The 144,179-nt window shown below is 39.9% G+C and overlaps 2 pseudogenes; one reads left to right on the top strand and one right to left on the bottom strand.

The window, feature by feature from the left end:
• Positions 1-27,366: 27,366 nt before the first annotated feature.
• On the bottom strand, positions 27,367-137,719 carry LOC137758909 (small ribosomal subunit protein eS6-like; annotated as a pseudogene).
• Positions 137,720-139,896: 2,177 nt separating this feature from the next.
• On the top strand, positions 139,897-141,212 carry LOC137757722 (elongation factor 1-alpha 1 pseudogene; annotated as a pseudogene).
• The last annotated feature ends 2,967 nt before the right edge of the window (positions 141,213-144,179 follow it).

Genomic DNA, 144,179 nt, shown 5'->3' with positions numbered 1-144,179 from the left:
GTATATGTATAGCTGATTCACTTCATTATAAAGCAGAAACTAACACACCATTATAAAGCAATTATACTCCATAAAGATGTTAAAAAAAAAAAAGGAGGACTGCTTTATGGTAATTCATATGTTATTTTTTTGTGCCATCACTGTCTGTGAAAATTTTCCCCACAAAATTAAGCATTTGTAGTAATGACTCTTGAAAATCAAGCATAGGTATTGGGAGGCAGGGGGTGCATGTTAAGTTTGAGGAACAGATGGAAAGGAAATTAACTCTTTCCATGTCCACAAAATATACATTTATCTTGAGACCTGGAGTAAAAATAATCCTGATGATTTCACACAGCATGTTATTGTGGGCTAACTGTTAAGTGGATAACTTGATGAGGAGACAGGTCTTGATGTGGCATCTCTCAGAAGAAACCCCTGGGATTCTCTCATGGATCAATACTTTTTTAAAATTTTATTGAAGTATAGTTGACTTACAATACTGTGTTAATTTCTGTACAGCAAAGTGATTCAGTTATACATATAAATATTCTTTTTTATATTCTTTTCCATTATGGTTTATCACACGATATTGAATATAGTTCCCTGTGCTGTACAGTAGGACCTTGTTGTTTATCCATCCTACATATACTAGTTTGCATCTGTTAATCAAAACTCCCAGTATTTCCCTCCCCCCGCCTCCCCCTTGGCAACCACAAGTCTGTTCTTTATGGTCTGTGAGTCTGTTTTTGTTTTGTAGGTATGTTCATTTGTGTCGTATTTTAGATTCCACATACAAGTGGTATCATATGGTATTTGTCTTTCTCTTTCTGACTTACTTCACTTAATATGATAATCTCTAGGTCCATCCATGTTGCTGCAAATGGCATTATTTCATTCTTTTTTATGGCTGAGTTATATTCCATTGTATATCTGTACCACATCTTCTTTATCCATTCATCTGTTGATGGACACTTAGATTGTTTCCATGTCCTGACTATTGTAAATAGTGCTGCTATAAACATAGGGGTGCATGTATCTTTTTGAATTACAGTTTTGTCTGGGTATATGCCCAGCAGTGGGATTGATCTCAGATGGCCTCCGCCTGCAGCGGCCCGAACCAGGGTTTCAGTTCCCGGCCAGAGTTTGAGGTTGGTTCACAGCAGTGAGAGCACCGAATCCTAGCCACTAGACCAGTGGTCAGTGACAAGGCCCTGGCCCTACAGCTTTGCAGAAAAAGAATTCCCACAAAGACGGAAAGTAGTGAAACAAGTAAAGTACTTATTAGGAGAAAAAAGAGTACAGTATGTGTGGACTCAGAGTCGTGCCCTTGTGGCAGTTTAAATCACTTACGTGGGGCATTTCTTCCATGTTTCCTTTGACCAATCATTTTGATTTACCTGGTTCCGAGTCCATATTTGGTCTATCTCAGGGTTTTCCCGTGTGTGCGCGCATCTCTTAGCCAAGATGGATTCTACCAGAGAGGCCTATGGGTAGGTTTGGCCACCTAGCATCACTCCCCTTTTGACTTCCAAGGAGACTTTCTGCGCATGTGTTGTCGGGGAGGTCTCCTGACTTTGAGAATGAGGAATATGTGGTCTCTTATCTTCTATCTGGGCGGGGCACAGCCTCCTCTCTTAATTGTCCTGTTATTCCCGTCTCATCTCGGGAGTATCGGTCCACAGGGAACGAACTCCGACCGTTTGCCCCAGGGCCCATCTGTCTCTTGCCTCAGGATTGCTGGATCATATGGTAGCTCTATTTTTAGTTTTTTTGAGGAACCTCCACACTGTTTTCCACAGTGGCTGTACCAATTTACATTCGTGGATCAACACTTTGAAGACTGAAATTTCAAAAGTTATATAAGGGCTTCCCTGGTGGCGCAGTGGTTGAGAATCTGCCTGCCAATGCAGGGGACACGGGTTCGAGCCCTGGTCTGGGAAGATCCCACGTGCCACGGAGCAACTGGGCCCGTGAGCCGCAATTACTGAGCCTGCGCGTCTGGAGCCTGTGCTCCGCAACAAGAGAGGCCGCGATAGTGAGAGGCCCGCGCGCCGCGATGAAGAGTGGCCCCCACTTGCCGCAACTAGAGAAAGCCCTCGCACAGAAACGAAGACCCAACACAGCCATAAATAAATAAAAATTAAAAAAAAAAAAATACTGACTTAAAAAAAAAATGTTATATAAATATTAATATGGAAAAAATCTAGAATTGACTTTGGAAAGCACTCTTTTGACTATACAAATTTATTTAATTTATGCAAGTTCCTTATGTGGTCAAAACACAACAGCCAAGCAATACAAATTAGGAGAAAACCTATGGACAAGAGTAGAACACTTAGTAGGAGTAGAGTTTAAGGCAAAACATTCCTGAGTTTAAACATACAGTTCAAATAACAATGACCTAAAATCCCCTGTAATAATCATTTCTGTTGCAGTTTACAAAGAAAAAGGCATGTAAGTGCTAATTTAACATCAACAAATTAACAGTAAGATGTGCCGCTTCCTGTAGTAACTGGCATAATAAGGTGATGAGGAGAAACCACTTATATATATTTGTTTTGTGCATTGAAATTTCTCACTTTAGGGAATTTGTAACAAATTAGCCAAATGGGAATCCCCTGTTTATTTACGGGACACCCAGGCTATTATTTTTTTGTTGTTTGACCTTCTTTGGAAGCTATTGATTGACTGCTCACTTTCTTGGTTGATAACCTCCGTATCTGATTCTAAAGACTTAGCCAGCATAAGCTAGGAGAGTCATTTTAAGTAATCTCTGGTTTATCTGCTGACTCTTTTCAGTGATATATCTGTTCTCTGAAAAGAGAAGAAATGTCAGATAATGAATGAAGGTTTTTAAGTAACCATCTCCTTTAGGTTTTAACCTAAAAAAAGCAAGACACCTATGTGAGGTATGCAATTGTACACAGCATGTTTCCTTTTGGAAAACCAACCAGTTCCCTGTAGAAGGGATACATTCTGGCCTGGGTCTGGTGAGGTCTGAACAAACCGAAGAGTGATCAAGAGTCTACTCTGCAGTGTTATTTGGTCTGATGAAGGAAAGCAAGGGATGGAGGGATGCGGGCTGTCTCTGTTCCCAGCAGCTTTCTAGAATGTTCAGAAAAAATGAAGAGAGAGAACAGGGAAGGAGAGTAAGAGATCGTATGAACATATCCTCTTTATATTGGAGGCAAGCAGAGGAAAAGCACTTGTCAAAACATCCAACAGTAGAAGTTAAGTTGGGGTGGTACTGGAGCAGTAAGGACCCTAAAGATGCTTAGGTGGTGTCAGGGAAAGACACTGCAGGCTGGGTGGCAGCAGGAATCCACAGAAAGCGTGAGGGGGGAGGAGACACTGTGGAGGATCCTCTGGGCTGTGACGCTGCTGTTTCCCTCATTCATTTGAATAAATTGCTCATCTCTGTATCATAGATTCTGTCCTAAGAACTGAGCTAAAATGGAATGAAACATAAAAACTCCAACTGGTGAAACTGCCACAGGGATTTGGCTTGGCTTGGTGAGGCTTGGATATGATAGTTTATAAGCTGAGGCAACCCTTCACTCCCTATCTAGCAGTGATTTGCATGAGCCTCAGCAGATTCAAGGGAAAGATCTTGAACGCTGCAGTGTGTGTTCAGACATACATTGATGGGGTGTAAGTGAGGGCAAGAGGGGTTGGACTGCAGAAGAAACAATGGCATCCCTTAGAAGAAAAACCATAATGAGAAAGAAGTTCTGCATTGTGGACCAGATGCAAAAACAGGTCTAACAACCGGGGAACAGTGGACTCAGGTACGGAGTGAAACTGACCTTGACTCCATCCTGACCTAATCCTCAGAGATCCCCTGGATATGCCGGGGAAAAGAAAGCCATATGTGGTTGTGGGATAAGAAAAGGAGAAGAGGTAGATGTGTTTTTGGTCCAAAAGTATACAAGAATGTCAAGGAACTCGGGGTCAAGCACAGAGACTAGGGCGCCTAAAGTTTTGGAGGTTAAAAGCTGATAAGCACCGTGATTCGGGTGGCCTGAACACAGCAGTGGTAATGGGCTGGGACAGTGCCAGAAGCACCGCTGGGGTCGAGCTGAGCAGCAACGGAGCCTAGGAACGGCAGGGGGCTGGTAGTGGCATAAAGGTAGTGATATAAAGAAAGGGAGGGAGTTAAGATTCAGTCAAGTTGGAGTTATTGATCAAAATGTTAAGTTGACTTTACCTAAGAATCACAGGTTATTAAGGCCTAAGGGAGGTTTTTATATGGACATACGGTGTATTCTGGAGAACAGACAGGGAGTGTATTAGTCTGCTAGGGTTGCCATAACAAAATACCACACACTGGGTGGCTTACACAACAGAAATTTATTTTCTCATTTTTGTGGCTGGAAGTCCAAGATCACAGGGCCATCAATGATGTCTTGTTTGGACTCTCTTCCTGGCCTGCAGATGGCTGCCTTCTTGGTACCTTCACATGGCCTTTCCTCTGTGTTCACAGAGAGAGGGGGTGAGCTCTGATGTCTCTTCTTCTTATAAAGACATGAGTCCTATGGGATTAGGGGTCTCCCTAATGATCTCATGTTCACTTAATTACTTCTTTAAAGTTCTGTCTCCAAGTACAATCACCTACTAAGTTACTGTGCATTAGGACTTCAGCATATGATTTTTGGGGAGACACAGTTCATAACATTAGGACAAAGACTTACTTTCCTGAGGAACCCCACCTTTACGACCTCATTTAACCTTAATCACCTCTTTAAGGACCCTGTCTTTAAATATAGTCACACTGGGGATTAGGGCTGCAACATGTGAATGTGGGGAGACAGAATTCAGTCCATAACAAAGAACCAGGATGGACTTTGCATGAATAAACCTAAGAAATGGAAAAGATTATGAGTTCTGCCTTGTTCCTACCTGGGAGCTAAAGATGATCGTCCATCTTCAAGGGTTTGTATATGACCTGTAGATGAGAAAGTCCTGTTGCAGGAAGTAAAAACCCATTATTCCCCTTCTCAGAGTTTCCAAGAAACGGTCTTGATTCACCCCCTAGTCTAGTGGGTATTTAACCAAAAGAAGTATTTGTCACTTCACCTACGCTGATGAAAACAATTTAAACAGAGTGTGAATTCTGACCATCATGAATGTTCTTCCGCTTTAAGAAGGTGTGTTTTATCTCAGTGTCATGCTATTGCTGTCTATTGCATCTAATTCTTCAGAAGGCAGAGGAATAAAAATATGAATGTGATGTCAGTGTATTGCATTATGTGTGGATAAAAATACCATAACTTTAAATATTTTTTTTCCAAAGAAACAGAAAACCAAAAATACAACAAAATTTCAGTACACAATTCACCTTTCTCTAAGAACAAGTCAAGGAGCATAGAAGATTTGATTTTCGTGTTTGCCAATAACCTGAGTGATGTGGCTCAAAAATACTGCCCCGCCACATGCTAAATGAATATTCAGTAGCCTTGATTTGTTCTGTTTTAGTGGCTGCCTATCATATGTGGACAATGTGGCATTTAGACTGGGTTGTGGCAATATAAACCAATTCTGACTTAAGCAAAAAGGGACTGTTAGATGAAAAGAGAAAAGTCACAGAATTAAACACAAGTTCCTGATCTTTGAAAGGACAAGATGCAGAGTAAGTTTTAGGGTTCTAGAGAGCATAACCCAATAACCACTCTTTTTAGGAAACCACTATTGGGATAAATAACAGCCTCAATATCCAAACTTAAACTAAAAAGGATCAGGTTAGCAAAACTTGGGTCAGGTGCCCATTTGATTAACAAGTCCACTAAGACCACACATGATGAGGAAGTAATAGGTTTTCAAGGAAAGCATGGATGCTATTAGAAAAATGAGAATGAACACTGGACAGGAAAACGCAACAGATATCTACTAGGAGCAGCTGCCTGAAATATACCTGTGTTGAGTGCTGATTAGGGAAAGGTGAGAGGTGAGAGTATAAGCAGTGGCAACAGAAAAAGTTCTTGCTGCCTTTCTTTCCCAAAAATGACCTCCAAGGAGATCCTCAATCTCTTAATACGTAGTAATAAAATCCGGAAATAAGGGTGCTGTGTAATGGCAGGGAATGTCTGCCTAGCTAGCTGCATTTAAATATTGGTGAAACCGAGTCCCCTTAAAAACACGTTCCCTTACCAAGTTTATGATTAATCTCTCTATCCAAAACTTTATTCCCTGTCTTGTCCCCTCTGACTTCAATCCTGTGCTAACTGAACACTAATCAACCAGATCAGATGACTAAAATTGTTGTTGTCGGGAACATTGTTAATGTACTAAAATTGCTACTATAGATATCATTATTAATGTACAAACTCAGGTTGTTTCTCCAGGGCAAGAGGAGCTAACAGACCTCCAAGCCATGGACCACCTGGCGAGACAATCATAAACCAGAGGCTTCCTGACTCCCAAAACTAGGATTAAGAAATGTCACAGAAATGTCAGAAGACAATGATTAATTCTAGCCTCTTTGTTTTCCCCTTTAAAAAAACCCTGAGCTCAAAAACCAAGTAAAGGTGGATCTGAGGCCTATCTCCCACTTCCCTGCTTGGCACCCTGCAATAAACGCTGTGCTTTCCTTCACCACAACCAGGTATCAGTAGATTAGCCTTGCTGCACCTTGCTGTTGGGTCTGATTGGTAACATTGGGTCAGTATTGGCCTCCTTTGGAGGATTTGAATGCCCTTTCCTGGTTTTGTACTGCTGCCACCACCACTGTATCCCCTTTCTGATTTTCCATCTGATTTTCGTAATTTCTCCATCTACGCACAGATCTATTCACGAGCCCAGTGTCTCAACCATGCCAAACCTAAAGCAATGGCCACTGAGTTTTAGTGTCTCATAAAACAGCAATCTTCATCAATGTGGAAATGACACTCCAATCTAACTGTTCTCTAATCCTTGGTGCCCAGGCACTGTAACCTCAGCTGTCACCTCACAACTCCATGTTGGTCTGACTATATAGTTTTCAGCAAAAACGTATTCTTGTGGTGCAATTAAAAGTCTAGATACAGACTAAGCAGCTTTTCAACTCTGTTTGTCTGGGCATTTTTAAGGCTGGTCTGATTTTGAAATGGCTCCGTTAAAGACCAAATGGGGGGATGCCAAGAACTCTGGGCAGTACTTCAAAAGTCAACAGCTGCTCTGCACTCCCAGTCAATCCCAATTTGCCACTTGGCTGCTTACTGATGGGCTGCTTGTACCAGTGTCTGATAGCCCCAGAGTGTATTCCCTAGTTCACCCATTGGCTTGTCAAGCTTTGGGCAGATATCTGGTACCCCATAAGTTTGGCTTCTCTGCAGAATAGCTTGTTATAAGGGAGAGAGTATCTGATGGGAAGTCAAGAGTCCAGTTTCAGGTTTGAACTATCCCTAATTACCTATATGGCATTGGGCAAATAACTTAATGTATCAGAGCTTTAGGTGTTTTTTCATTTTGTTGTTGTTGTTAACATTTTATTATGGGAAATTCAAACATATACAAAAGCAGAAAGAATAATATAATGAGTCCCACATACCTATCCTCTACTTCAACAATTACTCATTTTGATTTGTCTATACCCTGCCTTACCTACTAGATTATTGTAAAACAAACCCCAGACCTCATATTATATCCATAACTATTTCAGAGTGTATCTCCAAAAGATTAGGAACTATTTTGTTTTTAAAAATCACACCAACAATTCCATCAATAGTGCAGGAGGGTTCCCTTTTCACCACACCCTTTCCAGCATTTATTGTTTCCAGATTTTCTGATGATGCCCATTCTGACTGGTGTGAGGTGATACCTCATGGTAGTTTCGATTTGCATTTCTCTAATAATTAGTGATATTGAGCATCTTTTCATGTGCCTCTTGGCCATCTGTATGTCTTCCTTGGTGAAATGTCTACTTAGGTCTTCCGCCCAAATGTAAAATAGATAGCTAGTGGGAAGCAGCCGCGTAGCACAGGGAGATCAGCTCGGTGCTTTGCGATCACCTAGAGGGGTGGGATATGGCTGATTCAGTTTTGGTGTACAACAGAAGCTAACACAGTATTGTGAAGCAATTTTATACTCCAATAAAGATCTGTTAAAATAACTTTTTAAAAAATCACACCAACAAAAAAATCACACTAACATTATAACCCAGCAGGACCCTATGGGGCCTTCCCAGGACAGACCCCTCCCCCATACCCTCGACTTCAGCTCCACTCTGAAGAACCTAGAGAACAGTATCTGATGCACATTTTCTGTGTTGTTTTATGGATTCTAAAAAACGCCCATCAAATGGAAGACGTTAACTACTTGATGACCCCCAGGCCCCCAGGCCTACTGGAGCCTAAGGATTGATAATTTTAACCCCTATGACACCTCCCTGTTACCTCACCATCAACCAATCAGAGAATTATTCACAAGCTGATCACTTATCCTGAGACTCCCCTCCGTCACCTGGCCTTTAAAAATGCTTTGCTGAGGGCTTCCCTGGTGGCGCAGTGGTTGAGAATCTGCCTGCCAATGCAGGGGACACGGGTTCGAGCCCTGGTCTGGGAAGATCCCACATGCCACGGAGCAACTAGGCCCGTGAGCCACAACTACTGAGCCTGCGCGTCTGGAGCCTGTGCTCCGCAACAAGAGAGGCCACGATAGTGAGAGGCCCGCGCACCGCGATGAAGAGTGGCCCCCACTTGCCACAACCGGAGAAAGCCCTCGCACAGAAACGAAGACCCAACATAACAATCAATCAATCAATCAATAAATAAATCTTTCAAAAAAAAAAAAAATTCCTTTCATGTTCAAATTCTCAGGAGCATGGCAACAATATTACATGAAGAGACGTACATCTGTATCTCTCTCACACATGCAGTATTTAAAAAAAAAAAAAAAAAAATGCTTTGCTGAAACCCATTGGAGAGTTCGGGCTTTTTGAGCATTAGCTGTCCCAGAATCCCTGGGATGCCTTACAATAAACACTGCACTTTCCTTCACCCTAAACAGGTGTCAGTAGATTGACTTTACCACTCACGAGCAAGCAGACCCAAGTTTGGTTCGATAACAATATTAGACACTAAAAACGATAATAATTTAGCAATATTTTAAAAAATCCAGACAGTGTTCAAATTGTCCTGATTGTCAAATTTTTCAAAATGCTCTTTTTTAAAGGATCCAAATGAGGTTCATAAAATTTAATTGTTGAAATGTTTCTTAAATCTACTTTAAACTATATTCTCATCCTCTCCCTCTCTCTGTCTCTCTCTCTCTGTCCTACAACTTATTTAGGGGGAAAAAAACTAGATCATTTGTCCTGTAGAGTTTCTCAGTCTGGACTTTGCTAATTGTATCCTTGTAATACTAATATTTAATATATTCCTCTGCCCCGTATATTTCCTGTAATTCTAGAAGCTTGGTAATTTCAAGTGCTAATTTTTTGTAGTAATGCTTATTAGGTGGTATTGTGTACTTCCATCATGAAGTATATAATGTCAAGTTGTTTCTCCTTTTGAGTTGCTAGGACTCTTTGATAGTCATTGTGTAGATCCATTATTTCATAAAGTGTTGCAAAATGGTGATATGATAATTCTAGCATGGCTTCTACATTTACCAGCTGGAGTACTTCTATAAACAGTAACTTCCCCTTGCAAACCCTTTTGTTTATCCTGCAGTATAGATATATAAGAAAGGCAGAATAAATGCTTGAACGTTTCCCTATATATACAAGTTTAAAAAATAATGAGTTGTTTCTCTGGCATCTTCTGAAGGAAAGCAGTGAGATTTTGTTTTGTTTTTTTAAGATCAGTATACACTTCTAAATTTAACCATATTTTATATGTTTTAATCCATTCCAGTTATATTCTTATTTATGCCCAAATTGGCTAATGGGAGTCTCTTCAATTAATCTAACAAGGAAAGAACACATAAAACACTGTGCATTTACAGGAAACATGATAAACTACATAGAAAATCCAAAAGAATTGACAAAAAACACTCCTGGAACTAATAAGCAATTATAGCAAGGTTGCAGGACACAAGTTTAATATACAAAAGTCAATTCCTTTCCTATTAGTAATGAAAAAGTACAATTTGAAATTTAAAACGCCATACTATTTACATTAGCACCCCCCTAAACGAACTACTTGGTATAAATTGAACAAAATATGTATAAGATCTATATGAGAAAAACTATAAAACTCTGATGAACAAAATCAAAGAAAGATTAGATAAATGGAGAGATATTCCATGTTCATGGATGGAACACTCAATATTGTCAAGATGTCAGTTCTTCCCAACTTGATCTATAGATTCAATACAATCCTGATCAAAATCTCAGCATGTTATTTTATGGATATAAAGAAACTGATTCTAAAGTTTTATGGAGACAAAAGACCTGGAATATTCAACACAATATTGGAGGAGAACAAAGTTGGAGGACTGACACTTCCTGACATCAAAACTTATTATAATTTAAAACTTCTGCTCTGCAAAAGACAATGTCAAGAGAAAAAGAAGACAAGCCACAGATTGGGAAAAAATATTTGCAGAAGACATATCAGATAAGAGACTGTTACCCAAAATATACAAAGAACTCTTAAAACTCAACAATAAGAAAACAATTTGATTAGAAATGGGCTGAAGAAGAACAAAAGGAATTGGAAAAGGAGGAAGAGGAAGATGGAGAAGAAGAGGATGAAGAAAGCATGATAACTGGCAAGAAAGCAAAGCAAAAACAGCACCTTCATCTCTGCAGTGCTGAAGGTTTAATGTGGGTCCAGACATAGATTCATGAGTTTTTCTTTAGTGCTCTCTCTCTTTTTTTTTTTTTTAATAAAAAAGCTAGTAATATAAAAACTCTAAGTTATCAAGAAGTCAAATTGTGATGATGACCCTGTTTAAATCAAGTCTGAGTGGATAAAAATAAGTACAGATTTTGTGGTTTTGAAAATACTCTTAAGGTATTCAGGAAAATGTCCTTATGTGTAACATCTCCATTCTTAGTGATTCTGGATAAATGATGTGTGACTGTAACTTCCTCCTTGGTTAAATTATAAGCTATTATACATTACAACATGATTGAATATATGCCATTTCAAACCAAGCCCAAGATAAATGACCTATATTTCAAGTTAAGCTTTTTACATTTGAACAGAAGACAACAACCTTGGAATATGACTAAATCCCAGAGCAGAAAGACTGATATATCACATATGCTAAATATCATTGAGTCAAAGGCAATGAAATTTGTTATATACTGTAATATTTGAGAATGTATGTGAGCTTTTAAAATGTACTCCATGGTTCAGTGCTATTAAGTCCTGATACATCCGGTTGATGCATCGCATCATCAACCTGCCAGGAAGCCTTTGGAGAGCAATTTGTCCCTGGATCCAAATCAAATATGTACCCTGACTGTTAAAAAATATTTTGTTGGACTAAATGACTGAGCTATCTTTGACAGGACTGCCAAATGAATTATGACAATGGTTGACCACTTTGAGCCCTGGGGCCGTATTACCGAAAGGAAAAAGAGAAAAATCTGTTCTTTCTGGTCTGATCTTATGCAGAACAAATGCATCATTCTTTCTGTTATGAATCTCAGTTGAGGTCCAAATGCTCTTGCACTCTTTTATATTGGAACTTAACAGGATATAGGTGTCATTTATCCTGTGTATTATCTGAAGTGGCATAGCCTCAAAATTGGCGCACAACATTAATTCTGTATCACAACAAAGTTGAGGCTTAATGGAAAGAGGTGTGTAGGAGCCTAACTTACCTGTGTTCAAATTTCAGCTTTACCACTTATGAGGCTCCTAGTCTTAAAGTGGGATAATAATATCTATCTTTTGGGACTGCTGTAAAGGTTAATGGTGAATGTTAAGTGTCTGACATATTGTAGGCATTCATTAAAAGGATAGCTTTTATTATTATCATCTAACACCAGTCTTCTTCTATAATTGCTAACTTAAAGGCTAATGAGGATAAACATATGAAAACAATTATGTAGAAGATGATGGGGAGCAGTCAGCTGGGCAATGCAGAACCTGCCTAAAGACATTCAAAAACAAAAGCAGCTACACAATCACACTGACACTATTTTTTTTTTTTAATTTATTTTTGGCTGTGTTGGGTCTTCGTTTCTGTGCGAGGGCTTTCTCTAGTTGCGGCGAGTGGGGGCCACTCTTCATCGCGGTGCGCGGGCCTCTCACTATCGCGGCCTCTCTTGTTGCGGAGCACAGGCTCCAGACGCGCAGGCTCAGTAGTTGTGGCTCACGGGCCTAGTTGCTCCGCGGCATGTGGGATCTTCCCAGACCGGGACTCAAACCCGTGTCCCCTGCATTGGCAGGCAGATTCTCAACCACTGCGCCACCAGGGAAGCCCACACTGACACTATTAACAATAATATTCTCTGTGCCAACCGAACCTACCCTGTCTGCCCATTGGTCTCTAAACATGAAAATTCTTTCTCAAAATGCATTTAGGAAAAGTCATCAGAAATTATTTTGCCTCTGGGCACCTTTATACCCCAGACATGCAAGAGGCTTTTACTTTTTTTTTTTAAACAAATAGTTTCTAAATTCATTTTAAGCTCCCCCTCACTCCTTTGACCAACACATGAGTAATTCAACACATCCCAACTTTGTTTTACTGCTCCCCCCACTGAATCAAAAAACAGGAACACTTGGATATCCGCAATGTTCAGTTTCTCTGTCTGGCTACCTGAATTCCTGAAGTAGACAGAAACAGAGCAGAAAGGATGTGAAGGCCACATTTCATTTCCCTCAGGCTTACGCTGCATTGTTATAATTTTCTTGAAGCCCAGGGCCCATGGAACTACGTAAATGGCTATGACTCTCCTAAGATAAAGACTTAATATTCAGTTTTATTGCATTTCTCTGTATTTTATATTTCCTCTACATTGTGTTTTAGGAAAGTTTTGGAAAGTACAAAGATCTTACCCGTGGGGGGAAAAAACTGCTTTAAATAATTACTTGGTTCTTAGGGTGTTTTTTCCCTCAGAAAAATGGTTTTACTCCTGCAACTATTCAGGAGTTGACTTTCTCACAAAAGAAGGGCTTTCTGAAAAATTTCCATTGGCAGTAGTCCAATGCCATAATTACTTTAAATTAAACCCCCAAGTGTTTCCCTTTCTCTTCCTTAGCACCACAAACAATTCCTTCCTCTGAGTGTTAGACTCAAGTTTAACTCAGCAAGTTTCTAGAAGCAGTCCACAAGACCACAGGGAGCAGAAATTCAAACTTTGACCTTGAAAGATGCTGGCTAGGATCTGTCGTTTATATGTTCAACACAGCTCCCATGTTCAGCTGAGTGTAGGAACACACTGGAGGCCAGAGTGTTTGTGGATAGAGAAGGGGTTGAGGGTGCATCCTGAAGGTTCTGGGGGGGAAGAGAAGTGCTGTTTTCCAAAGTTTTGCGTGGCTGGAAAGGAATTTTAGGCAGCTGTGTAGAATTATTATCCAAAAATTTATTCAAGGTTAAAACATTGATCAGATCATATATGTTAAAGAAACGATTCAGAATTGAAGATTCTCATGCTGATTCATTAAGTTGGAAACATCTGCACTTGCCCAGAATTTATTTCACCCTCCAAATATATTTATAACAGACTTAATGATCTGTCATGTATACAAGTCTACCAGCCATAATTGTTTTAATTCTACTTAATTTTTTCAAACAATATTTTTCCAAAGCACTGAAGATTACTTGGATAAACTCACAATTGGAGAGAAGCAGCAAAAGCTTAATATCTTTCCTCACCCCAGTCCTCCTCCACCCCCATCCCATCCCAACTCAAACACTCAGGTTCTAACTAAGGCAAAAAATAGAGATCTGAAGAACAAAAGCTCAAGCTTAACCAAAGTACTAAACCTCGTGGCTCAGGGACTCTTATAAAGGCAGAATAGTGTGGGCACCACAAATGAAAGTCCAAGTTTGCTCCTTGGACTTGCTTGACTGAAAATTGCTTTCTCTTGTCTGGAGGAGAAGAGATCAGACTCTTAGACCTGCTTTCAAGCATTTTGTTCAGGAGTCTGTCAGTCCTTCACTGTGTATTCCTTTAGACATTCCTTTTGAATTTTGTAGTTCAGTTGCCCTTCGGTTGAGTTTTGTTGCTGATAATTTGAAAATGTCTCTGTTTCTCTGTGACTCGGCTCTTCAGAAGATTTACAGGTGGGTCTCTTTAGCCATGCCCTGAAAAGGTGATAAAATTTTTTGTAATCTATTTAGAGGCTACACAATTTAACATAATTCTACTTTCATCTCTCCTCATCTTAGACATATAATCCATTAGGCTGTTTTATAAGAGGCTAAATATGAAAGGACAGTGGTACTATAGTATTTCTTAACCTATTATCAAGACCACAATATTTTATCAGGAATGAAGACCCAAATGCAAATTTCCATTCTCTTTGTATAACATTTATGCAATAAAGAATAAATTGAGTACATGATTTTTCATTTCTGAAGTACTAGGGCTAGTAACGCATGAGCTGCAGAGAAGCAAGCATTAATCTATCTAGCTGCTAAGAAATGAAATGTCACTTAGAGGAACTTGTTCTTGCTGGCACACTCTTTCATGGAGTTCTCCATCAGAAAGCAGAGAAAAAACTAATTCTTTTTCCAAGTGCATTATATCATAGCACATCTACACTTTTTCACATGTCCTGATTTAGTTCCTGCATATGGAGTGTACAGAGCTTTCATTTTTCAAGCATACCTCATTTGATTTCATTTTTCACAATGAAATAAGTGATTTTTTAAAAAAGAAAAGTAGGATAGACACAAAGGAAATATTTCTTCAAAAGAATATTTGTTTCTCAATAGCTGTTGTATTTCTGGGCTGACACCATTGCTGTGGGTTTTGGGTGGTGTCACAAGATGTGTGTGTGTGTGTATGTGTGTGTGTGTGTGTGTGTGTGTGTGTGTGTGTGTGTACCTGATCAGTTCTCTTCACTCATGTTATTGGATGAATGATTTCTCTGGTGAATTGAGACCACAAATTTTTAGGTGAATTAAGGGCACAAGTAATTTTAATGACAATAAAGCACTTTAATAGGTGACTAAAAAGCCTAAACACTATCTGTTTAGTTTTTAAAAGCAGAGCAATTATCTTTATACATATTTCTTTGCAAAACAGTAGACAGTACCATTCATTTTTCCGGTAGGAATGCATTTTTTAAAATAATGTATTTATTTACAAAACACCAAACTTAAAGAACAGACTTACTTTCCACAAACTAATTTTAAAAACATTTATTCAAAATAATTTAGATATCAAGGAAACAATTACAGAAACCCACATTATCATCTATGCTTTGTGAAATAAAACTATCTGTGGATATTTTGTTGATTTTCCACAAATGTGCCTTCCTGTAATTGAACATATGGTTACATCTAAGTAAAGTAACACTTCCTTTATTGGAAATCCCTTAGGGATTCACTGTTGCAAACACTGGGATTTTTTCCAGGTAACTGAGGCTTTTCCCTTTAACCTACCAAGATTTTTCAAATATTTCCTTAAAATTGTACCACATAGGTCTCTCTTTGTTTTTAAGAGCAGTATTAAACATAATTTAATCTTTTAAATGTAAATTAACCCCCCCTTTGTAAACGTGGGATACTGATAACACTTAATTTGCAAGAGTGTTTTAAAGATTTTTAAAATACATCACTGTTATAAACATTACTGACTCCACCTCTCTATCTGCGGGTCCTGTGAGTCAGCTGAGGCTTATAAAGTTATTTAGTCTCAGAGTCCCTCACAATGCACACCTGTCTCCTCTACAAAATCGGAGGGGGTGCGGAGGAGGGGCTCTGTCCTCCTAACCAATCTCTCCCACTTCCGTTTTGCGGCGAGTAGAACTTACTTCTAAGAGCCCCATCACCCTCCTGGTGCCTCTCGTCCTTCCTTGGGTGTTGTATTCCTGTTAGGGGTTGAGAACCCAGAGAGCTGAGGCTCTTAGCATTCCGGGGAGCGGGTCCTGATGAAGACTGAAGACTTGCCTGTGAGTAAACAGCTTAATAGTTTTGAGGATGGTGTTGTGGTGTCAGGGAGGCCTATGCTTATTGTGAGCCTTTCCTTTTTTTTTTTTTTTTTTAACATTTTTATTGGAGTATAATTGCTTTACAGTGGTGTGTTAGTTTCTGCTTGATAACAAAGTGAATCAGCTTTACATATACATATATCCCCATATCTCTTCCCTCTTGCTCTCCCTCCCTCCCACCCTCCCTATCCCACCCCTCTAGGTGGTCACAAAGCCCTGAGCTGATCTCCCTGTGCTATGCGGCTGCTTCCCACTAGCTATCTATTTTACATTTGGTAGTATATATATGTCCATATATACACTACCACTCTCTCACTTTGTCCCCACTTACCCCTCCCCCTCCCCATGTCCTCAAGTCCATTCTCTAGTAGGTCTGCGTCTTTATTCCCGTCCTGCCCCTAGGTTCTTCATGACCTTTCAGCTTCTTAACTGAGCTCCAGTTTTCTGAGAGAGCTGGGTAAGCAATGTTTACATTCAAAATACCTTGCCCTACCTTTGATTGGATATTGCTTTTGGATGGAGAGTAAAACATAAATGAGACCATACAAAATGGTATTGATGGCATTATACCTTTTTTTTTTTTTAAATCCTTATTTTTTTTCTGATTTGCACATTGATTTCCACATTGGGGTTTTTTTAAATTAAGTATAGTTGATTTGCAATGTCGTGTTAGTTTCAGGTGTACAGTGATTAAGATATATATATTCTTTTTCAGATTCTTTTCCATTATAGGTTATTACAAGATATTGAATATAGTTCCCTGTGCTGTACAGTAGGTCCTTGTTGTTTATCTAGTGTATATATAGTAGTGTGTATCTGTTAATCCCAAGCTCCTAATTTATCCCTCCCCCACCCCCTTTCCCCTTTGGTAACCATAAATTTGTTTTCTATGTCTGTGAGTCTATTTCTGCTTTGCAAATAAGTTCATTTGTATCATTTTTTTAGATCCCACATTTAAGAGATATGTGATATTTGTCTTTCTCTGTCTGACTTACTTTGCTTAGTATGATAATCTCTAGGTCCATCCATGTTGCTGCAAATGGCATTATTTCATTCTTTTTTATGGCTGAGTACTATTCCATTGTATATATGTACCACATGTTCTTTATCCATACCTCTGTCGATGCACACTTAGGTGCTTCCATGTCTTGGCTATTGTAAATAATGCTGCTATGAACATTGGGGTGCATGTATCTTTTCCAATTAGAGTAATCATCTTTTCTGGATACAGACGGCATTATACTTTAAATAAAAGTGGTTTTCAAACTTGCTTTGACAGCAGAATCCCTTTTCCCACTTCCTGTGTTAAAGAAAGTGAAGCAGAGCTACATCCCACTTACTCGGCATCTCCTCCTGTCAAAACAATTGGGCCCCTTAAGAGGAGACTACTCAGAGCCCAGGGTCTTACTACCTTTCTATTCGAAAACAGAATACTCATTTCTAAACTCAATTACTCACATTTTGATTCTCCATAATGACTGTGAAAAACCAGGATAATAGTAGAGAAAGTCATTTTAGTAGCTCTAACAGGCAATGATCTTGAACACTACCTTCCTTATGAAGGGAAGCCAACCTTCTCCCACATTTCAGAACTTTAACAGAATTTTTTGTTTTTTAATCTTGACAGATGTGTGTGTTCCTCACCGATGAATTTCTCTACGTGCCTTTCAACACCTTCCATCCATAGAGAAGCCAACCTATTCAAGTCAGTACTTGTCATCCTTGAGGTAAGATCAGCTGGGATCCTATTATGGTACTGGTCTTGATGACTAATATATCCTATTCGTAATATCTCAGTGCTGATATTTTAAGTCCTCTTTTATACAATGGGGAGTAATAAGAAGAATATTGGAGCAGAGTCAGAAATCTTAGAAATTGCTATGACAACAATGAAGTAATATTTGTGAAATGTCTTTGAAAATGTGATGTATTATTTTGATTTACAAAGAAGTTTTATTAGATGGTTTATGTGCCAGGGACTGTTCTAGGCACTGGGATACAGCAGTGAACAAGACTAAATCTCTCTCTTCATAGCACTCACATTCTAATGGAGACAAATAAATCAATAGATTTACTATTGGTAATTTTTATTACATCATCATCATCATCATGATTAAATAGAGCAACTTTGCCTATTAGTGCGTGCTTAACATTTGGATTGTGGACATAGTGAATTTGAAGTTTGAAGGTGAAGATGTGGGTTTGTGTCCTGCCTCCCTACCATGTACTACCTTGATAGATTCATAAGCTAACCATCTCATTTTACCAAGGACATTTCCTCATTTGTAAATGTGGGACAATAATAATGCTTAAGTCACAAGAGTGTTTTAAATATTGTGAATATCTTAAAGTGCTATGCAGTACTATACATACTTAGTCCTATTCTTTTAATATGGTGTCCTTCAACGGAGAAGCCCAGGGACTTCCCTGGTGGTCCAATGGTTAAGAATCCGCCTGCCAATGCAGGGGACATGGGTTCGAGCTCTGGTCTGGGAAGATCCCACATGCCGCGGAACAACTAAGCCCATGCGCCACAACTACTGAGCCTGCGCTCTAGAGCCCGCGAGCCATAACTACTGAAGCCCGCGTGCCTAGAGCCCATGCTCTGCAACAAGAGAAGCCACCGCAATGAGAAGCCCACACACCGCAACGAAGAGTAGCCCCAGCTCGCCTCAACTAGAGAAAGCCCGCACACAGCAACAAAGACCCAACACAGCCAAAAATAAAAAAATAAATTAATTATTAAAAAAAAACAGAAAAGCACAACGTGCTGTCCTAGCTTTAACTAATTTAAGATATCTTCTTTTTTCTAAACATACGGTAAAAAAAATAATAATAATAATTGGAAACAGAAGTGTCTGCTGTTCCAGATAATATGAAGTGTATTCGTGTTGCAACATTTAAGCTACATGCATAGCCATGAATTGGCCAGTGTTTTGCCAACAACATAGTAAATAACAGCTATTCACGTATCAGTTCTCCATTGTTCTGATTACAGCCTTATACATGGGGATGATTCATGGTACTTGCTTTTCAAGTCACAATTTCAAGCAACATCATTTGTCTTCTATCAGCAATTCATACTTAGACCAAGATTCCACGTGCTGATCTCTTGTATTTCATAGCATTTCTAGTCTCGGACAGCCCCATTCAGACTGTGATATCTTTAAAGTAAAGGGTGCAGATGGCCTTAAAAAACAAGAAACTCAACCATTCATTTATGTCTATTTCATGATCATAATTATTTTGCCCAGTAGAGAGTCTTGTTCAGTGCTACTTGCAGAGTAGTTTATTCAATGAATTTTGTCCACTGAATATTGTAGCACACGTTGCTATGTGTTTATATTTCATACATCAAAACCAATCTGATTCCAAGGAGAACCACATGAGTTAGAAACATAGATTTGAACCAAATGAGAAAAGATAGATGATAGAAAGAGGATGGCCTTTGAGATGGGCATTCATTGATTCGTATTTTCACTCAGGAAGCATGTTATAATGCTTAATATGTACTAGGAACAGGGATACACATCCCCTGTCCTCAGGTAGAACCAGTTTAGTGAGTGAGTGAATGACATAATAATTATAAGACACAAATAGGAGTAATGGAGAGAGGACATGAGAAAAAGGCATGGAAACAAATAAAATTAGTGCAGTCTAGAACAGGCAAGTCCATAGAGAAAGATGTATGGTTGCCAGGGGCTGGGAGGAGGGGGGATTAGGGAACTATATTTCTAACAGAATGGGATGTATTTTAAGGCTGAGGAAAATGTCCTAAAATTAGATAGTGGTGTTGGTTATACAACCTTGCGAAAATATTTTAAAAATCACTGAATTGTATACTTAAAAGGGATAAATGTTATAGTGCATGAATTATACCTGAATTTTTTAAAACACAGAGTGCAGGTTTAGGAGAACACTGAATTTTCCAAAGTAACTGCATGTATTAGTTTCCTAGGGCTACCATTACAAAATACCACAAACTGAGTGGCTTGAAATAACAGAAATTTACTGTCTCATAGTTCTGGAAGATAGAAGTCCAAAATTAAGACATTGAAAAGCCATGCTCCCTCTGTAGCTTGTAGGGGAGAACTTTACCTTACCTTTCCCTAACTTCTGGTGGAAGCCATCAATCTTTGGCATTTCTTGGCTTAGAGATGTATCCTTCCCGTCTCTGCCTCTGTTGTCACATGGTGTTCTCTCTGTGGGTCAGTTTCCAAATCTCTCTCTTCTTATTAGGACACCAGTCATTTGGATTAGAGCCCACCCTGATGACTTCATCTCAACTTGATTATATCTGCAAAGACTCTATTTTCAAATAAGGTCACATTCTGAGGTTCTAGGAAGGACATGAATTGGGGGACACTATTCAACCCGCAACACTGGGACATAGAGAAGAACAGTATTTAGACTTTGTTATGATGGAACTATAATGCTAGTGTTAGGAGTTCACGCTTAAATTCCTAGGCAAAATGCAGTTTTGAATTTTTAGCTGGGAAATTAATGGAACTACATGTTACGAGGATTAGTCTGGTGATAACTGGTGGAATGATTTGGATTTAAAAGAGACAAGAAGTAGGAAAATCGAAAAGGAAAGTTGTAGAGAACATTGAGGAGGAGAAATCCTCAACATGTAAAGGGAACCCATGCCCCCATCGTCCCCTTTTTTAAATCCACAATATTTTGTAATTAGTCTGCCTCCAGGGCATAAGAATGGTAGAAATGCTTGTTATCAGTAGGGGTTGTTGTGTGAAAAATTATAGAGTAGAAATGTATTTGCATTGCTCACCAGTAAAAATAAAGAAAAGTTGAGACATTTAGAGACTATTTTAGGAGATGGAAGTCTCAGAATTTGATGATGGATTAGATATGCTGGGGTGAGAGATACCAAGCATGGCTTCTGGCTTGTGGTTTACGTAAATACAAAACTCATTCATTGAAACGAGGGATGTTGGAAGAGAACTGGTTTTGGATTGGGAGTGGAGGTAGAAATGATGAATTCAATATTGCACAGGTTGAATTAGAGATGTTTTCGATATATATATGTTTCGATAGTGGTTATGTGAAGGATCTGAAGCTCACTTACAAGTTTATGTATAAGAAATAGTTGAAATGAGGATGTGGATACAGTCTCTCAGAGAATATACAGTACCATGAAGGAAACGATACAGGAGCAAAATTTGAACAACTCTGAACTGGAGATTAGGTAGAGGACGATGAGCCTGCAAATGAAACAGATTGGGAGAGACAAGAAAGGAAGGAAGAAAACAGCAAAAATGTCTCTAGTAAAAGTAAGGGAAGAGACAATTTTACGTGAAGACAGTGGTCAATAATGTCCAGTGCTATTGAGAAGTCAAGGTGAAGATTTGGCTCCCTCGAGGTAACTGATGACTCTAACCAGTTAAGTACCATTCACATGCTGATAACCCCCAAATGTAAAATTCCAGTCCATCTCTTTCCTGAACCCCAGACTCATATCTCCAGTTGCATACTGAATGTCTACTTGGCATCACAAGCTTAACGCATTCAGAAGAAAGTTCCTGATTTTCTTCCCCAAATTTGTTCCCCTGCATTCTCCCTCATCTCACTTAGTGTCAGTGCCACATCCTTGACTCTTAGTTTACTTTCCTACAACTCATCCAGTCTTCACCAAATTCTATTAACTCTACCTTCAAAGTATTCCGACCCCTAACCACATGTCACCACCTCCCTATGCTAAACTCCATTGTTTCTTCTTATTTTTAATAATAGCTTTATTGAAATATAATTCATGTACCATGTCGTTTATCCATTTAAAGTGCCCAACTCAGTGGTTTTTATTGTATTTGCATAGTTGTACATCCATCACCACAGTTAATTTTGGAACATTTAGTTCCAAAATTTCCTGTGTTTGCATAGGAAGGTGAGAAGACCATCCGCTAAAGAGGAAGTCGTTAAATAATATGGATCTGTGGGTGTTTTAAAACTCAAGCAATCTGGTCTTCTTTTTTCATGAATTTTTAAAAAAATCACTGCTTTAGGAAAATTAAGTTTTTAGCCATTAATTTCCAAATTTCTATAGATGAAAAGATACAAATTAGACTAAATTGGAAGCTTTTTTGTTATTCTATACTTGCATAGCCTTTCAAATATTAATTTCCTAGGATATGTGAGGTTTCCTCTTTGGTGTAATGGCCACTGACCTTCTTATGGGATGCAGGTGAAATCACTTGTCAATGCAAAATGTGTTAGAACTTGATGAAATAAAGCTTTGAGTTTGAGAAATAAAGATATATTTAAAAAGAAAAAAAAAAAAAAATTTAACAGTCATTCCCCATTCCCTCTTTCCCCTAGTCCCTGGCAGTCACTAATCTACTTTGTATCCGTATGGAGTTGTCTATTCCGGACTTTTCATATAAATGGTATTGTACACGATGAGGTCTTTTGTGAATGGCTTCTTTCATATAGTATAATGTTTTCAAGGTTTATCCATGTTGTAGGATATATCAGTACTTCATTCATTTTATGACTGAATAATATCCCATTGTATGGATATAGCACACTTTGTTTATCCATTCATCAGTTGATGGACATTTCGGTTATTTCCACCTTTTGGCTCTTAGAAATAATGATGCTATACATATTCATGTTTTGTTTAAACATTTGTTTTCCTTTCTCTTGGGTGTGTACCTAGGAGTGCAATTGCTGGATCGCTGGATCACAGGGTAACTCTATGTTTTACCTTTTAAGGAGCTGCCAGATTGCTTTCCAAAGCAGTGTCCATTATTTCTTGGTGGAATTATCTCATCAACATTGTTACTGCTGTCATTGCTTCCATCCTCGCTCCCCACAGTCCGTTTTGTCTGCGCACATCCCTCCACTGGGTCCTCAGCTGAGTCAGAGTAAAGCCGAAGCGCTGGCAATGATTACAAGCTCCCACACAATCTGACCCCATATGACCTCACTGGTTTTATCTCCTGCTGTGCCTCCTCCCCTTGTTTATTCCCTACTTATCTCTTTGCTCTTCCTTGTATATACCAGGCACACTCCCACTGCTTATCCGCTCCCTCTTCCTGGGAAAGACTTCCCACTGTATCCATAGTGCTTGCTCGTTACCTCCTCAGGTCTTTATTCAAGTGCTTCCTTCTTGGTGAGGCAGCCAACACTCCATCACTCTCTTTCCTGCCTTTCGTGTGTGTGTGTGTGTGTGTGTGTGTACATGTGTATATTTTTATCCATCACACTTATTACCACTGAAAGTACTATGTAGTTTGTTTCACATCTGTTTTCCCCCACCGGAGACGTAGCTCCATAAGGGCAAGGATTTTTGGATTTTGTTCAATGCTATATCTTCAGGGCCCAGACTATCTAGTAGGAGTCAAGAAACATTTGATGAATGAATGATTGAATGAATATGTGTTAAGCCCGGCAGCCTTATTGGAATAGGTAGAGTAGTGAATGGGAAGTGAGGACGTGAATCAGTGAGAAGAGATGACACTTCTAGTGTGTTTGCGAATGAGAGAGAGTCTGAATATACATAAATCCTTTTGCCTTCTCTCCTGTTACTATAGATTAAGGGTCCATGCTCTTAACTGAGGCCAACTCTCCACATGTACCTACGATCTTGTGGGAAGGAAAAAGTTTTTCTCTACCAGCTTAGGTCCAAATAGTCAGAGGCCTGAAAATTAACCGAAAATAAACAGATTAGCTAGAGAAAAGACAAGATCTCTTTAACAGGAGCACACAGGAGTTGCTCAGTTATGAGTAACTCAGGGAATGGATAGAGAGAAAGTTTTATATACCAGCTTAACAAAGAGCAGGGCTTAGGGTTTCAGTGGGAACATATGGAAGCTTTTATTGGGTGTTTTTTTTTTTTCATTTATTTATTTTATTTATTTATTTTTGGCTGCATGGGGTCTTTGTTGCTGCACACGGGCTTTCTCTAGTTGCGTCGAGTGAGGGCTACTCTTCATTGTGGTGCACGGGCCTCTCATTGCGGTGGCTTCTCTTGTTGTGGAGCACGGGCTCTAGGCACGTGGGCTTCAGTAGTTATGGCTCATGGGCTCTACAGCACAGGCTTAGTAGTTGTGGCGCATGGGCTTAGTTGCTCCGCGGCATGTGGGATCTTCCCGGACCAGGGCTCGAACCCACGTCCCCTGAATTGGCAGGCAGACTCTCAACGACTGCGCCACCAGGGAAACCCTTATTGAGTGTTTAGATGCTAATGGAAATGGGCAGACTATTTCCTTCCTGGGTGGAAATTTCCTCCTGGTGGGGGGTAGGGAGTATAGCAGATGAATTCATATTTCTCAGGGCTGAAGGTCTGTCTTCTTTCAAACAGGGAACTCCCTAGGGGGCGGGAAGTGGGGGTAGATGGGGGGAGTCAGTGGCAGCTGTATTTTCGGGAGGTTTTTCTTTTCGAGATAACGTCTTTCTGTGGCTACTGTCTGTTCAGATGTTTTCAGTTTAAACTAATCTTCAAACCACTTTGGTGGGCTGCTAATTCCTTCAGTCCCATCCCCTGTAGCCTGCACAGACAGGCCCCCTTGATGCACCCTCTTGTGACAACAATGCACAGAGAAGGCCACGTGACAGTCTCACTTGGAGCTGAGTGAGGTGCACAGCCCTGGTTAAGGGCATCACCCCTGCAAAGGTCTCTACTCAATCCTGCATCATCAGTTTTCCCTTCTTGGCTGCATCATCCTGTTACATACAAACATGCTGCTATTCTCCCCAGTTTTAAATAAAGTAAAATCAACCCTTAATTTTAATAGGAAAATTTAAATATGGACCAGGTATTGGATGATACCTAGGAATTACTGTGAATATAGTCACAGGAGACCCCTACCCTCAGGCAAGAACAGGAGACTATAAAAAATCCAATAAACACAGAAGGCTCTCTGTTCATCCTAATTTACAAAAAGTCCTGTCTTCTCGCACAAGCTTGGAATCAAGTCTGCTCAGATAGGAAGAGAAAAAATAAGAGTTCAGACCAGTCAGGGGCCTGGAGAAAGTGAAGCAACACCCAGGACCACTGTCCTAGGACACCAGCAAGGCGTCCCCATGTGCTTAGAGGAAAAACTTAGTGAATTGTGATGCCCAGAAACTTCTGCCGTTGTCTTTGTGTAAAACATTTAAAATTAGGATATGTATTATTTTGCCTCAATAAAAAGTTGACTTAATTTTAAGTGACTTAATTTTGAGTACATAGTCTTATGAAGTAAAACAAAAAAACTCTAGGCAGTAGTCCTAGTTTTAATCTAGTAAATTGTGAAATAGAAATTATGAAAGACTTGGAGAACTAAGTTAAATATTCAATACTCAGCATTGACTATATAACCTACCAGAAGTAAATAACTTTTGGAATAAACGAGCAAACATAAATACAATCAACTAAGTTGTTAAATTCACCAAACACCGTATTGACGTTCTAAAAGCCCATCCCCAGGCCATCTTTAGATTAAGAACAAAAATGGAAATACCAGCACTTACTTCTATAACTTACTTAACATTGACGGTCTTAAACACTCATAAACACAGCCGTGAAATTGTCAATCCTGTGCTTCTATTTGTTGCCTTTCCTCGTACAAAGCTAATACGTTCTCTATTAATTTCCTAGTTAATTCAAGACTAGCTAACGTGTTTCTATAGATAGATATCACCCAGGAGGGGGGGAAAATGATGGTGAAAGAAAAAACTGTTTCATGGTCATTGCTGTCGTATTACTGTTCTCAATGATGGATTAAATTATCAAAGGACCAAAATATCAGTTCATTACTAATTCCTGGAAAAATGACCTTCTGAGGATACTGTGGTGGAAGGTAACAGAGAAAGTGTCAACTTGGGACTCACAGAAAGGGGCTTCTCTAATTTACTAATGGGCCTTAGGCTAACTTTCCTAAGCTGCCAGATTTACTAAAAAAAAAATCTGCTGGGTGCCAGTCCCAAGCATAGGCATGGTCCCTCCATATTGGAGGCCACAGCCAATGGGTGAGACAGATACTGTTGTATAAGAAAGAATTCGGCTGATCTTTGCCCCACTTCCTCGGAGGGAGCCTCTAAATCCTTGGAATTTCCAAAGTGAAAGGAGTGTCTTTGTTATTCATTGTGGATCCCTTGGACCACACTGGGATTTATGCCAATGAGGTGACTCCTGGTGAGCCCCTAGATAATTTCAGGATGGAGCTTCCGTGCTGGAGAGACCATACTGCGTGATTAGAGGGTTAAGGTTTTGAGCCACGCATTTATAAGTCCAAGTTCTGAGAAGGGGACGAGGGCTCAAGATTGAGTTTAATCACATGGCCAAGGATTCAATCAATCAAACCTATGTCATGAAACCCCAATAAAAACTCTGTATATTGGAAGCTCTGGTGAGCTTCCAGGTTAGTGATACTTATCAGTGTGCCAGGAGGGTCATACATCCTGAGGACAGGGAACATTTTTGTTTGGGATCCTCTCAGACCTCACCCTGTGTGTCTCTTCATTTGGCTGGTTCTAATTTGTGTGCTCTATGATAAAATTATAATCCTAAGTATAATGCTTTCCTGAATTCTTGGAGTCATTCTAGCAAATTATAGAACCTGAAGAGGTAGTGGGAAGCTCCAGATTTGTAGCTGGTTGGTCAGAAGTGTGAGTGGCCTGAGAACTCTAGAGCTTGCAGCTGGTGTCTGAAGTGAGGGGTATGTTGTAGAGCTCTGTGCTCTCAACCTGTGAAATCTGACCCAATTCCACATAGTTAGTGTCAGGACTGCATGGCAGATATATGCATGGAAAACTTGAGCACCACGAGGAAATGCTAAGAGAGGGGTGTGCACTGAGAAAGGGCAGGAGGCACACAGGGAGAAGCACGTGACCCAGCCCTTTCTCTAAGGGCAAGGAAAGCTTCTAGCAATTGTCTCTTGAGACGACTCCAAGAATGTTTATTTTGTAAAAATTGAAAGTAAAAAGAAGAAAATAAAATCACCCAACCAAAGATAATCAAATCCATGTTTATAGTTTTGGCATATCTTCTTCCACGCATCTTTTTATGGATTTTTACATACTTGGGGTAATGCTATCTATGCAATTCTTTTTATTTTCATTTAACACGTCCATCATAAGCATTATCTTTTGACATTAAAGGTTCATCACCCATTTTCATTTTAATGGTTGCACAACACACTATCCTACAGATACGATGTAGTTTATCTAACACTTTGCCTAAGTTTGAGCCCTTGGGTTGCTTCTGGCTTTTGATATAACAAATAATGCTAAGATGAATATCTTTATGTATAAACCTTTGTTCACATTTCTGATTATTTCCTTAAGATAACTTTTTTTTTTTTTTTAAAGTCTGACCTTATTTATTTCTTACTCTTAGAAAACCTTATTTTTGACCGGACTCAGAGGTAGAAGCTGTCAGACAGGACAGCCTCCATCTCTTGGCAGTCTGTTCCTGGAGTTTTTCTTTGGTGTCCTTCATCCTCTGGGCCAATGGTTAGCATATTCTGTGGCCTCTTCCTAATTTTTCTTAGTACCCTGTTTCTTCAGAGCAACAAGCCGACTTTGGCGTTGCAGGACACAGGGAATAACGTCAACACTGAGTCTTGGGCACCGAGGTTTCTTACCTTCTCTGTTCAGGAGCTTTCCACAGCATACTGCAGACATCATCTTCTTTAGAGAGATTGGAAAGTTTGTGGGTTCAGCTAGCTCTTTTGGGCCCCAGGCGATGACGCACAGTAGTATCAGTGAGTGCAAGAATATCTTTTTCCAATGGTTATTATTGGTTAAAATAATAACCGAGTTGAGAACACTCAGATTGACATCCACAGTGAACAGATCTGAACAGATCTGTGCTTTTTTTCTCTAGTCCTCCTAGTCTACCCTGCTTTGTGGGGAAACCTGGTTTGGCATCCCCACTACTGATTCCAGCCACGTAGCCCTTCCCTTCTTCACCCAGAGCATCTGCTGCAGCTTCTGTGGCTAAACGCTTCTCATAGAAGCTCCAGAATTTGCCTTTGATGTCCACTTCAGTGAGTTTCTGGCAGCCCGTGGTTGGGAAAGAGATGTTCAGCTTTGTCTTGAAGCAGTTGCTTGCCTCTGAGACACAGCAGAGATGATAAACTCTTGAAGTAGAATTACTGAGTGAAAGGATTTGTTTTTACAACTCCTAAAACCTGATGCCAAATTGATTTACAGAAATATGAATTGACACTCCTGCCAGGCATGTGCAAATGTCTAACTTAAAGCTCATTTGCCAAAACTAAATCATTTACTAAAAAAATTGGAAATTCGATAGGCTGCCAAAACTGATTTTATTGCTTTAATAAAATTTTATTGCATTCATTGGACTACTTGTGAGGCCAGCTGAATTTTTTTTCATATCTATTAGTTAATTATACTTATTTGGGTTTGAGGGCTTTGTTCTAAGTATTCACTTATGTCTTAAGTGTTTAACAATATGTTAAACTTATCATATACAGTACATACACTGTGGATTTTACTAAAGACTGATGTTCTGATAGGGCGTTAGCCTTTTATGAAATTATGATATTAACATGTCATGGGTTTTTTCCTATTATGTTTTATATATTTGCATGTTGAGGATTATGTTTCTGTGAAGTAAAAAAATTGTTTTGATATATTCGTTTGTGATTGTGTGTTGCTCAGACTGCCCTCCTAGAAAGGACTCCCTGCCCAGTGACCAGGCGTGGGCTTAGCTTCAGCCTCTAGCTCTTAGTCCTTTTAGGTTTTGCCTCAGCTTTTGAGCTGAGGGCCCACTATTTTCAGGATGATCTTCAGCCAGTAAAGAGGCACTGAAGCTTGGCCATTTCTGCCCAGTGCAGGATCCCTCTAATGGGTATTTTTTGCCTAGAGCAGGAGCCTGAGGGCAGTTTCTCCTCAGGAAAAGCAGCCCATTCCAGCCCTGAGGCGCCGCTCTGCACAAGTGTTTGAAGCACTGTGTGTAAATGCCGCAAGGGGCGGACTGTGGCAGAGACCTCGACGCTCAGCTCAGATCTCCAAAACTGGACTTGTTGCCCAGTTAAATGGCACAGCTGGTGGACAACCTCCAGCTATAAGTTCCTTCTTTTTTTTTTTTTAATTTATTTTATTTTTTATTTATTTTTTTGGCTGTGTTGGGTCTTCGTTGCTGCACGCGGGCTTCCTCTAGTTGCGGCGAGTGGGGACTACTCTTCATTGCGGTGCACGGGCTTCTCATTGCAGTGGCTTCTCTCATAGTGGAGCACGGGCTCTAGGCGCGCAGGCTTCAGTAGTTGCGGCACGCGGGCTCAGTAGTTGTGGCTCACAGGCTCTAGAGCACAGGCTCAGTAGTTGTGGCACACAAGCTTAGTTGCTCCGCGGCATGTGGGATCTTCCCGGACCAGGGATCGAACCCGTGTCCCCTGCATTGGCAGGCGGATTCTCAACCACTGAGCCACCGGGGAAGCCCATAAGTTCCTTCTTGATCCTCCTCAGCTTTCACGCCGTGATTGCTCTTGTTCTCAAGGCAGCCCTAACCACATATAGAACAAGAAACTTGTTCAAGGGCCTAGCTGGTCTACCCGAACTGGGACTGATCTAATGGGAAATCTTGGCTCCGGAGCTCCCCTTGGGGCTAACCGACTTCTTTCAGATCCACATTCCCTGCCCGATCCTGCTTCCTCCTCTCTACCTTTCACAGTGTTGCCTACCGGTAAGGCTTTCACGTTCTAACCCATTTCAGTGTCTGCTTCCTAGAAAACCCAGCCTGTGACAGGAGCTACCATGGTTTTACGCTTAGCTGTTCTTCCCATCCTGATACTAGAGAAACATTCACATAGACTTGGTTCTATTTTTAAGAAGGATTTGACTTCTTATATTTCCATTTTGTATTCATCTGCAAATTATTTTGGTGTGGTGTTAAGTGAGGATCTAACCTGATTTTTCTTCCTGTGGTAGGTGGCATTGAATATCTCTGCCTCTTGTCTTTTACGCCTTTGTGTCATCCCCTCCCCTTGAGGGTGGGCTGGACTCAGTAGCTCAATATTAGACTATAAATAACTGCAGGTCCTGTCTTGAGTTCTGTCTCTCCCTTTCTCTTGGCTCACTTACACTGACGGGGAGGAAGCAGCCCTATTGCAAGCAGCCCTATGGGAGAACCACGTGAGGTGGCGAGGAGTTCAGGCCCTCAAACCGATAGAGCAAGAGGAGCTCAGACTGTCTAGCCAACAGCCTGTGAGGAGGTGAAGCCTGCCAACCACCAAGTGACTGAGCTTGGAAGCAGGTCCTTCAGGCCCAGTTGAGTCTGGATCATAACTGCAGCTCCATCCGACAGCTCAACTGCAACCTCATGAGGGATCTTGATTGAGTGAAATGTACCCAGTTAAGTTGCTCCCCAGATTCCTTATTCAAAGAAATTATGATATATGTTTGTAGATTTCAGCTATTACATTTAGGTGTGATTGGTTATACAGCAATAGATAACTGATATATTCCTAAAGGAACAGCCAGCACTTGCAGCTTTCTTTGTTTTCTTGTTTGTTTGCTTATTTGCTTAACAAGCTAGAAGTTTACTTCTTGTACAGTTAACAGGCCAAGCCTAGGAAGGTGATTCTGCTATTCTTGACCAGTGGCTCCCATTTAAACAGCTGAGTCTCAGGCAATTGTTTAAATCTCACCTTCTCTAAATTAGAAGGACAGGAGAGAAGGACCAGAAGCCCAATCCTTTGAGCAGCAAGACTTGGAAGTGGTATTTTTCAATTTCACTTATATCCCATTAGCTAAAATTTGATCACATGGCTGTACCCAGTTGCATAGGGAGGTTTGAAAATGCAGCATCATTTATTGATCATTCCTTTCCCCTACTGAATTATTTTTCATCTCAACCAAATGTTGTATTCTGTCCATTGATCCTTAGCTGTTGCCAGAATATTCCACTCATTTCTGATTTTTTATACATTTTATACAGTTTTTCATTATTACTTTCCTTTCTGAACAAACTAGAAGCCACTTTTTTATTGTCTGCAATTACAAGCAAATGGTTAAATCAGTATGTCCAATTTTTTAAAACTATTGGTATTTTTAAAGTTTTATCAAAGTCAAATATTCATATAAAAAGTACACAAGTTACAAATGTAATTTCAACGAATTTTTACAAAATGGACACAATATGTAACCAGCAGCCAAAAACTCAAGAAATGAAACATCACCAGAACTAAAGACTCCCTTCCAAAACTTCTGGGAATCTTTTTTTTTTTTTTTTTTTTTTAATTAATTTATTTATTTATTTATTTTTGGCTGCGTTGGGTCTTCGTTTCTGCGCGAGGGCTTTCTCTAGTTGCGGCGAGCGGGGGCCACTCTTCATCGCGGTGCGCGGGCCTCTCACTATCGCGGCCTCTCTTGTTGCGGAGCACGGGCTCCAGACGCGCAGGCTCAGTAATTGTGGCTCACGGGCCCAGTTGCTCCGCGGCATGTGGGATCTTCCCAGACCAGGGCTCGAACCTGTGTCCCCTGCATTGGCAGGCAGATTCTCAACCACTGCACCACCAGGGAAGCCCACTTCTGGGAATCTTAACATTACTTTTATCTGTTTCAGAACTTTATATAAAGGGAATCATAAAGTACATACTCTTTAGTGTCTGCCTTATTTTGCTCATTATTATATTACCGAGATTCATCACCATCATTGTCTATAGTAGAGTTCATTCATTCTCATTGCTATATATTATTCTATTAAATGGACATACTATTTATTTATTTACTTATTTATGGACATTTGGATTGTTTATAGTTTGTTGGCTATTACAAATAGTGCTCTTTTGATCATTATTGTACCCAAAATTTGCCCATCAAAATTCTGTTTTGAATTATAATAAACCCACACATTTAGGGGAAATCGACATTTTTCCAATATCCAGTCGTACAGTTCATAATCAAATAAACGTGTATCTCTACTAAATCTCTTTACCTTTTATACCTCTCAAAACAGTATTGTGATATTATCCATTCGCATCTTTCACATTCTTTGTTAAAGCTACTCTTTGGTATATATAGTCTCTGTTGATGTTGAGTTTCATAATACTTAAAAGTGATTATTACTAGTACGTAGCAATGTTATCTTACGTATATTTTCTTTTATTCCAGACAGCTTTAGAATACTGATTCTAAACTCTAAAGCAGCAGTCCCCAGCCTTTGTGGCACCAGGGACCGGTTTCGTGGAAGACAATTTATCCACGGACCAGGGTGGGGGGATGGTTTTGGGATGATTCAAGCACATTACATTTATTGTGCACTTTATTTCTATTATTATTACACTGTAATATATAATGAAATAATTGTACAATTCACCATAATGCAGAATCAGTGGGAGCCCTGAGCTTGTTTTCACTTGCCACACACTGATAAGGTTTTGATATGGGTCTGCAAGCAATTGATTTATTATGGTCTCTGTGCAGTCAAACCTCTCTGCTAATGGTCATCTGTATTTGCAGCTGCTCCCCAGCACTAGCGTCACTGCCTCAGCTCCATCTCAGATCATCAGGCATTAGATTCTCTTAAGGAGCACCCTCAGCGTGTACACTTCACAGTAGGGTTCACGCTCCTATGAGAATGTAATGCCGCCGCTGATCTGACAGGAGGAGGAGCTCAGGCGGTAATGCGAGTGATGGGGAGCGGCTGTAAATACAGATGAAGCTTCGCTCGCTCACCCGCTGCTCACCTCCTGCTGTGTCCTGGTTCCTAACAGGCCATGGACCTGTACTAGTCTATGGCCTGGGGGTTGAGGACCCCTGCTCTAAAGGGAATGCTTCTAATATTTAATAAAACATTATTCATATGATTATTTATCACTGACTAAAAGCTATTCATATAATATTTTTAGTGCTACCTTTTATTTGGTTGCAAGATCTCCATTCTCTTCATAATTCTTTCTCTAACATGGGTATATTACTGTGAATCATGTGAGCCTGTTATGTATTTATTAGTCTACTTTTCTACTTTCCTTTCTCCCAGTATTCTCCTGGTTTTCTTCCTACCTCACTTCTTTCCACCTCACTTCTTTCCATTTTCTTTGCAGGTTTCTCCTCATTATCTAACCTTTTATTGCGGGAGTGTTCCAGGGCTCAGTCTTGGGACTTTGCTTTTTAGTCTCATTCCCTTAGTGAGTTCATCCAGTCATATGACCTTAAATACTATATATATGCTAGTGGCCAAAAATGCAAATGTGCACTATAGATCTCACCCCAGAACTCCAGCTTCTTATTTCTGCTTGTCTATTTGTTATCGTCACTTCCAAGTCTAAAAGGCATCTCACACGGAACATGTCCATAACCACATCTTCCTCCCAAAACCCACTCTACCTCAGTCTCTCTTATCTCTGTTAAGGGCCACTCCTTCCTTACAGTACTCAGGCAAAGTCTTTCTTTCTCTTACATTCTATAAAATCCAATTTGTCAGAAAATCATGTACACTTCAATGCACACCCAGAATCTGACCACTTTACCCCTTCCCCTGCCATTAACCCATTCTGAGTTTTCTCTTTTTATTTGGATCACCATAGATATTCCAAAACAATTTCCTGCTTCCATTCTTGTCTGCATATATCCTTTCCTCAATAGAGCAAAAACTTAGATACTATTTAATCAATTCTCCACTCAAATTCTTCCCGTAACTTCCATCTCTTGCTGGGTAAAATTCAATGGGGTGCTTACATGATTGACCTCCCAATCACTTTCCTTCACAGGCCCCATCTCACGGTCTTCTTTGTTCACTCCACTTCAGCCAAGCTGGTCTCCTTGCTGTTTCTTTTTTTTTTTTTTTTAATAATTTTTATTGGCATATACAGTAAGCCCCCTACATATGAACCTTCAAGTTGCGAACTTTCAAGGATGTGAACTTGCAAAGTTCCATCATCATCAGGCATGAGTGAAATTGCATCTTGCCCTCTGTCTCCTATTGCTGACGATCCTTCAGCTCTACCATCTCCCACCTTCTCTCCCTCCTCCAATCAGTAACTCTTCTTGCCTGTTCAGCCCCTGTATGCCAGCTGTTGTACTGTACTACTGTACTTTTCAAGGTACTGTACTGTAAGATTAAAACTGTTTATTTTTTGGGTTTGTTGTTTTAGTATTATTTGTGTGAAAAGTATTATAAACCTATTACAGTACAGTATATATAGCCGATTGTACTAGTTGGGTACCTATACTAACTTTGTTGGACTTAGGAATGAACTGGACTTATAAACGTGCTCTCAGAATGAAACTCATTTGTATGTAGGGGACTTACTATAGTTGATTTATAATGTTGTGTTAGTTTCAGGTGAACAACAAAGTGAATCAGTTATACATATACATATATCCACTCTTTTTCAGATTCTTTTTCCATGTAGGTCATTACAGAGTATTGAGTAGAGTTCTCTGTGCTGTACAGTAGGTCCTTGTTGGTTATCTATTTTATATATAACAGTATAACAGTATATAACAGTATATAACAGATTAACAGTAACAGTGTTAATCTCAAGCTCTTAATTTATCCCTCTCCCCCGCCCGTTCCACCTTGGTAACCATAAGTTTGTTTTCTACATCTGTGGCTTTATTTCTGTTTTGTAAATAAGTTCATTTGTATCATTTGGGGGGGCATGTTCCTGCCTCAGGGCCTTTGCACTTGCTGTTCCTTCTGCCTAGACCACTCTCCTTTGAGATATTCTCATGGATTACTGAATTGCCTCCGTCATGTCTTTGCTCAAATATCACATTCTCAGCTAGGTCATCACTGACCACCTTATTTTAAACTGCAAACCACCTCTCCTCCTCAGTGCTCCCTTTGCCCACCTTTCCCATTTCTTTTATTCAGCAGCAGTTTTCACTTTTGAATATACTATAGAAGTTGTTCATGGATGTTGTTTATTACTTAACTCTCCTCATCACCACCCTAACAGAATGTAAGCTCCATGAGAACAAGAACTTTTGTCTGTTTTGTTTCCTCTTGTATCTCAGTCTTAGAAGAGAGTTTGACAGATAGTGGGCACACAATGAATACTTGGTTTTTTTTAATTAAAGTATAGTTACTGTACAATTTTATATAAGTTACAGGTGGACAATGTAGTGATTCACAGTTTTTAAAGGTTATGCTCCATTTATAGTTTTTATAAAATATTGGCTATATTCACCATGTTGTACAATATATCCTTGTATTTAACTTATTTTGTACATAGTAGTTTGTACTTCTTAATCTCCTACTCATATATTGCCCCTCCCCCTTTCCTTCTCCCCACTGGTCACCACCAGTTTGTTCTCTATATCTGTTCGTCTGCTTCCTTTTTGTTATATTCACTAGTTTGTTGTATTTTTTAGATTCCACATATAAGTGATATCATACGGTATTTGTCTTTCTCTATCTGACTTATTTCACTTAGATTAATGCTCTCCAGGTCCATCCATGTTGCTGCAAATGGCAAATTTCATTTGTTTTTATGGCTGAGTAGCATTCCATTGTATATATGTACCACATCTTCTTTATCCATTCATTTATTGATGGACACTGAGGCTGCTTCCGTATCTTGGCAATTGTAACTAATGCAGCTACTAACATGGGGTGCAAATATCTCTTCAAATTAGTGTTTTTGTTTTTTTTTTTGGACATATACCCAGGAGTGGAATTGCTGGGTTATACGGTGGTTCTAGTTTCAGTTTTTTGAGAAACCTCCATACTGTTTACCACAGTGGCTGCACCAATTTACATTCCCACCCCACAATGAATATTTGTTGAATCATTCGTTGAATGAGTCAAGAAAAACCATTATAAGCCTATTATTTATTTAGAGTTTAGAAGGTAATTCCCAGAAGAGCTAAAAAGCCAAAAAGGTTAAAAATTGTTGCTGGAAATGGGCCTGAGCATGGAAAGGGCTATGTGGGAAAGGGATAGTTTTCTTTATAAACCCTCTTCTGCTATTTGATTGTTTATGTCATAGGCATGTATTACTATGATCATAATTCAAAATACTTTTAAATAAGCCAACATGGCTGGAAAATCATGGGATGATAACAACGTAGGAAGGCTAGCCAACAACAATTTACTTTATAGTAAATTGCTCTAAATCTGTTTTGAGAGCAAACTATTGAATCTGCTAATGGCAGATACAGATGGTACAAAAAAATAACCTTCCTTTTGGTGTTGGGTGTAATTTTAAAGAGAATCGGAATCTCTCTTATCATACTTTAAAGAGACTTCAATTTACTTACGTGATCAAGCTTTATATTATTACATTAAGTTGCACATGTTTCACAATGAGTGTAAATTGTACAGGGTGTCATCATTCAAAGCTTTATGTAAAATGTGATTTTTTCCTTCTTTAAATGTGGGTGGAGAAATGATCGAAATAATTTTTCATACACAGATAACTGGTGTATGTGAATGCTTGCTAATTTGAGGAAGGAGGTGGAGAGTAAAGGATGGAAGGAACAAAAATAATTTTGTCTAAGGCTGCGAGTGACATACATTCAAACAATTGCTTTTTCAGAGTCCTCAGGCTTGTTTCTATTCAATGTTTACTGAGCTTTAGAGAAGACTGAATCCCACCATGGCAAGCTGCCATCTTTGTCAGAGCAAAGAGCTGTTTACATTCAAGGCACATAATAAGTGCAATGTGAAGTAAAAAACAGTGTGAGTTCTATTATGGCTGATTAGTCCATTGTACACTGTTTCAACTAACATCTTCCTTGTGCTAAAAATAGTGAGAAGCCACGGGACCTCAGGCAGCATGATCCATCAGTGCTGTACTCTTTCAGGAGACTGCCAACAAAAGCTGCCTCTAACTCCCCAGAAAAATAAAAGGGCCACTTACTAGCTTCAGTGTCCTCCAAAATATGTAGTTTAACTGAGCTGTTTGGAAACCTTTCAGAAAATGAGATGCAGAGAACAAACAACTTCTAAAATGTAGAGCTGTCTTCTCAGTAACTTCCTTTTCTTGATATGATGCTTGATATGAATGTCATAAAAGTCAGTTGGTTGCTATTAAACTTGCTTCCTTAGCTGCTTCTTAATCAGAGTAACAGTGGCATGAATGCATATATTGATGCATCAGCCACCAGGAGCCTAAATAAATAAATAAGTCTCTCTGTTTGAAGTGACGGAGGAGAAAGGAGGAATATGAATAAACTGAGTCCCAGGTCATTTCATCACGAAGTCAATAGCTCTCCGCATCGAAGGGGAGAAAACAAACTGCTCTCTATTCTATTGAAAGCCTGGAAGAATTTGCACGGCAGTAATCCCAAATCCAGAGGCAATCTATTAAGAACTGGCATTACTGATCCTGAGACTCAACTGATAAGCACATTCTTACCCCTACCTCCCCCAACATTAATCCTCTTAAAGATTGTGCTAAGTAATGAAAGGGTGCCATGAAAGAGGCCCCCCTTTTTATTATAACCACACAAAATGCTTGTGTAAATGTTTCATTAACACACTGCTGGACTAGTATTTAATATCCTTTGCCTCCCTCCCCTTGGACCCCTTGGTAGGGGCTCCTGCCTGGAGCATGACTAAATGTGTGATTTACACATGTTTAAGAGAAACATTCCCACACTTGAATGCTGTTCTATGACAAAGGGAGGGGAGGGGCTGAGAGAGAGGTGTTGAACCTATTGTAGACGTTTTAATTTAAAATTCTCTTTTTTTTATGGGCTTTAAAAGATGAATGACTTCCACCCACTTATCAGTCTGTGTTTCATTTCTGTGTTCTTTCTAACTGCTGGTCTCTATGTAAGTGCCCTTGATAATTTTGAGGCTGGTCCTTTTGGAGGCATAGTGAGATGCTGTAATATTCTCAGAAAAGCAAGATGAATTCCAATGTGTAGCCATTGTGCAAAGAACCCTTTTCTAAATCACAGAGAGGCCAAAATAGATGACTTATCTTTACTTTGAATATGCTGAAGGATGCCAGATATTTTGTGGAAATATGCATCCTATGTTTTTTCTCTGTAGTCATCTAATTACAATCTGATGTTTTGTGTTCTTTAGCTAATCTAGTAAATCCTAACAGGATGCCTGCATTATCTGATTTTTAAAATATGGCATTTGGATATAAAAATAAACTTTCCTTTCAGACAAGCAAGATATGTCTATGGCACCTACTTAGTTAGTCAATATCCCGTAACAGGATGTATTGATGCAACTTGAAGATACAGAATCAGTCTCTTAGAAGCATAGTTTAAGTTAAATCCTGATACAGGATTCACATCCAGACGCGTGCTATTGGGCCAAATCCTTAGAAAAAATTTTTGTGTTGCATTCCAAGAGACTCCAAACTTTGAAATTAATATATAAGGAAAACCGAACACAAACGTAGCCACTTTTTTATACAAGTGTCTTTGTCCCGAGTGTCGTTCATTTAATTTCAGTTTACCATGAGCATCTGGCCACAGATGGGGTCACTGGGTTTGGGTCAGAACCACCTTTGGGTCAGTGTGGATAGTTTGTGTCTCCAGCTGCAACTGTGGTCTGGTCTCAGAGTAAATAGATTCATTTAAACCAACAATGCCCTGGGGGATAAACACTTAAATGTATTCAACCTTAGAAGAGCCGAAAACATCAATACGTTCATAAAGCCACTTTGATTTGTATTGACTACAGTCATGCTGCTAATTTGTATACATCATTGTTTACTTCACAGCGCTTTTAACATGACTTTTGATTTATAGAAATCGTGATTCAATTTCTACCAAGAAGTGGTGAGCTCAGACCTCCCCCAGATCCTTACTTTCTCTCTGCTGTGACAAAACTGAAAGAGGAACTCTCTTGTCACAGCATTAGTAAATGGTTGTATAGCAGCTTATGAGCACTTTTGAAACAAAATTTTCATAGTAACAGGTAATGGCAAAGTAGATTGCCCAAATAAGAGCAATCGGTTATCTAAGCATGTTATTAACATGTTCAGAGCAAATCCATTGATTTACACTGGGGCAAAGTCTACAAGCTATATTTCCCACTCAGAAAATCTGTGTTAAGCAAAGGAGAAAATTCACTGGACAAGGCCATGTTCCATCATTTAGAACTTTTATTTACAGGAACCACTAGGGCACATTGCAAAGCTCCATAACTAGTATACCCTGTCCCATGCAAATTATGCAGTCTGCATCTCATAAGAGTTTTAGTTTTGTTTGTTTGATGCTCTGTCGAATGAAGGCTGTAAAAATTCTTTTCTAGCAGTTCATTTCTTTCTAAGCCATTAAAACAAGTGGCTTTAAGCCAAGCAAATGGGCTTCAGTGACCAGAACCGGATTTTGTTTTGTTTATGGGTTAGTTCTCAGACTTAAATCAGGATTGAAATATTTTGGATTTTCTTTTGCTGAAGTCGTATCCAGAGGTGCAGTCAAACGAAGGTGTGGGTTTTATCAAGAAAAATGTTCATTGCTAAAAATGTTGCATGAAAATAATATTGAAGCAGACAAAGAAATTCAGACCATAAGACAAAATGGTGACAGGAGAACGGGCGTTCCTTTTTCTCAGATACGGATGAGCCAGAACACAAGATATCCATGGCTCAAGAAAAATTCACAGTTCTGATGGAGATGAACTTAGAAAGCCTCGAGTCAGCCCAGACTCGTCAGCATCTCACAGTTAATTAAAGAAGTGAGTGAAGGCATCAAGGCTTGCTCCCATCTGCCTGAATAATTCACTGCCTGTATCCATTATTAAAACCCGTTACTTCCCCACAATGATTCCCAGCTCGAGACGGATTGGTCTCAGAACCAAGAGATAAAGTGTAACAAGGCCTACAGCTATATTAATAAATTGAAATGAACATTTATTTGCTCGTCTAATTAGAACTGTAGTTTTTCCAAATAGTGTAGTAACGCATTACCTTAACAGGCAGCACTACCTGCCTTTTGTGAGATAAAATGAACAGGAGGGCTTTGCTCCAGATTTGGGGTTTTCTCTGCATAAAAACTTCTTTGGTCGCCGCCGTTCTTTTCAACCATTCATTCCATCACTAATGCTCCACCGATCCTATCTCTCCAGGATTGATAGAAGCTTAGCTTTTGAGGTACTTCGTCAGAGGGCGGCAAAGAATCGTGCATATAGAACACGCATTCTTCTTTTGTCCTGTCTGTCTTTTTAAAGGGTTTCAGGAGGAAAAAAAAGAATGTAAAGGTTTTCCCTACCCCCTCCCCATCTCCACTTCCCTTCATTAGGAGTACAAAGCATTAGAGCTCAGAGGTTCAAAGAACCTGTGCTTGGGGTTTGATTCCTGACTCAGTCGCTAACTGGTGCATAACCTCAGTTTCTTCCTCTGGAAAATGAAACGAATAGTATCCATTTTTGTGGGATCCATGTGAAGTTTAGAGAGAATGTCTGTGAAGGGTGGAACTCAGAGTAGGTGCCTATCGTGATAAGTGCTATTATTGTTCAGCCATTCTTACCCTTCCCTGTTTGCAAATTAGATTTAAAAAGCATTTATCACATTCATGTGGAGGGGTCTTTCTATAGCATAGCTAAGCTCTCAATTTCTGAAGTTCAGAAATGAATACTGTGGTATAGCAACATAAAACTTTTTCGTTATGAAGAATTTCCATAGCAAAATCTGGTCTCCTCCAACTAGGTGATAAAGTCTCAGATGACAGAGTTTGTCTTCTCCCTTTGCAGGCAGAGGGCCTAGGACACAGTAGCTTATAGGACATAGCCTCAATCATTGGTTTTTCTGTACCATAATGATAAGTGTGGTTGTTACGTGAGCTCCTACGAAATGAACATTTCTCTGCTGTGACCTATGACCCCCTGAGGCTAGAGAAGTCGGGCCTTCTTATTGATTTCATACAATTTCATACAACAATCAAATTCAAATTCATGCTCCTGCAGACTTCAGCCTTGTGTTCCCCTAAGAGGAATGCACTCTTTCTTAAAATGAGCAGAAATTGTACTTACCACATACTTGTTTGAAATTTGAGGTCCAGTTGATTGAGCACTTTTCATTTTAATAAATGGGGAAATTTTTTAAATAAATTTGTGAGTTGTCAAAGTGAGCATCAGCTCCTTTCATCTGTTTTTCACCTTGCAGATAAGGTAGGAAATTACTGACGATTTCTTCCTTGGCAGGTTCTGGCCAGGGCTTCGTAGTTATAAGGAAAGGGATTAAACTTAGTTTGAGACAAAGAACATTTCTCATTTTTCTCCAGTGAATTCCAAAACCGCTGAATAAGACAAACTTCACTAAGTTTGAAACCCTTTGTGAAAGTAAACTTTAGAAAAAAAGAAAATAATTTGCAAGATATTAAATCCATGACTGAAAGATCTGATGGTGTGCCTTTACAGTGGCTTTGCTTCTGGGGCAAGAGTACAAATGAAACAAATCAGTATCAGGTTTTATGTTATCTAAACAAATACAGTAGATTGTCTGGAAGGAGGCTCTTAATCAATATAAAACAAAGGGAAGCAGAATTCACTTTAGACACTCGTTCAATATTTCCTTATGCGATATACTCCATGAAATGTTTAAAGACCATATACACTGGAACAAAATTATTTTTAGAGGTTTTAATAATTGTTTAAAATTTAAAACGAATGCACATTTAAGGTAAAAAGTTCAACAAATACAGAAGGTTTATAATGTAAAAGGTAAGAGTCTTTCATTCCTCATCCCAGGACAACCAGTCTACTATTTAGTTGTAAACATTATTAATTGCTGCTCGTATATGCTTCCGGAAACCTCCATGCATATACAATTATATGTGTATGTTTCCTGATTTGTTCTGTATTACACAAAAGAACTTGAACTATACATATTGTTTTATAATTTTTTAAATCTTAATATTGTATCTTGAATACCTTTCCCCATGGACCTATCTCCTTATTTTAAGGGTTGCATAACTTTTTTGTTTTTTCGCATAGATATACTATATTTTATTTAACTAATCCCCTGTAGATGGATAGGTAAGTTGCTTGAAATTTTTCGGTATTGTAGATAATGCTTCAGTGACCATCCTTGTAGCAGCTTACTTGTTCACACAATGTTTGAATCAATGAATCCATCCCATGTGTGATTTCAAAAACATATTGCCAAGTTTTTCTCCAAAATATAGGTTTAAAAAAGATTTTTCCACTATTTAATTAGATGGTCCCATAAGTCAAGGAATACAACCTAGTCAAGTCACAGCAAATTATTCCTATTTAACAATTAGCTATGAATTATATTCATTGAATGGCAATTATGCTGTTTGACAAATGGAGTGTTCATTCATTGATTAGAGAATTAGCAATGTACCTCATTCAAAACAGAAGGAAATGTTCCAGGATGCCTGATCTGAACTCAGTCAATGCAACAGAGTTGCCAGGAACATTATTTCAGAGGCTAATTAGAACTAAATCTTGAGACATTTCCACTATCCTAGATATCTTCAAAAGATTTTTTAGATTTTGTTTTTCCTGATTGGAATTGCCAAAGAACATTCCAACACTATAACCCTTTGGCCCAATGGAAGAGTGAAATATAAATACAAAGTATTGCTATCTTATTAAAGCTACATTGCTTTTTTTTTTTTTAATGTGGAGCATGAAAAATTTAAGATTGGTGTAGGCGGCTTTTGAAAGCTGGATTTTCAGAAGGAGATCAGAGGAGGAAAACAGAGTAGGGTCTTCAGCTTAGAATGGTTTCCACTTGAGGTAGAGGAGAAGCTGGATATTCAACCCTACAAGGGAGGCAGTGTCAGTTCTTCCCCCACTTCCATAGTCATGGAACCCATGGCTTTTAGCGGAGCACATGTGGCCCAGGTTAAAGACCTCGTGCTTGGGAGTGGACATACAACTAAATTCTGTCAAATAAGTTATGTGCAGAAATAATGTGTGCAACTTCCAGAGTATGCCTTTAAAGGGAAGAGGGTACCCTCTCTTTCCCTCTTTCCCCTCCTGCCTGCTGAAATGCCCATGTGGTTGAGAGTCATCTTGGATCCCTGTGACAAGGAGATGCAGAAGCAGTAAGGTAGAAAGGCACAATGTGTGCAACTTCCAGAGTATGCCTTTAAAGGGAAGAGGGTACCCTCTCTTTCCCTCTTTCCCCTCCTGCCTGCTGAAATGCCCATGTGGTTGAGAGTCATCTTGGATCCCTGTGACAAGGAGATGCAGAAGCAGTAAGGTAGAAAGGCACCGTGGAGCCACGCACTTCATGGCTTTCCTCCTTACGCTCAGGCTATTACAGGAGAGAGAACTTAGCTTCTGTTTTTCTTTTCCATTATATTTTGAGTTTCTTTTCCAGCCGTCAAACATTGATCCTAGCTATGAAAAGGCTCCAGCTTTTGAGATTCTCAAACAACTTAGATTGTAAGTCTTGAGAAAAGCACTTCTCTTAGCAGCACTGTCTTTTCTTCCGCATCTGTTTGTAGACTGTGTGTGTCCTGAATTAGTTCATCAGTCCCTTACGGCTTTGCTAAAAGCAGCAAGAAGGGTCCAACACATGCCAACATTCTGGATTACTTAGGAGTCAGTAGACAGCATTCCTAGAGTCTGAAAAAACGTTTTGCCCTGTTTAATATGGGTCATCCAGCTTTACCCCCCGCAATAGTGCCCTCATCATCCCACCTCTTCCATTAAGCAAATTAAACATTTTAGGTTCTATTACTTGAAGCATCCTTTCCTGCCCACACCCCCCAACGGTTCTGATACCATAGTCTATTTCAATTAGGAATTACATTTGGCTGTGCAAATCAGAGAACTGAAAATTACTGGCATCATGTGGAGGAGGAGGGAGGGATGCCTCAAATCAGGAGAAGTACAGAGCACTGTTATTGCCGGGTCTATGATTCTCTTCAGTTTTTCCTCATGGTCTAGTACAGACCGGCTAGTTGGTTCCGGCTACTACAGGAGAACACACAGAACAAAATGTGTGCCTCTCAGCAGCTTCTGTCCTATTTTCAGTAGCTTTGAGTAACTTCCTCTTATACACCATTGGCCAGATGTATGTTCTGTGACCACCTCTAACTGCAAAGAAGGCTGGGACTGTGGCTTTCTAATCAGGGCACAGAGCCACTTCCACCAAATTAGGATTTGGGCTGTCAAGAAAGTCAAAACGGAAGGTTGTTTTATTTTACCCAGGTCATGATCCATTCTAAAACTTTGATACATTGACGGTTTATTGCAATGGAAGATTTTGTGTTCTCCCAATCCAAAAAATATACATCCCCCTTTGTATTTCTGTAGATATATAGAGAGCCTTTAAAGTGTCCCCTAAAGGAAACGCTTTCATCAGTAGAGTCTCTCATTTGGGCATCTTTACTAAGAAATGCCAAAAAGGCATATATCACCCGGGTAGTACAGCTCGTGATCTGGCGTCAGAAATAACAGTGCAGGGGGGAGGAATAAATTGGGAGATTGGGATTGACATATACACACTACTATATATAAAACTGATAACTAATAAGGACCTATTGTATAGCACAGGGAACTCTACTCAATACTCTGTAATGGCCTATATGGGAAAAGAATCTAAAACAAAAAAACAAAAAAACAGATATATGTATATGTGTAACTGATTCACTTTGCTGTATACCTGAAACTAACACAACATTGTAAATCAACTGTACTCCAATAAAAAGTAACTAAAAAAAAAAAAAAGAAATGAAAAAGAAATAACGGTGCAGAGTATGAAAGAGCCGTCAATGCCCAAAGCTCTCTTTCCTGGGAGGTGTCTTTTTTGGCATGAAAACAGTGCATCTTGTGTGCTTAAAGAAGTATGTCAGAACTACTCTCTGAATGAGAGAGACAAGAGGAGGGGAGGAAAGGGAAAGGGAAAAGGGAAAAAAAGGAAAACATCAGATGAAGTGACATGACTGGGTTAGGTAAGCTAATCACACTTTTTCTCCCTGAAACCCTAGGAGCTGTAGCGAAGAATTTAAATAAAACATGCTGTGTCTCCAGCCCGCTGTTTGTGATGTTCTGTGGTCACTATCATTTTTCTCCTTCTGGGAATTCAATTTGTCCCTATTATGCCAAGGTCACGGATTGAGGGATCTCAGTGGTCATCAGGGCTCTGCCTTTGAAGCAAAGGGTCAGTGCGTTAGTACAAAAGGGAATTAATCCAGTGTGCTGGCTCACCAAGTGGTGGTTAATTCATTTAAAAGGAATGACCAGGGTTCCTATTCTAGGTATCCATCTGGACAATCAGAAGCCTCCCTTCTCCCAAACAAGAACTTCATTAATGAATATTCAGCGGAAAGTATTACTTCATTGTCAGCTCTAATTGCTAGTTTTACCTTATTAGTAGAAGCATTTCTGTGGCTGAGCCTGACATACATTTGTTTGCACACTGTTATTAGTCAAGACTCAGTGAAGTCTTGTAATTAACACCTCCACATTATCTCATGCAGTGAAAGCAAAGACAAAACCAGATGACTCACTTTGTTTTAGCTTTGCTCTTGTTTTCTGATATAGAAGCACTTAAGGAGAAGTGTAAGCTCATCAGAATGCCATATGGAGCCAACAGAAACCATAAAAGGGTTTTCAGGAAGCAGTGCATGGAAGTTCATTAAGTGAACAACACTACAATCAACATGCTGATTTAAAACTCTACCTGGCACTAATAAATTGCACAGGTACATTAGCTGCATTGCACATAGCAACCATTCCAGGTCACTGATGAAGGATCCACAGTTCCTAAGAATCAGGGGAGATAACATATTCTCTGTAAACATAATGAAGTTAATGATTCACAGGACAATTAAATAGCTTTCAGAAACCTTATCAGTTTAGAGATAAAGCAGACCAAGACAATAACTGTATTTTGATCATTCCTACCGTTCAGAACACTATGTCTGAAAGCTGGCTACCAGCAGAATATAACTGATATTTCCGTGGGAAAAAGGGTGGCAGGGGAGAATGTCAACAGTTCATATTTCAGTTTTATATTTGGAAAGAGATCTTTTTCTAAATGCCTCTGTTAAGAAAAAACGTCTAGCAAAAACTATTTTAAAAACCAAAATAACATCCTGTCTTTTTCACTGAATTTATAAAAAGTTTAATTGTTTAATTTGTAATTTGTATTTTTAAATGAAAAAGTAAAACACCAAACCTTAAGAGAGAGATACCATCATCTGAAATTTTAGCAACTGAATCTGCAAAATCTGTCATGGTTTAAAAGAAAGAATTGCTTATTTACTGTTTGCAAATACTTCTTTCCTAAGACAATATAAAAAAAGCGAAAAGCAGCAACAATTGAAAGGAGGAATAATATATATGCAATGGCATGGCAGCCTTTCGATTAGAAATTATTCCCAAAGTAATGAAGAATCTAGCTATTAAATTTAAATTGCTTGATTTACTTGTCCTAGCTGAGTGGTCAGATAGCAAATCGTGTTTTCAAATGAAAACAGGCCCAAAATTTTAATGGCCCCCTGTCTGTACTAAATTTCCAATAGTACAAAAATATCCATCAGAAAGAAACAAGAATGACCCATCCATGCTATGCAAAGCAATCCGCAGATTCAGTGCCATCCCTATCAAAATTTCAATGGCATTCTTCACAGAAATAGAACAAACAATCCTAAAATGTGTATGGAACCACAAATGACCCCATATAGCCAAAGCAATCTTAAGAAGGATTGCTGGACTATTTACAATAGCCAGGTCATGGAAGCAACCTAAATGCCCATCGACAGATGAATGGATACAGAAGTTGTGGTACATATATACAATGGAATATTACTCAGCCATAAAAAAGAATGAAATTGAGTCATTTGTTGAGACGTGGATGGATCTAGAGACTGTCATACAGAGTGAAGTAAGTCAGAAAGAGAAAAACAAATATCATATATTAACGCATGTATGTGGAACCTAGAAAAATGGTACAGATGAACTGGTTTGCAGGGCAGAAGTTGAGACACAGATGTAGAAAACAAACGTATGGACACCAAGGGGGGAAACCACGGTGGGGTGGGGATGGTGGTGTGCTGAATTGGACGATTGGGATTGATGTGTATACACTGATGTGTATAAAATTGATGACTAATAAGAACCTGCAGTATAAACAAACAAACAAACAGAAAGAAAGATGGCTGGAAGCATCACATTCACTGATTTCAAGTTATATTACAAAGCTATAGTAATCAAAACAGTATTGTTTTGGCACAAAAACAGATACCTCAATCAATGGAACAGAACAGAGAACCCAGAAATAAACCTATGTTTATACAGTCAATTAATCTATAACAAAAGAGCCAAGAATATATAATGAGGAAAGGACAGTCTCTTCAATAAATTGTGTTGGGAAAACTGGACAGCCACACACAAAAGCATGGAACTGGACCACTATTTTATACCATGCACAGTAACTAACTCAAAATGGATTCAAGACTTGAACATAAGACCTGAAACCATAAACTCCTAGAAGAAAACATGGGTGGTAAGCTCCTTGACATCAGTCTTGGGGATGATTTTTTGGATCTGACTCCAAAAGCAAAGGCAGCAAAAGCAAAAACAAACAAGTGGGAAGACATCAAAACTGAAAAACTTCTGTACAGTCCAGGAAGTCATCAACAAAGTGAAAACTCAACCTACGGAATGGGAGAAAATATTTGTAAATCATATTGAATAAGAGGCTAATATCCAAATTATATAAAGAACTCATACAACTCAACAACAACAAGAACAAACCTAACCCAATTAAAATGTAGGCAGAGGATCTGAAGAGATGTTTTTCCAAAGAAGATACACAGATGGCCAACAGATACATGAAAAGATGCTCAGCCTCACTAATCATCAAGGAAATGCAAATCAAAACCACAATGAGATATCCTCTCATACCTGTTTGAATGGCTATTATCAAAAAGACAAGAAATAACAAATGTTGGCAAGGATGTGGAGGAAAGGGAACCCTCGTACACTGTTACTGGGAGTGAAAATTGTTTCAAACACTCTGGAAAACGGTATGGAGGTGCCTCAAAAAACTAAAAATAGAACTACCATATGATCCAGCAATTCCACTTCTGGGTATTTAGCCAAAGATAAATGAAAACACTAACTTGGAAAGATATATGCATCCCCATGTTAACTACAGCATTATTTACAATAGGCAAGACATGGAAAACAGCCTAAGTATCCACTGATGGGTGAATGGATAAAGGAAATGTGAGATAGATGATAGATAGACAGACAGACAGACATATGTATGTGTATATATATATAGGTGTATATTTATATATATATATATGTAATTCAGCCATAAAAAAGAATAAAACAGTGCCATTTGTGAAAACATGGAGGGACCTTGAGAGAATTATGCTAAGTGAAATAAGTCAGGCAGAGAAAGACAAACACTGTATGATCACACTTATATGTGGCGTCTTTAAAAAAAAAAAAAAAGAAGAACTCATAGATACAGAGAACAGATTAGTGGTTGTCAGAGGCAGGGTTGGGGGTGAGCAAAATGGGTGAAGTGGGATGCTAAGAGAATAAATCTTAAAAGTTCTCATCACAAGGGAAAAAGAATTGTAACCCTGTACGGGGATGGATATTAACTAGACTTACTGTGGTAATCATTTCACAAATATATATTGAATGATTACGTTGTACACCTGACACTGTTACAATGGTATATCAATTACAGCTCATTTTTTAGAAGAGTAACGCCCACAAGTTGCCTGGCTCCTCTGGAAACACTGCTGCTGGGTTTGTAACTGACCATGCCATGAGGAAAAGGCCCTTTTATAATGTACATGCATTTTACATGGTCACCCTTATCATCTTCCTCGCAGCTCTGTATGATATTGGTTTATCATTTTGTGCCTGTACCTGGGCTGACGTAAATGACTGAGTCAGGACTGTCACCGCCTTCATGGGATTTGAGGAAATTATTGAACACAGCAGCTTCATCACTGAGGTCCCAGGGGCGCTCTCCCAACGCCAGTAGGTATGTCTCTGTTGACACTAGCAGAGCTTTCAGCAGGCTGGGCTTTGGCTCTCTATCTGTATTTCACCTCTGCCTAAAAAATAACCCCATGAAAACATTTTCACGTTCATGCCACTGTGCAGGTTTTGGCAATAGACAGCTACTCTGCCCTCCTGGTGCAACGTTGGCCCCATTGCACCAGAAGAACACAGTCTGAAAATAGCAACAGGGACAGTTTTGTGGCCATTGAATAGGAAGGCTAATAATAGCAATGCTTCATTGTTTGGCAAGGACTCAAGGCTACCCCGGCCAACGAGCAGCACACGCTGCAGTAACCAAATCATAAAATTTCTCCAGGGAATGGCGCAGCTTTTCAGAACATGTTTTATATTCTGGGGTTGCTTGGGAAGGAAATAGTTCAGAAGTTGTTTTGACATAAGTGTGGTTTGTTTCCAATGTGAGGGCAGGGGGAGGGGCTGGAGAGATGAGCCAGGAGGTCAGTCACAGAAGGGATGCAAAAAATGCGTCGGCAGGGAGTTCCTGACAGGTGGTGAGAGGGCCGTGGCTCCGGAGCCCAGGCGTGGTGGGGAGTTTGTCCCCGGTGGGGAGTTTGTCCCCGTCGGGTTCCCAGTGCTCTCAACATCGCCTTTCACACTCCTGTTATGTTTATTCCTGTTGAACTTAAAGAGTGACCTTTTCCAAACTGCAGTGCATTGTTGACCCACATGCATTTCTGAGACCTAATTTCCCTGAATGCCTTCCTTGTTCCTGCAGAAGAGAACTCTGTTTGAGAAAATAGAAAGAGGCTGAGGATAAAGAACATTGGCATGGAAATCTTTGAGGCGTTGAATCCTGCCCGCTATTAATAATTTAGAAGTGTTTTTAATGCCCTGATATGGAAGGAAGGTTTTTTGACACCAAAGGCAGCTAAATATTAATTTCAGAGGAATTGGTTGTTACCAGCAGTTAACATGCATTTTGTTAGTTGACCTCCCAAGGAAGGTTAATGCACTAAAATCTGGTCATTAAGTATAGTAACAAATGTTTTTTCAGGGAGGTTATTACTATCATAAACTCTAATCCATGGTTCACAGGCAGCAGCCTGTAGTGCAGTGCTCTGACTAATGAAGAATTAACTATTTCTGAGCAGTTAATAAAGATTTTTTCCCCCCCACCAATCAACATACTCTACATGATCCTTATAATTACTAAAAGCATTAAGCTCTGGGTATGAGTTGCCCACATGTCAGACCAGAATTCTGCTCTGAGTAAATGACAAATGGCAAACCTAATCCCATTTCACTTAATTTTTTTTCCTAACGTGTTCACTGAAATAAGAAATAATGGAATTCCTAAGTATTAGAAAAAGATGGTCCAATACGAAGCATCTGCTAAATGAGAATTGATGAGGTCTTTAGTCATATTTTATTGTTACTGAAGATTTTATACTGTGGTTTAGTTCTAGCTAGAATTGAGAAGTTAATTGGCTACAAACAGGGCTTTTGGGCTCGTTTGTTTGTTTTATTTTGTTTTTCCTTTATTAAAGAACATGTTCATCCACAAGAATGCAGGAAGCAGAGATTTGTGTGAGAAACACACATGTGTTTCTCAAAACTCATCACAATAAGAGGGAAAAGGTACAACCTAACCTTTCTAAAAAGCCTCGGGGCAGTGTTTCGCTTTTCAACGGAAAGGTCGTCCAGAATTAATTAAAGTCACTTTCCCGCTGAGGATGGAGCATTTGGCTTTACTTTGAAGGCTCAAAGAAAGTTGCTCAGTTCTTAGAGACCCGAATTGAAAGCAGCACAGCCAAGCCCTGGGTCAGCCTTTAGGAAGAAGTAATCTTTTGAAATCAAAAGTCTGAACAGTTAATACACTAAGGCCTTAGGTGCCTCTAAAGACATAGGCCAGAGTTGGCGGCATAAAATAAAAAAAGAATCGCCTACTTTTCCCCGGGACAATCACCTCTCCTTCAAGTAGGATCAGCCTTCACATTTACTTATACCATTTCCCCCCTTATTTTTAACTTCAGCTAAATCATGTCTTTGAGACAGTTGCCCCTGTATTGAACAGGGAAGGAGGGAAACCATACTTAGCCAAAATAAAAGGGACATTGTCTTACAGAAAAGAGCATGTATTTTGGAAAGGTTTGCGTTATACATGAAAGCTTTAAAGGGGTCAAGTACACTGACGGTAGCTCACCATCTCAAAATATTTTTGTGGAAGATTCAGCACACTGTAGCCAGCTAAGTAACCAGTAGGGCTAGGTTATCTGCACACGTTAGGACTATAAGACCATTTGTGTGTTTGACACTTTGCTCGAAAATAACTGCATTCACTTCCCACTTACTGGTGATGGCAAGAGACTTAGCCTTTCTGAGCCTCAGTTTCTCCATCTGTAAAATGATATTAGAATATCTACCTTGGGAAACAGTTGTAAAGATGAGTGATAATATACATCTGGTATACAGAGGGGCCTAACACATACTGGTATGACTTTGCCTTATACAATGTCCATTGCTTTATGTATTTTACATTTTATGAAAGTAACTAGAATCCCCACAAAACCTTTTGGGTTGAAAATTGGACTCAAGGGAGTAATAACACGTTAGCGTGACTTCCGAGAACTGGGATTTTACTGAGTCCAGCTCATCCATCACAGCCCCATCATCGGACACAAAGCCTTCCCTGGTTACCTCAGCCAGAAATAAACCTTCCAACCTCTGTGTTCGAATTTGCTTTGTACTTTTCAAATACCATTCTTCTCGCTCATTCTTTGCTTAGAGTTACTTGTGGGCAGATCTTGGATCTGTGTTCTCAATACTTAGTGCAATGCACAAGGACTAAAAAGGGTTCATGAATTTCACTAACTTGCATTTTTCCTGCCTGACCCATGGTGGCTGAATGAATGACTTTGGAGGTCACCTGCTCTTTCTTTATTCTTTTACAGTGTATCCTCCCTCCCACTTTTTTTTTTTTTTTTTCACGTCTAAACGACGTCTCTAGAAGTTGGCCCTACACCCTCCCCTCTATTTCCCCACGGTTGATCAGTTGACAGTAAAAAGCCAGCCAGAAAGCGGGTGTTTGCATGGCTGGGTCATTTCTAAGCTGGGTGTTTGCAGATCAGGGGTTTCCTGCACTTCGACAAGGATTCTAAAGTGAATACGGTGTACAGGAAGCTGCAGATTGAGACCCTATAAAGATGAATCAAGGTGTCTTTTGAAGTCACTGGTTTCCCCATATCCTTATTGCCATAGCCCTCATGGTTCGTAGAAATCACAGAAAGGAGAGGTTAAGGTTCCAGGATTACTAGTGATTTGCCATGCTGACCTTTGGCATGCTCTTTAACCTCTTTGGACTTTAGTTTTCTCATCAATAATAACAGCTTACCCTATTCTAATTACTTCATAGGCTTGCTAGGCAAATCACACGATAAGGTAGTAAAGAGCTTAGTTGAGAGAAAAGTATGATATAAAAAATATTACCGGGCTTCCCTGGTGGCGCAGTGGTTGAGAATCTGCCTGCCAATGCAGGGGACACGGGTTCGAGCCCTGGTCTGGGAAGATCCCACATGCCGCGGAGCAACTGGGCCCATGAGCCATAATTACTGAGCCTGCGCATCTGGAGCCTGTGCTCCGCAGCAAGAGAGGCCGCGATAGTGAGAGGCCCGCGCACCGCGATGAAGAGTGGCCCCCGCTTGCCACAACTGGAGAGAGCCCTCGCACAGAAACGAAGACCCAACACAGCCATAAAATAAATAAATTAAAAAAAAAAAAAAACAACACTATAAAAAAAAAAAAAAAAATATTACCACTAGAACTAGACATTAAAAGAGGATTAGATAAGCTAGTGTAACTTACTTTTCCTTAATGATTAATGTCATCTGAATCAACTTATTAATAATGAGAAAAAATAGATTTGTTTAAAAACAAAATGCTATTAAAATCAAGAAGAAGCCATAGAAAGGAAGTCTGATTCATTTCTGTAACAGGTTAAGAATATTGCCATAGTCACTCTCATAATGCCCTGTGCTCCCCATCCTCACAATGAATATCCAATACGTTTGGAATAAACAACATGGTGAGATGCTATCACAGCAAAATGGTTTTCCTAGGTAGACCAACAGTGGAAATCGAGGCTGTCCATTTAATACCCACCCCCTTCTCCTCAACATGTGCACGTGATCATTATTTAATGGTGAACAAAGGGTCTCAGTGACTCTTGGCAAACCTGAACACATATAATTTCCATTCCCACCACCGATTCCGGTCAAGGCAGTTCTAAAATGGAGCGAATGCATTTAAGTACAGAGTTGACACTGCATCGAGTCCTGGTACTTTCCTGCTCATAAGGAAGAGGAATGTAAATGCTTGGAAACACACAGTTGAGAGAATAATTGAAAATGGTTCAATGTCTTCATCCTCTGAGAATACGTGTGAGCATGTGCGTGTTTGTAGTCGCTCTTTCATGAAATGTGTATGTGTCTGTTTTGATTCTGAAGCTTCCCTCTGCTGTGGGTAGGTTTCACAGAGGGGTTCCAGCTTGTAAAGGTTAACCGTGCAGAAATCAAGGCTTTGTGCATTTTTGCAAAGGTCACATTCATCAGCAGTTCCGGAAAGACTGCTGGGCAGAGGCTTGGTAACCACCCCGTGATTGAACCGTGGCTCTGGGTTTCATTTCCTTAAGAACGCTGCTACAGTCCCTGGTTGTGTCACCAAGAGATAAAGAGGCTGCTCAGTCACTTGAAATTCAATTTGTACATTACTTAAATCCAGCCCACCTCTTTCCTTCATGGTGTTTGGCAGCTGCTTGCTGGCAGTCTGCATTTCAAATGCCTGAGCTGCAGGAAGCTGTTTAATAAATGGCATAGGTTTTGATTAATGTAACAAGCCGAAAATAGACCATGATGTAATGCATATCTCAGCAGGAATCGCAGATCAAATTGGACAGTTCAAGGGACCATGCTGTAGCAGAGAGTTTTCTCCAAAGAAATGTATTTTATGTTTTTACAGCACCTTGAAGGGTCAAACTGTAGAATGTGTACATTTTGGACCTGGAAGCCTGCCCTGTGGGTCTATGAATAGCAATTACAGTTGACCACACAAGAAGCTCCAGAGAAAATAAGATATTTGACATTGACTCAGGTCTACGAAGGGTCATCTATATTTCACCAGAAGCCCTGGCATTATTTTTTTTTAAACCACAGATAAACAGAAACGCCAGTAAAATTCTGGTAGTATCTGTAAACTCATTTATTTTTTAAAGTCAGGCATTTAGTTTCATCTAGTGATCTAAAAGCCTCATGTAGCCACTGATTTAAACTTTCCTTTCTCAGTGGATAAAATAATTGCGATTCATGTTCCTTGGTTCTAGAGAGGAAGATCAGTGAAAAGGAAAACAATAGCCTTGTATGCCAAGATCCCCTTATATTTGCTGAGGAGTGGTGTGGGGTCGTTTTTCTTAATTAAGTGAGCGATATTGAAAGGTTAAAAACAGAGTCTAGAATGTACTAAAAGGAAGAAATAAAGGAAATAAATTCATTGCTCTTAATTACTGCTTACTGAGTCTATACTCTGTGAGTTGCTTGAAATCACTTTGGGTATTTAGTCAAAGTATTGCGTGTGTGTGTGTTGGTGTGGGGTTGTATAATAGTGGTAGAAGGTGAGGGCAATCATTCTATCTTGCTACAAACAGAATTAGACTACAGGAAACGTTTTTACATTTGTATTTTTCCCTACAGGTAAATTTCACTTTGCCACGGTGAGAATTTGTATAATTTATGAATGATCTCACACTCTGGTTGCTGTAAAGCAATTGACTTGTTAAGAGTTATACTGCCTGTGAGGGAGAGCCAACATTAATACTGTTGGGCCTTTAGAGTCATTTTTTCCTGAACTTGCCTGTCTAATCAAAGCACTTTCTCATGGGGTATTCAACTAACACAGCCAAGGTCACAGATTCAATAAAAATAAGTTAATTTCAAGCAGAGCAAAACTCTCGCAGCCACTGTCCACAGTCCTAACCAAGCCAATTATTTAACACGAGATTATCAACAATTCAGTAAAATCTATCATCATCATTCCATGACAGACAACAAAAATTGCTTAAACCATACTATCCAGACATACCTTGTTTTCTTGTGCTTCACTTTATTGCACTTCACAGATACTGTGTTTCTTATAAATTGAAAGTTTATGACGACCCCACGTACAGCAAGTCTGTCGGGGCCATTTTTCCAACAGCATTTGCTCACTTTGTGTCTCTGTCACATTTTGGTAATTTTCACAATATTTCAAACTTTTTCATTATTACTAAGATTGCTATGATGATCTGTGATCAGTGATTTTTAATGTTACGTTTGTAATTGTTTGGGGGCACCATGTACCATGCCCGTATAAGACGGCTCATGTAATCCATAAACACTGCGTGTGTTCTGACTGCTCCACTGTCGGCTGTTCCCGTCTCTCTCCCTCTCCTTGGGCCTCCCTATTCCCTGAGACACAACAATATTATAATTAGGCCAATTAATAACACTACAATCAGCTCTAGGTGCTCAAGTGAGAGGAAGAGTTGCACGTCTCTCACTTTAAATCAAAAGCTAGAAATGATTAAGCTTAGTGAGGAAGGCATGTGGAAAGCCAAGATAGGCCAAAAGGTAGGCCTCTTGAGCCAGTTAACCAAGTTGTGATTGCAAAGGATAAGTTCTTGAAGGAAATTAAAAGTGCTCCTCCAGTGAATATATGAATGCTAAGAAAGCAAAATTGCTTTATTGCCGAGGTGGAGAAACTTTTAGTCGTCTGGATAGAAGATCAAACCAGCCATAACATTCCCTTAAGTCAGACCTAATCCAGAGCAAGACCCTAACTCTCTTCAATTCTGTGAAGGCCGAGAGAGGAGGAGAAGCTGTAGAACAAAAGTTGGAAGCTAGCAGAGGTTGATTCATGAGGTTTTAGGAAAGAAGTTGTCTCCAAAACATCAAAATGCAAGGTGAAGCAGCAAGTGCTGATGTAGAAGCTGTAATAAGTTATCCAGAAGATCTAGCTAAGATGATGAATGAAGGTGCCTTCACTACACAACAGGGTTTCAATGTAGACAAAATAGCCTTATCTTGGAAGAAGATGTCATCTAGGACTTTCATAGCTAGAGAGAAGAAGTCGATGCCTGGCTTCAAAGCTTCAAAAGACAGGCTGACCCTCTTGTTAGGGGCTAACACAGTTGTTGACTTTAAGTTCAAGCCAATGCTCCTTTACCACTCCGAAAATCCTAGGACCCTTAAGAATTAAGCTAAAACTTCTCAGCCTGTGCTCTCTCAATGGGACAACAAAGCCTGGATGGCAGTACATCTGTTGGTTTACTGGATATTTTAAGCCCATTGTTGAGACCGACTGCTCAGAAAAAGATAGCTTTCAAAATATTACTGCTCACTGATGATACACCTGGTCACCAAGGAGCTCTCACGGAGAGGTACGAGATTCATGTTGTTTCCATGCCTGCTGACACAGCATCCATTCTGCAGGCCATGGATCAAGGAGTCATTTCGACTTTCAAGTCTTATTCTTTAAGAAACACGCTTCAAAAATCTATAGCTGCCATAGATGGTGATTCCTCTGATGAATCTGGCAAAGTAAATTGAAAACTTTATGGAAAAGATTTACCATTCTGGATGCCATTAAGAACATTCACGATTCACGGGAAGAGGTCCAAATATCCACCTTAGCAGGAGTTTGGAAGAAGTTGATTCTAACCCTCGTGGGTGACATTGAGGGATTAAAGAATTCAGTGGAGGAAGTCACTGCAGATGTGGTGGAAATAGGAAGAGAACTAGAATTAGAAGTGGGGCCTGAAGATGTGGCTGAATTGCTTCAATGTCATGATAAAACTTTAATGGATGAGCAGTTGTTTCTTATGGATGAGCAAAGAAAGTGGTTTCTTGAGATGAAATCTACTCCAGTGAAGACGCTATGAAGATTGTTGAAATAACAACAAAGGATTCAGAATATGACATAAATTTAGTTGATAAAGCAGCAGCAGGGTTTGAGGGGATTGGCACCAGTTCTGAAAGAAGTTCCACCACGGATAAAATACTATCAAAGACCATGGCATACTGCAGAGAAATCATTCCTGAAAGGAGGAGTTCATCAATGTGGCAAACTTCATTGTTGTCTTATTCTAAGAAATTGCCACACCCCCCAACCTTCAGGAACCACCACCCTGATTTGTCAGCAGCCATCAACTTCAAGGCAACACCCTCCACCAGCAAAAAAAAAATATCACCACTCACTGAAAGTTCAGATGATGGTTAGCAATTTTTAGCAATAAAGTATTTTTAAATTAAGGTACATACATTGTTTTTTTTTCAACACAATGCTACTGCACACTTAATAGACTATAGTATAGTGTAAACATAACTTTTATATGCACTGGGAAACAAAAAAATTCATGTGACTTGCTTTATTTTGATACTCACTTTGTTGTGGTCTGGAACTGAACCCACAATAGCTCTGATTATGCCTGTAGTGGTTTGAGTGGTGCCCCTTGAAAAGTTTTGTCCTCTGATACCTGTGAATGTGGCCTTATTTGAAGATGTACTTTAGCTAAGTATCTCAAGATGAGGTTATCCTGGATTAGTGTGGTTCCTAAAACCAATGACGGGTATCCTTATGAGAGGAAGGGAGAAGACAGACTTGCACAAAGAAGTCAGCTTGAAGACTGAGACAGAGGTTGCAGTGATGTGTCTACAGGCCAAGGAGTGCCAAAGGTTGCCGGTAGCCACCAGAAGCTAAGAGAGAGGAATGAAATGGATTCTCCCTCAAAGCCCGCAGAAGGAACCCACTCTGAACACCTTGAGTTTGGACTTCTGGGATCCTGAGCTGTGAGAGTATAAAACTGTCACTCAGGTTGTGGTAATGTGTCGAAGCAGTCCTGGGACAGTAATATGCTTGACTGAGAGCATTATGCTTGTGTGAGAGAGGAGAGAACAAGCTGGTGGAAAAGTGGATTGGTGATATGTTGCATGAGGTGTGTCTGTAGTATCAACTTCTTTAAATATGTGTTACTGCTTGTTTATGCACTGTTTGCTTCAAATATGTATATGAGGTATCTTACCATCGAAACACAGGTACTTTAAGAACAAGGATGATTAACAAAGAATAAGACAAAAGGGCAATAACAAAAAAAGAAAGGAAGAAGAAAAAATTTACCTGAAAACCCCACCTGGAACGAACCAGAGAAGTTGAGAAGAAAACCATAGTCAAGAAAAAAAGGGAAACCAGGATAACAGTGATCTCAATATCCGATAAACAAATACAGAGTTTTTAGCTAAATTTAGTAAAATCTGTTTGAAAGGCAGTGATCCAAATCAGTAAATGATGACAGAAATAAGTACACACACTTCAAAGTGAAATACAGTCTGTTCTGGTACCACACACGCCTCTCTGAAGGACACAAGTTCATATGCAGTTGTAAGTAGGAAAGCAATGCTAACATAACTAGGATGTCCTATTAGTTCTTACGTGAGTTTTTCCCACTGCATTGTGTTCGTCAGGGTTCTCTAGAGAAACAGAACCAATAGGAAATATCTCTTTAATTTATACTTATATTTTGTAGAAAGAAATTTATTATAGGAATTGGCTCATGTCATTACGTAGGGTGAGAAGTCCCATAGTTTGCCTTGTACGAGCTGGAGACCCAGGAAAGCCAGTGGTGTAATTCAGTCCAAGTTCAAAACCCTGTGAACTAGGAGTGTGGATGTCAGAGGGCAGGAGAAGATAGATAGCTCAAGCAGAGAATGAATCCACCCTTCCTCTGGTATTGTGTTCTATCCAGGCCCTCAGTTGATTGTCCGGTGCCCACCCACATGGGTGAGGGCCATCTTCTCTTCTCCTCTACTGATTCAGATGCTAATCTCTTCCAGAAACACCCTCACAGACACACCCAGAAATGATGTTTTACCAGCTGTCTGGGCACGCCTTAGCCCAGTTGATTTGGCACACAAAAGAACCGTTCCTCACCTGACTGTTTTATGTCACCAAGCGGTAGGTACTGAATGCGGCAAACCACCAAGAAGCAGGGCTCTCCCAGTGGTGCACACCTGCTGCATGGTCCTCCTCTTGGCTCACTTTATTCTGAACTTCATGTAGGTGCTTTGGGCTTGATTCTTCCTCAGTCTTTGTATATTTTTCCTTATCTCTGTAATTTAGCAAACTTGGCTCTTCTTTGTACCCTCTTTCTTACGTAGTCTACTTTTTTTAACAAAAGATAAAATCCTGTGTTTGCTAAGATATTTATTTAGTAGGAATTTGAAATATCTTTTTAACTGTGTTAGTATTTTAAGATTATTGTTGTGTTCTTGGTGCTCTGGTTACGAAGTTGCATATGTTTGAATGATCTGACCCAACCCTATTTAGCCAGAGAACCCTATTATTTTCCATGCATAATTTTTCTGAACAAGAAAGTCTTTCAGGAACATGTGTATTGCATAATAGCAGAAAAGCTTCTATATGGCACCTCACATTTAGACATTATTCTCTAAGACAGGCAAAGCAAGTGTTCTCATTTTAGTTCTGCTACCCCCTACCCACATCAATAATCGCCATACTTTCTGAGTAACCAGCCGCTAAGACTCTACTTTTTGCCAAGCTGAGTATTCAGGAGCTAATCAACTGACCTGATGTTTCTGGACATCAGAATCATGATTGCAGTAATCATCTGAGTCCAACTCACTCAGATAAAGTCCCCTTAATATGCCTATGAAGTTGTTCCTTACAAATATCTTTTAAAGGGCAGCAAAACTTAGGAGCTGGGAAGAATTAATTTCATAATGTGAAATAAGCTAAACGTAGTTGACTCAACTTTTATCTTAGTCTATGGTACGTGGTTTTAGCGTTAATGTCAGTATTTCACCTGTAAAATGGTGAAATCCTTAGCCACCTATTGTTTAGGGGAAAATAAGCTTGTTTGTTGGCTGCCCCCTGATCCCTCTGGGTCCCATACTGACCCATGCCCAACAGTGATTCATGCTAGACTGTAGACTTTGTTGTACCAGGACTGGCATACTGATCGCAGAGAATTTGTCTTTTCCTTATTCACTTTAAAGTTAATTTTTAAAAGTCAAAGTTTTCACTAACTATATTAACAAACTCAGATTATCTCAGTTTATATTTGAAAAGCACCACGAAGATGTGGCATCAAATTTAGACAGGCTTAAATTTCCGTCAGTGTCGTTAAAGTATTGATAATAAAACTACAACAGACAAGAGGTTCATGGCAGACAAAGGTCCGTAAGTGTAATATTTCCTAATCCAAATCATCTAATAATTACCTAGAATTTTGAATAAGGATTGCATTCAAATTTTCATGCAAAAAGATATACAGAGGCTCATTTGTGCGTACCCAAAATATATTTGAGTTGATTATAACTCTTTCGTGCTACCAGAATAAAATATGAGCATTTAAATGGCCTACCTAACCATATAGGCCTGACAAAACAGTCCTCAGCCAGAACCAATCATTGTCGCAATACTCATGCACTGTGGACTCAGTCAAAGAAATGTGTATTCAGACTTGATGGCCTTTGTGTTTATTGGGACTTTTCTTCTCCTTCCTGCAGAGCTGACCGTAGCCCCCTTTGAAGTCTAGGGTAACCCTAAGATCAGAACAAATGCACTGGAGTGGGTTGGGAAGGAAAGGAGAAGACAGCTCATTAAGTGCTCCCATTTTTAGATCATTTTCAGTGGATGACAAGGATTGTTGAAAGACTTCTAGCTCTCCATTCATAGATTTAAAAGTTAACATTTTAAGATACCAACTTATTGTTAGAGTAACACGAATGCTAGTGTCCTGGAAAGGAACAAAAGGTTTTCCAGCAATAAAAACAATTAATATTGTATCACTGAACTAGGAAAATAGAAGTATTCAAAATGTGTTCAATATATCCCTTTCTCCTTTTTGAGATCTTTTATTTATGATCTTGAGCCCATGGTTGTGTGTTTTTTTTCACCATATACTTACCTCAAAATAGGGTGTTACACAGTTTTTTGTATTTTATTCATGTAAACAACATTTTTGAATGGCTCTGTGTGCCAGGTTTAGTACACTAGGAAGTTGAGATGTAGCAGTGTCTAAGACGGTTTACACTATGGTGGGAGAGACAGAGAACAAATAGGAAAATAAATGAGAATCTGAGATTGCACTCAGGGCGATGACAAAAAGAAGAGAAGGCGATAGGATGGACACAGAGCAGGAGTGAGCATTTACTTTACATAGAGTGTCCATGAAGGCCTCTCTGGGTGGGTACCATCTGGGCAGAGGCTGGAAGAAGCCAGCAAAGCAGAGGTCCAGGCACCAGGAACAGCAAGTGCAAAGGTCCTGAGGAAAGCACAAATTTAACTTGGTAATTATTAGTTTGTGTGCCTCCTTATCATATTACCAGCAAAGGTATTATGTCATCTGGGAAGTAGCCATTATGTGTTTATAATCAAATAAATAAGTGAAGATAAAAATAGTATCACCATTACTAATAGTTAACATCTTTTGCTCATAGTATACTCCAGAATCTATTCTAAATACTTTGCCTATATTACTTAATTTAATTCTCACAACAGCTTTACAAAGTAGATGAGAAAACTGAGATTCAAGGTGGGTGAATAAGTTGCCCCATGTTACACAACTGACGTATCAAACTGGCTGATCTGGAGTTTGAACCCAGGCTTTCGAAGTTAACGACCCCCGCAGTTAACCACCTGTTATGGACTGAGTTCTGTTCCTCCCAAACCTCATATGTTGAGCCTCTAACCCCCAGTATTTCAGAATCTAACTGTATTGGGAGATAGGGTCTTTAAAGAGGTGATTATGTTAAAATGAGGGAATTGGGTGGGCCTTAATCCAATATGACTGGTATCCCTATAAAAAGAAGAAATTTGGACACAGAAACACACAGAGGGAAGACCATGTGAAGATACAGGGAGCTGACAACCATCTACAAGCCAAGGAGAAAAGCCTCAGAAGAAACCAGTCCTGCTGATGCCTTGATCTCAGACTTCTTGAGAACTTCCAGAACTATAAGAAAAGAAATCTCTGGTATTTGTTACGGCAGCCCTAGCAAACTAATACGCCATCCTACGAGGCTAACAGAAAAGAGATGAAGAACATTCATTTAACAGCAATGTTATGAAAAGAAAAAAGAATTGGCTTGAGCCCAGGTCACTTATTTATGTATTTAGCTCTGCGGTATACAAGAATTTTAAAAAGAAGCATCGATAATGCTCTATTTCTTTATTGTCTGTAATCAAAATACGACGTTAATGATATAGGAGGACTGATGTAGACTTTTGTAAGTTGGGTGATTTGTGCTGCCTACACAGCTACCCTTTGTGCTGTTCCTCTGAGTGGTCATCTCATGAAGATGTAAAAGAGAACAAAAAACAACTCACAGTATAAGAATCGTCTCACTGTACGAAGACTCTCAATGTGTTCAAATTTTCAACTTAAAAGATTATGATGATTCTACATGTATGCTTGTGCCAGTTGTGATTTGTTGCTGCTCAGCTCCAAATTAAACCTTTTTGCCTGCTCTTTGAAAATGGATCTGGGTCCTTTAACTATGTTCCCTTTGCTCACAGGCGTGATATTAAGCTTGGTCAGTAGCGAGCACTGGAGAGGCATTGCAGGAGGAGAAGGGTTTTCCTCCTCGTTCAGGTGTCTTTGCTCCTCACGCTCCTGAGCGTGGACATTTTCTCCAGATGTTTTCTCAGCATCTGGCAACTGCAGCACAGGTGGATTCTTCAGGTCCGGTGCCTGCAGGGCACACTGCCCCCTCAGTGCCCAGCTCCTGCAGCACGGCTGGCTTTTCCAACACCTGACTCCTGACGTGCCCACGGATTCTCCAGTGCACGGTCCTTACAACCTCCTCCGACACCTGCCTCAGGTGGTTCTGCACTAGAGTGACTCCAGTGAGACACTTTCCTATGAACAGCTTTCCCTGGCCTCTGAGAGGGTGGATTTCCAGAAAATTCCACTAGCAACCTTTTCTTCCATCCAGTGAGTGAGCCATGGCTACGCCCTCTCCAACAAGTTATAGATCTGAGCTCTGGGGGCCTCTTCCTTGGTTTTTCTCTCTCAGCCATAGGGATAGTAACATATTATATTATATTCTGTTACATGTTTTATATTATATCATATCATATATTACTACATGCTATTCTATCTGCCATTCCTACAGTCTTTAGAGTTCTCTTTATTTCCTACTAGCCAATACTTCATTACTCCAATCCCCTCTTAAATTAATAGTTTTTTTGTTTTGTTTTGTTTTTTTAATTTTACGTATTTATTTATTTATTTATTTTTGGCTGTGTTGGGTCTTCGTCTCTGTGCGAGGGCTTTCTCTAGTTGCGGCGAGCGGGGGCCACTCTTCATCGCGGTGCGCGGGCCTCTCACTATCGCGGCCTCTCCTGTTGCGGAGCACAAGCTCCAGACGCGCAGGCTCAGTAATTGTGGCTCACGGACCCAGTTGCTCTGTGGCATGTGGGATCTTCCCAGACCAGGGTCCAAACCCGTGTCCCCTGCATTGGCAGGCAGACTCTCAACCACTGTGCCACCAGGGAAGCCCCAAATTAATAGTTTTTATATTAAACTTTCCCTGTTGAGATTCTTGGTGGATTCTCTCTCCTGATTGGACCCTGACTGATACAGTACTTAAGGTGTTGTTTGATGTTCCAAGTTAGATTATCATAAGAGCAAGAATCCAATTTTAACATCACTTTTTACTTCAAGGGCAATAAAAAGTCACCCTCCCTCTCACACTGGTAGTCCTGGAGAATATTAGCACAGGACCACGGGTTCCTTGCCTGGCTTGTTTTCTGTACTCTGCAGCACACGGTTGGTCGTCCATGGTGGACCACAGCTCACAGTGTTTATGAAGCTGATGTTCCAAAACACTGAGATGAAACCCCAGTCCTGATGGTTCACCCCATTTCTCCCACTTCCCACCCAGCCCAACTTCAAACCTCCCCCATCCCTGCCCCCGCCCCTAGGCAGGAGAGCCTTTTATTTCATCATTAAAACTTGAAAAGATTGTTATCTCCTGACTACATTCTTTTCTGTGATTACCTTGACTACACCAGGAAGGATTTTTTTTCTCTTCAATCCTAATTTATGGCCCCCATTCTTTGTTTATCATGAGTCCTTGCTTCATATTCTAGGACTATAAAATTATATATATATATATATATATATATATATATATATATATATATATATATATATATATATATATACACACACATACAGGCATACCTCAGAGATATTGTAGGTTTGGTTCCAGACCACAATAATAAAGCAAATATCACAATGAAGTAAGTCACACAAATTTTTTGCTTTCCCAATGCATATGAAGATTATGTTTACACTACACTGTAGTCTATTAAGTGTGCAATAGCAATATGTCTAAAAAAAAAAACAATATACATAGAATTACCAATATGTGACACAGAGACACAAAGTGAGCGAATGCTACTAGAAAAAATGGCACCAATAGACCTGCTCCACGCAGGGTTGCCACAAACCTTCAATTTGTTTAAAAAAAAAAAAAAGCAATATGCACAGTAAAACAAGGCATGCATGTATATGAGTCTTTCAGCTGCTCTCTTTTCCTGCTGATTTTATATTGGTCATCCTTCTCTAGTACTATTTTTTACATCTGTCTGCATTTTTAAATGCTCTTAAGCTAGAGCTGCTAACTTCCTTTCTTTCTTACTGCAGATGTTCACAACTGCAAATTGCTTTAAACATAAGTTTATTATCTGAATCTGAATCAGTCTGTTGGTAGTTCACTGTGATACCAGCACAAGGTTGATCTGAAAGTGCTGTGTCTCATTGCCAAAAGCCACTGGTTTCTACTACGTTTATATGACAATTTTGATGTGGAAAAGCTCAGAGCAGAAAAGGTGCATTTAAGCTATGTCCATCTGTACCTCACTTGATCAAGCTCCTGTTTATTGTCAGGAATTGGGTGTGTTTAATAGTGAATACATCGATCCCTTCCATCTTTCAGTATAAATTTATTCCACTGAGTCCAGGAAAAAAATGATATAAATTTTCATTAAAGAAAATGCTATATTATGACAGCACTAAATGAATCAACTACAATCACTTTTAAGAGGCTTGATTTATTTCCTGCAATTGGGAGGCACTATGTTGTAAAAATATTTTCACTAACAAGTATGAAATATTGCAATATATATTTTTATGCATACTGCATGTGGCTATATAATATGTTTCATTTTTGTGTGTATTTGCACACATATGCATATCTCTAGTAGGCCCTCCAGGTAATTTCTTGGTCACATTTACTTCTTTAATAAAAAAAGGAAAACAAATTGGCCAAGCAGCCCAGACGCACATCAAATTCATCATAGCTGAAGATAATATTTTCTTGAAGTGATTCATACTCTCACCTTCCTGCAGGAGTTTTCTCCACCCAGTGACAGAGTGACATCGTGAAATGTCACTGAAGTGAAGGCTATTTCGTTTAGCCTTGGGCAAACACAGAAGCTGAACTGTGGATATGCAGAGTTCCTTTCCCTTCTAGAAGCCGTGGGTTTTATGCACGTATAACTGGAGCTAAGCTGAATCCAGAGAGCTGCTGCATGATAAGAGCTTGGTTTGAAACACGTGCAACGGAATGACTTGAATAACAAAATCCCTGGGCAGAGTGTTTCTGAGCCAACTACATTTGCACTCTGCAAGGAGATCAGTGCTTCCTTCCCCTCATTGATTTTCCTCCATTGCAGTCAGGATTATGCACATTGTGAAGCTGTGTTCCCAGATTCATCCAATCTTATTTCCTAGTCAGCCCTAAGAAGGCATAGTGCTCAAATGTAAACTGGAGGCTATAAAAGTATAACTGGACCATATCTGTCGCTCCCTTCTGCATGAGAAACAGAAGCACGCTGATGTATTCCTAGTGTGATGCAAGGGCTGCCCAGGACAGGAGGAATTCTTTTTGTGTGCAGCTTCTAAATAAATGGCAGAGATGCCGAAGATAAATCTGAGATGCCTTGCATACCTTTGTGTAACTAACTCCCAAGATATTTTCAGATGTGCCAGAGCCTTCTTTCTGGAAGACTTGAAATGCAAAGTAAGCACGTAAAGAAATTTTTCTCTTCCTAAATTCACGGATTGACTATAGTCCTTCCGATTTTGAAATTGCCTTAACATTTATAATTGGAGAAGGTGGATGGTTAGAAGGCTGTAAATATCAAGGGTCTATGAAAAAACTGAGGGTCCTTTTCACTGTAAACAATCTAATGGTTGGTGGGTTTATTCTGCAGTTAACACAATTCTTATCTTCCTTAACTTCATGGAACTTAATGTAATTCAGTTTAGCACTGACAACCAACTAATATGAAAATACCCAAAAAAGGTGACCTCAGCTCTTCCCAAATTTTAGCATACTGTTAGTAAGGGGGAGAGGGGGAAAGCTGACACCCATATTAAATTTTCCTTTCCTCACTCCACTTTGAGGATAGGCAAGGTGTCACATTACAACGAGAACTTCAAGTTTGCTTTTGAAAAAATGATGGAAAATAAGCCATTTCCTCCCAAGCCTAGGTGAATGATTACACAGCTGCTTGCCTTTCAAACAGAATTTGCTCAGGATCTGGGCTTGCCTAGCTGCTCACTTCATTATTAGATGGTGCTGAGACAGCGGACTGTCTGTGTGTGCTGGTGAGCAGGGCGCCCCCTCACATACCCGCCCCAACGGCTGCTTCCTCTAGGGAAACCATGTCTGGGGGCAAAGGAAGGAGGGCTGGACACCAAATAGCTTTGGGTAGACCTACATCCAGGATCAACAGTTTCCACTTCCCAGACTTAACGTGTAAATTGACCTGGCAGATCTATCCTCCTAGCTAGGAAATACGAGCATGTTTCCAAGTTACCTAATCAGTGGGCATTTTCCTAGTAAAAGATTAACCAGTTCATCAGTTTTTCAGTGACTGAAAGTGAAAAGTGAGTTCTCTGTTCCAAACCCCCAGACTTAACCCACGAATCATCCTTCCTCCTCTGATTCATCACAAAGACTTTATAAAAATTAAATAAGTGCTGCTTTCAAATATAAATGTAAAAGAGACCAATTCAGTCTTACCCGCTAAAAACTGTCACCTCTTGGTCTGATTATGTATTTCTAAACGGCCACGTGCAAAATATGCATTTTACTTGCTGGCATTGGCTGTGAAGCATATTTTTCCATTTATTATTATTAACAAGTGTTAGTGATTTTCAGTTAACTGTGATGTGGCATTAATTACATTCATATTTAAATGCTATTATTCTAAGTATTATTTTTTATTATAGTAACTGATATGTCCCACATAGTAATTTTGAGATAGTTGAAACATATCGGAATTGTTTTCGTTGAGTGCAAAGGAACACATTTCCTGTGTTCCTACCCAGAGACCTTTTCTGTTGGAGTGTTCACTTTAATGAAGTCTTCTCAGAAAGTCGTGTTTTTATAACTGGTGCCATTGATTCAGTGATAGTAGTCTAAATAAACATCGTGAAGTAATTTGATAATGAATAAGTAGGAGGAGATACCATTGTTTAACCTCCAAACTATGCTAATAAGTAGGGTGATAGACTTGCTGGGCTGAATAATGGAACTGTTATTCTAGCCCAGTGGGACTGTCTCCAGGGCCTCCTGGGAGGATTTGCCCAACGAACTGTATGTTGTTCCTTAGTGCACTTCGAGTAGCCCCCAGGATCTAGTTACAGCACATTTACCAAAGGAAATCACAATTCGGAAGAAAACTGCATTCCCTACTCTTTCAAATAAGAAGCATCCGTCTATGTTACTTTCCCTTGACTTGTTTTACCCAGGTAAAACAGAAGACTAATCTGGAAAAATAATTGTTAATACAAAGAACTACAGCCTGGAGAGAATTTCATTCCTTTGAAATCTGCATTTTAAAGAGACCATTTTAATACGGTCAGGAAAAAAAGTCTATTTTCTTAATAAAGCCTGAACATGCTAATATATTATTACACACAGCATAAAGTTAAGGGTGTTTGGACAGTGGAAATGGAAAGCGTTTGTAGTTATTCAACCCTGAATACTTAGGACATTTCTTTTTTTTTTTTACAGCAACCATATTCAGTCAATAAAAGATCAAATGCTTTTGGTTACTGGACTGAAAAAAAATCAAATCCTCCGAACTTTTAGCACTTGATGTTCCCTGAGTACTTGCTCTCATCTATAGCTCATTAAATGAGTTGATTCACCACTGAGTCTATAAACTGAAACAAAAGCAAAGAGCCCTTATTTTTAAAGTAGATGGCACCAAACTGAAGCCCACTTAAATCTGGGTTGTTTGCACATTTTTCTTGCGCGTAGTAGGTATTCTGCAGAATAAGTACATGTCCATTCATCTGGCAATTTTTCCGTAACAACCTAAATAGGACTTTTCTGGGTAGGAGTGGAAAAACCATGATTATTGATTGATAACTGTTTGAGATTGAAGGGAGATCATGCAAAAGGTAAAGGAAACTAGATAAACTGAGTATTTTGTAATGGCATGACTTGCATTTACTTTACAGTTTTTATTGAATTTTATTTATCTCATTTCATGCAAAAATATAGGCACTATTCAAGGCATTTTATAAATATAGTAAACAAACAACTCTATGGAATGGATATTATCACTTATCCTTAAAGGGGATGAACTGGGCCACAAAACTTACAGAGCTAAGAAGCAACAGAGTTAGGACTTGAACCCAGGAAACATTAGCCTAGAGTTGATCCTCTTAACCAATATACTACACCACCTCTTGCCTCTTTCTTTAAGGATGCTAAGTGAGGAGATTTTTTTCTTCTTAAGGGATGTTAAATGAGGAGTCCCAAAGAATTTGAAATGGATTGACCAATATATATAATAGCCAAGACATTCACACTACCTATTTCTTCAATCTCCTTGTATTTATACGTCTTATTAGATGAGATGTAAATCTAAAATCCTGTGCTCTCTGGTGCAGATGAGTGTTGATTCATTCACTTCAAATTGAATTTCCACCTGAGAGGTAATACTGGTAATATTACTGATTCTCTATTTCAATCATTATTTTTCCTTTAATTTGTATCCTAAACCAAAAGTAAAGGTTTGCAACAATTTTGGGGTCTTAACCAAGCCAAGATGGTATTTTAATAACAGCTCTGCAGTACTCTCTAAACAATAGCAAAACAATCTTGAAAAAGAATAAAGTTGGAAGACTCACACTTCTTGATGTCAAACTTAACTACCAACCTGCAGCTATCAAGACAGTATGGAAATGGCATAAGGATAAGCATGTAGACCAATGGAACAGACTTGAGATATAGAAATAAACCCTCATAGTTAGTCAACTGATTTTCAACAAGGTATCAAGACAATTCACTAGGGAAAGAATGGTCTTTTCAAAACATGGTGCCAGGACAACTGGATATCCACATGCAAAAGAATGAAGTTGCACCCCTACCTCATAGTTCACACCACATACAGAAATTAACCCCAAATAGATGTAAGACTTAATATAAAGGCTAAACTATGAAACTCTTGGTTGAAAGCATAGATGTAAACCTTCATGACCTTGGATTAGTTGATTTTCTTAGATATGACAACAAGGCACAAGTAACAAAAGGAAAAAATAGATAATCTGGACATCATCAAAATTTTAAAAAAATTTTTTTTAATTATTAGCACCTTTTAATTATTATTATTTTTTTTTATTTTATTTTTTGGCTGTGTTGGGTCTTCGTTTCTGTGCAAGGGCTTCCTCTAGCTGCGGCAAGCGGGGGACACTCTTCATCGCGGTGCGCGGGCCTCTCACTATCGTGGTCTCTCTTGTTGCGGAGCACAGGCTCCAGACGCGCAGGCTCAGTAGTTGTGGCTCACGGGCCTAGTTGCTCCGTGGCATGTGGGATCTTCCCAGACCAGGGCTCGAACCCGTGTCCCCTGCATTAGCAGGCAGATTCTCAACCACTGCGCCACCAGGGAAGCCCCCAAAATTAAAAATTTTGTGTTTCAAGTGACAACATTAAGAAAGTGTAAAGACAGTTCACCAAATGGAAGAAGATATTTGCAAATCATATTTCTGATAAGGGGCTTATATCTAGAATATATAAGGAACTCTTACAGCTCAATAATAAGACAAATAATCCAATTAAAAGGAGCAAGGGATCTGAATAGACATTTCTCTGAAAAAGATATTCAAGTGGTCAATAAGCTCATGAAAAAAATACTTGACATGATTATCCATCAGAGAAATGCAAATCAAAACCACAATGATATACCATTTCACACTCATTAGGATGGCGAGAATTTTTTTTTAAATGTTGGCAAGGATGAGAAGAAACCAGAACTCTCATACAGTGCTGTTGGAAATGTAAAATGTTGCCACTGCTTTGGAAAACAGTCTAGCAGTTTCTCAAATGGTTAAGTATAAAGTTGCCATATGATCTAACAATTCTACTCCTAGGTATATACCTACAAGAATTTTTAAAAATGTCCACACAAAAACTGGTACATGAATGTTCATAGCAGCACTATTCATAATAGCAAAAAAAAACCAAAGTGGAAACAACCCAAATGTTCATCAACTGATGAATAAACACAGTGTGGTTTATCCTTACAGTGGAATATTGTTTGGCACACATACAAAAAAATGAAGTATTGATACATGCTGTAACATAGATGAAATTTAAAAACACTGTGTTAGGGACTTCGCAGGTGGTGCAGTGGAGGGGACACTGGAGGGGACACTGCCAATGGAGGGGACAAGGGTTCGAGCCCTGGTCCTGGAAGATCCCACATGCCGTGGAGCAAATAAGCCCGTGCACCACAACTACTGAGCCCACGTGCCACAACTACTGAAGGCCCATGCACCTAGAGCCCCTGCTTTGCAACAAAGAGAAGCCACTGCAATGAGCAGCCCGCGCACCACAACGAAGAGTAGCTCCCGCTCGCTGCAACTACAGAAAGCCCGCGCACAGCAACGAAGACCCAATGCAGGCAAAAATAAATAAATAAATAAATTTGTTTTTTTAAAAATCACTGTGTTAAGTCAAAGAAGCTAGTCACAAAGAACCATGTATGATTCCATTTACAAGAAATGTCCAGAATAGGCAAATTTATACAGCCAGTTGCGTGGTTGCCTTGGGCTGGAGGAAACAGGAAGAATGGGGGTGATGGCTAGGATAAATGGGATTTCTTTTAGGGGAAACGACAGTGTTCTAAATTTGTAATGATGGGTGCACAGCTCTGTGAATATACTAAAAGCCATTGAATTATGCACTTTAAGTGGGTGAATTATATAACATGTGAATTATATCTCAATAAAGCTGTTTTTTAAAATAGTAAACTATACAAATAAAATCCCTGCCTTCTTGGTACTTACTTTCCAATAGGGGTAATTCTATGTCAGGTGATGATAAGTGCTATAAAGAAAAATATGAAGTTACAGAGTGATAGGGCAAGGTCATGGTGAGATACCATTTTGTAAACGGCGGCCACTGAAGGCCTTTCTAATGAGCTGAGTTGAAGGATTCTGTACGGTACGTAGAACACTATAAGGACTTTGTGTTTTATTTTAGATGAGATGGGAAATCATTAGAGGGGTCAGAACAAAAACCTGACAGGACATGATTTCTGTTTAAAAGGGTCATGCCATCTGCTATGTTAAGAATAGGTTATAGGTGGGCAAGAGAAGCAACAGTGAGACCGATTAAGAAGCTATTTCAATAATCAAGGCAAAAATAATGGCGACTTGGATCAAAGTGGTAGTAGTAGAGGTGGTAAAAAGAGTTCAGAGATATTTGAGAGAGAAATAGAAAGAGAGAGAGAAAGAGATTTTGAAGATTGGGCTGGCATGGTTTTGGATGTGAGAGGAAAGAAGAGGAGTTAAGCATGACTCCAAAATTTTTTGCCCTGAACTCTCCAAAATATGGAGCACTCATTTACTGAGATGCTTCCTTTGATTGGGATGGGGGTGGAAGAGTGAAGGAAAAGATCAAATTGAAATGAAAAATTACAGCTAGACCATTAATTATGTCATAATCAAAGTGACTAATCAAAGGAAACCAATAAAAGTACACAGCACGCAAAGACAATTCTATTCCAAAAGAAAACTCAATGACTACAAGACTCTTAAAAATACCATCATATTAGAGCATTGAAATTCTTTAAATGTTTGTAATTCATGTTTTACAAATTACAAAAGTAATACATTTTTTAAATTCAAGCAATATGAAAACTATAAAACAAAATATTGAAGTCTCCCTCTCCCCCCAACAGGGTTAACCACCTTTAGTGTTTTGCTCTTGTTGAACTTTTTATGACCATATATTCAATTGTTACATGAGATATAAAGGGATATTTTACAATGCAAATAAAAATGTTTGGAATGTTGTAGTTTCACAAATGTAAGAAAAACAGGAGTGTATTTATAAATATTCAATTGTCACACAACTTGTTGGAAAATAACTATTTAATAGAATCAGGTTATGTAAAAATATAAAATATATAAGAAGATATTCCAGTGCTCAAGATCACATCATAAATTTAAATACAAATTATAGGGGTAAAGTTAATTTTTTTTTAATTCAGATAACTTTAAACTTAATGATAAATTCAGTTCTTCATACCATTTTCTGGTGAGTTATTGGTCTCTTTTTTTAACACACTATTTTTAGGAGCACTCCTAGGTTCATAGCAAAATTGAGTGGAAAGTACAGAGGGTTCCCATATACTGCCTGTGCACCCACATACACAACCTGTCCCATTATTGACAGCTCATACCAAAGTGGTACATTTGTTACAATTGGTTAACCTACACTGACACATTATTAGCACCCAAAGTCCATAGTTTACATTACTTTTCCTCCTTGGTTTTCTATATTCGTGGGTTTTAACAAATGTATTGACACATATCCACAATTACAGTATCATAAAGAATAGTTTCACTGCCTTAAAAATCCTCTGTGCTCTGCTTATTCATCTATCCCTCTCCCCTAATCCCTAGAAACCAGTGATCTTTTTACTGTCTCCATAATTTTGCCTTTTCCAGAATGTCATATTGTTAGACTCATACAGTGTATAGCCTTCTCAGATTGGTTTCTTTCACTTAGTAATATGCGTTTAAGTTTCTTCCATGTCTTTTCATGGCTTGATAGCTTATTTCTTTTGAACGGTGAGTAATATTCTATTGTCTGAATGTACCACAGTTTATTTATCCATTCACCTACTGGAGGATGTCTTGGTTGCTTCCAAGCTTTGGTAGTTTTGAATAAAGCTGCCCTAAACATCTGTGTGCAGGTTTCTGTGTAGACGTAATTTTTTAATCCATTTGGGGAAATACCAAGGAGTGCTATAGGGGAGGAAAGTTTTTCTCAACTCTCTTTGGGTCCTTAGGTGGGCCTAAAATTAAGTGTCATAAGACAGATTAACAGGAGAAAAGCTTACACATTTATTTAAGATAAAACTGTATGTGGCACAGGAACCTTCACAAGGAAATGAAGACCCCAAAGAAATGGTTAAACTTGAATGTTTGTATGCTAGTTTTGAGAAAGAATGGAAAGTCGTACGTAGAAAGAGTATGAGGCAAGTGTAGTAAACTGGGGAAATTTACATGGCCTGTTCCTTCAGATTCTTCTGTGTCCTTCCATCTTCAGTGATAATGATGTTCTTTTTTTCCCAGTATAGGGAGGGCACCTCTCATAGAAGGGTTTTATGACCTGCCTCGGGAAGATCAGAAAGTCCTTCCTACACTTGCCATTTCTCAAATTCCTTCTGCTTGAAATATTCAATATGCTGTATTTTGAGGTAGCATATACTGAATCCCATCAGAATTATTACTGGATTGTGTGGCAAGAGTATGTTTAGTTTTGTAAGAAACTGCCAAACTCTGTTATGGACTGAATGTATCCTCCCAAAATTCATACATTGAAACCCTATCCGTACCCCCTTCCCTAATGTGATGACATTGGCAGGGCCTTTGGGAGGTATTTAGGATTAGATGTCACGTAGATGGAACTCTCAGGAATGGAATTAGTGCTCTTATAAGAACCGTATAAGAGACAGCTTGCTTCCCCTCTCTGCTCTTTGCTATGTGAGGATATAATGAGAATCGGCATTTTGCAGCCCAGAAGAGGGTTCTCACCAGAACCTAATCATGCTGGCACCCTGATATTGGACTTCCAGCCTCCAGAACTCTGAGGAATAAATTTCTGTTGTTTATAAACCATCCAGTCTATGGTACTTTGTTATAGCAGCCCAAATTGACTAAGACACCATCTTTCAAAGTAGCTGTACAATTTTGCTTTCCCACCAGCAAAGAATGAAAGTTCCTGTTGCTCCCTATTCTCATCAACCTTTGCTGTTGTCAGTGTTTTGTATTTTGGCCATTCTAATAGGTATGTAGTGGATCCCATTGTTGTTTTAATTTGCAATTTCCTGATGACATATGTTGAACATCTTTTCATATGTTTATTTGCCATCTGTATATCTTGTTTGGTGAGGTGTTTGTTCAGGTCTTTTGCCCATTTTTTAATTGGGTTGTTCATTTTCTTATTTTGGAGTTTTAAGTGTTTTTTGAATTTTGAGGATAACAGTCATTTATTAGATATATCTTCTGCAAATATTTTCTCCCAGTCTCTGGCTTGTCTTCTCATTCTCTTAAGCCTCTTTATTTTTTAAGTTTAAGGAATTTGGTTCACTGAAGTGACAAACCAGTTGGAAAATTTTAAATTTCTACCATAAGATCCCATTTTCTCCCTTACATATTAATTAGAGTTTGCTATTCCCATTCTCCATCCATTCTCTGAACCTTATTCCTTAAATTGCCTAGAGTCATCTTATACTCACTTCTCTAAAAGTCTGGGTAACTAGATTTCCCACATAAGAACAGACCTCGTATATCTTGCCCTTTGAGCCTTGGATATCTGATGTAAACACAGAGGAAACCTCTTTACCATTATCCATCTTTATTCTCTGTTTCATTTTCTTGAACCAGCTTCCCATTTGCTTCAATCGTTCTCCTATTTCCCACAGAGCCATAAAATAAAAATGTACCTTAGTTTCACAACCGAAGGGGACAAAGAATTGAACGTGATTGTTTTCACATAGAATGCAGTGCTAGAGCCAGCAGCAAAGCAAATTCATTTCTCATTTGCGTAACCATTTTCCGGCATTAGCATCTTACTTACTAATAAATGATGTAAGGAAATGGTTGGAAGAAGGGCCTGCATAAGGACATTTATTTAGATTTTCAAGTAGTTTGAAAAATTGAAGCCTAAGTTTAAAGCTCAGGATCAAAGCTCTGTGTTTTTGAAAACGCATGTCTGCGGATCAAACATATAGAGTTACAAGAACTCCTGCTCATTTAGGGTGACCGTGGAAATCATAGAACAGTGGAAACCACTATTGTCCAGGAAACAATGTTGCCTTTGAAAACCTCATCTCCCAGAGACCTGTCTCTCTGAAATAGATGGAAAAAGCCTCCCTGGACATTGTCATGAAGCTTAAATGTCTCCTATGCTTAGCACAGGGGAGAAGACGTCATTGCAGTGAAAATGACTAAACCAGCCAAACCAGGTTGGTTCTCAGGTTTTAAGAGTAATCTTCTCATTTGACAGATATTTATATATCCCTATTCTGTGTAACTCAGTTCATACAGCAAGAAAGACATATTCAGATGAACACATAAAAGACACCAAGAGCTAAATGACACGAGAGGAACAAAAGTAATTTTGTGACTTAGATGGAACAAGTACTCTCCATTCAATAGACATGATCAGACAGGCTTTAAGGTGGAGATGTGACATGAACTGGGCCTTAACGAACATGAGGAGGACATTGGCAAGTGGAGACAGCAGGGAAGGGCAGTTTGGATAGAAGAGCATCTTGAGGAGAAGGTGTGGATGTAAAAGTCTGTATCCTCTGGTTCTGTTTGGGGAAAGAAGACCTGTTCAGTTTGATGGGAGCTTAAAACATGTATAAGGATATAAGGGAAAGGAGAAGACAGATGGAAAAGAGCATCAGGGCTATTTAGTATTAGTTCTCTTTTGTTGCGTAACGAATTACCCAAAACTTAGCAGCTTCAGGCAAAAAATAATTGTTACATCACAGTTTCTGTAGGTCAGGAATCCTGGTGCAGCTTAGCTGAGTAATTCAGGCTCAGAGTCTCTCATGAGGCTGCAATCACGGTGTCTATGAGTCTGGGCTGCAGTCACCTAAGGCTTGTCTGGGGCTGGAGTTTCTATTTCTCAATTCACATGGCTGTCAGCCAGAGGCCTCGGTCCGCCTCCGTGGGGACCTCGCCACATGGGAGCTGGATTCCCCTAGAGTAAGTAATGACAGACATAGGCAGAAAGAGAGGAAGACCGGATCAGAAGCTCTAGTGCCTTTTGTAACCTGATCTTGGAAACGACTACCATCACTTCCACCATATTCTATGGGTCTCTCAGCCCAACCCTCCTGCCATATAAGTGGGACTACACAGGGCTGTGGATATCAGAAAATGGGGATCATCCGGGGCCATTTTAAAGTCGGACTAGCACAACCACCAGTACAGTTGCCCAGATGGGGCCCTGGACATCTCTGAGGGGCTTCATTCATACTGTAAACAAGATGGAAGGGTTTTTGAGCAGTGGAGTGTATGAACAGATAAACAGAACTTTATGCCGCTCACAACGTACTTAGTGACATCTCAATTCATGCAGTAGATAAATGGCAGAATGCGTAAACGGCAGGGTGAACAGCTGGAAGGATACTGCACGTCCAGATGAGATCTCATAAAGCCTCAGCTGGGATGGAGGCGGTGGGAGGGGAAAGAAGGGTCAGATGCCCAAATCAACAGCACAAGACTCAATCAGCAGAACTTGGTACCTTTCTCCAAAGTAGTTCAAGCAGAGGGCTAATGGTGTCTAATGTGCTTGCTGTAGGCCCCTGAATGTGTGAAAGACACTAAATATTTAATATTTAGGTGGCTGACAAACAGAGAAACAATACCTTCATAAAGATCTATAGAAAAAGAACATAGTTTCAAGGACTAGCAGCTATGAAATCATTTCCTTTTTTGATTTCCTAAGAGGTCATCTAGTGTCATGAAAGCAAAGAAGGGAAAGAATAGAATACAACGTACTCTTTGCAATCTCGTTGCTCATCACCAGCACATTTCACTCCTCGTCTGCTCAGAAAAACAATAAGCCAGCACACCCCTGGGCCAGGGCCCAGAACTGACATTCACTCTAGCCCTTGGACATGAGTCAGACCAATTACAGGTTTTGAAGACACTGCAGGTTGTTTGAAAATATTAAGTAGGTCAAGTCATCCCATGAAACGTAGGCTGCCAACTTCTTTATTAGTAGGAAGACCATTTATTCAATTATTCATGTATTTGACATCTGTTTCTGGAGTTCAAGGCAGTCTGATGGAGATTTTGAGTCTTACCAAAATGAGTCAGAAGCCCTGTCCTCTGGGGACCAACAGTCTACAAGGGAGATAGACTCAAAAGGCTAACACAGGGCAGCAGTGTTACGTGCCATACAACACAAATTTCACAATAACTCAGTTTAAACAACCCATTGACATTTTTTTGGATCTCTCACTGGCAGCAAAGTTCAGGAATGGTGAAAAAAATGAAGTAAGACATTGCTGTCAGCTGGGAACCAGTTTTCCCAGGCCGGCATCCAACTGCCAAGCTGGCACATGACACTCTATGTAGTTTAGGTGTTCTGAAACCATGCTCCAAGAACTTGAAATATCATACCCCCTTTCTTATCATGTTCCGAAAAATTAGTTAAAATCACAGCAGCTCCTTGGATGAAGAAAGTGTTAAGACTATCTCAGCTGGGATCAGTGAAAGTCATCCACTAATCTAGAGGTAGGCAAAAATACCAAAGTATGCCAAGAGGCAGGCAGAAAGACCAAACATCACGAGGGACTTCAGAGGTCAGGGACGGGCCAATGCCACTCTGCAGGCTGCCTGAGCAGAGCTTTGGCGACCAGGCTGATGAGCATGGGCAGCTTCTCTCTGAATAAACTGAGCTGCAACAGGGCAGTCGAAGAGTAGAGGCACAGAGAGTGGAGAGGGTTGTGAGTAGGAAAATGATCACCTCCACAGAGACACAAGAAAGGGGTAGGGCTGAGTTCCTTCCATTCTGCAGGAACATGCCCTTGGCAGATTCTGAAGGTAGCTTATAAGATGGACAAGCTGAGGGTCCTAGTAAACATGCTGGTAGCCAGACCTAAATAGTGCTGTGGGGTATAGAAGAGTCAGGTTGGTTTCATCCATGGTTTCATGGATGACCAGAAGAGGCACAAAGGCACCAGCAGGACCACCTGTTCTGACTCAGTCTACATTGAAGGAAGAAATCACCACTACAACTAGGTGATGATTTCTTCCCTCCAGAATATTCCCTCCCCCCCCCACCGCCATGAACATTCCCAAAGCATCTTGAGTTTACCTGTCTCACAGCACAGGGTTATCATTGCCTGCTTACCTGTATGTGCCCCTGCCTAGATTATAATCTCCTTGAAGTAACCACTATTTCTCTATTTTCATTACCCAGCACAGTGCTGAGAATATAGGTATCATCAAATATTTGCTAAATGAGACAGTAATTAGTTGATTTACTGTTGGGTTTTGTTGGAGTGTAAGATATAGGAGTGTGAGTAACAGGACATGAGATTGGGAAGACAGAGGGAGCCTGTAGTGAATATTTTGCCTTTACCCGGAATCTAACCCCCACTCCTTTTCTTCTGAGGAATTCCCAGTTTCCTCTATGGAATCCACCATTTTTGAATCATGGAAGGAGGCAGATCCACCTACCATTAAAGATGGCCAATTGCCAACTGTTCTTTCCCAGCCTGCATTGCAGCTAGGGCATGGGCCTGTGACCTAAGTTCCACCCACCCCCCGATTTTTGAATAGGGAGTTTGTAATGTAAGTAGCAGGGAGAGGAAAAAATCCACGGTGGCATTGGTGACAGCTGCAGAATTTCGTGCTTGGGGCAGCAGTAGGATGATGGCTGCAGCAGAAGCCAGTGCCCATGGCAACAACATGAGTGGTGGGAACTGCCTCTTCCAGCTTTTGGTAGCGGCAGCAGTGATGTCTTCATCCAAACAGTTCCTTGGCATGATTTTGAGAATAAGCTCTGGCAGCATAAACTTCTGAGCCTGGTTCTCCAGCCCTCCAAGCAATTCTGTGAGCTGCCCAGTATCCTTTTTAAGAAATTCCTTTCTTGGTTAAATCAACCAGAGTCGGTTCCTGTAACTTACAACTTGGAGCCCTGACTGATAGAGAACTAAATCCTGGGGGACCGGGTTAGAACTTTCCAATATTATCTGCAGGCAGCAGGGAACCATTTACAAGTTTTAAGGGGATTGTAGCAATCACAGAAGTGCTCTAAGAAGATCAAACTGTCAGCAGCAAGTAGCAGAAACTGGAGAAAGAAAAGTCTGGAAGGGGAGGCCAGGTAGGAAGCTTTGCACCTATACAGGTGAGAAGTAATGCAGTAATGAGGGACTGAACTAGGAGATTTGTTAACTGCTCAGATGGTAGGCCAACAGAAATAAGTCTGCTTCTGATTCCCTTCCTGGTTTTTCACAGAGACTTTAGTAAAGGAAAAAATGTGCTTCAATGGAAAATGCATTCTTTAGAGCACACCTTTCCAGGTTATCTGATTCTAGTCTTTCATTGTCTTTGAGCTTTTACAACTCTGTAATTTGTAGACAACTGATAGCAATGCAAAATAATTCTCGTCTGCAGATGTATAAATTCTGCCTAGTGGAAGTCCAACTGACTTTCTTCCCCACATGGAAGAGGCCAGTTTTGCCTCCATTTGCGTGTTTATGTCAACATTTCTGATCTAAAAATGTAAACTTAAAAAAAATTTCTCCCTTGAACTGGTTCAAACAGCTCACTAGTTTCCTCATTAATGAAGTAAATAAAATCTTTAACTTGTGTTCCTATTTATATAAGACTAAAATTTAATCTTTTTGTTACCAATTTTAACAGGCTTCATTTCTTTTTTTGTAAATGGAGTCTTGAAACCAAAGCTCCAAATGTAGGTAAATGACTGTTTCTATTATCCTAGGTTGGTGCTTAACACTAGAGGTAAATATCTAGTGAATGATAGAATTTACTTTAAAAGGGCCACTTGCCAAGTGCAAAGGCCAATATTTTGAAAGTTAAGTACAAATAAAATAACAAAGGCCTTGTGCAATCTCTGCCTTCCAGAGAACCCTTCTTGCAGAAAAAGCAACATCATGTCAGGTGAAAAAGAATCCCAGTTGCTTCCATTTTATCAGGAGTTACCACAAAAAAATGGATATCTACTTTTTAAGAAATGGAAATTGGCAAATATTTCTTGTTGACAGAGCTGGCCTATTCAGATGTAAACTATTTGTTACCCATGACCTAAGTGCATAGAAATCCAGTAGAAGTGGATAAGGGGTTAAAACCACTGTAGATAGATATCAGTATAAATGGATGGCTGTTTACAGTGCCAATCTTACGGCTGCATGCCAAATCCCTTTCAGTGAACTCCAAGAAAATGACCCAATTCTATGGTTATCTTAGAATTTTGTTGTATGGAATATTACTTAAAATAAGTGGGCCATCGGCTGAAAGTAAGAAATCTTTGAATATATTTCATTGGAATGGAATTTGATTTGTACTACAATCATAAAATGCAGTCTAGTAGAGCAAGATACCCTTCTATGGGTTCATGAATACTGATCTATTTTTTACATAGATCTATCTCAGAAGCTAACATTCAGAAAAGTGCTCGCGCAATATGTCACAATATGTTGTTTAACAAAAATATAGAAAAAAAGTCATATCTGCCACAAATGAAAAGTGTCATTAATGCGTCAGCTGCAAGTTGTTCACAGGCTTCTGACTTGGTAGTTGGCTGAAGAGAACCACTTACTTAAGCAATTCCTCACGATTAGATTCTGCTTGTTGCTTTTGGCTCCAGCGCAAAGCTGCTTTCAAAAGCAGGTGACAAAATGAATCCTATAAAGGCTCAAGTCTACGGCCTTATTTCAGGTCATTTGTAACTTCACAGATTGTTGGTAAAAAATGTAAGAGCATTAATAGGCTGGTGTAGTTTTCTTAACCCAGCTGAATAGGTTGGTTCTCAGAAAGACCCTTGCCATCCTTAAAGCCAAACTGCCTGGGTGCAAATCATGGCTCGACCATCTCCTAGCTGTTTGACCCTGAGCAAATTACTTAGAGCTCGCCATGTCTTGGTTACTCATCAGTAAATCCTAGAGTCCTTGTGAGTTGTGAATATGTAAAGTGCTCAGAATGAAGTGTGGTCTATAGAAACGCTGTATAACAGTTGGCTGATATTATTAAGATTTATTTAGTGGTTGAGAGAGCATTCCTAAAAACTACAATGGTTCTAGCTGCTTTCCAGCATGTGGAAGAGAGGGAGCATTCCTCAATGTTGCCAACAGCTGGAGAAGACCAAGATGATCGACTACTCGCTTCTCTATTCTCGTATTTCCTCTCTCCCCTCCACATTTCCCACATTTCTGGGAAAAGCGCCCAATGGTGAGAACGATTTGTTTGTAGGAGCCTCCCACGAGATGTCCAAGGGATGGTACCTGGTCAGAATCCCATTCTTCAAGGGAAATGCCCTGACTCTTCCTCAGCTCAGTGGGAATGATCAAATTTTCTTTTGATCATTTTTCTGGGAATTTCAGCGAATCTCACCCCAGATTGTAAGCATAATAAATGTGGATACCGCCTTCTTTTATCTCTCTTGCAAAGTAGTTAAGGGGTGTGAGAGTGGTTCTTACATTTTCAGGCTTGTCTTCCAAAGTCGGTCCTAAAAGAGGTAGACAGCCTTCCTGCTCCAGGAACAGAACAGGCTGTGCTCTGTTGGCATGCTGCTAAGAGGGTTAGCATTCCACTGATAACCCCACAAGTGCTCTCTGTAGGGAAATGGGCAGTGCCTCATGGAGTCCATCACCCCAAACAGGAGGGTCTGGGGAGGCTTGGGGAGCATTCATCCAGAGCATGAATGGATCATATCACTTTTATATAGCTTGCCACACAAGCTTTGTTTAACATTCAAGTAAAATTACAGGAATCGGGGGCAGGGGGAGAGAGAGAAAGAAACTTAAGTAAGCTATGGTGAGGACAGCCTAAAGGTCAAAATTGTAATGTTAAATAAATCTTACAAGATTTTATAAACCCTAATTTATTGTCTATGTGCAACTGACATTTTAGCTCTTGGTTTAATACCAGACACTTCAAAGTATTCTTGTAGAAGAATGGTTGATATCCCTCTTACACAGTATAATTGGAATTCTGCATGTTAGAACATTTGGTTTCTGAAAGATTTTTGTAAATGTTAATAGCTGTCTTTTAAAATGGTGTAAGTGTGAAATGCTATGAAAAGCAAAGGTTTAAATGTCACTCTGTCTATAATTTTCATATTGTAAAAACTAAATAAGTTTTTAAAAATGGAAAACCTAAAAGCCTGCTATGAGTTTGAAGGCATCAACGCATTCATTCTTCCTTTTTGACAGGGATATGACATTTAGCCAAATGAGCCAATTTTAGAATTAAAGGTAACCTGTTTTTTCTAAAATTTACTATTGAACATTTAGACTAAACTGAAAAGCAGTTATATTTACAGAGTTCCCCACTTCTTTTCCCATATTGCATGAGATTATGGCTAAAGATCTGTCTTTAAAGCATGTACCTGATGAGACACCCCGGTCCGTGTGGTCGTTGCCATCTGCGTTTTTGTTCTCGACACCAGGCAGTCTGGCTGAGGCTTTCAAGGTAGTGGTAAAGCCAGGTCACTTCTCCCCAGGGTGACCAAATGATTGGGCCATTACGAAAATTGAAAATCTCCCCACTCCCTTTTTTCCCTTCTTTTCTTTTTCTCTCTAGTTCGCTTTCTCTTCCTTTTAAATATTTACTGAGCAGGAGAGAAAAATGTTCATTTTGCTCCCTTAACTCTACTTGGGAATCCGAATTCTAAATCACCTCCAGAGCTGCAGCCTAAGTGTGCAGTTCAAGACTGAGCAGCGTATTAAAAAAAAAAAACTTAATAAGCCTGGTTCACTCAGAGTAAGGTCTGGAATTACTGCTCAGAACCCATTTTTGCCTACATACTGTTTAATGCACTAGGATAGTTGTAAAGAGTCGTGTTGGTTATGCGGGTGCCGCTGGAAATTTGTTGCTCTTCGTAAAGTACCAAAAGTTGCAGACAGACAATTAATAAAAACGGAAATGAGATGACATTTATGAATTTTCCTATAAAATATCACACTCGTTACTGCGTTTCAGTATGTTTTTCTTATTAGAAGAGAAAGGAGCCCAGTTACAGCTCAAACACCAGAAAGTATACAAAGCTCATCCTCTAACTCCTCTCTGCTCCTATGAGCACGTACTCTATATTTCAGCATCCTTTGCCTCATGCAACAGAAGAAAGCCAGTTAGTAGTACTGGTTTAATTTTCATAGCATCACTTGTAACATTTATTGATTGTCCCACAGCCTTTAACTCTGTGAAGAGAAACCAGTTTTAGGCTAAGCCAATATTAGAGTCAGGAGGTACAGTATTGGCCAAATTCAGTCTTTTCCGTTAGGATAAATTAGAGACAAATGTAGTTTGATCCCCTTTCATATTAACTTTGACCTTAATAATATACCATAATATGATATCACCTGAACCATAAACTGGATGTTCTACTTCCTCCTTCTCAATAGAGAAGGAAAAATAAGCATCCTTCTATATGAAAATGGGATTTTTGTTTTTGAGGAGGCAGTCATATCCTGGGAAAGGCCTTAATAGATGATTAGCCGTCTTATTTAATTATGACACATGAGCAGTGATTCTCAAACTTTAGCCAGCATCAGAGTCACCTTCAGGGCTTGTTAAAACACAGATTGCTGGGTCTCACCCCGCAGTTTCTGATTCAGTAGATCTAGGATAAGGCTGAGAACTTGCATTTCTAACAAGTTCCCAGATGGTCCTGATGCTGCAGGTTCGAATTCCACTCTTTGAGAGTCACTGAAATTGTGTGCTTTTCCAGCACCCAAGCTGAAAGGTAACTGGGTTATGGCTAACAACCCCACCTAAGCAAATCTACTAAGTCACCTAGGGACTTTTTTTTTTTAATTTATTTTTGGCTGTGTTGGGTCTTCGTTTCTGTGTGAGGACTTTCTCTAGTTGCGGCGAGTGGGGGCCACTCTTCATCGCGGTGCGCGGGCCTCTCACCATCGTGGCCTCTCTTGTTGCGGAGCACAGGCTCCAGACGCGCAGGCTCAGCAGTTGTGGCTCACGGGCCCAGTTGCTCCGCGGCATGTGGGATCTTCCCAGACCAGGGCTCGAACCCGTGTGCCCTGCATTGGCAGGCAGATTCTCAACCACTGCGCCACCAGGGAAGCCCACCTAGGGACATATTTTATATCCTGCTTTTCCTGTCTCCTAGAAAGATAAATTACATAAAACCAGACATTCACTAGATGACTTACAAAGATCATTTCTAACAGCATGTGTCATGGAGTGGTAAAACTGCTTTAAATTTTTCCAGCTACATTATTGTGGACATTCCCTGTTTGGGGCCTTGATTATCCATTCATTCCTTTTTGCTTCCTGAAAGACAAAACTGCTAATAACTTCCATTTGTTAATTTCTTCTCATGCCATCATTGGCTCTGCATTGCTTGGATCCCATTGGTTTACCTCATTCAACCCTCACTGCAATCAATGAGGAAGCTTTATAATTCCCATCTGACAGATCTGAGGACATGGCTGAGGGAGATTTAAAAAAAGGACATTTGGAAATACTGCTTTAGATACTCTACATGTTAACCTTGGAATAAACCAGACCACAGAGAGCATTGTCACCAGCTGACTGATCTCTTTTTATCCCCTGTGCTTCGGCATAAGGCAATCAGCCACATTGAGAGACCTCATAAGAAACAACCCTGTAGCTCATTTGCTGCTTTCCTGTAAGGATGTTGTCAAGGACATTATTTACTTCACTACAAAGCACGTTCTTTGTGAAGGCCTGCTGGAGAAACTTCTCTTAGCTCTCAGTGCCAGGACGAGTTGTTTCTCCCCAACCCTGGGTTTGATCTACAGACAACGTCAATCACGTACCCAGGCGTGTCCTCTTTTGGCTATACTTTTTCATCTTCCAACATATACATAATAATATTTACTTTTTTGAATGCTCTCAACAATGAGTATGACTAAGACAATTTGAGGAAACCGATAACAAACTTTGTGTCAGCTTAATTGAGCTTATTTCCTGCAGGAAGATGCCACTGTTTCCACTGCAATGGAAAACAATGGTAGGAAGTAGGAGTAACTGTGAGGGGAGAAGCAAATGGCTTAGGACCCGTATATGTTGAAAGGGCTAAAGAGGATTTGTGCACATCTAATTTATGTGAGAAGACTTTGTAAACTGTCATTATCGTGCTTTTAGCATGTATGTGCTCTCCCCATTCTTCTCTCATGCCTCTTCCCCATTAATAGTTCTTTACACCCCTGTCACCTTTCCTCACAGAAACGGCAGGCAGGGAGTTCCTAGATTATTTTGTCAACAAATGATAAGTCTCGAGTTTCGGATAAGGGAAGGGCACTGATTGATTCTGTGCAAGACTGTACACCACAGAGTAAGAGAAAAATAAAATCCAAATATGTTTAGTCAACATGTTTTCTAAACTATTTAAGAAATCTTATCTAGCCTCCTCTTAAAATATGTGAGAATAGCTTCTAGCAGCTGCTTGTTCAACTATGCTTATCTTAGAGCAAAACCAACAAAGAAAAGGAGATTTTCCCCGAAATTTGCTAATAAATTGTAAAGGAAAAAATAGCAGCTGAACAGTGGAGAACTCTGGCCGGTGCCACCCTACCCAACTTAGCATTACCAATAGTGAGATTAACAGCGTCGTGAAAAAAGGACACAAGGGGGCTTCCCTGGTGGCGCAGTGGTTGAGAGTCTGCCTGCCAATGGAGGGGACACGGGTTCGAGCCCTGGTCTGGGAAGATCCCACATGCTACGGAGCGACTGGGCCCGTGGGCCACAATTGCTGAGCCTGCGCGTCTGGAGCCTGTGCTCCGCAACGGGAGAGGCCGCGATGGTGAGAGGCCCGCGCACCGCGATGAAGAGTGGCCCCCGCTTCCCGCAACTAGAGAGAGCCCTCGCACGGAAACGAAGACCCAACGCAGTCATAAATAAATAAATAAATGAAATTTAAAAAAAAAAAAAAAGGACACAAGGATACAGTACCACTTATCACTTACCTTGTATTGCTTACCAAAAAAAACTAAAAATTAAAAAAAGGAGAGATACGGAGAGATAGATAGATAGATCCTGAATTTAATTGTAATGGAACATCAGATCAACCCAAACTGAGTGACATTCAGCAAAATAAATGACCTATACTCTTCAAAACAGTATCATAAAGATGAAGAAAGGTTAAAGACACATACCAAATTAGAGAAAAATAAAAGTCATAAAAACTAAACAAAATGCAAGATCCTAAATTGGATTCTGAACCAGGGACAAAATTACTCTAAAGGATATCACTGGAACCATTGGCAAAATTTGAATAAAGATCTGTAGATTAGATAATGGTATTGTATCAATGTTCAACTTCCTCATTTTGATCATTGTACCATAATTATGTGAATGAATATCCGTCTTCTTAGGAAATACACACTGAACTATTTAGGGATAAAGAGACACTGTGTCTACAACTTACTCTCAAAAGGTTCAGAAAAATCATATAATCATTACATACATATATATGTATTATGTGTCATTTTAACCCATATTACATACATATATATGTATTATGTGTCATTTTAACCCATATTCGTTTTGCAGCAAATATATATCTTTCTATCTATCTACATATATAGAGAGAGAGTTAATACCTATCTTTCTATCTACCTAAAGAGATATATATAGAGAGAGAGGGAATATTAAAGTAAATGAGGTAAAAATATTAAAAACTCCTGAATCTGGATGAAGGGTACACATTGTACTATTATTTGTTCTTTGTACCATTATTGCAATTTTTCTGTGTGTTTAAATTATCACAAAATATAGTTTTTTTAAAAAAAAAAGAGAGAATAGCCAGAATATTCTCCTAAGCAACAGTGAATGAAGTGTTGTTTGTGATATGGTAAAGCACATAGCTGCAAAATAAGGTCATTCACATAACAAGCATCGTCATCTGTAAAGCATGATACCTAGTGAAAACCACTTTTTTTTTCACACATAGACTTGGCTAAATCCTTTTTAGAATTTTTTGAAGCACTAGAGTTTATTATTTACACCACAGAGTTCTCATGTGATAGCAATGTTATGCATGCCATCTTTAAAACATGCTTAGACCTCAGAAAGCCCTTCCCCCATCCACTAAAAAAAATCAGAACATACCAGAGCATAGGAGTTACCAGCTGGAGCCATATATCTGTTTTCTCTGGCAGGGTTAGTGCCACTATAATCCAATAGGCCTGTGTGAATGTGCGGCAAACATTATCTTCGATTTTTATTGTGGAGCTTGATAGAAAAGAACAGTTGTTCCTTTTCATTCCTGAATGTTTTCATGGTGACATTTCTCAGTCTGTGGGTTTAGGGGTGGCGTGTGTGTGTGTGTGTGTGTGTGTGTGTGTGTGTGTTTACGGCTTTCTTTTTCCTCAAAGAGATCATCTAGTGACCTTGAAATCTGCACTGGCATTTTGCTGGCAGGAAGGGAAGCTCTCTCTTCTCATTTGCAAAGTGAATAACAATTTGATCATCCTTAAACTTCTAAAAGGTTAATTATGCTCTCTCCATGAGTACTGAATAAAAACCTGTTTTATCTCTACCCAGATGAAACCCACAGGGCTCACCCTCCCTCTAACTCTGCCAGGAGACCAGGTCCTTCCGGCTGTCAATTAACCACTATCAACTCCTAGATCTGCGTGAGCTGCAGTAGATTTTCTCATCCAAAAACTATGACAGCCCTCATTTGCTAGAGCTGTGTGGTGACTTTAAAAATGTCACAGCAGGAAAGTGTTATCTGGCTTTGGGCATGATGGAAAGAAAAGGGAAGCAGGAGGAGTGAGCCAGAGAGAAAGAAAGAGCAAGATAAAAAGGTGTTGGATTACTAAAACTTCATTTCACACAAGAACAAAACAGCAAAACAAAAATGGATGCACAGAGATAATAAAAATAACCACCATTAAAATTAAAAACAAATTTTAAGTCTTTAAACCTTTTGCTCCCAGAAGCATTAGATTTTTGCTGATCTGACAATCCTCAAAGAGGGTACATGTCCCTGTACTCAACTATAAAAGCACCTGTGGGTCAGCACTTATGGAAGGGGTAGTTGACAAACCTTGTACAGAAAAGGTTCGACCTCTATCATTCCATCATTTAAAATTTCTAAGCTACTACTATTTCTTGGCCATAAACATAAATCTTTAGTTACAAACCAGAAACCATATCTTAAAAAAGAACCCTAAGAGAGTTACATTTCATTTTACTCCAAGAATACCTCATTTTTCAAAGGAAAGTAATAGCAGAAAATGTGGGCGAGGGGCGGAAATCCCTGCCTTCTGCTGATACTCACGGCTCCTTGTTTTAATAACTTAAAAGTTGTAACTTGAACAATTTCACATAAGCCAGCCAACTTTATTACATGGGAAAACAAAAGAAACAAGAAAAGGTGGAACAAGCAATATGGTTTTTTCTAAAGGAAACATGTTACAATCTATAACAGTTGAGATGTTTTAACAATAATGTAATTATCATGATGCCATGTAGGGCTGGATCTCTTAACCAGACCGAAGTGGGTTACTGTATGTGTATAAAAAGTCCTCTGTGTAACTTTACCCAACACGTTCAGTATGCAGCAGAGTAAATCCTGGTCGGGATGGGGCACCACGGCTCTGATTTCTATAGCAACACCTCTGTAAGAAGATCTAGTGGAGACTACAACTTTCCAGTGATTTCATGAAAATGGAAATGATTTTCACCAAGAAGCACTCATGCCAATTATACAGTTTTTGTTGTTCTTCCTGGATTTGTGTGTATGTGCGTGTAGTAAAATACACATAACGTAAATTTACCAGTTTATAAAAATAGAACTACCATACGACCCAGCAATCCCACTACTGAGCATATACCCTGAGAAAACCATAATTCAAAAAGAGTCATGTACCAAAATGTTCATTGCAGCTCTTTTTACAATAGCCAGGACATGGAAGCAACCTAAGTGTCCATCAACAGATGAATGGATAAAGAAGATGTGGGACATATATACAATGGAATATTACTCAGCCATAAAAAAGAACAAAACTGAGTTATTTGTAGTGAGGTGGATGGACCTAGAGACTGTCATACAGAGTGAAGTAAGTCAGAAAGAGAAAAACAAATACCGTATGCTAACACATATATATGGAATCTAAAAAAAAAAAAATTTACAAGTTTAACCATTTGTACAATCCAGTGGCATTAAGTACATTTACAATGTTGTGTAACCATTACCACCATCCATCTCCAGAACTATTTCATTATCCTAAACAGAAACTCTACAGCCATTAAACAATTCCCCCAACCCATGCTATGTTCTGAATATCTGTGTCCCCTCAAAATCCATATGTTGAAATCCTAATGCCCCATGTGATAGTATTAGTAGGTGGGGCCTTGGGAGATGCTTAGGGGCCCTCATGAATGGGATTAGTGCCCTTATAAAAGAGACCTCACAGAGCTCCCCAGCCCATCCTGCTGTGTGAGTGTACAGCCAGAAATTTGTGATCAGAAGAGAAGAGGCTCTCACTTGAACACGCCGGCACCCTGATCTTGAACTTCCAGTTTTCAGAACTGTGAGAAATGAATTTCTATTGTTTATAAGCCACCCAGTCTGTGGTATTTTATTATAGCAGTCTGAACAGATTAATATACCCCAGCCCCTGGTAACCTCCATTCTGCTTTCTGTCTATTAATTTACCTTTCTAGGTACCTTATGCAAGTAGAATCAGATGATATTTGTTCTTTGTGTATCTGGTTTATTTCACTTAGCATAATATTTTCAAGGTTTATCTGTATTTTAGCATGTGTCAGAATTTTGCTCCTTTTTTTTAAGGCTGAATAATATTCAATTACCTGTATATATCACATTTTCTTTATCCATTCATCTGTCAATGGACATTCAGGTGGTTTCTACCTATTGGCTATTATAAATAATGCTGCTATGAACATTGATGTGCAAATATCTGTTTGAACCGCACCTTTCAATTCTTTTGGGTGTATACCTAGAGTTGCAAAGTGTACAGTTTTTGTGTGTAATAGTTGTGTAAGTTAGGCCATGATATGTGAGGTAAGAAAAAGAATAGAAATTTTACTTAGCAAATATTGGGTATTAGTTGCTTTGATTCTAGTCCAAGATCTTTTAAATTGTTGCCTTTCAATTATTTGAATGTTTGCAGGACGATTTTGAAACTTCAGAAAATGGGGGAAGAAATGGAATCCATCCTCTTTATAATTTTCTTCTAGCAAATAGTATAGAGTTGAGGTCCCAACTAAAGGACTTACATGGGTAATGAATATCTTTCTCTGAGTTATAAACAGAGCAAGAACTTGATACTTCTTAAGAATAGTTATCATTTGGGAGAGACAGCTGACAAGAGTTCCATCTCCAGTTTCCTGTGTACCTCTCCTCTCCTACAGTACTGGAAATGTTTTCCACTGCCCATCTACAGTGTCCTTTGGCAAACAGCCTCTCTCTTCCCTCTCTCTTCCCTCCAACCCACTGTGCCCCTCATGAACCAGATAACCCCACTGCCTTGCTCCCCTCTAATGCTAATTTTTCTTGGGATAGGCCCATGATCTGAAGAGGGTCTGTCTAGACTGGCTCACTGACCAGTAACCTATGATCCAGCTTTTGGATTACAAACATGAGCTAAACTAGTTCGACTCCTCTCTTAGGAAATGAGAATCAGGAAACAGAGACTGAATCATATACTCAGTGAGGCAGAGGGCAAAGATTGTACTAAGAATGCTATAAGGTAGAGTCACATTTGGACAGAAGGCTTTAAGTCAAAGTAACATGCTGGCTGAAATTATGAGACGGCAGAGAAAGTCGGACGTTAGGGGAAAAAAGTGGATCAGATACAGAGAGAATAGAAACATCATGTGAGAAAGAGAACATGCAGCCCGTGAGGAAGATGACAGAGTTGCTTGCAAGATCTGCCTTTGTGCCTAAGGCTTGCCATTTCAAGGTCTCTCCATGTGTTTCTTTTCCAGTGGACCTTTTGTTGAGTTAACTGGAGTGGGTCTCTGTTCCTTGCAGTTTAACAAGCCCAACTGAAAGTCTCTACTGTTGCTTTCTCTTCTATATCTGCCTCCTTCCAGTGTCTTTTTGTCCTTCTAAGCCCCCTTCTTTCTTTTTTCCTCTTTTCCTTCCCCTGTCTATTCCTTAGACATACTGCTAGGGTCCATCCCTATGGAAGACCCTAGAGAATCGAAGAAAAATAATACAGTGAGTTTTTTTTTAATAGAAGCTTAATTGAGATATAATTTATAATTTACATACATAAAATGTACTATTTCCAAGTGTAAAATTCAGTGGTTATTAGTATTTTCGCAGAGTTGTATAATCATCACCGCTGTCCAATTTGGGAACATTTTTATCACCCCACAAAGAAATCCCATACCCATTAACAGTCTTCCCCCTTTCCCTCCTCCCCCTAGTTCTAATCTGCCAATCTACTCTCTGTCTCTATTGATTTGCCTATTCTGATTTCATGTAAATACAATATGTATAAAATACAACAAATACATTATGTGACTAGCTTCTTTTGCTTACCATAATGTTTTCAAGATCCATGCATGTTGTTGAATATATCAGCACTTCATTCCATTTTATCATCAAGTAACATTCCATTGTATGTATATACCACATTTGTTTATCCATTCATCAGTTAATGGACATGTGGGTTATTTCCGGCTTAGGGTGAACATTGTGTACAGGCATTTGTGTGGACATGTTTTCAGTTCTCTTGGGCACATATGAAGGAGTGGAATTGCTGGATCATATGGTATAAAGCAGTGCATGTAATTGCCTTTTGCTCCCTTTTCCTTTCTATGATATTTTGAGACCTTCAGGTTTTGCTACTATCATTCTCTGTTCTTTTTATTTTCTTTGCATGACACTGCTTTCAGTACACTTTTCCAATTTTCTCTTCTCATTTTTACTTTTCTGATTATTTGAATTCATTTTTTTTAAATCATCCTTAAATCCTTTTACTGTATTCCCTTTATCATTCCTTCCTTCTCTTTCCCTGTCTCTGATCGTGCTTGAGGAAAACCTGCTTCACCTAGAGGAAAGTAAGACTCATGTGAAATATAATCCCATGAAGGAGTTCTATAGAGTAAGAACTCAGAAACATAAACAGAAGGACATATTCAAGGGTGAATAGATATGAGACTATAATAGCTTGTATTTAAATGACCATCGTGGTCATATTTTTATTCCTGTGTTTGACAAGTCTGACCAGAAAAACTTGATGTTGACCTGCAGCCTCTCCCTTCCATCCATCCAAACAAACTGCAAACATAATGTGACTCCCAGGTAATTGCTGCAGCCGCTGCTGTAGGGGATGTCACCATCAGCAGCACGTACCCTTTGCCTCGGGCACCATATGGACAGCGACAGGCTAATCACCCTGATGAGATGAAGGGCTGTAAGTGGGCTGAGGGAGGCCTTTCACTTGTCCCAGCCCCACTGCTTCCCACTAGGACGTGCCTCTGTCTTATTCTCACAGTAAACTCAAGTTTGAAGCTGAGAAGCACCAATTTTGCTCAGGGAGATGACTCAGTGTTTTCTAAGTTTCTAACAGCTGACCAATTAAAAACCAGATGACACCGTTAACAAGCTCTAAATAAGCCAGGATGTAGAGCAGGAGAAGGCACCAAAGCACCTACTATACAGCCATTCGCAGTGAGAGCTTGAGAGAAATTCAATGATACTGACATTGATGAAGATGAGGCTGATGACCTCAGGGATGCAGAGCAGGATTCAAATCATTAACTGGAAGGCAGCAACTTCTGCTTCTCCCAAATATTTCTAGTGAGCCTTCAATTTCCTCCATCTCAGTACTTTTTTTTGTCTTCAAAATTCTGAAATTTCATCCAATTCCAGTTAATGATTTGAATCCTGCCCAACATACCTAAAGGATTCACCATCATCTTCACCAACATAGCTGTCACACTCACACTAAGCAAGGCCATATATCAGATGAAGTCATGTGGCCGGTTTCACGTGTAACTTTAAAAGCATAGTTTCATCAATTTTTATAGTCAAACCACAGAGTTTATACCACTACTAAGATGTTTGTTTATAAGCCCATGGTTTAGCCTTTCAGACTGTGAAAGGGAAAGCCATATAAAGTCATATTCCTGAAATTCATTAAGGTTACCATTTTGTCAAAGCCTTTGGAAATTTTTCAGGACTAAGAATGACAGAGAGGAGCCTGAATCTGAAATTGATCTGCATTGCCCTTTCCTTACAGTTCTGATAAATATTCAGGATGTCAGGTAATGCTTTGTGTCTGTAGTGGATGCGAACAGTCATGGTTTTTAGTTTTATTTTCCTCCTCCTTATTAGCCAATATACCAAACCCTCTTCCAAATAAAGAGGTGGAGGCAATAATAATCAGGAATTTTTGCATCAGTGAGTGCATCTTTCTCTCTGCGTGATCAGACTTTAGCGCGAGAGGTCTGAGACAACAAGCATGGGGCTGCTGGACTTTCTGACTGAGTCGCTATAGAAAGTGCACATTCAGAAAGTTTTGGATAGCACAGCATGATGCAAATTGCTACCATACGCATCACTGACTGGGACCAGGCCAGTCTCAGCAGTGATGGCGGGAGTGACATCACCGACGCTATGACTTGAACCACCCTCAGGGAAACGTAGCTGATGAACCAGTGATGGCGGTTAACGACACACACAGACCCAGCAATGCACACCAGATGAGACCAATCGGGAAGCAGCTGCAGGGGTTCTTAGTTTCATTTCTCAAATTTTTTAGCTAACCCACATAAAAAAATTTACTATAAGAGAAACTTGGGACATTCTGAGGCAATGATGGGAAGTGGCACTATGAGCAACCTTTTATTTTGTTCTTATCAGGGAAGAAATCAATAGAAATGAAAGCTTTCCTGGTATCTGTGCTAATAGCTAACCATTCTGGTCAACAGTTCTGATGTATGGGTCTTTCCCCATATCAGGCAATTCTCGAACATCAGGTGGGTGTCCTACAATTCAACTCAATTCTGACACTGTCTGCCTGGAGATAGCATCAGATGCCACAGGTTAAGGGCTCAGTCCTACAAGACTGCCCCCCTCCCCCCATTTCAGGTGCCAGTCACAAGTCCAGGTTGTCACCTGTGCTTCTGACCAACCAGTTGTAGATTGGAGATTCCAACCACCCCCCCCTTTGGGTTTGGTTAATTCACTAGAGCAGCTCATAGAACTGAGAGAAACGTTTTACTGACTAGATTATGAGTTTTATATAAAAAGATATAACAAATGGAAGAGACACATAGGGCAACGTATGGGGAAAGAGTGCAGTGTTTCCATCCTCTCTGAGTCAGCCACTCTCCCCACATCGCCACATGTTCACCAACATGAAAGCTCTCCAGATCCTTTCTTTTTGTTTTTTTGTTTTTTGTTCGTTTGTTTGGAGGCTTCATTATACAGGCATGATTGATTAAACCACTGGCCATTGGTGATTGAAATTAATTTCCAGCCCCTCTCCCCTCCCCAGAAGTCTGTGGTTTATGTACTTATTATATTTTTCCCCACTGATGTGCACACTCATGAAAACAGGGAGCTAACTGGGTGAACGCTATGAGGAAAAGCCATAGGGAACAGCAGAGGGAACGACATTTGGGAACTCCTGAGAAAGCAGAGAGCTTGGTGTGCTGAGCAACTGACAGCAGTGTGGCATTACGATTTACCTGGAACCACAGATGCCTCCAACTCTGAAAACTGAAGCAAGGAGTTGGACAAAAGAATGAAAACACCATTAGGAAAAATAGTCCCCAGTGTGCAAAATAGCCCAGATACACCAAGGAAGGGTAGGAGTTGAGAAGGGAGAAATCAACTTCCACTGCTTTGTAAGCCACACAAAGAATCATGTTCTCATTAAATTTCATGATAATTTTTTGTTTTCCATTTTCTTGATAAGGTCAAATGAAAAACACCTGCCTTTACAAAATTCAGTGAGAGAAAGTTGTAAGGAGAGAAGTGAAGCTGTTTTAGCATGAGTCAGCAAATTCTACACTCAACACCTTCACAGTCTTTGCTGCTGTCAGGCACTTGTTAAGCTTAAAATGTCATTGTTTGTGATCAAAATTAACAAGAACATGTCACAGATGAATTATAATCCTTTTACTTAACACATTATTCTCTGGATGCACTGTTTGTTGAACCAGTATTATTGAGTATGTCAGTTAAAATAGGAAATCACCTGGCTTCCCTGGTGGTGCAGTAGTTGAGAATCTGCCTGCTAATGCAGGGGACACGGGTTCAAGCCCTGGTCTGGGAAGATCCCACATGCTGTGGAGCAACTAGGCCCGTGAGCCACAACTACTGAGCCCGCGCGTCTGGAGCCTGTGCTCCGCAACAAGACAGGGCTGCGATAGTGAGAGGCCCGCGCACCGCGATGAAGAGTGGCCCCCGCTTGCCACAACTAGAGAAAGCCCTCGCACAGAAATGAAGACCCAACACAGCCCAAAAAATTAATTAATTAATTAATTAATTAATTAATTAAAAAAAAACAGGAAATCACCAAAAAAAAAAAAAAAAACCAAAAGTACAGGCTTATCTCAAACATTTTAACATTCATTTGCCATTTGTTCTGATACAAAGCTGAGATCAGGGACCTGAACATTGGCTTTCCTTCTGAAATCACATGCAAGATGCATCACTAATTTTTCTGTAGGAGAAACTTAAACATATTTATGGAGAAATATGCATGCAAATCACTTCTAGATTCCTAGGATCAGGATCCCCTCCCCACAATGTTCATAGTTGTCTCTACCATACCTAATCCACTGCATTTCCTCTATAGCAACTCTATTAAGTATTTCCAACACTTTCAACTTAGTTTACATTGAAATAAGAAGTTTCTTCTCAACCTCATATGTTATTGGTTTACATAAATTTGAAATAAATTTTTTAATTACAATAGTCATTACAACTTGCTTAAATAGGCTTGGGAACAAATGTAACCAGCTTCATGAAGCACACATCTTAACTGGTAGGAGAAGAAGAGTAAAGATGTGTTAAAGGAACTTCTTTAAGCTGAAAAGAAATGGCACTGATAAATAAAAAGAAAACATACAAAAGTAAAAATATTTCTGGAAAACGTAAATATATAATAAAGGTAGTGGATCAATCACTTATAAAGCAAGAATGAAGGTTAAAAGACAAAAGTAGTAAAATTAACTAAAGTTACAATAAGTTAGTTAAGGGATTCATAAAACAAAAAGATGTACAATGTGTCATCAAAAGTATAAAATGCAGAATGGGGGAGTAAAATGATAAAGCTTTGTAGGGCTACTTTAGTGGCGGTGAACTGCTTTAGCTCTTGCTTATCTGAAAAACTCTTAATCTCTCCTTCAATTCTGAATGATAACCTTGCTAGGTAGAGAATTCTTGGTTGGAAGTTTTTTCCATTCAGTGCTTTGAATATGTCATGCCCTCCCTTCCAACCTGTAAGCTTTCTGCTGAAAAATCTGTTGATAGCCTTCTGAGGTTTCCCTGGTAGGTAACAAGTTGTTTTTCTCTTGCTGCTTTTAGGATTCTCTCTTTATCCTTAAATTTTACCATTTTCATTATGATGTGTCTTTGTATGTATCTCTTTGAGTTCATCTTATTCTGTCTGGGCTTCCTGGACCTAACTGTCTGTTGCATACCCCAGATTAGGGAAGTTTTCAGACACTATTTCTTCAAATAATTTTTCTGACCCTTACTCTCTCTCTTCTCCTTCTGGGATCCCTATGATATGAATGTTTTTCCACTTGATGTTGTCCCCAAATTCCCTTAAGTTATATTCACTTTTCGTAATTTTTTTTTTTTTTTTTTCTTTTTGGTGCTCTGTCTGGGTGAGTTTCATTGCCCTGTCTTCCAGTTCACTGATTTGTTCTTCTACCTCATCCAATCTGCTGTTGAACCCCTCTGGTGTGTTTTTCAGTTCAATTATAACTTCTGTTTGGTATTTTCTTTGTTACAGTTCTCACTGTGTTCGTCCATTCTTCTCCTGAGTTCAGTGAGCATCTTTATGACTATTACTTTTAACTCTTCATCAGGTAGATTGCTTATCTCTGTTTTGTTTATTCCTTTTTCTGAAGTTTTGTCATGTTCTTTTGATTGAAACATAGTTCCTCTGTCTCCTCATCTTGCCTAATTTTGTGTTTGTTTCTATGTATTAGGTAAATCAGCTACTTTTCCCATTTTTGAAGATGTGCCCTTATATAAGAGATGTCCTGTGGGGCTCCAAAGCACAATCCTACCTGGCCACCGTAGCCAAGCACTTAAGGGGTCTCGCCTGTGTGGGCTGTGTGGGCCCTCCTGCTGTGGTGAGGGTGTGGTAGATGCTGGGTTCTCATGGGCAGGACTGGCCCCCAGAATAGCTGTGAGACCTGGCCTTAGTGGCTGCCAGGCACTGGTGGGTTACCAGTTACCACCCAGCAGGTTGTGAGGCCTAGCTGAGGTGCAGGCATGTACAGGGTTCTTAGCAGGGCTCACCACCTGGCACTAATAGGTTAGATGGAGATTTCCAAAATGTTGCTCACCAGTGCTGGTATTAGCAAGGTAGCCTACAATCACAGAAGTGACTTCCTCCGGTGTCTCAGAGCCCAGGAGCATCCCTGCTGGTTCCTGCCTCTCCAGCAGATGTTTCAAGATTAGTAAATGGATCCCCTTCACCTACGGTCCATGCACTTTCAATATGATGTTTTTGTGCTGCTTTTCAGGTCAGGTGAGTTTGCACATGAGCCCTTTAAGAGTGGGTTTTTTTGTTCCCTGTGGTTCCATAGTTTTCCTGTATGTGTTCCCTGTTGGTTTTCAAAGCCAGGTATTTGGGGGACTCATCTCTCCTGTGCAAGATCTATGAGTTGGGGTGCCTGATGTGGAGCTCAAATCCCTTGCTCCTCAGGAAAATTAACCACACCTTTGTGATTGTTCCCAATTGTGGATCGCCACACCTGGGATGTCATTTTTTTCCTTGGTGTGGCCATATCTCTGTTTCTCCTACCCATCTCTGTCCTTTTACCCTTTGTTGTGGAGACTCTGTTCATCCAGTTTTCAGGTCTTTTTCAGAGAGAATTATTCCATATGTAGTTGTAGATTTGCTGTGTCCGTGGGAGGAGGTGCATTCAAGATCTTCCTCTGCCACCATCTTGAACCCCTCATCGCATTATGCTTATTTTAGTAGGTCTTCTTTCCTCAATTATTTTAGAGAACTGGGTAGAATACTGAAAACAGAGGATGAACAAAGCAAAATATTAAGTGATGGCTGTGACCTACTTTGAAGACATCATTAATTTAATACCCAGATTTCTTTAACAATGATGGAAAATGTCATCTATTGCATTTACATTTTCATAATAAATAAATAATGCAAATTCATTGTAAATAATTCCAACAATACAGAAAAGTGTAAGAGAGAAAATAAAAGCACTATAATCCCCCAACCCACTGACAATTACCATTAACATTAATTTATATATAGTATTCTGCATGCATAAATAAGATTTTGATGGTGTACTGACTTCTTTCCCTGTAAATAACTCTGTACTCAGATTGTCACCTTTGCAAAGGAGTATGATGAATATAGATGTGCCATCAGGTACAACCTCCTGATGGTCTTTCAGGGACTCCTTTCCACAAATCCAACTGAAAGTAAAATAAATACTATGATACAGATATAATGATGTCCTGTTACGAACATCTTGGCATTGAGACGTAGCCTGTCTCATATTTTTTCTCTTGGTGCATATATGTGTACGTCCTAAATAAAATGATATCTTTTTACCCCCTCCATAGAACTGGTAAGTATTTAATTAAATTAATTCCATTGATTTATTGCAGTGAACTGCATTGAGTTGAATTGAAGAGAGCCATATGGGAATTGTTGAGCAGTTGTTAAAACATGTCTCTACTCTTGTGGCAACATGGTGCCTTCAGTCTAATGATTTTAACAACGAAATAAAAAGACTTCTAATCTTTTAAGATAGCAAAATCTCTTAAAGTCCCATCCCAGTGAAAAAGGTACTGTTTTATTTAAAATGTCCAAAAATAAATAAATTACACCACCACAACTCTCTCAGTTGTTGAATGAATCAGAGAAAAAGAATTTTTTTTAATTGTCTTGATAGGTATATGTGTTATTTTTATTCTCAGAATTATCACTCCTTCAAACCTTAATCTATTCTCAAAATCCTATCCCTTCCAGGAACAGAACCACTGCTAAAAAGTCCTTTAAATACCAAAATCTACCACTAGAAGCCAGGAAATGTGGAATTAAATAGTCCAGTTGTTTAGCCTATTACGACTCCTCATTGATGGGCCACTGTGGGTCACTGGATAGGGGGTTGCTCTAGAATTCTGGCTCTTTGAGAAAGTACCAAGAGGACGTCATCACTCCTTCTGCAATAAGAGGTTCACCTGTGCCTAATAATTGCTACTAATAATCCCTAAGGTGTATTCTTTATCCAGCTAGGAGATATTAAAACTACTTTTCACTGGTTTGGCATTTTTTTCCTTGTCTAGTTAAACACCAGAGCTCTTTAGTACATGTCATGATCAAGCCACTGGAATGGGCCCCTCAGAGGGGTGTACACATGAAGAGCACCCTAATAATCTTCAGAATTAAGCAGGTATCCAACATGACAGGGGAGGAAGACGTGTATCCTATCTGAAGAGCAATTCCACTAAATGGAATGGGGCCTGGGAGAAAAAAAAGATAAATTAGAGCCCTTTCATCTACAGAATCAAGATAAACAAAAGCAGTGGAGAAAACTTAAACCCCTATGGCTGGTAACTGGCCGCCATCTGGCTTCCATAAATCCTTGGAAGTGGAGAAAGCATTTCAGGTGCTAAATGAGACAAGGGTTACAGCCCATATGTTGAAATCAGTGCGTTTACAAATAGCCATACCGTTAATTACAGTTATTTGCAAATGGCGGCGGCAACAACAGCTATTGCTTCCCAGTAATCATTCTCCCGTTATTTAGTAACAGAATCCTGACTTTATCTGAGTGCATCTAAGAATGCAGATAGAGGGCTCTGTTTTTCTGCCACCCTTTCAGTTAGATGTGACCATGTGATGAAGTTCTGGCCAATGATACAAAACCAAAATGTTATATAGTATTGACAGAAAGTTTCCTTACAAGGCAAGGACTAAACCTTTCTTTCCTTTTTTTTTTTTTTTTTTTTTTGGCTGCCCTGGGTCTTCGTTGCTGCGCGCGGGCTTTCTCTAGTTGCAGCGAGCAGGGGCTACTCTTCGTTGCGGTGTGCGGGCTTCTCATTGCGGTGGCCTCTCTTGTTGCGGAGCACGGGCTCCAGGTACATGGGCTTCAGTAGCTGTGGCTGGCAGGCTCAGTAGTTGTGGCGCACAGGCTTAGTTGCTCTGCGGCATGTGGGATCTTCCTGGACCAGGGATCGAACCTGTGTCCCCTGCATTGGCAGGGGGATTCTTAACCACTGCGCCACCACGGAAGTCCCTTTTTTTTTTTTTTTTTTTTTGTCTTTCCTCATCCTGCTATACAGAATATAAAAATGTAAACCCCCTCATAAGGAAAATGGAGCAGAAAACTAGAAGGAACCATGCCAGTCCTTGACTCACTACCTCCAGATTTACTTTACTTAAAAGAGAATTAAACTTTTGTATTGTTTAAGCCACTGTCCTTTGAGAGCTCACTATTATTTGCTGCTGAAACTAATCCCAGCTAATACAGATTTATAGAAGGCCCAAACGTGCTGGCAGTGCAGAAGAATTGGCCAAGGTTGTTTACACAGGTTAATGGAAATGACTTCAACCTAAATTCCCTAGTAAGCAAAAGGTACCTTACGAGGTACCAATGGGACGTGGGGAGCCATGCCCAAAGGCCAGGAAGGCAATCACTGTATTCACACTGCACTGGGCCTGAACATAGCCTCATAAAACTTCTCAATTCAGTGAAGATTCAGGCCACTACTACCAATTTTTGAACTGGACATAGGCCGAGAGAAACATATTAAATGAAGGCTCTCCAGCAGTTTTTCTCAACTTTTAATTTGATACCACTGCTGGTGAACATAAAAAGCTCTAAGCCCTCACCCTTGAGATAATGATACATCCCTGAAGGGTTATTACCCGCACACACACCATGCCTGTTGAGAATATCTAGAACAGAGCTCCCATCGGCTGTCTGGGTGCTGCCAGAGGTACTCATTAGGGGGGTTTGTTCTTTGTGTATAAAGCAGTTCTCAACTTCCTTTTTTTTTTTTTTTTCTGCTTCAAGAAATAGGACAGGTGATATTCACCCATGAGCATGCCCAGAGTGAAAAGAAATTCCCAGCTTGCTCACTGTAACTCCATCATCTTCTATCCCACTGAAGTATATACGAATTGGGATAAGAACGGTATTATTACAAACCATATAATAATTGACAACTTTGAATTTCCTTTTATATAAAAAGATATTAAGTCATATCAAATTTTCACAAATAACTAGTCTCAGTTAAAGATCATTTGTAACAGCTCTCACGAAGACAGCTTCAACATGCTGCAACACCTCTGAGAAAGTCACTCATTTATAAAACTCTTCTCTTGCTATAATTGTACTGAAGACTCCAGACTCTCCTCAGTGATTTCCAAGCTGGAGACAGGCTTCCAATACAGAAAACCATTCACCAGGTAAATAGCTGAGAAAGCTTCCCATGCAAATGAGTTCTGAATAAAAATCTCCTTAATGATAATAATGAGGATGCTGATCAGAGCCAATTATTCGAAGCTTCAGAATTTGTATATTAACTAAACATCCTCATAATTAAGCAAGTTAGCCTAGGGAAATACCATTCATTAAAGGCTCTAGTGTATTTTGCTTTTGAATTTTCTGCTCTAAAATATTCCCATGGAATAAAGACGCAGACCTACTAGAGAATGGACTTGAGGACACGGGGAGGGGGAAGGGTAAGCTGGGACAAAGTGAGAGAGTGGCATGGACATATATACACTGTCAAGTGTAAAATAGATAGCTAGTGGGAAGCAGCTGCATAGCACAGGGAGATCAGCTCGGTGCTTTGTGACCACCTAGAAGAGTGGGATAGGGAGGGTGGGAGGGAGATGCAAGAGGGAGGAGATATGGGGATGTATGTATACGTATAGCTGATTCACTTTGTTATAAAGCAGAAACTAACACACCATTGTAAAGCAATTATACTCCAATAAAGATGTGAAAAAAAAGAATGGATGGGAAGAGAGACGAGCTGTTATACAATTTTTTCCCTTTGAGATTTGACCAAAATGTTAATCATGCTTCAAGTCACCTCGGATACACTTGTACTGCTTTGGTACACACATCTTGACAATGAATAAATGTAAATTTAAGCCAAAAAACTAATAATAAAAAAAATTTTTTGAAATAAAATATTCCCATGAATAGAAAGTAAGCTTGTCTGTAAGTAACAGGAAGCTGAAAGGAGAGAGCTTAAACAAATTGATGGCATGATTACCATTATTGTCATTATTTTAATATAACCGGAAGTCTGGAAGTAAGCTGTCAAGAGCTGACATTGTGGCCCCAGTCAGCTAATAGGGATCCAGGGTCTTTTCTATTTCTGTTCAGCACATTCTCAGGGAGAGCCCTCAAAGGGTGCCAAGATGGCTGCTCCACCCCAACTTCATACCCCATTTCCAGCAAGAAGGGGAAGGCCAAGGCCAGCCACCAGCTGAGTCAGCTTCCTTTCTAAAGCGTTTGCTTAGAAGGTCTACCCAGCAATCCCCACTTACATACTGGTGACCCAAACCATCACTGGCCACCTTTGGCTACAAAGTGAGGTGGGGTGAAAAGTAGTGAGAGTGATGGTAAGGCGGGTGGTGAAGAAAGCCTGATGAGAACAGTTTTCAACAGGACAGATTTTTTTTTTGGGGGGGGGGGAGCATGGATTTTGATTTTTATAAAAAACTTATAAACATCACTAAGAAGGGATAAAATATTTTCAGCATCTCCATTGTATCCCCTTTTCCAGTTGATATTCATCCACAAAGGTAACAGCTACTTAGACCAATGGATTTGTTTTCCTCTTTTTGACATTATATAAATAGGAATCAATAGTATATTCTCTTTTGTGTCTGGTGTCTATCGCTCCATATTTTGTCTGTGAGTGTTGTCCATGTTATTGGATATGTCAGGAGTTCATTCTTCTTATTGTTGTTTCATATTCATTATATGAATAGGCTACAACGTATTTATTCTATTGTTGGTGGTTATTTCATTGTTTCCAGTAGTTGGCTTTTCGGCATGGAGTTGCTGTGAACATACTTGTATGTATCATTTGGTGAACAACTGCATTCCTTTTTCTTGAGTACATACCTAGAAGTGGAATTACTGGGTGATAGGTTAGGTAAATGTACAGGTGTATGGTACAGTTTTCCAGTGTAGCTGAACCAATTTAAATTCCCACCAGCAACGTATGAGTGCTCCGTTATTCCACATCCTCAACAACATTTGAGATTATTTTAGCCTTCCTGGTAGGTAACTTTGACCTTCCTGAGTAAATTATTATGGTTTAATTTGCATTTTCCTGATTAATAATGATGTTGGGCACCTTTTCATGTACATATTGGCCATTTAGACTGCCTTTTTAGGAAGTATCTGTTCCTTTGCCCACTTTTTATATTGGATTGTCAGTCTTTTTTGTTATTGATTTGTAGGAGTTCTTTATAAATTCTGGATAGAAGTTCTTTGCTAGATACATATTTTGTGAATACATTTTCCTATCTGTCACTTGCCTGTTCACTTTTTTTTTTTTTTTGAGAAGACAGAGGGATTTATTTCAAATGAAAGAACAAGGGAAAACACCTGAAAAAAACAACTAATAAACAGAAATAGATAATTTACCAGAAAAAGAGTTCAAAGGATTACTATCAAGAATGCTAATTGAATTACAGAAAAGAATACATAAACACAGTGACAATTTTTTTTTTATGCTGACATTAAGATACATTTTAGTTTAAAAATTTGAATACACAGGATTCAAAGAGGGTTGAAATATAAGTGTTCTTTCTCACCAATGGCCTTTTGTACTATCTTTTGAAGATGCCTCCAAAAGCTGTTGCCTCATTGGCTTGCAAAATCTCCTACCCGAGCATATCATAGTTTCAGTGAATTTATATCCCAGGCTGGATTCTTCATTGAGGAAGCCTATGATCACATTGTGTTAGAATTTTTAATGTTAGCTGCATCACTAGCGATATTTAATGATGTGGGAACTATTATCTCTAATATAGTACTACACACAGAGATGATGTAATTTTTTTTTTGGATGACTTGAATAATATATATATATATATATATATATATATATTTATACAGCAGGTTCTTATTAGTCATCAATTTTATACACATCAGTGTATACATGTCAATCCCAATCGCCCAATTCATCACACCCCCACCACCACCCCCCACTGCTTTCCCCCCTTGGTGTCCATATGTGTGTTCTCTACATCTGTGTCTCAATTTCTGCCCTGCAAACCAGTTCATCTGTACCATTTTTCTAGGTTCCACATATATGCGTTAATATACGATATTTGTTTTTCTCTTTCTGACTTACTTCACTCTGTATGACAGTCTCTAGATCCACCCACGTCTCAACAAATGACCCAATTTCGTTCCTTTTTATGGCTGGTAGTATTCCATTGTATATATGTACCACATCTTCTTTATCCATTCGTCTGTCGATGGGCATTTAGGTTGCTTCCATGTCCTGGCTATTGTAAATAGTGCTGCAATAAACATTGGGGTGCGTGTGTCTTTTTGAATTATGGTTTTCTCTGGGTATATGCCCAGTAGTGGGATTGCTGGGTCATATGGTAGTTCTATTTTTAGTTTTTTAAGGAACCTCCATACTGTTCTCCATAGTGGCTGTATCAATTTACATTCCCACCAACAGTGCAAGAGGGTTCCCTTTTCTCCACACCCTCTCCAGCATTTGTTGTTTGTAGATTTTCTGATGATGCCCATTCTAACTGGTGTGAGGTGATACCTCATTGTAGTTTTGATTTGCATTTCTCTAATAATTAGTGATGTTGAGCAGCTTTTCATGTGCTTCTTGGCCATCTGTGTGTCTTCTTTGGAGACATGTCTGTTTAGGTCTTCTGCCTATTTTTGGATTGGGTTGTTTGTTTTTTTAATATTGAGCTGCATGAGCTGTTTATATATTTTGGAGATTAATCCTTTGTCCGTTGATTCGTTTGCAAATATTTTCTCCCATTCTGAGGGCTGTCTTTTCATCTTGTTTATGGTTTCCTTTGCTGTGCAAAAGCTAACAGGACAGATTTTTTTTTCCCCAAACAAAATCAGGGTTCTATTAGGAAGGAAGGTGGGAACATTGAACTTCGGTAAGCAACCGGCATTGCCAGTTATAGCCAAGCACTCAGAAAGGTAAAGGAAGATCATAATTGAGGAATTCCAAAAGCCTCTTTAAAAAAAAATTGATGGGAACTTCCCTGGTGGTGCAGCAGTTAAGAATCTGCCTGCCAATGCAGGGGACACAGGTTCGAGCCCTGGTCCGGGAAGACCCCACATGCCGCGGAGCAACTAGGCCCGAGCGCCACAACTACTGAGCCTGCATGCCACAACTACTGAAGCCTGCGTGCTTAGAGCCCATGTTCCACAACAAGAGAAGCCACCGCAATGAGAAGCCCGCTCACTGCAACGAAGAGTAGCCCCACTCGCTGCAATGAGAAAGCCCGCGCACAGCAACAAAGACCCACTGCAGCCATAATTAATTAATTAATTAATTAATTAACTTTTAAAATAAAGTTTAAAAAAATTGACGTTTGAGTCTACCTATAGAAGCCATCAAAATCATACATGGAAGACTTCCCTGGTGGTGCAGTGGTTGAGAATCCACCTGCTAATGCAGGGGACACAGGTTCGAGCCCTGGTCTGGGAGGATCCCACATGCGGTGGAGCAACTAAGCCCATGCGCCACAACTACTGAGCCTGCGCTCTAGAGCCTGCGAGCCACAGCTACTGAAGCCTGTGTGCCTAGAGCCCGTGCTCCGCAATAAGAGAAGCCACCACAGTGAGAAGCCTGCACACCGCAATGAAGAGTAGCCCCTGCTCGCCACAACTAGAGAAAGCCTGCATGCAGCAACGAAGACCCAACGCAGCCAAAAATTAATTAATTAAAAATACATTTTAAAAAATCATACATGGAAGACAACCCATAACATTGGGATACATACTTGTCTCACTTTGAAACCAGAGCATAAAGTTGGAATCTATGCCTGTCTGGAAATGCCCACAGACCCAGAGAAGATGACCCTAAAGAAGTTCAACTGTCTTTAGCAATGTAACAAATGTGAGGAATATTGTATTTCTTTTAGTAAAAGAGGAAGGAAGACTGATATGTAATTCTTACTAATTGAACCTTTGTTTTTCGTTTATCCTTAAAGCATCCTTGTTGTTTTTACTTAGACGTCTGTTTTCTCCTTTGTATGATTAAAAAAATTCTGGAAAGGTGCCATAATCATGTTTTTTAATACTTTTTCCTAACCTACTCTGTTCTGATCAGTTGGCCCTTCTTTACAAGTCAAACGGTACAGGTTTTTATTTGTCAGTAGTGGAAACCAGCTTGACATCTGACAATCAGGCTCAGTCCTTTCCACTCTACACGTCAGTAACAACTGAACAGTTCTGGAATTAGCGCTTCACTGTCAGTTTTGTTAATGATGTTTGAGGCAAAGAGGAACACAACCTTCTCCTCTGGGGATATGATATACTGACTCTGCAGAGCTGACAAAAGTAAAATGTTGGTTTCATGCCAAATTCACCGTTCAGGTATGTCATAAGTTCTCAACATCTGAAGAAAGGATTAATAGAGCTTAACCCTATATTAGCAAATTGTGAAAAGCTGAATTTAAAAGTTAGCTTAAGAAGAGATTTTTTTTAATTATTTTTTAAATAAATTTATTTATCTATTTATTTTTGGCTGCATTGGGTCTTCGTTGCTGCACACAGGCTTTTCTCTACTTGCGGCAGGGGCTACTCTTTGTTGCAGCGCGTGGGCTTCTCATTGCGGTGGCTTCATTGCGGACCAGGGTTCGAACCCGTGTCCCCTGCATTGGCAGGCTGATTCTCAACCACTGCACACCAGGGAAGTCCTGTTTCCCGTGTATTTTTAAATAGGAAAGCTGAGTACTGGTGTTTAATTCATATGTGGGAGGAAAAAAAACACTTCAGAAATATTCAGAAAAAAAATTCAGTCTAGTGGGTAGCAGAGCAAGAGCAGAGGATGGTAGAAAGGATGGACTTATCTCTGTGACTTCCCAGCTTTGTGAGCAAATGACCTTATGAGAAACATTTTAGCTGCAGTTTCCTCATCTGTAGAATAAAAACCTCTAATTATGCGATTAAGTCTCCATTTCATTTGTACAATTCCTTGGTTTAATGTGTCTAATCAACTCAGGACTTCTCACCAAAGCTTATGTGATAGTTCGTGATGCTCCAGGGCCTGATCCAAAGTTCGAGGTTTGTGTTGGTTAAGTTTACTTTTTTTTTTTTTAATTTTTATTTATTTATTTATTTATTTATGGTTGTGTTGGGTCTTCGTTTCTGTGCGAGGGCTTTCTCTAGTTGCGGCAAGTGGGGGCCACTCTTCATCGCGGTGCGCGGGCCTCTCACCATCGCGGCTTCTCTTGATGCGGAGCACAGGCTCCAGACGCGCAGGCTCAGTAATTGTGGCTCACGGGCCCAGTTGCTCCGCGGCATGTGGGATCTTCCCAGACCAGGGCTCGAACCCGTGTCCCCTGCATTGGCAGGCAGACTCTCAACCACTGCGCCACCAGGGAAGCCCAAGTTTACTTTTAAGCTCTGAAATTTCTTTTCCCACTTGTAGGGAAGGAGAAACAAGACATGCATATGAAAAGCAATTGGCATTTTTCAGAAGAAGGAGTTGAGAAAAATGAGTGTTCCAGGGCATAATCCTTGTGGGTTATATTCTTTCTGAAAAGAAAAATGTATTCACTTGTAATATCACTGTAAGTGTTGTGAGAATTTGCAACATATTATAGTGTTATTTTTCAAAATTGTCCACTGATGTGCTCTTCTTAAAGTACAGTTTAACTAAAAGAATCTCAACAAATCTGTTATCCAAGTGAGGTTTTTTCCAATTACATTTTATTCAAACAGGGTTGTGTGCATGTGTGCCAGGGTGAATGTTTTCCTCTGTATTGTGCAGTGAACATCTTCAACTCTTTCCCCCAGTTTGGTTCACAGCTGAGAGTCGAATTACCAGTTTGGATGACTCCTTGGTTCAAATAAGCTACATAATTGCAAACTTTCCACTTCATTTTCTGTTGAGTGAACACAGAGCTTGTGTTAAGGCTATGGTTTTGCAATCCGACGGAGCCCACTCTCCCATCCTGGCACAGAGGCCGCCAACCCCCTGCCTCCTGGGCCTGGCAGAGCACCAGGACCAGCAGAAGAGGCTGGCGGTGATGAAACAGATTCAGGCAGCTGCTTTTCTCAGGGTTGCGAGATGTGGCAAATTGCTGGGCTGTAGGCCTTTCCATTCCGTGATTGGTTAGCGCTCTGACGGGAAGCATGTAGGAGGCATCTGATTGGAACAGAAAGTTAACCTTTATGCTGGATACCTTATTTCTGATCTACATACACAATTCTACCTCTTGCTCCTCTTCTATTCCTGTGAAATTCAAGCCTCAGACAGCTTGCCTGCATGCCCAGCCATTGAGCCTCTGCCTAGTGATATCTCTGTGTATCTCAGTGATATCTCTGTGTGCCTCCGTTTCTTCATCTGTAAAATGGGCATTACAAAATACTACCCCTTAGATGGGTTGCCAGGATTAAATGAATTAATACAGTCCAAATGCTAAGATCTGTGCCTGGCACATGCTGAGCTCTAGGCATATGTGAATGAGTAGTATTATTATTCCCTACCTTGGGCTCTGGCCCCTGACCACCTCCACAATTTATCTCACTGCTTTGATTTTTACATGGAAGCTGCATGTGTGTTCTGATTCTGGGTCTCTTCTGTGGCTCCAGGCCCTTGCAGCTTGCCTCATGCTTTGGGGCACGTATGCCTGCGTCTGACCCGTTTCCAAACCTTTCTTATCACACTCTCCCAGGTCTCTACCCTGCTTCCATGACCAGCTGCCCACACAGTTCCAACATTAACAATATTCAAGGTTTGGTCTTGATGAAAAGCTCTCTTTTTACTGCCTGACCTGAGGGGAGATTGGCAGGGGCACATGTGGCTTGGATGTTGTCTACTGGATAACCTTCTAATCTGATGAAAAATGAGGATGTTGGAGCCCCGTACCAACCCTTACACCCATCTCCCCTCAGGTCCTCCTGGATAATGAACGTGGGGTTGAAGCCATGTCTCTTGTCCTGAATCACACGGGATGTCAGTAACAGAGCCAGGAATCGGGGCCAGCTCTCGGCTTTCCCATGGTTATATTCTACCCACTCAACTGTAATGCCAAAAAAAAAAAAAAAAAAGATACCACAGGCATTTCATCAACCTGTCTCTTCTGTCAAATTGCGTTATTCTCAAATTGTGTAAGCCTTATGTAAACAATATCACGTCACACATGGGGTTCCATAAGTACATTTTCTGCGTGTTTCTCACATAGCAGGTTTTCTATGGATGGGTATATAAAAAGTGCCAAGATTTCAAACTTAAGAAAACACTTAAAGGGCAGCCATCCAGCAGCGTTAGAGTCATTTTTTGCCCCGAGGCACAGAAGCGTGAGTTCTCTGCAGCTGGGCTGTCATAGGTGGTACTCATTACCCCGCACTTAGAGCTGAATTGGGTCCTGCTCTGCTGATTCACTGAGACCGAACAGCTGATGGATTTGAGTGATTTTTGAGGCACATTCTTTTATACTTCCTGGCTGCATTTTTCTTCTTTTTGTCACTCTTCTTCTTCCTCACTCTCTCATTCACCACTCAAAATAACCATTAGCTCTCTCCTCTCCATCCCCTCCCCCATCCCCCTTCTCTCTCTTAAATATCCTATAATACTGCGAGTTCACACATGTTTATTTGAAGTTATCATGTCTAGGGAAGGAGAGTCTCTTTTAAAACTCCCTTAAAACACCCAAATTCATTACATAAAAAGGGTCCTCCTATCTTTCTGATTTGTGTTTATAAGGTTGCTGAATTTTTATTGTATTTTGTGTAAAAGATGGAGTTTCCTCCTACTAGTTACTAGCTACAAGTTATTAAATTAACTTTCACAATAATAAAATGAAAGCATTTAATTGATTGTTAAATAATTTAAAGCTGGCTCACAAAGGTATATTGCCACAATTTAATATGTTGTACCATAAAATGAAGATGCTAAAACCCTGACAAGGAACAGCTTTGGAATTCAGCAGCAGGTATTATAATTTATATATATTATGCTAATTAAGACATTATGTTAAGAAAACAGACTTTCCTGCCTCCAATCCTTTCTCTATCCAATCTATCTCACCCACAGTTGCCAGCTTAATCTTCAGAAACACCGCTTTATAAGCATTACGTTCCTTTCGGAAATCTTCCGTGGCTTACAGTAATTTAGAGCATTGGTTCTCTACCCGGAGGGAGGGCTTGTTAAAGCAGATTGTTGGGCCCCTCCCCAGAGTTTCAGACCTGGTAGGACTGGGATGGGGCCTGAGAGCTTACATGTGTAACCTGCTGGTCTAGAGCTGAAGCTTTGACAACCACTGACATTAAAACTCAGACTTTATTTTATTATTATTGTTAAAAATTATTTATTTATCTATTTTTTCCACACCAGTGGGGCCTTTTGTTTTTTTAATTGAAGTATAGTTGATTTACAATATCGTGTTAGTTTCAGGTGTACAACATAATGATTCAGATTATATATACTTTTTCAGGTTCTTTTCCCTTATAGGGTATTACAAAATATTCATTATATTTCCCTGTGCTATACAGTAGGTCCTTGTTGGTTATCTATTTTATATATAGTAGTGTGTGTATGTTCATCTTAAACTTCTCATTTTTTTCAATAAATTCATTTATTTTATTTATTTATTTTTGGCTGCGTTGGGTCTTTGCTGCTGCATGTAGGCTTTCTCTAGTTTCGGCGAGCAGGGGCTATTCATCGTTGCGGTGCACGGGCTTATTGCAGTGACTTCTCTTGTTGCAGAGCACGGACTCTAGGCACGTGGGGCTCAGTAGTTGTGGCTCGCAGGCTCTAGAGCACAGGCTCAGTAGTTGTGGTGCACGGGCTTAGTCGCTCCGCGGCATGTGGGATCTTCTCCGACCAGGGATCGAACCCGTGTCCCCTGAAATGGCAGGCGGATTCTTAGCCATTGGACCACCAGGGAAGTCCCTTAAACTCCTAATTTAAAACTCAGATTTAGTATGACTTTCAAAGCCTTTTCTTATAATACTGTGACCTTTATTTAACTCTTCAAAAGGTCATCCATGAATCTCCGTCACAGGAACCTTCTATTTTATCGGAACCTTTCTATTTGTTATTTCCAAAATTGATGCTCCCATCTGTATTGAAATGGTTTCTGCTGCTTATAACAGATGCCTACCCTAGCCATAAAACAATTCCACCATTTCTGTGAAATCTCCACATCCCATCAGATTTAAGGATTTCTTCGATCTCTGATTATAGTAAGCGTTGGTTTTTCTCTGCTGTGTTTTGCCCACAATACAAATTACCTTGTATTATTACTTATTTGTCCATAAATGCAATCAAATAAAGTAATTTGCTGTGTGATACAACCAAAAAGTTTGAAGATCTTAGATGAGGTGCATATAACAAAACCAAAATTAACTGTTTTTTAATTTTTAATTTTTAAAAAATAATCATGATAATGCTCAGTCACCAAGCAATCCTCCTGGTAGAAGCAAATCAGTGATGTGGTGAGCCCACAAAGCTCTCTCCATATGCTTAGCAAAGATCTTTTACCAGTCCATTAATATAGATATATGATTTTTTTTTCTCGTAATACGACTGAAAAGTAAAACTGATTTCCACAAGCTTTACACAAATCAATCACATTGTGGTTTTTTTTTTTTTTTTTTAATGGTTTTCCCTTCTGCCTTTACATACCTTCTAAGGGAGCAGTGATGGGTTTTTGTTTTTTTTTTAATTTTTTTAATTAATTTATTTATGGCTGTGTTGGGTCTTCGTTTCTGTGTGAGGGCTTTCTCCAGTTGTGGCAAGCGGGGGCCACTCTTCATCGCGGTGCGCGGGCCTCTCACTATCGCGGCCTCTCTTGTTGAGGAGCACAGGCTCCAGACGCGCAGGCTCAGTAATTATGGCTCATGGGCCTAGTTGCTCCGCGGCATGTGGGATCTTCCCAGACCAGGGCTCGAACCCGTGTCCCCTGCATTGGCAGGCAGATTCTCAACCACTGCGCCACCAGGGAAGCCCCACATTGTGGTTTTGATGGGTAGATTACTTCAACTTCATGTCCCAGTTCTGCTGTGTATATAAGTCTAGAGGTGGATTTACTGTGAAGAGAATGAAACTTAAACTTCAAACTCATCACTTGCATGATAGAATGGGCCCCTTCCACGGCTTGGTGAGGAGCCCTAATCGAGTTCATGAGATCATCTATTTCTGTAAATTTTGCAGAAGTAAAATATTTTTTAGACTTTTTTCCTAAAAAGGGTTCCCAAAATATTATAAGCATCAGACCCTGGGTTTGGTCCTGAGACCATCCACGTCTGTAAGTCTAAAATGAGTAAGGCATACAAATCAGAAGCAAAATTAAGACCCTCAAAAATAAATGATTATGCCTTCCCCTGGTTTTCTACTTTGCTTTCAATCCATAAATACGACTCTAAAACTATTTAATCAAATGAAGATACATGTTTTGCTATATGAAAATTGGCAGCCATCTTATTCATTTTTGAAATCAGACAATATTAATTTGTATTCTCATTGATTTTATGTGATCATATTATACATAACATTACTTGAAATACAGGCAATTATAATTTTAACAGCGGTTATCTTTGTTAAATCAACGTGGAGCCCAGGGAAGTAAAAATCGTATTTTTATGACCAGTGTGAAGAACTAAAAAGCTTAAACCAATCAACAAAGCATTGCACGTTTGCATAATAAGAACATGTGAAGGAGTGATGTTTCAGTAGCAGTAATAACACATGACTCAACTCTTCGCTGCCACAAAGAACATAAGTAGACGATTTAGAAAGATCTGAAAAGCACAGACTAGAAAAGTTAAAATTGGGGTTGTTTTAAGTTTATGGTCAGAGAAGATGATTTACAAATATTGGAATATGTCTAGTACTTACACAAACTTGTTTCAAAACCAAAAAGCGGTGTTTAGTGTTTTCTTCCAAAGCAATTAATTGTGAGCAGTTTGTCATCACAAACAGCTCTGGCACTTGACCAATTCTTTTCAGAGACTTGCTTTAAAACAAATGGCCATTAAAATCTTACAATGTCACAATAGAAAATTCTTACGATGATTCATTCTTAATGCAAAATTTGCTTAAGTTACTGTATTCATTGAGATTACTAAACTTCATTTCATAGACAAAGTCATTTTCATAAGCAGTAAATCATAATTTAGATTTCTCTTTATTTTCATTAGATACATTTTTGGTTTTCCATGTAGAAGGTCCTAATTGTTTTTCTTCAAACAGTAAGTAATTACTAAGAACAAAGATTTTCATTTTTAACGCTCATTTCTTGAAGAAATGATGGAAAGGAAGTGAAATTTACATTATTTAGTACATTAAAAATTAGGCTTGCATTTTTAAAGCCAAGAGACATGAAAGTTGAGGATCATAAAAAGTATTTACTAAGACCCATTATAATCTATTTTTAAAAATTTTTTACTGGAGTATAGTTGATTTACAATGTTGTGTTACTTTCTGCTGTGCAGCAAAGTGAATCAGTTATACATATTCATATATCCACTCTTTTGTAGATTCTTTTCCCATATAGGTCATTACAGAGTATTGAATAGAGTTCCCTGTGCTATACAGTAGGTCCTTATTAGTTATCTGTTTTATATATAGTAGTATGTATATGTAAATCCCAATCTCCCAATTTATCCCTCCCCTCCAGACCCATTATAATTTAGATTAGATAGGCACTATTAAATAATCACTGTGTGCACAAAAGCACAAATTGCTTCATGAATGCTGTTTGAACGAATGGCAGATGGATGTGTAAATTACCAAGGATGGAAATAAGAAAATTTTGTTGACCACATACAACTGAAGAAGCTCTAACACTTTAATAATTAAAAGATGGCTATTCACAGTGTATTTAAATGAAAATTTTCTGACTCTTATCATTGCAGACAACTTGAGCTGCATAACAAACCTTACTAAACAATCCTTATCTACCATACATTTCCTAGTCACCTTCCCCAAATTTACTGCTCCTAGAAGCCCAAACCATACCCCTCTTCTCCTTTGTCTAGTCATTCTCTGAAATTTATTGTCCTTTGTTAAAATGATACATAAGCCACTGGGTCTAACCACCTCTCTGGGTTTTTACTTCTTTCTTTTGAAGTCCCCATGCATGTAAAAAATATCGACAAAATTTGTATGCCTTTTCTTCTGTTAATCTGTCATTTTTAGTTTAATTCACAGTCCCCATTGAAAGAATCTAAGAGAGGAGAAGAAAAGTTTTTCCATCCCTACACTGCTTTGGGGGATGAGTTTGTGTCTTAGAAAGGCATTTAATGACAGGGAACACTTTTAGATTTGTTTGTTTAATGCTTTAAACCTGTGCCACTTAGGAGACCAAAAAATGTTTGTTTCTGATCCACTGCAGCATTGTTCACTATTTACTATAAAATTCCTTGCCACATTGGAGCACAGTGAGGATTTCAGCTGAATGTATGCACTTAGCTTTCAAGCAGACTGAGACCAGGGTCCAGGAATCAGCAATCACGGTAGTGTTTGAACAGAACACATCTCTGAATTTAGAACAGAGGCTGCTGTCTTTCTCCTGTTTCAGACTTCCTGCTGGTATAGAGCAACCCTTGGTCTAGAGATATTGATTACAGCCAGAAAAAAATCAGAGACACCTGTGCCTGCTTGTGTTAAGAGAAATCAGACTCCATACTCTTGACAGCTCTGCCTGGGCTGAGGTCTGTGCCCAGGCAGCACGAATCATTTATAAAGAGAAGTGGGAAGGCACTCTCCCAGTATAGCCACGGTCATTGAAAGCCTTAAGCCAAAGCAGTGGCTCAGTCCCCAAATTAGCAACATCAGTATCATCTAGTCACACCCGGACCCACTGAATCAGGAAATAAGGAGGTTGGGTCCCAGTAATTAGAATCTTAACAAGTCCTCCATGTAGTTATGATACAAGCTAAACATTGAGATAAAGGAACACTCTTCCCATGTGTACTGAGCACTTCTTATGTACCAGGCACATTTCTAAGCCTATTAACTCATTCAGTCTTCGCACCAACCCTATATGGTGGACACCATTTTTATCCCATTCTGCAGATGTCAAAAGTGAGGCTCTGAGCTCCGTTTTACTCCCTTTAACAAAACTGAAACTGCAAGTGCCTGGCCCTGTGCTATATTGGGTACTTGAACATAATAAGGATCAAATACGCGTATGTCTCTGTTTTAATGGAATCCATAGTCTAGAGTATCCACTAAAGACATAAACAAATCAGAAGTGAGGCAAATTTTGTTACCTAAAGAGTTACCTGAAGCATAAAAGTGGTTCCAAGGTGACTCTCTGACCCAGGCAGCAAGTTGGTGCTGACCGGTGCTAGGAGGTCTCAGTTCCTCTTCACGTGGGCCTACCCACCAGGCTGCTTGAGCATCTTCACAAGATGATTAACAATCCAAGAGAAGATAGACGCTGAACTGCCCTTCATAAAAGGGTTGCCAGATTCAGCAAGTGAAAATACAGTACACCCAGTTAAATTTGTATTTCAAATAAGCAATAAATAATTTTTTAGTGTTAATATGGCTCATGCAATATTGGGGACATATGTATATGAAAATTTTTTTGTTGGTTTCTGAAATTCAAAGTTAACTGGGCATACTGTATTTCATCTGGCAACCCTACTTGCATGACACAGGTTCAGAAATCATCCACCAACACTTTTACAGTACATTTTGGCCACACTGAGCAGCTCTGATTCAGTGTAGGAGGAGACTGCAGAAGGATGTTAATACCAGGAGGTAAACATCATTGGGAGCCATCTTGGAGGCTGGCTAAGACCTCAGATCTGCAACCTTGTCACCAAAGGTTTTTCTCCAAGGAGTCATTCGGTTTTCTCACATTTTTCCCAAAAGGAAGAGTGAACTTTCGGCATCTGTTATCAGAATTTTATAATATCAAGCACAAAATAAGAATAAGAGTAATTTCCCTTGAAGGAAGGAGGTGAACAATATAAGCCTTGGGTTCCCTGGTGGCGCAGTGGTTAAGAATCTGCCTGCCAACGCAGGGGACATGGGTTCAAGCCCTGCTTGGGGAAGATCCCACATGCTGCAGAGCAACTAAGCCCGTGTGCCACAACTACTGAGCCTGCACTCTAGAGCCCACGAGCCACAACTACTGAGCCCGTGTGCCACAACTACTGGAGCCCTCCTGCCTAGAGTCCCTGCTCCACAACAAAGAGAAGCCACCGCAATGAGAAGCCCACACACTGTAATGAAGAGTAGCCCCCGCTCGCCACAACTAGAGAAAGCCCGCACACAGCAATGAAGACCCAGTGCAGCCAAAAATAAATAAATAAATTTTTAAAATAAATAAATAAAATAAAATGAAAAACAATATAAGCCTTATTTTGAAGCCACTTCCCCAGCAGTGAGATCGATGGACGTTTGCATATGTGTCTTACTTTAATGTCTATTCAAAATTATGTCTGTACCCGCATATGTAAAAGGCTTTCAAACAACAGTGATGCTTTACTTATATTCCATTTATAGTTTTAAATGCCCACTGTCGGTATTTTAATCAGCCTCTCTGTGGACTTTTTCATCCCCCAGAACAAAACATTGTGTTTCTTTCCTTTTCAAGATCTCTAAGTTATTCTGAACCTTTATTTTCTAGCCTAATAACATCATTAAATGAGAGGCTTTCACATTTTCACAGTATCAAGAACATATTCAGTGCATAACATTTTATTGGCTGTTTAGACTTTGGAAAGCAACTAAGCAGAAGTGGAAATATTATTTAGCATTTCTTGAGTACCTACTAATGTTTGGGAACTTTTCATACCTTTTAAGCCTCACTGAAAATCTGCAGTGTAGGTATTACCTCTTCCTTTTTCCCAATGAACTTTATTCCACTGATATACAAGCTGAACACACAATTTTCTTGACAGTTTTCAGAGACTGGGATTTAAAATACCTGCTTTATCCCGCCCAGCCACAGGCATTAAAGAAGAGCAGGCCCTGAGCCAGTTAGAGCAGAAGTGGAAAGGAGTAGCCGGGTTTTCATGGTAAGGTTGGTGAGGACCTGAAAATCAGGATGTCAAATTCTGGAAAACAATATAGCAGCATCAGAAGGCAGGATATAGTTTGATAATGGGGTAAGGGCGGTTTGTATTCTAACGGTCAAAATCAGACACTGCCTTTTCCATTATACCATTCTAAAACCTTCAGTTAGAATCTATCGTTATAATCTCAACTCCTACAAAAGAGTTCTTTACCTCTTTTATTCTGCATTTTATTAGGAATAGTAATAAAAACTTTCATTGAGCATATTACATACGTGAGACAGTGTTCTAATTGCCTACATGTATGGGCACACTTCTATATGGGGTGCCCATATAACCCTAATTCTGACACCAGTCCTGAAAATTGGCTTTCTTTCCCCCATATAATATAAGGGAAAACTGAGGTTCAGAGGTATAAAGTAACTAGCCTAAGTTTTCCAAACCATTAAGTGTCACAGTTGTAGCATGACCAAATGTTTCAACTTGTCCAGGGCAGAACGGTTTCCTGGGATGCAGGACTTTCAGTGCTAAAACCAGGACAGTCACGGGAAAACCCCTGAGGTTGGTCATCCTACACAGTTGGGTTCAGACTCCAGATCCTTTTGAATCCAAAGCACATGTTCTTTCCATTACTAAGCATTTCTTTGTTGAGTTGTGTAGTGTATATTTTCTTCCATTACAACAATGTTTAGCACAATGCTTTGTACTAACAGCACTAAGTAGTATTTATTGAATGAATGAATGAATGAATGAAGGGATGGGTAGGTAATTTCTCTAAGTTTGGTTGTATAATGATAATGCCTATGGTATGGGTGGGAGAGGTTAAAGTCATAGGGCTTTTTTTTTTTCTGGTCCAATTAACTTTAAATATAAAGCAGCTAAATGTGTTTATAAATGCTTACCAACTCTTGGGAGCAGGAAAGGATGAGTGTATGGGAGAGGGAGAGGGTAGGCGGCTCTAAATTGTAATGTTTGTTGATTTCCTATGATGGCCAATTTTAAGTTACCCAGGCAATGTCACTGAACATAGAGTTGGGAAGAGATGAAATAGCACATCATTATATTTCCGTCCTACAGATATGTCAAATGTAAATAACCTCAAAAGGATAGGTAATAGGAAATAATTAAGAAGTGGTAAGTTTTGAGGTATTACCTTTGTTTGAATATAATTCGTTCAATTGTAAATTTACATAACTTAATTTTTAAGAATGACTATGTTTAACAACCAGCTCACCAAAATCCTAAAAACTGAACCATCAGTTCTTAGAAAAAATTGGTTCCACTGGCTGGAATGCTCCTGGCCTGTATGGCAGCCCCAAAGATTTATCCCACTGGAGAAATTATTAGTAAATAAGTTGGCTTAGGCCAACACCATCATCATGCCTGGACTAAAAAAAGAGACAATTCAGAGCAGATATCTCTCTGACATATAAAAAGAGCAGGACATATTTTCCAGAGATAAAGTACCAAAATCATTGAGGTGAGACTTTAGAGGATTTTAGAAATTTGGTGGGCAATTAACGTTTATGAAAGTATTTCTAAGGTTGGCTAAATTTCATAGAAGAAAGCAATATTCCCACACAATTTTAGTTGACTGATGAAAGCAGACTTCAGCCAATTTCCTGGAGAAATGTGATGATATAGCTTAACCGATATATATTTATATACATAGTGCAAGTATTTAGTTATAATATTGTTACATCTACATACTGAAATATAAATAGCTGGAGAAATCCATAATGCTTGTGATATTCTGTTAGTTTATACAACTATTTCTTCAAATGAATTTCACATAGTAATATAAATTCATAATTAGGAAAAGAAATAATTAGGAAGGAGACCCTATAGAGACTTCTGTAGTCTAAAGGAGATTTATCTATCTTTGTCAAATTTTGACTTCAGGTATAGTAAGATTTTTTCATTGTTGTTAAGAGCTGAGCTTTATTTTGAAGAATAATTAATTGTAAAATTATGTCTCTGCAAGTAAAACAAAATGAATCCCCAAAGCAATTATCCATCACTACCTAAGCAGGAGGAACAATGATTGAACAAACATGCTTTTCCAGGTAGATCAACTTTGCGCCTCATTTTTCTCCAGGCTAGCCTCAAGGTACACATGATTTTGTGTTTGGTGAAAGTTATGTCCCAATTCTCAGCCAGCAGGAAGATGAGCTTCTAGAACATCTCTGTGACGACTCTCAGGATGAAAGAGGATCTAAAATGTCCATAAGGTCCAATCTAGATCATATCCTGGTACTAAGCAATACATGGCCAGTGCCACCAATACCTGTAAAGATCTTTAGGACCCTGAGAAGCAGCCAGGTTTGTGGGGCGCCTTTGGCTCAAGAAGACCTAGAGCTAACAGGGCCATCTGGGCTGTGCCCTGCTGGACTAGTGGGGATCTCCACGTAGTCCATCAATCGGTACAAATGAGGCCCAGACACGTGCCTGATGCTCTTCTAGGCACTGGGTTTCCATCCCAAATCAGTCACATGAGTACCCCCACCCTTTGCATTTCAGGGAAACAATCAGACCCTGCCTGGACTTAACATACTTCAAAGGAATCAAACATAAGCTTCTAGTGATATCTTCAAATAAGGTTATATAGTCACAGGAATACACTGACAAGATGGCAACCTTTTTTAAAGTTGGGGTTATTGAGATAGTTTTTATATTAAAAAAAAAAAATCACTGTTTTTGAGTGTCCATTTGGTGAATTTTGATAAATGCATACAGTTGTGTGACTATTACCATCACATTATTTTAAGCTTACTTCATGTTACTAGACCACACCACCCGTGACTGAAAATATTTTTAATCCTGATGAGTTCCATAAATAGGACCTGCATTTAATAATTTGAAGGTAGAAGCATTAAATGTGTTCAGTGTAAGTCTCTGAATATACTTTAAGGTTTTGAAGCCTGTTTTGGCCATTGTTCATTTTTAAAATTATACCTCAAAAAAGCGAGGTACTCCTGGTCTCTCTCTTCTGCTGAGAGGACTGGGCCTAACTATGTGGTAGGTTTTGTGGACAGCTAAGAAACTGTGAAAATAAAGGATGTGCACACAACACTTTTTTTTTTTTTAAACTTTTTTTAAAAAAATTATTTATTTTTTATTTTTGACTGTGTTGGGTCTTCGTTTCTGTGCGAGGGCTTTGTCTAGTCGTGGCAAGCGGGGGCCACTCTTCATCGCGGTGCGCGGGCCTCTCACTATCGCGGCCTCTCTTGTTGCGGAGCACGGGCTCCAGACGCGCAGGCTCAGTAATTGTGGCTCACGGGCCCAGCTGCTCCGCGGCACGTGGGATCTTCCCAGACCAGGGCTCGAACCCGTGTCCCCTGCACTGGCAGGCAGACTCTCAACCACTGCGCCACCAGGGAAGCCCCAACACTTTTTTACAGAAAGTTGAATTGGATTTCTCTTGCACTATCGTTTTATCCCACTTCTCTCATCATCACCTTCAAGTGTAATAGTGGCAAGAAGTTAAGTTTCATAAAGTAGTATCCGAAAGCTAGTGGTGTTATCAAGTCCAAGCCTGTACTGCTCGCCACACAGCAGGCCAATAAATCGAGAGATGAGGTGTTGGGGCAAGGAATAGTGACTTTATTCAGAAAGCCAGCAGACCAAGAAGATGGTGGGCTAGTGTCCCAAAGAACCGCCTTACCCAAGTTAGAATTCAGGCTTCTTTTATGCTAAAAGGGGAGGGGTGTGGCTGGTTGCTGTAAAATTCTCCGCCCAGGAATCCTGTGTTCTTGCAGCTGTCCAGGTAGGTCTGGTCACAATGTTCCTATAAACCTCCAACAAGACAATTGTTATTTTCTGTTCTGCAACTTTTTATCTCTGTATGAATGGAAAAGTGTTATACCTTTAAAGGTCAGAGCCTGAGAATGGGCTATCCTGTATATTTCAGGCTCTAGGCAACATTCTTTTACAAACGGTGCAGAGTCAGCATGACTAAGCACAGGCAACAGAGCACAAAGATGAGGGCTAAAGGACTAGATCCAATATGGAGTCAGGTTTGTTCTTCTCTGTTACAATGGGTCCATGCATTCTAAATATCTGAGACACTGGGAGGGGCCCGTCAGTTTCTCCTCCCCTCTGCCTGCCCCATCCCGCTTCCCCCTCCTTGCGACTAAGTGAGTCCATATTACTGTGTATTATTGAGGATTTTCAGGCCTATTCCAAGTCTACTTCATAGCAATACTCTACCTCAAAGAAACTGGCCCCAGCATAGGGGGGAAAATCAATCGGACAAATGTCCAGGCAAAACATTTGACAAAGAGTTGCAGGTATGGATAGTAGTAGAAAGACATGACCTTTTGGTGAATCTTTCCCCGATTCAATTCCCAATGACTCACTACGTGAATCGGTGCTGTGGGCTTTATCTTTCCATGCTTAGATGTGCTCATCTGTAAGATGTAAATAGGACATAGCTTGCGGGGTTGTTGGGAAAATTCAATGAGAATAACCTGTTTACAAAGCAGAGCCTCTAGCACATAGAAGATGCTCAACGATTTTAGTTCCTTCCTCCCATCCTCCTTAAAAATTAGTAACAAAACCCACTTGAAATATTCAAGGCCATTTATAGGCCCAAAAATCCACATTTAAAATAGAATATACTTAGTAAGAAGACTCTCAGTAATGCTGACCCTTAGCAAAAGTATGAGACTATTTTGAAAGTACAGATCCCCTCTGGGTAGATTTTGTGTCTCATAGCTTCTTACTTCAAGTAAACAAGAGCCTTTTGTGGTAATCTCTCCCACGTGAGCAATGGGAACAGATTGTCTTCAATCTAAAGCAAACGAGAAATTGCTTAAGTAAAGGTAGCGACTGTATGAGTCAAAAACCACTTTCTCAGATAACAGCCATTACATACGTCTGTGTACAAATTTGACAATTTTTATTTCACTGCCTTTTGACAGCCCTTTAGAAGGGTTTAAGAGAATAAGATCTGACTACAGCTTTCAAAAATTCATCAGTGAATATTTGTTAACCTTGCTCCCTGTGATAGCTGAAGAACCAAGATAATGCCCTTCAAATGGAGATAAATTACAATCTTTCAGAAGATTATCACGGTCTTAATCGAGTTTGTTCCAGCAGCTGAACAGCCTGTGACCTTGTTAGTTATACAACAAACATATCTGTTACTTTATGTTCCTATAGGTATTAGGGTAGAACTTTTACTCTAAGTGTTTTCTGTATACAGAAGGATGGATTTACTTCTGTCAATGATTTTGGAGATAAAAACAGAAGATTCGGCTTATTTAAAAAGAGTGTATCAAGCTAGTGCAGATATAATTCCAATTTTTTTTTTAATGTTTCCTGTTGACATAATTTCAGAATTACAGAAAAGTTGAGAGAATAATACAAAGATTATCTGGATACCTCTTACTCAGATTTCCCAAACGTTACCATTTTCTAGGTGTGTAGTGTGATTTAAAGGAAGAGGAAGATAATTCCAGGTTCAGAAACAGGCATAGTCTTATATAATTCTGTGATAGTATGCTCTTTTATGTATGATAAAAGCATAGGGATTTCACATTAAAATATTCAGGAGAATGTTAGAGAATCCACGTCCCTAATTTCTTCGAAAGAAATCATTTGCCAATTTTTATATATAAGTGTAAGTAACTGCAGGTATGTGAACAGATTCCAACATATGGCCCCAGTTTATGAAAACTACAATTATTACATCTTGGGAAATTAAAGTACTTTTATCCTGAATAGCATGTTCCAATAGCATGGAACTCAGCAGGCAGGGTGTTCCAGGATGTCAGCACATCGGCAGTTATGCCCTAGTGCCAACTTTAAACAGAAGGGAGGGAGAGTTTGAATGGTATTAATTATTAAATGGCAACATTTAATCCTAGATCCTTATGATCGGTGCCAAGAGAAAACATCTGTGGGTGCTTAGAACAGGCAGATTTTGGATCATCCATGCAGATTCTGTTAGGTTTTGATGAAACCTCCCAGGGAACAAGGTAATTTGGGAAGCTAAGCATTTATTCTCCCACTTACGCTCTTAACCTCGCAAATACATGACTCTTGTGTTACTGAGAGGGACTTTATGACTTACCCCTTGTGGCAGAGAAGAAAAGGAGAGGCCCTTCCTTTCTGCTTCTGCCCTGTCAGAGCTATTTGAAATGAGTTCACTGTCAATCATCGCATGAGAGAAAACTCAGTATCACTGTATCAGCCACTTGAGCAGTGGCCGCCATCTGTATGACAATATCCATTCATTCTGTTTCCTGCCGCCCCTTGCCTCTCTGTTTTAGTGTTCTTTTGTAAGTGTTCCTGACATTTTGTTTATCTTTCTTTTAAACATTCTGCCAAGATTATGTCTGAAAATGAGAAAAAAAGAAAAGAAAACCCTCCTTTTTTTTTGTTAAATCTGTTGCAAAGGAAACAATTCAGCACCATTCTCAAAACACTAAGAATGTTTCAAGGCACTAGAAAGTCTCCAGCAAATGGCTGGGCACAGTCAGGGCTGGGGTACAAAAGGGACGAAATGAATTCTCATCCTTCATGTTACTTAGATGAAATCAGACTTTTAATTGATATTCTAGTTTCTCCTTTGTTGAAGTGACCAACAGTCTTAAGGAAAAACACATTTTCCCTCTTAGCCTCACATGTAGACACATCCATAAGGCCCTCATCCTCCTCTTTTTTTTTAATGAATAGGTTTTTTTTGGTTTTTATTTATTTATTTATTTATGGCTGTGTTGGGTCTCCATTTCTGTGCGAGGGCCTTCTCCAGTTGCGGCAAGCGGGGGCCACTCTTCATCGCGGTGCGCTGGCCTGTCTTGTTGCAGAGCACAGGCTCCAGACGCACAGGCTCAGTAGTTGTTGCTCACGGGCCTAGTTGCTCTGCGGCATGTGGGATCCTCCCAGACCAGGGCTCGAACCCGTGTCCCCTGCATTGGCAGGCAGATTCTCAACCACTGCACCACCAGGGAAGGCCCTCATCCTCCTCTTTTGAAATAAATGTATTAATGTTCATTTTGTTAGATTTCAATGACCTGCCTAGCAATAGATGCCCCCAAATGGAGCACTTAACAATTCTATAATAAAAATGTTGCAGCTTATCAACAGAAGGAAGTTTATGAGGAAGTCAAAAAAATAAAAACCTGTTTCACAAGAGCATCTAAAGACTGCTTTTGAATTTTAAACTTAATTCACCCACCACTGTAAATCTGATTTCCACGTTATCAGGTTTCTTGTCTACGCTTTTTTCATTTGCTGGATTACTTGAGTGCCCAACCCCTCCCCCATTTCTGACCTTTCCTTGATCTTTTCACCTCCTAATTTTTGAATCATGCTCTTTTCCCCCAAGATTTGGATAATACGTAGAAGATACAAAACTTCCAGCACAATGTCCAGAATTTTCCCCTAATTTCTATATAATCTTTGTATCATGTCTATAAATCCATGACCAAAACTTAGACCACTTTTGCAGGTGTATCTTAACTAAAGAGGCACATCCAAAAAAGTAATTCCTAATCTTTACTGATATCCTTATCAAACACGTAAGGACATCCAAGAGTGTAGTTTTAATTAATTTGCTTAAAATCTCCTACTCTCATTTAAAAAGCCTGTAAACACCTGGGAGCCTCTCTCTTCATTGTCCCAACATTGAGTTCGCCGTCATAACAGTATCTCGTCATTGTCATCTTTGTCATTCCATCTTCTCACCCTTCACACCATGTGTTGTCCCATGTGACATGCTTCTCACCCTTCACACCGTGTGTTGTCCCATGTGACCCCTGTTCCAACAGAGCCCTTAAGACAAGGTTCTTCTGCTTTAGTTGTTCACCAAAAATGTTCACGTGGTTTTTATCATTTCTACACTACCACACCTATTAGGCAGGGGGCCTCAAACAGAGCCACATTAATTGTAATAAACTCTTTCTCCAGCTTCCCTTTCTACCTGCTATTATGAGACCTAGACCCCCATGCAAAGTCCACCACTTAAGTATGTGAGCCCCCAAAGCTTGCTCGAAACTTCTTATAAACAAGACTTAGTATTAAATAAATATAGTTGGTAATTAGATCTTGAGCCCACATAGCTGTGTGATCTTAAGCATACTATTTCCTGACCTGCTACAGTGGGTTGAGTAGTGTCCTTCAAAAATTCATGTCCACCCAGAACCCCAGAATGTGATCTTATTTGGAAATAAGGTCTTTGTAGAAATAGTTAAGGGAGGAATCAAAATGAGATCCTACTGGATTAAGGTAGGCCCTCAATCCAATGAAAGAGTCCTTATAGGGATAGAAGAGGATACACAGAAACACAGGGAAGAAGGCCATATGAAGACAGAGACAGAGATTGGAGGTATGCTACCACAAGCCAAGAAACACCAGGAGCCACCAGGAGCTGGAAGAAGCAGGAAGGATTCTCCCCTAGAGCATTTGAAGGGAGCATGACCCAGCTGACACCTTGGTTTTGAACTTCTGGCCTCCAGAACTCTGAGAGAATAGTACGTACCTCATACAAATGTTCTGTAGATTAAATGAGATGATGCATGTGAAGAACCTGGTATTGATACAAGAGCAAGTTCTAGTCTCTACTTAGTCACTCGCTAGTGATGGGAGGGAACATTACTCAAATTCTCTAAGCTTCAGTTATCTTCACTGTAAAAAACAGAGCTTATAATTTCCACCTACCTTCACTGAAGAGGATTTGTGATGAACAAATGAAGTATAAATATGAAAATTCCTGTCGTACAAGAAACGATCATGAAATGTGGGAATCTGTGTTCTTCCTTCCCCCTTTCCCCTCGAATTACAGGACGTGGTGGATTGGGGGAAGAGACCAAATCATCAGGATTCTCTTCAGTTACTTGCTTCAGTAAGAAGAATGACCACCGGCACACTGCAACACCAAAAGGAACTCTGGCAGTATCTCTGGGTTGATTTCTGGATCTTCTTAAGCTATTCTCCTCTAAATATAGTTTTCAGAAGTGTTGATATTGACATCACGAAGCCACAACAATCTCTATGCGGGTAGAACTGGTACAGATCTTATCAGCGGTACCATCAGTTTAACCAGTCCAGATCTTCCTCCTTCCCTCCCTCTTTTTTTCTTCCCTTCTTGCAACATTTCTTCCCCTCCACTCTCTCTCCATATTATCACGCTTCTCTGACATCATGACTGGGGACAACGCTGAAAAGGGGGCAGCCCCACTCTGCTCACGGTGATTCCTCACACTCTAAGCTTGACTTGTGAGCGAGTACATAGATGTGTGTACCTGGGAGCTGTGGCAGTCTTCGCTAAGAACTGGGACAGATTGCCTGAGAGAAAATATGCAGCATAGAAACCGTGTAGTAGGTATTTGTGAACGATTCAGTACATAGCAGTGATCCACAAGACCAGGTTGGCAGCTATAGCCAGGGCTATAATTTCACATATGATGACCACAAGACCACCAAAGCATCCTAGAGGAATCAAGCCAGGGAACTGTGTGACAGGAGCACAGCCTCGTTATCCGCCATTCATTCAGTGACCTTGAGTTTACCGCAGTCACCTGTGAGAGGGGCAACCAGGCACAGGGCTGGCTTCTGAGGGCCCTAGGAGAAGCATGGGAAATACCCAGGGAAGGAAGCCCAACAGCCAGATGCCAGAAGGCTGCCCAGGTGATGCCTACCACCTACTCAGCAAAGAGATGGTCTGAGGGGATTGCAAAAGTCCAAAACCCTTTCCGAGGGGATAGATAAAGGGCTAAAAATGTTTAAGGTGTAGAAGATATATGGCTTTGGGGTTGCACGGTCCTTGGTGTGAATCTGGCTCTGACGTGCACTTGAGTGGCCTTGAGAAAATCACTGCTTTAAGCTTCAGTTGCCCTAAATGTAAAGTGAAGATAAACCTACCTTGCAGGCTTGTTGTAAGATTTAACTGCAATTATATATGAAAGCATCCTGGGACGTAAGATTAGAAAAAAATTGATTCTTTCTTCCCTCCCTCCCTTCCTTCCTTCCTCCCTCTCCTCCCCTGAGTTCCTATAAAATCGCCTTCCCAAGATAAAGACAAAAAAACTTTACATTCCACATGAAGAGAATAATCTATTTCTTGTTCATTTAGCGTTAAGATTCAAAAGGTCCTTTTCTTAGTGAAAGCTAGAATGGGACGTTGGTAATATCTCCTACAGACACCCCTAGATTTCCAAAGCTGGTGACGGTCTGAACATAAGCTCCCTCTCCACTTGTCACTGGGTAAAGTATCCCCATACTGTGAACAAGAACTGGGCTACATATATTATATATACACTTCGGTGTTCCTAAATGCTAATTTGTGATGGGCCGAGAGTGGACAGAGAAGAAATGGTAAAAATGGCAATTTAATAGTCACTAAGTTATCTAAGGGTAATAAAGCTGAAAAAGATATAAAGACAAGGTAAATGGCCAAGAAGTTAATAATAGTTACCTGAGAGCAGGGAATGAATTAAGGCCTTGAGTGAGAGATTTAGACTTAAAGAAGATGGATTATTTAGGAAGATTTCAGCTTCAGGGAACAGAAAACTCAGCTCAAAATTGCTTAAACAATAGATTTATTGGCTCGTATATCAGGAAGTCTGGATAGAGTGAGGGCTTCAGCATTGCTGGATTCTGTGGTTCAATATATCAACCTGGGTCTATGTTCTCTAGTCTTTACTCTGCAGACTGAGTGTCAGATCATCACCAGAGTTCAGCCCACAGGATGGCCTCAGTAGCCATCAGAGCTGTGTTCACTGTTAGTAGGAGAGAGGAACAGGCTGTTACCAAACACAAATTCCTGTGCCCAATGCACAGCGAAGCCAAACAAACCAGAATTTGCAGCAGAGAAAGGTTTATTGCAGGGCCATGCAAGGAGATGGTGGCTGGGTGGCTCATGCCCAAAAAACCTCGAACTCCCCAAAGGGTTTGAGCAAAGGACTTTTAAAGGCAAGGTGAGGGAGGGGCATCGTTAGTTGTTGCAAACTTGGTGTCGGAATCGTTTGTTCTTACAGCTGTTCACGTAGGTCAGGGCACGATGTTCCTGTAAACCTCCAAAAGACAAATGTTATTCTCTGTTCTGCAACTTTTTGCCTCTATATGAATGGACTCTTAAAGGTGGGAGCCTTGAGAATAGGCTATCCTGTATATTTCAGGGTATAGACAACATTCTTTTACAAAAGGTGCAGAGCCAGCATGAGTGAGCACAAAGATTAAAGTAAAAGGAACAGATCTAATATGGAGTCAGCTTTATTCTTCCCTATTACAAGGTTTCTCACAATTCAGAAACCTCCCACCAATCTGTCTTCACTTTAGATTAACTGGACGTGGGTCACATACCCATTCCTGAAGAGGGAAGGACTTATCCCTCCACTGGTCAGGCTCTCCCCTGGCCTGTGTGGGGGTCAGCTTCCCTTGGGGAATTTCGGGGCGGCGGGGGGGGGGGGGTGGCGGGCAGCTTAGATACTTGAACAAAACTGGAATTGATCAGGAAGAAGAAAGTATGACTAGGTCCAGGGAAGGCCACCAAACTATAGAAGATTAGAGAGGTGAAATTTACAAATTTCTGAGAGCCAGGTTTTCATACCCGGGGGCAATGTTGCACAGGGAATTGCTGGCAAAGTCAATCTGGACTTTTTTCTTAAGTCCCAGGCAGGACATTTGCTTTATTGTTGTGTTGTTTTGTTTGAACTCTACTACTCTGCCTCTTAAACAGGTAGTGCAAAACCTCCTCTCCCTAACAAGTACACACAAGAAGCGATTTCCAATTCTGAAGTCCTCTGCACTCAGTCGGTTCCCAAGCCCATGCATCATATCGTGTACGCACTATAGTGGGAGGTCCTGGGAGTGTTGTCACCCTGTCAAGGTCAGTGGTTCTTAACCTGACTGAGCAATAGGATCATCTGGGCAGCTTATTAAACATACACCTGCCAGAGATACTGATTCAGTAGGTATGAGGACTGGACATCTCTAATTTTTTTTAATCCTGGATGAGAGGGGAATTGGAGACTGGAAAACTGAAGGCTGGGTGGGGAGAGAACATTATTTCACTGTGCACTTTTTGCATGGTTTGCCTTTTTTTCGTCATATTATACTATTCTCTTCCTTTCCCTTCCTTTCTCTTTTCTTTCTTAAGGCCCCTGATGTTTCTGAGGTGCAGCCTGGGGCTGAGAACTTTTCATCAATATGGTCCATTATCAAGCTTTGGATTGGCTACTCCGGAGGCCAAAAGTGTTTTGAGCCCTTTTTTCAGAGTCATAGTGGAGCATTGCCTTTTAAGGAAAACCCTGAGGTCAGTGCTGATGCCTGACTCACGTCCTGAGGCTCATTTCTTTTCTGGTTTCTGCAAAGACCTCAGAGTCTCAAATACGCCCCATTTCTTGAAATTAAGAACTGTAGATGACCAGAGAGTTTTGTTGACACAGAAAAGGAGAATTCAACAGAAAGTTGTTCAGTTCCCTCTTGAAATGGTAAGCAGACAGATCGCTCATAAGTAGAGTCAGCTCCATGCTGTTCCCATCAGTAAGTCCACTGACACGTATGTCTCAATGGCAGACAGAGACCACAGTAAAAAGATGCCGTTTATTTTTAAATCTCATTATAGGTGTTCTTTCCAAAATCTCTTCTAAGTGATCAGAGGCACTGCTCCTCTTCGAATTACAACCCAAGAACTAAGAATCACTAACTGGATGTGTTAAAGCCCTTCTCACTAGCAATTTAAAGAGATTAGAAGGTTGATGGAGAGAGAGAGAGACGTGTTTAGCAATCATTGAAATGGTAGACATTGTTTTCGGAAAGGGACATCCTTTGTTCACTCTTTTGTAGCTAGTTATGGTCTGATGGAAACCAACCACAAAGGCAATACAGTGTAGCCTAATGGTCATTTTCACAAGAATAGACAAGACTACTTGTGGACACAGTAATTACTATCTCTTTCACCTTTGCTTCATACCGGATATTTTTTAACCAGCATATAGATTGTCTGGCAAATCTCAAGGTTTACCATATACGGGAAATCGTTCTTCCTAGAAGGCCAAAGTCATAGCTTGTCCTTAACAACTGACTAAAAACCTTTTAGTTGCACAGTGCCTCCCTCCCCACCCGCTGCCATTTATCTATACTGTACTTTCTTTCACAAAGCCTTCCTCTCCTTGTAACACCTGTAGAGCTATTCCTCAGCAGCCAACTTTAGAGCAAAGAGCTTGTCTGTTTGCAAGATGCAAATGCCAGGTAATTCTGGGGTAGGAGAGTCCAGAAGACATCTCAGCCATGAAATTTGTGCAGAGCAATGAGTGACTCAGTCTGAGGAAATATTGATCTGAGCTGTTGGCACCAAATTTCCTACCGCTCCCTTCAAGTGGCCAAGCCTTAGTCTGGTCTTAGGGCCTGGGGGTTCATCCAAGATGGAAAAAAGATCCAGGTTAGTTCCAGGAACTGATAAGAGATTGTAGGAGAAGGGAGACCAACATTTCCCTATGGCCATTTTCCCCATGAAGCATTGTGAGGAAAGAAGCCAAATTTTGTTTCCCAATGTTTTTCTGTTCCCATCCATCCGCCTGGGCCTTAAATTTCTAAATATGTTTATTTTCATGAGCTAACTAAGTTCTACAGAGTACATATTTCTTATTAAGTGAAATTTGGTATTTAGTATTCTACACTGCTTTAAAAATTAAAGAATATTTTTCCTTTAGTTCAAAGAAGGAGGTAGAGAACTAACTGTTGAGTTCCTACTGTGATTCAGACACGTGTTGGATTTTTATGTTATCCCATTTAATTCTTGTAACTATCCTACAAATTAGTTACATTGTATTATTTAATATTAACCTCCAGATAGTATCTACTGCATGTCTTCTCTGTTCTAGGTACCCTTGTAGGTGCTGGAGACATTGTGATCCCGCCAGGAATTCAGTCTGGTGGGCAAGACAACATATGAGTGAATCATTACAAAGAAAAATGCTATAACAGATATATATATATTTTTTATAAATTTATTTATTTTGTTTATTTACTTTTGGTTGTGTTGGGTCTTCGTTGCTGTGCACGGGCTTTCTCTAGTGGCAGTGAATGGGGCTACTCTTTGCTGCAGTGCGCGGGCTTCTCACTGCAGTGGCTTCTCTTGCTGTGGAGCACGGGCTCCAGGCGCGCGGGCTTCCGTAGTTGCGGCACGCGGGCTCAGTTGTTGTGGCTTGCAGGCTCTAGAGCTCAGGCTCAGTAGTTGTGGGGCACAGGCTTAGTTGCTCCGCGGCATGTGGGCTCTTCCTGGACCAGGGCTTGAACCTGTGTGGCCTGCATTGGCAGGAGGATTCTTAACCACTGCACCAGCAAGGAAGTCCCGCCATAACAGATGTATAACAGAAGGCTGCAGGAGCGTGCATTTAAAAAATGTAAATCTCTTTAATGTATGGACCAATCAAAATGGTAGACTTACCCCCCTAAAGAAATTCCAAGGTAGTTGCAGAGGACTCCAATATTTTAATACAATCAACTTACTTCTGTAAAAACAGATAATTAAGTAGGAATATAAGCTGCCCTTTTTTTCCTTTAGGGAACATTGGGAAGGTTTCTGAATCTTTTTTTTTTCCTAATCAACTAACTTAAAATGTTCTAAAGAGACTTCATTTGTTCAATCATACTCCCACATTATTTTTAAAATAATTTAACATGGCTTACAAAGATGGCATACAACAGCACAGGGTAAATAAAAATACTCAGTACGAAAATGACTGTATGTCGATTTCCTCTTACTATCTATTTCCTGTTCCCCACAAACAACTGTTTCCTTTTTTCTGGTTTCAATTCTGTTTCAAGTCTCTGTGGCTGTCCCACCTCTGGAACTAATTCTGTGCCTTGCACATGCCCCAGACTGCCTGGCTTGTCTCCACGTGGGATCTGTGTCGCCTTTCCACGAGCACAATTAAGTCTCCAAACTACTTAGGCAGGAACTTCTCTCCCAAACAAATCTGTTTATCAGAGAGCAGTTGGATTGCATGCACAGAAGCCTCAACAAACAGGATGTTCCATCTCAAATTTATGGCCTCTCGGCATACACAAGAACGCCTCCCAAGGACACAAGTGACTCTCAAGGCGCTATAGTGCGTCATCAACAACAGTCGCTGAAGGGAACAGGCTGGGCATCCACTTATTGGCACTTCCTGGTTGAAGTACGACAATCAGTGCCTTTTTTGAATTTGTGCAGCTTTTGGCTTATTAATTTCAGGATGGGAAATCATTAGTGTTCTTAATTTAAAGAGGAAACCATTGGACAAGAGTCTGCAGCTATAAATCAATACTAAAGATTTTCTCTGAAATATGATGTTTCTACCTGACTCTGAGATTGGATTTTTTTTTTTTTTCCCTTTCGTTTTTGAGCTTTTGAATTTCACTCAACATACTGACTCTGTCAGATTCCTGTGGTGAATTGATAATGAAATTAGGGGAGACAGGGTCCACTGACTTAGAAGATCTGTGCCATTAGTTAAGTCTTCTCTCTGTTTCTGCAACTGGCTTGACACCAGCTTAGTCACCTTGGTTTTGGCACTTGGCTCTGACACAGACACTTAAGAGACCATAGCTCAGAATGGAGATGAGGAGGTAGCATGGTAAATAGATGTTATAAAAAAGAGGGGAAAATCAATATTTCCATTAACATCTAGGAGAGACTTTCCAAAGAACATTTATACGTGTAGCTGACAGTTATGTGCCAAGAAGACTAGTTCCTTTAAGGATCACAAATTATGTGACTATCACTGTGGTGTTATTTCGTTTTTATTTTCACAAGAAATTTCACCAATAGCTTTTAAAACTAAAACAAACAAACAAAAATCAAGGAAACAAAAAAACTCTGCCTAGGAAAGATATTGAAATAAAGGTTATATTTTTCAAGAAAATGGATATGATAAAAATTCTACTTATATACATCAAAATTATTAGTAATGTGCAACAAAATATTATAGATATTTTCTTGAGGTTTATCATAATAGGCATTGATTTGTACATATATCTTCTTTATAAGGTCATGACTTTTGTAATATATGTATTAGCAATGCATTGTTAATTTTCTGGTTTTGTTTTGTCGTATTACCCTCTCATCCTCAGGTCTAGGTTTAATTCCTGGCTTCTGCATCCCCTGTCCTGTGACTTAGAGAAGACAGTCAATTTTTTTAATGTGTTTCAATTTCTGCATATTTAAAAATGGTATTTAATGTGTTTCAATTTCCACATATTTAAAAATGGTATTGGGAGGAATAAATGATAGGTGTATGTAAGTACCTAGCACAGTGCCTGGCACACAAGAGTTTCAATAGCTGTTACTTCTCCACCTCCACACTCTGTACTACGTTTTGCATTTCCCCCATGTTAGTTCCCTTACCGCCTCTGCATTACCATCTCCACTCTGTATCTTCAGAGGAACACCTCTGCGCAAAGGAAGATGGCATTCAATAACTTTAGATAAGGGATTGACCTGGTGGCCTCCCCTCCTGCGAATGAGGCTGGGTACCTCTCCTGAGGCTGCCACCACTCCTATTCCTCTGTCATTCTTTCCTAGAGCCTGTGCACAGGAGCCAAATCTTGGTAGGATTACCCATCATCATTAGGCAATGTGGAGTTTGGGCGTTTCTCTGCCTCTGGGGACAGAGGTCTTCAACTCAGCAGATCAAGAGATGTAGATTGTCAGCTTGGATCTGAAGGACACAGTTCCTCTAAACTTGATTCTGATCTTCAAGATAGGGCAGGTTTAGAACAAAGTGCTGAGAACCTTGGGAGAAAATGAGAGCTTCTCAGAATTCAAATGAGCAAAAGCCAGGAATGTTCATCAGTATCTGACATGCATTCAAGACTATGGAAAAGCAAATTTCAAAAAGTTCAAAGAAAATATACGTTTAGTCTCTTGACCAGAGGGTTTTCTAAAAGGGTGTAGATAGGTCCATCAGGAGTAGAAAATGAAATTCTAACTATGTAATAAAAATAAGCCGAGTATGGAAGAAAAACTACAGAAATCGATATGGTTGCTCAGAGAACTCTCCTTTGAGCTCAGATTTTTAAAAGCACGTTTGAAACATTAAAGAACTTGTAGCCAAGAACAAAAGCAACACAATAGCATAAACCTAGAAGAGTAGTGTCATAAAGAATAAGGTAAAAAATAAGCTCAATTTTGCTAGGGGAAAAAAGGGATAACAAAGAATGACTTTTACCAATGTGTAGGGAGCAAAGAAGGACAAGGAAGTGTTAGTCATATTTCTAAGAGATTATGATGTAATGGTAACAAGACAAAGAGAAAATAGAATTACTCAGCTCCTGTTTTGCTCTGTCTTCTCTACCAGAAGAACAACCTTCAGATTCAAAATGTAAAGATGCCTGGCAGATGTGCCTGAGGACTGAAAACAAAATGTGTTAAATGCCAGGCAGGGAGCTCCTGAATGATTGTCCACAGGGGACGCAGCTGTGTAAAGGACAGAGATGGGATCAGCCAGAAGCTGGGCCACTGCTGCAATGGTCCCTACAAGAGATGATGAAGGGTTGAAGGGAGGCCAAGCAGAGGGTCAGAGAAAGGAGGTAAAGGCTAAGGAGATAGAACTGATGGAATAACCCATTGCAGATGCTCTAGAAAAGATACGGATACGCTGTATGAGGATTTCACAGATCTTCTGTGAAAACAAAAAGCAGATGGGATGGGGGAGCGGAGAATGTGGGCGGGGAACAATCATGTGAACCTAGTCATGGACACAGAAAGTTGGGGTATGTTTAATACAGGGAGAATCCAGGTTTGCCAGAATCACGGGTTATAATAGCTGGATATAAAGGGGACATGGAGGAAGGGATAAAGTCCAAAGGTTTATTACTCATCAGAAAATCCAGAATGAGGGCTCCACACCTGCTGAGGAGCTGGGGAGGAATTGAAAAAAAAAAGAAAAATGATAGAAGCCATTCATGTATCTCATCCTATGGACACCAGGTAATTGGAATATACATCTCAAACCTAATGGAATCAGGAGTTTTGTGGATTTTTTTGTGCTTTTTTGTGGGATTGAATAGTTAATAGTAAAACTATTGAAAATGGACAGTACCACTCCTCCTTGCCCTATTAAAGGCAGGGTATCTGGGTTATTAATTTTTTTTAAAATTATTTGCTTTACTTATTTATTTAAATTTTATTTATTTATTTATTTATTTATTTATTTATTTATTTATGGCTGTGTTGGGTCTTCGTTTCTGTGCGAGGGCTTTCTCTGGTTGTGGCAAGCGGGGGCCACTCTTCATCGCGGTGCGCGGGCCTCTCACTATCGCGGCCTCTCTTGTTGCGGAGCACAGGCTCCAGACGCGCAGGCTCAGCAATTGTGGCTCACGGGCCTAGTTGCTCCGTGGCATGTGGGATCTTCCCAGACCAGGGCTCGAACCCGTGTCCCCTGCATTAGCAGGCAGATTCTCAACCACTGCGCCACCAGGGAAGCCCAATTATTTTTTTTAATTTTTTTATTTTTAATGAAGTTTGGTTGATTTACAATGTTGTGTTAATTGGGGGTTATTAAATATTGAATTGAAGGGTGTCAGTGCTAAGAAAGAAACGTTCATCGTCCCACCAGAGCTCATAATAAGATGAGGGGTCAAGGAAAGCATCCCCAAGGACATGATATAGGGGCTGAAAGCTTGGAGATGAGTAGAACTTAGCCTGAAGAAGTACTGCACACATTGAGAGTGTTAAGACTTTAATCAGATCTGGCCGCCTCACTTCCAAGAGGAATTTTGCCAAACTGAAGCTCTGTCGTATAAATATGAGGAACCAGAGACAGCAAGCCAGGACTTAGGAGGAAAGCTGTTTTATCAATTTTGTGTAGCAGAATTGTAGGAAGAATTTGATCTAATTCTGAAGTGATCTAGCTTCAAGGTCAAGCTCAGAGGCTCCAGAGCCAAATATCTAGATTTGAATCCTGGCTCTGCCACGAATTACATTACTTCCTATGTATAACAACAACAACAATAATAATACATATTTTATAGGATTTTTGAGAGGATTAAATGAATAAATACATGTCAAGTGTCTAAAACAGTGCCTGGAATAATAGCAGGCACTGGCTATTGTTGGCTATTATTATTACAAAGCAGATAGATATGTATCATTATATTTATAATAGAATATTTTAGCAATCCAAGTTGTTGAGCAAAGTAATCTCAGTTATCTGAAAAAATAACCTGAAATGTTTTCATTCCAAAGTGTGAAATGAGGGACTTTTAACTTACTGTCAACCTGCCACACCATCTTTTAAATGCTTCTTGGTAGTTAGTAAAATGATTGTATTTTAATCGAGTCAGCAATGAGCAATAAAGTTCAGTTAAGAAACACAGATATTTTTTTTTTCCCTTTCATGGGCTTTCCTCAAAATTCTTGATCTCAGTGAGAGCACTGATCATCTGTGATTTATCTGGCGTCTCAAAAGGCAGAAAAGAATCAAAAAAGATTTAGAAGAAAACATTGGCCCATTTTCCTGAGAATTCAGCCTGGTTGATTTGCTCAGTGGTTAAAGAGAAACAGCAACTACACTAAACACCAGAATGGTCAGTGCAATTAATGCAATTAAAGTAATTAGTCCTGGCAGCTGTAAGGTCAAATAGAGGTAGCTTTGTAACAACAATCTGCCACTGCAAAATTACTGACGTTTCCAACTAAATTATATTCTCTAAATTGTTGCCTTAATGCTAAATAAATAAAGTTATGCTAATGTAGGGACTGATTACAGATTGAAATTAGCACAATTGCTTGTTATACAGTCTGCTAGGGTTAACATTTTTTAAAAACATAATTAATGGCCTTTGCTTACTGTCTCTGGTTATAGATCCTGCAGCTCATTTGCATTCTTTTGCAATATGCTGACAGTGGTAAATGTCTAAGAAGAAAGATCTCATCTGGAGGCGGAAAATGCGCTTTGCACGTCATCAAGCTAAAACTTGTTATGGTTTCAGGCTAGTGTTAACAACAAAGATGACCAGAAAGAGAATGGAACAGAATGAAGCGAGAATCCGTTTTGCTTTTTAGTCTTGTGATCCAAGCCTTTTCTGGAGTCAATGTGAAATGTAATTGCTCTTTTGACCTCTATCTTCTCTCTCCCCAGGTCTGAGGAAGAGCTACACTGGTTGATTATTGCGGGAATGAAAGGCACTCTGACCTTGTCGACCGAACGCCTTGCGGCTTTCAATGTTGCCCATTATACCGAAGGCAGGCAACTCCTGGAGAGAGGCGGAATCGACAGGAGAGCTGCTCCCTGGGCAACCTGCCAGAAAAGGCTTCAGCAGCAGCAGTTCAGACAGGGCCAAACAGCTCAGGCAGCGAAGGAAACAGCTTGGGGGGGGCGGGGGCCGGGAAGGTGAGGGAAAGACAGAGTATATAAAAATATTGTTAGCACACAGTTTAAAGAGCTCTCAGGCATCCATGCTATAGGGCGCCTTTGTTAATACCGCCCTGCGTCATCCGCCCGAACTGAAAACCGACCTGGGAAGGAAGCGCAACCAATGTAAGTGCAGCTACTGATTTCCTAAAATAGGCTATCATTCACTCCAAAGCGTTTCTGACAGTCCTCCTATGTCGATCGGAATGTACCATGAGTTTCCAGCAAAAAGTGGGTCAGGGTATTTAGTTATAATAATTGTTCTAGATTATAAATTATTCACTACAAACCTGGTTGGGTTATTTTTAGAGTGTATGGTTCACAGAAGGATTAGGGTGCAACTTGGGATGAAAAGAACAGGCTGGGTCCTTCGCGCTCTCTAGTTAAAGCTGCCTTGTTTGAAATCAGCTGTGGGTCCTTTGCGTCTCTGCTAGTTCTACTCCAATCAGGTCTATTCAACAAAATTTTATCGAGCATTTATTACGTGCTTCAGCACCGTGGGAGGATAAATGACATGTGAAGTGTGCCTACGAATTAAGGAGACTGGTTGACCAGTCAGACGCAGGAGTGGTGCCATTTGCTTTGTCATTTCATTTCAGGCATTGAGGGAGAGAGCACAGAGGGCCTGCTGTGGCATTGATGTTAGGCTTTTCTATTTAGATGCTGGCTTTAAGTCTTACAGTCAGCTTCAGGTTCATATTGTCAGGCCCACTTTAGGAAGAGAAGATTGACTGTAGTAATAAAGGCTTTGGAGTCTGGAATTAGCCAGATTTGGGTTCAAACTCAATTTTGTTGCTACTCGAAATCTGTGCAATCTTGAAAAAAATCTCCATATTTCTGGGCCTTGGTTGGCCTAGTTCCTATAGTGAAGGAGACTAGGTGGAACTAAGACCCTTTCCAGCTATATTGTTCTATGAGAAAGATTGTTCAGCAACCGCACATCCCAGATTTTCTGGGACACCCCACCTCCAAAGTATTATGGCCTGTTGTGCCTGTAAAATTATTTATACCCATCAAATGCTGAATCGCCATCACCTGATTTATACATTGAACGAACCATCAGAGGTGGGAAAAGAATGATGAGAAAAGGCTGGGGAGAGTGGTGTTAAAAGATAATTTTCATAGAAAGGTAAAATCGTGACCCTCATACAGATATAAAAATGTGTACATGTTAAAGATTTGATTCTACTCATTAATCAAAGACGGAACCGACAGATGTTATAACCGGTTCAAGAGAATCTGAAGAGAGACATTTAAAGATCGGGAATATTGAAATGAGAATGCAAATAGAACAAAACTGGGTTTTTTTCCAGGGGGAGTGGAGAGAAATCAATTGAACCTCTACCAGACCGGGAAGCATTTGCATGTCTGTCAGTTACCTATAACATACAAGTTGTAAAATAGCTCAAGGACAGTGAAGGCTAGAATCTGATAACAGGAAGGGTGTGCTGTATGCGGACAATGCACAGTTTCCCATGAAGCACAGTTTTTCTCTACAGTGGAAATAGCTTCGTATGGACTATGGCATTTCATTGTGATTTCTGGTTCTTCAATGGCTATCTGGGGAAGGATCTCAGTGGGAACTTGGGTGTGGACAAGAATCACCTGGGAAACTTCCAAATCAGAATCACACCTCCAGGCCAAACTGCATCCAGGGTTCTAACAAATGTTGTAAACAATTAGAGGGCCTTTTCAACTGCTTTTTGAGGCTGAAGTTATGATTGAAGGAGACCTAGAAAGTCAGCTGTGTGTATTTATAGGTGCAGTATTTCTTCCTGATCCTTTGAGGAGCCTTTTGTGACTTTCTTGATGTGGTTTAAGGGTCATGAAACTGTTAAGTGTTAGTTCACCGAGGGCTAAGGACCAATGTGCACACTGAAGGCAAGGCGAAGTCAAAAGGAGAAAAATGGGAATTAAAGAAATAAAAAGAGGGAAGAAGCATTGGGTTTGCTGCCAGAACACAGATGTCACGAAAACCACTGCTAAATCTAAGCCAAGATGGGAAAGGAATAGACTCCTATCAACATGGTCATCACTGGACACATAGATTCGGGCAAGTCTACCACTGCTGGCCATCTGACCTAGAAATATGGTGGGATTGACAAAAGAACCATCAGAAAATTTGAGAAGGAGTCTGCTGAGATGCGAAAGGGCTCCTTCAAGGCGGTCTGGGTCTTGGATAAACTGTAAGCTAAAGGTGAGCTTTGTGTCATCACTGATGCCCCAAGACACAGAGACTTTATCAAAAACATGATTTCAGGCACATCTCCTGCTGACTGGGCTGTCCTGATTGTTGTTCCTGGTGTTGGTGAATTTGAAGCAGGGATCTTCAAGAACGGGCAGACCGTCAGCATGCCCTTCTGGCTTCCACGCTGTGTGTGAAACAACGAATTGTTGGTGTTAACAAAATGGATCCCACTGAGCTACTCTGTGGCCAGAAGTGATACAAGGAAATCATAAAGGAAGTCAGCACCTACATTAAGAAAATTGACTCAACCTCGACACAGTAGCATTTGTGCCAATTTCTGGCTGGAATGGTGACGACACGCTGGAGCCAAGTGCTACCATGCCTTGGTTCCAGGGATGGAAAGTCACCTGTGAACATGGCAATGCCAGTGGAACCATGCTGCTTGAGGCTTGGGATCGCATCCTACCACCAACTCGTCCAACTGACAAGCTCTTGCCACTGCCCCTCCAGGACATCTACAAAATTGGTAGTATTGGCACTGTCCCTGGCGGCCGAGCGGAGACTGGTGTTCTCACCCCTAACATGGTGGTCATCTTTGCTCCAGGCAACTGAAGTAAAAACTCTGTTGAAACGCACCGTGAAGCTTTGAGTGAAGCTCTTCCTGGGGACGGTGTGAGCTTCAGTGTCAAGAACGTGTCTGTCAAAAATGTTCATCCTGGGCAGTGTGGCTGGTGGGACAGCAAAAATGACCCACCAGTGGCAGCAGCTGGCTTCATGGCTCGGGTGATGATCCTGAACCATCCAGGCCAAATCAGGGCTGGCCACACACCTGCGCTGAACTGTCACACAGCTCACATTGCTTGCAAGTTTGCTGAGCTGAGGGAGAAGATTGCTTGTTGTTCTGGGCCCAAATTCTTGCCATCTGGTGATGCAGCTGAGTTGATGTGGTTCCTGACAAGCCCACCTGTGTTGATAGCTTCTCTGCCCATCCGCCTCTGGGCCCTTTTGCTGTTTGTGAGATAAGAGACAATCGGTTGCCACAGGTGTCATCAGAGCAGTGGACGAGAAGGTGGCTGGAGCTGGTACAGTCACCAAGTCTGCCGGGAAGACTCAGAAGACTAAATGAATATTATCCCTAGTACCTGCCAGCCTGCTCTTAATCGTGGTAGAAGAACAGTCTCAGAATGGGTGGTCTCAATTGGCCATTTAAGTTTAATAGTAAAAGACTAGTTAGTGATAATAATGCATCGTAAAACCTTCAGGAGGAAAGGAGAATGTTTTGTGAACCATTTGTTTTCGTGTGTGTGTGAGGTATTCCTTTTAAAAAATCAGTACTTTTTCATGGAAACAGCTTGACCAAAAATCTGTCACAGAATTTTGAAAACCATTAAAAGACAGCTTAGTGAGAAACAAGAAAGTGGGGAGTGAAGACTAAGATGAAGAGAATGGAAACAGGGAAGAGAGGAATGAGCTGGTGCAGAGGCGGCAGGGATGCCTCCCGACAGATCTACGTTGTTAATAAAAACACCATTTCAAAGTCACGCGCACGTGGAGTACAAGTAAAAAGAAGTTTGATTTCCAAAGCTCTGCCTCTTTATAGATTTCCCACCTCCACTGGAAATCTAACATGGTCACAATTTTGAGGAATTTATCAGGGAGTATGCTATCTATTATAATACATGAAATATACACTGTTCCTGCAATGTTACACTTTGGGGTTTTTTTTCCCCTCTCTTCCGTGCTCCCCACCCTACACAAAAATTGAAAATAAAGAAAATCACTGATTGAATGCCTAAATTGAAGTTTTTTCTGTTTTAATTTATTTTTAAAAACCCAATACTGTACTGTAATATACTGGACTAAAGGAGATATAGTTATTTCTAGTTGTGAAAGGAGAATTTGTGAAAATGCCATTTCAGGACTTTAGCTCAGCAACTAAAATGAAATGTGAAAGAGAAAGAAGACATGAAATGTGGACAACTTCATGGTGGTTCTAGGAAGACTAAGAATCACTAGAGATTGAGAGTTTAGATGGAGGAAAGATGGCTTAGGGTCAGGGCACACTAGACTTTCTATTTAGTAAAGCTCCCAAGATATTATCCTGGAGTCACTCTTAAAATTCGATGAAACTAAGTAACTCTCACACAGAGGTCAGCTCAAAATGGGAGGCAGTATTATCTTGACTAAATCCTTTGGGAACTGTGGATACCAGGTAGGAAGGAAGGCCCCTGGGTTTTTGACATGACATAGTGCAGCTGGGCCAGCAGACTTCCAACTGGCAGGGAGATCAGTGTGTTTGGATGAGGCAAAAAAGGTTAAACCAACCAGCACCATGAAACAAATGAAAGAATGCTACTTGAGCCTCTCTGAAGTCAAAGTTTCATATAAAGTGTTTGGTCCTACAGACTAGTTTCTTTCTTTTCATTGTTTTAACCTAAGGGATGAAGAAAAATAAATCAATGTCAGATTAAAAAAATAAAAAACTGCTGGTAGCTCCATACAATATATTAAAAATGAAAATACTCGTTTGCTTGTGGGGAGAAGAGAAAACCAATAAAATTTAGAGAAGCTTCCTTCTAATAATACACATTGTTTAAAAGGAACTTTAGAGCTATTATTCCTCTTGTGATCTTCCCCCAAAGCTACAGAGGTGAGCAAAGTCAACCCATTTTGCACTGCTTTCTAGCTGTCATGTTTTAAATAGCATCATACACACACCTTCCAAGTTCTGAAAAGCCCATTCAGTGTTTTATATAAAAGCAAGTTACCAGAAATGGGCAGAGAGCACACTCCTAAATATAGCAACATAATTACTGTCATGTAAATTATCTCCTCTCTGTAGCGTCAGAACAATGAGATAAAAGGTTTATCTTGACAAAGTTTGAATAAGTAGATGTGGAATTGATACAGAATCTCCATAACTGCTCCATCCACAGGCAGTGGGAGGGGGAAAAGAGAGCTCCTTTAACTTCACTATCAGCACTCCTTCCTGTTCATTTGCATTTGGGGAGTTTTTCCACAGTGCATTCATTTGCTAGTGAGATAATGTGTCCCTGCATGATCAGATAAGAGAGGGATAGAATTACTCATGATGAAAAGAGGCAGCACAAGGGCAAGAAAGCAAAGCAGCCCTTCCTTTTCTTGCCTAATCTGGATGGATGTGAATTTCAACCATCTCATTTTTTTTTTTTCTAGTGGTGATGGTGGGGCTGTTTTCCAAAGCTGGGTTAAGACATTGCAAATTGAGTTCTACACATTCTTTTTTTTTTTTTTAAAGTGCCATTCAAAGAAGGCATGTGATGTCATTGTGTTGACTGGCTCTTCTATTCTGGCTGTTTGTATGTACTTGTCAGTTAATAAATTGAGGGCAATTTAAATCAACTGTCACTCAGTAAGCATCAGCTGTTTTCCAGGTACTATGGAAATAATCAACAACACAAAGGTCTTGTCCTTTAAAAAAGAATTCTAAACAGAAAGAAAACTTTGATTCACAGAAATGTTTAAAATGATTAGAGTAATGCGGTGTTACTAGTAGCAGAGCCATCGGAAGATCAAAGATAGAAATATAGGTTAAATGGAAGGAGTGGAGGTGATGTCTTATCCTGTGCTGTCTTTAGGTAAGTGTAGGGTTTACCCAGAGGGCTCAGTGGACAACAGTTCAATACTCCCTAGGACAAGTCAAAGTTAGGAAGCCAGCAGTGGGCGTTGGAGCTGGGAAGCAGAACAGCGAGTTTGGAGTTCAGGAGTCTCTGGCCTGCAAACTAGACAATTACCCCAGCCCTTGATTTTCTTTATTGCAAGCTTCCAAATGCCTCCAGAATAGGAAAACTGTGTCCTTTTAGGAAAAATGTGAGAAAGCAACAGCATGATGATCAGCATTTCAGTGATATAGATAATGTAGAGACCAAGTTCAAACACCCTTACATAATGAAAAGGGTGTAGTAATACACAATGAGAAAAGATGATTTTGCTTTAACATACCTAGGAAGCTTTTTTTTTTTTTTTAACATCTTTATTGAAGTATAATTGCCTTACAATGGTGTGTTAGCTTCTGCTTTATAACAAAGTGAATCAGTTATACATATACAATATG

Source organism: Eschrichtius robustus, chromosome 2 (assembly GCF_028021215.1).
Source record: "Eschrichtius robustus isolate mEscRob2 chromosome 2, mEscRob2.pri, whole genome shotgun sequence".
Classification (NCBI taxonomy): Eukaryota; Metazoa; Chordata; class Mammalia; order Artiodactyla; family Eschrichtiidae; genus Eschrichtius; species Eschrichtius robustus.
This window is presented reverse-complemented; position numbering and strand designations above follow the sequence as displayed.